The sequence below is a fragment of the Haematobia irritans genome, chromosome 3 (assembly GCF_050003625.1).
Source record: "Haematobia irritans isolate KBUSLIRL chromosome 3, ASM5000362v1, whole genome shotgun sequence".
NCBI lineage: Eukaryota > Metazoa > Arthropoda > Insecta > Diptera > Muscidae > Haematobia > Haematobia irritans.
The window spans coordinates 94977509-95121687 of record NC_134399.1 but is presented as its reverse complement, the minus strand read 5'-3'; the positions used below and the strand labels follow the sequence as shown (position 1 = coordinate 95121687).

The following is a 144179-nucleotide window of genomic DNA, read 5'->3' as shown; positions in this document are numbered from 1 at the left end:
CCGGGATCGCGCTTTGGCCGTCGTATTTTGTTTATCGTCGCGATTTGGAGTCACTACCTTCTTGTAAGTCGATAGTCCGGCTCGTTTTTTGGCGCGATGCACGGTTGTAGACGATACACCCAGCTTATTTGCGGCATCTCGGAGAGAGAAGTTAGGGTTTCGCTTGAAACTACCGGCAACTCTCTTTGTCGTCTCAGCGGCTTCCGGTTTTCGATTTCCCCCCGATCCAGACTTCCTGGCTATCGACAAACGTTCCCCAAACACTTTAATTACATTTGTAACGGTTGATTTGGCAACTTTTAGCGATTTTGCCAGCTTTGCGTGCGAGTAGCTCGGATTTTCGCGATGCGCGAGCAAAATTTTGATACGCTGCTCTTCTTGCTTGGACGGCATTTTGACAACTGAATAGTGAATTCCAAAATCAAAATAGGAGCAACATTCTACACACACACCTTCAAACTGAGGGGTGTTCAGGTTTTTTAAATGCAAAATTGAAAGAAATACGTCAAGTTTATATTGACCAAATTTTGACCGTATCACCCTTTATATTAATGCCAACACCAGACTACAACGCCATATAGCATTATAGGTCTAACCACCGCCGTGTATAGCCTATGCACAATTTCCGGATTTAGGCACAAAGCTGCCGCTGCTTTTCTCGCCCTTCAATATTAAGCTTAAAGTTCAGTTTCCTGTCCAAAATAACGCCAAGGTATTTTGGACGCTCACCAAAGGGAATTTCAATACCTCCTAAGGATATGGGCTCAACCGTGGGATTTTTACAATCTTGCATGACTAATTCTGTCTTTGCAGGATTTACCCCAAGACAATTCTCTTTCGCCCATTTCTCAGTCATCCAAAGGGCTCTCTGTATAATATCACTGATTGTGGATGGGAATTTTCCCCTGACCGCTGAGCCACATCATCTGCGTATGCCAACACTTTTATCCTTTCTTTTTCTAGGGAAACTAGAAGGTTGTTTATAGCAACATTCCAAAGAAGAGGTGATAGAACTCCTCCTTGGGGAGTGCCATTGTTCAAATACTTTTGTATGTTTGACAGATAGTGAGCTTTCAATAAAGCTGACTTGTTCATGCAATGTGGTCTCAATAGACCTGCCCTTCGAGTATGCATGCTGTCGTTTCGGGAGCAAACTTGAATCGACTCTATTTCTAAAATAAATATCTAGCATCTTCTCCAGAGTCTTAAGTAAGAATGAGTATAAGCCGATTGGTCGGAAATCCTTCGCACTCGAGTGAGAGGCTTTTCCGGCTTTAGGTATGAAAACGACTTTTGTTTCCCTCCACTTTTCTGGAATATATGCTAAGTTTATACATCCTTTATATATCACCGTCAACTAAGAGATTATTCCATCAGTCACTGCTTGTAACTCCGCTGGACTAATTCCATCAGGTCCGGGGATTTGAATGGCCCAAAACTATTTAAAGCCCATTTTATTTTAGATTGCGATACAATTTCTTCGATAGGAAATGACCGCTGAGCCTATGTTGCACCGCCAGAAATAGTGCCGTAAAGTGTGCCGAATTTGGTTGAAATCGGATTTAGATATAGCTTCCATATATATCTTTCGCCCGATATACACTTATATGGCCCCAGAGTTTTACCCTGATATGCTTTAAATTTTGTACAGGGAGTAGAATTAACGTTCTCGATGTACATGCCAATTTTGGTTGAAATCGGTTCAGATTTAGATATAGCTAATATATATATCATTCGTCTGATTTATACTCATACGACCCCAGAGGTCAAATATGTAATCCGATTTAAGTTAAATTTTGCACAAGGAGTAGAATTAACATTGTAACTATATATGTAGCTCCCATTTTTGTTTTTCCGTTTTAGGCAAAAAAGGCCAAAATATCCACATTTTCCTTGTAAAATCGCCACTGCTAAGTCGAAAACTTGTAAAAATTACACCACCCCAGGGTATTACACGACTTAAATTTTAAGTCTATAGACTTTGTAAAAGTCTAACAATCGGGTCAGGTGCACGAATGTTATCTGCCGGGGGCAATTAGACAGCCACTTTGTGGACCAAATTAAGAGCGGGGTATGCTTTTAAGTCATTTTTAGTATGTGCCGAATATTGTTGAAATGTCCTTGTCATATACTTTTCTTCCATGCTGGAAGAGGATTATAGAGCCGATATCGTTGGTCACAGCGGACCATGCCACACTATATACTTCAAAAGGGACCTCCTTCGTGAAGGTGAAATGCATCCATTTTTGCCAAAATAACTGTGAGTTTTAAGCTCCGCTGGACAAAAATGTTTTTGAGTCCCTATAAAAGTCATGATCCTATATTTGCAAGGTAAATATCTACTACAGTTTCTTCAGAAATGTTTATTTCAACGATTTGTTAATGAAAAATAAATACGTAGTAATATTCTCGCATTTTCTCTTTTCAGTTTTAATTGCGCAAATACTTTGAGGCTATTACGAAAGTAAACAATTGGTATCCACTTCAACCGCATGAATCCTATTTCGAATTGTAAAGTTCATCATCATTTGAATTTCAATAGCAAATTGAATTCAATTTAGAACTAATACTACGACTACAGAGACTTTTGCAAAGAATTCTGTTTTTTTTTTTTTGTATTTAATTTCTTTTGTATATATTTTAGGGATGTCAAACTAAATTAATTCACGGTGAAAAAAATTCGTAAATTCTTTTAGATATAGTTTCCTTTAAGTACCGAAGTAGTTTTAGTCTCTTACAAATAATTTCAGTTATTATTTTCTTTTGCAGTGATACAATCTTTAATTTCAATGTTGACAAGAAGTGGAAATTTTATATTACAACAGAAATTGTAACCGAATTAAACGGCGAATGTGTTACAAATGGAATTAACTACAAAACCTGCGCCGAAGAGCGTTGGTCTCTTCGGAAGAAGTAATTGGGGACGATACTGGACTTTGGACCTATACAGGTTCAGTTCAAAGTAGTATCCGCCGTGAGCTGCGATCATTTTGAATTTTAAAATTTTATTTCTATAGAAACTTTTTGTCAAAATTTTATTTTTATAGACAATTTTATCAACATTATATTTCTATAGAAAAGTTTGTCAAAATTTTATTTCTATAGACAAATTTTTAAAAATTTTATTTTTATAGAATATTTTATCAAAACTTATTTCTACAGAAGAAATTTTAAAATTTTATTTCTACACAAAATTTTGTCAATATTTAATTTCTATAAGAAATTATGTAAAAATTTTATTTCTATAAAGAAAATTTTGTTAATATTTGATTTCTATAGGACATATTGTAAAAATTTTATTTCTATAGAAAATTTTGTCAAAATTTTGTTTCTATAGAAAATTTTGACAAAATTTTATATCTATAGAAAATTTTGTCAACATTTTATTTCTATAGAAAATGTTATTTCTATAGAAAATGTTGTCAAAATTTTATTTCTATAAAAAATTTTGTCACAAATTTACTTCTGTAGAAATTTTTGTCAATGCTGATGAGGAATGTGGTAATTCCGAAACGGGCGTCCATCCAACCATCTTGCAGTCTATAGGGCTTTGCCCAACTAAATTTGACAAACATTCTTTTCCTCTGTTGGTTAAGCTACACTTGTAGTTTAGTCAATGCATGGTTTTAAGCTAAAATAAAAAAAACAGCAACAACATTTTATTCCTATAGGAAATTTTGTAAAAATTTTATTTCTATAGGAAATTTTATAAAAGTTTTATTTCTATTGAAAATTTTGTAAAAATTTCATTTCTATTGAAAATTTTGTAAAAATTTTATTTTGATTGAAAATTTTGTCAAAATTTTACTTCTGTAGAAATTTTTGTCAAAATTTTATTTCTATAGAAACTTTTGTCAAAATTTTATTTCTATAGAAATTTTTGTCAAAATTTGATTCCTATAGGAAATTTTGTAAAAATTTTATTTCTGTAGAAAATTTTGTCAAAATTTTATTTCTATAGAACATTGTGTCAAAATTTTAATTTTCTAGAAAATTTGGTCAATATGTTATTTCTATAGAAAATTTTATTTCTATAGAAAATTTTGTCAATATTTGATTTCGATAGAAAATTTAGTCAACATTTTCCATCTATAGCAAAATTTGTCAAAATTTTATTTCTATAGAAACTTTTGTCAAAATTTTATTTCTATAGAAATGTTTGTCAAAATTTTATTTCTATAGAAAATTTTGTCAAAATTTTAATTCTCTAGAAAATTTTGTCAATATTTGATTTCGATAGAAAATTTAGTCAAAATTTTCCATCTATAGAAAAATTTGTTAAAATTTTATTTTATACAGAAAATTTTTCCAAAACTTTATTTCTATAGAAACTTTTGTCAAAATTTTAGTTCTATAGAAATTTTTATCAAAATTTTATTTCTATAGAAAATTTTGTCAATATTTGATTTCGATAGAAAATTTAGTCAAAATTTTCCATCTATCGAAAAATGTGTCAACATTTTATTTCTATAGAAAATTTTGTCAAAATTTTATTTCTTTAGAAAATTTTGTAAAAATTTTATTTCTATAGAAAGTTTTGTCAATTTTTGATTTCTGTAGGAAATTTTTTAAAAATGTTATTTGCACAGAATTTTTATTTTTTTAACATTTTATTTCTATAGAAAATTTTGTCCAACTTTTATTTCTATAAAAAATTTGGTCAAAATTGTCCACCCAAAGAGAATGTTGTCAAAACTTTATTTCTATAGAAAAATTTGTCAAAATTTTATTTGTATAGAAAATTTTGTCAACATTTTATTTCTATAGAAAATTTTGTAAAAATATTATTTCTATAGAAAATTTTTTCAAAATTTTATTACTGTAAAAAGCTTTGTCATAATGTTATTTCTATAGAAAATTTTGTCAAAACTTTATTTCTATAGAAATTTTTGTCAAAATTTGATTTCTATAGAACATTTTGTCAAAAAATTTTTTTCTATAGGAAGTTTTGGCAAAATTTTATTTCTATAGAAAATGTTGTCAAAATTTTATTTCTATAGAAAATTTTGTCAAAATTTTACTTCTGTAGAAATGTTTGTCAAAATTTTATTTCTATAGAAGCTTTTGCCAAAATGTTATTTCTATAGAAAATTTTGTAAAAATTTTATTTCTATAGAAAATTTTGTGAAAATTTTATTTATATAGAAAATTTTGTCAAAATTTTATTTCTATAGAAAATTTTGTCAAAATTTTATTTTATATAGAAAATTTTGTCAAAACTTTATTTCTATAGAAACTTTTGTCAAAATTTTAGTTCTATAGAAATTTTTATCAAAATTTGATTTCTATAGAAAATTTTGTCAATATTTGATTTCGATAGAAAATTTAGTCAAAATTTTCCATCTATAGAAAAATTTGTCAAAATTTTATTTCTATAGAAAATTTTGTAAAAATTGTATTTCTATAGTCAATGTTTGATTCCTATAGGAAATTTTGTAAAAATTTTATTTCTAGAGAAAATTTTGTCAAAATATTATTTCTTTAGAAAATTTTGTCAAAATTTTATTTCTATAGAAAGTTTTGTCAATTTGTGATTTGTATAGAAAATTTTGTCAAAATTTTATTTCTATAACAAATGTTGTCAAAATTTTATTTCTAAACGAAATTTTGTAAAAATTTTATTTCTATTGAAAATTTTGTAAAAATTTTATTTCTATTGAAAATTTTGTCAAAATTTTATTTATATAGAAAATTTTGTCAAAATTTTATTTCTATAGAAAATTTTGTCAAAATTTTATTTCTATGGAAAATTTTGTCAAAATTTTATTTCTATAAAAAGTTTGTGATTATTGCGATATTTGAATTAAAAAAGATTTTAAATTTGGATAAGATATAAAGCAAACCAGACCGACAAGCTTGCGGTGGGACTAACATTCTTTATAGTTGTGGGACTCAATATCTCTTACTCATATTTGTAAGAGAATATACTTTTACTTATTAACAATAGCATAGATAATTGCACCAATACCACAGACACCTGGAAATTAGCTAAGCCACGCGTGTCGATTTTTTGAATTTCATATTGAGGTCAAAGTAGTAGACAGCATGACATTATAGTAAGGCATATTATAATAAGGAACATCTACATTTTACAAGTTGTAAAAATCGAAATGTATTAAAAATTGCTGATACGCCACATCACGCTTACATAGGAATATTTCCAATTTATTTCTACACTAACTTACTTTGGAATTTTCGATTATAAATCGAGTTTAAATTAAATTTTCCAAAAACAACATAATATAAATAAATAGTTTAATTTAATTGACTTATTATAAATCAAAATATGTAAACCGAGTCAAAATCCAAATAAATACACTCTCCTGATGAAGCTGAAAGCTGAAAGCTAAAATGAAAACAACTTGTTTTATTTTCTAAAAAAATTTAAAAACTGACCACACAGAAAAAAAATTTCCGTAGTTAAGCTAACGCTAAATTTAACTTATTTTTATTGGAAAAAAATTTATTTACTTGTAGTTAAATTTTATTTTTTTTTATCGAAATTTTCCACAGCTTAATGAAATCTTACCTTTTTTTAAGTATGTCTCAAAAATTTTATGAACTAAACGTGAGTATAAAGTTCAATGACCGTACACATAAGTTCAATATGAACTAAAGCAAAAGAAGATTTTCGTACGATTCTCAAAATTAGTAAGAATGAACTACTGTATGGTTAAAATGGTCATGATTTGGCGCCAATGATTTTCTTCTTTACTTTTTGTTCATTTTTATAACCACCACCATAGAATTGTGACGGGGGTATAATAAGTTTGTCATTCCGTTTGTAACACATCGAAATATCGATTTCCGACTATATAAAGTATATATATTCTTGATCAGGGAGAAATTGTAAGATGATATAACGATGTCCGTCTGTCTGTTGCAATCACGCTACAGTCTTCAATAATGAAGCAATCGTGCTGAAATTTTGCAAAAACTCGTCTTTTGTCTGCAGGCAGGTCAAGTTCGAAGATGCTATATCGGTCCAGGTTTTGATATAGTTCCCATATAAACCGACCTCCCGATTTGGGGTCTTGGGCTTATAGAAATCGTAGTTTTTATCCAATTTGTCTGAAATTGGAAATCTAGAAGTATTTTAGGACCATAAAGAGGTGTGCCGAAAATGGTGAGTCTCGGTCCATATTTTGGTATAGCCCCCATATAGACCGATCTCCCGATTTTACTTCTTGGGCTTATAGAAACCGCAGTTTTTCTTCAATTTACCTGAAAATGAAAATATAGAGGTATTGTAGGACCACAAATACGTGTGCCAAAAATTGTGAGTATCGGTCCATGTTTTGGTATGGTCCCCATATAAAACGACCTCCCGATTTGGGGTCTTGGGCTTCTAGAATCCGAAGTTTTCATCCAATTTGTCTGAAATTGGAAATCTAGAGGTATTTTCGGGTCATAAAGAGGTGTGCCGAAAACGATGAGTATCGGTCCATATTTTAGTATAGCCCCCATAAGAACGATCTCCCGATTTAACTCCTTGAGTTTCTAGAAACCGTAGTTTTTATCTGATTTGCCTGAAATTGTAAATATTCTGGTATTTTAGGCTCACAAAAACGTGTATCGGATTAAGTTTTTATCGGTCCATTTGGTAATGCCTCCATATAGACCGACTTCACTTCTTGAGGGTGTAGAAGGCGCACTGATCATGAAAATTGCTTGAAACTCAATGTAAAATTTCCAGATTTTACTTCTACAGATTTAAGATTTCAAATCAAGACGTTATTTTATAATTTTCTTGCACACTTACAAGAGATGTTAATGATTCCTCTTAAACTCAAACAAAAATGGTTCTTATAAATCCAGAATCTGATATAGTCCTCGTAGGTGAAATCTTTAAATTTATCTTCGGGAAGTGTCCTCAAGCCCTCCTGAAATTTCAAAGGAAACCCTTATATTTGGTTCATGGTGGTGAGTATTTAAGATTCGGCCGAACTTATTGCTGTATATACTTGTTTCTTCTATGAGATGATGTAATTTTGTGAACTGCAGTTAAAAAGTACAACAGGGCATTAAAATTTCCTGGTTTTAACAATGCTTTGTGGAAATCTTAAAATGTGGAATAAAATTTAGTTCAATTTTCGTGCGAGGTAGTTCATTCTTCCTATAAAACAGTTCACTTTTTGTTCGGTGCAAAAAACCCATTAAAAACTTCAAAAACGAACAAAATTAAATAAATTCAGACCAATTTAATGAAGATAAATTAAACAGCACTAAAATAATTTTATATAAAAATAATAAAAATTGAATTAAATCAAATTCCACATGAAGTCTAAGGTTATGTTCAATACAACGAAATACTTAATGAGAATCTTGAGAAATTATTCAAATTAAATTCAATTTCGTGATTGAATCAGAAAAAAAAAAATTAAGTCGATCACTTTCTATAATATTTCAATTACTTTTAAGTTTGATTAAGAAATTTATTGTTTCAAATAAATTTTTAATTAAAAATCCAACTGACTTAGTTTTCCTAGGTTGATGAAAAGTTGTTTAATGACTTATTTAATTTTCCTAGATTGATGAAATATTGTTTCATAAACATTTAAATGTTTTCAATCATTGACTTTATGTTTCTAGTTTGATTAAAAAGTTAATTGTATCAATTAATTTTTTAATTGCAAAGTTTTCAACTTGAATAAATTTTTTAATTGGAAATATTTTGGTGATATTTTTTTTCTGTATATGGATTAAGTTATAATTTAGAAGATAATGTTAAGAAGTTTTAAGATACCATGCCATCGGAAACTGTTACTACAACCTAAGGAATTTGATTGGGGATGATAGTTCTTTGTATAATTTTCTACACAATCCATGGTGATTCGGCCTGTTATTTAAATGAAATGTTAATTGGAATAGTTAATATTTTTTAATAATATTGGAATAGTTATTATATTTGACAACTTTTTTAAATTAATTTAATTTGGTTAAAAGGTTAATTTTATGTATTAATTTATTAATTGATTACATATTCAAATTCAATCAACTTTTTAATTGGTCATATTTTGGTGTGTCTTTGTATTCTATTATTTTTATTCAACCATTAAAATTGTTTAAGCTAAATTAAATTGAATTTATTTATATAAAATTGAATTAATCTAAACTTCTCAAAAATCGGATTAAAATGAACTAAATTGTTAGCTGTTTAAATTTTTTAGGCTTTTTTATCATATAGTCTAGTGTTTCTGACCATATAGTCTAGAGCAAAGGTTTTAAATATGAAATATATTTATTTTGCCAGATAATTGTTATTTCAGCCTTTCAATTCCTTTTCAAATCTCTAAAAACGCAAACGAAAACAGACTAAAGACTAACATATGGTCATGAAAAAAGCCAATAATGAAAAAAAAATGTGATTTAGGAATGAAAAATGCGTCAGATTCTTTTTAGTCTATGTACAATACAAGATGAAATTATGTTTATATCGCAACAGCAACATGAGAATGAAGAAAATGAATGTAGTCCTCCATTACCCGCACCGTCAAATCTTTTATCTATTTTTAAAAAGAAAACAAATGTTTAGAAAAACCAAAACACGCAAAAGATTCTTGCCAAAAAATAATTTGAAACGCTATATTTGCTTACTATTAATGAAAAATAACATTGCCTTTAATTTATTTGTAAACACATAATTGGTACAAGTGAAGGAACCTAGAAATTTCTTTGTCAAGAAGATTGTTTTTTGTAGATTAAAAATCTATGTCGTATTAAAATATGGACTTTCGAAATTCTATATAATAACTATGGTTTATGAAAATATAAATTACACTAAATTAAAAAAAAATAATAATTTCATTTTCTTTTAAATTTAATTTCCAAATTTATTAGTAACATGGTCTTGTAAAGGTCCCAAAACGTTATAATACATATAAAAAATACACTCCAATATTCCCTAATGACTAATAATGTTTTTATTTAATTTATATAAATATTTTTTTGTTATATTTAAGTAAGTAAAACCTATCGCATTTGATTGTTTTGTGTACTTTTTTTAATCACGTGTACAAATCACAAATTTCGCTAGAATTCGAAACTGTTCCAGTGTGCGTTTTTACAATTTAAAATAATAATTCACTCAATAGACTTCCCTAATGTATTTCTAATTACAATTTTCTTTAAAAATCTTTAGTTTACAGTTTTTCCAACGAGATGTATTTTATTGAAATTTGGCATGAATAATACAAACATAGGGACAATTACATTTACGCTGAAAAAAAAAAAACATTTTTATAAAGTCAAAGATTAATTAAAATACTAAAGCGAATTTAGTTTAGCATAGAAGTCGCATTTTTCCGATATAAAGTGTTTTTCATGCCTAAAATGGAGAAACTTTTCAATAAAGTCGTTTTGTCTTAACAATTAAGTGACATTTTGTATCTTGTTTACAAAGAACTGTTGCCAGTATTTTTCTGGCTCTTATACCCAAATTAGGCAGTTTTATACAAAAAAATCCCCAATTTAAATTAAAATTCCTCAAAAAATAATCCCTAATGTATTTTTCACAAGTTTTATGAAAAAACAAGTAAGGAAAGTATGCAGTCGGAGGGGCCGACTACACTGAAAAAAATATTGTCGTGAGGTCAAGGATTTCATGTCTTTAAAATACGAATACAAATTTTGCTTAGCATAGAAGACGCATTTCTCTAAAATAAAGTTATTTTCCTTGTCCAAAAGTCGATAAACTTTTCAATGAAGTCGTATTGTTCTTATAATTAAGTGATTTGACTTAAAAATGGGTATCTTAACATTAAAGAAAAAAAATATAGGCTAAGATCAACTTGACTTTAATAATTCAGGAAAATTCTTTAAATTTAATGAAATTGTCTTTAAATTTGTTGTCTTTTTGCATCTTGACTACAAAGCAAAAATCGTTCAAATATAGGACATGTTTTTCAAAAATTTATTTTGAAGAAGTTTTTTACTTCAAACATAGCATAATTTCTACTGGAAGTCGAGTACTAATTTGGAAAATAAAGTTGCCGTTAACTCGTTTTTAAAGGACTTTGATAGCATATGAAGAAAAAAAGCTGAGAAAGCGAAAAATTAAAATTTGCTTCCTAGAAGCAAGTACACAAAACCTAAATTTAAAAGAGAATTGTGTCTTAAAAGTATCCTTACTTGTATTCTCCGCTTCTTTGGCTCGGAATCAATGCCAAATTTTTTAAAGTAAAAACAAAATCTTTGGAACCGAGTATGCTTTTTTTTTAGTGTATATTATACCCCACACCACTTTGGAGATCCACATTTTTGATAGCATATCACATCTGTCCCATGTGTTGGATGCTATGTATAAAGGTTTTTTGGTTCCATATACATATTTTTAAATCTGACCGGATCTGGACAAAATTTATTAGATTTCTACAAAATTTTTAGACTTTAAATTTAAGTCGGCTAATACCCTGGGGTGAAACACAATGTTAGTAAAATCATTTAAATCTAAACCAATTTTGAGGCAACTTCTCAAAAGTGTATTTATGATTTATCGGTCGATAGGTATGTAAAGGGTGGTTAAAATTTCAAGGGTCGATGTTGATTTTGAATAAAATACAAACTATTTAGGAAATTATTGTAATTTTATTTTATTATGATATATTGGTATTACCCAATTATGTATGGAACAAAATATCGGCCAAATGGTCGCCGCGACCTCGGTGGCACACCTGCATCCGATGGTCCAATTTTTCGATGACGCTGAGGCATAATGGAGGTTCTATGCCGTTAATGTGCCGAATTATCTCATCCTTTAGCTCTTGAATTGTTGCTAGCTTATCGACGTACACCTTTTCTTTCAAATAACCCCAAAGAAAAAAGTCCAACGGTGTCAAATCACATGATCTTGGCGGCCAATTGACATTGCCATTACGTGAGATAACACGGCCATTGAATTTGTTGCGCAAAAGAGCCATTGTTTCGTTAGCTGTGTGGCAAGTGGCACCGTCCTGCTGAAGCCACATATCGTCCACATCCATATCTTCCAATTCGGGCCTTAAAAAGTTCGTTATCATCTCACGATAGCGGACACCATTCACAGTAACTGCCTGACCGGCCTCATTTTGGAAAAAATACGGCCCGATGATGCCGCCACCCCATAAACCTCACCAAACAGTCACTCTTTGTGGGTGCATTGGTTTTTCGACAATCACTCTTGGATTCTCATTCGCCCAAATGCGGCAATTCTGTTTACTGACGAATCCACTGAGGTGAGAATGTGCCTCATCACTGAAGATGATTTTCTTCGAAAATTGATCATCCATTGTTGCCATTTCTTGGAACCATTTAACACGTTGTTGAATTGTGTATCTCTCCATGGTTCAAATTGAGTACGTCTGAAATAGAGAAATGTCAAATAAAATTCGGAAAAAAACTTGGCGTTTAAGTGTGGTTCACATTCAACATCGGCCCTTACAATTTAACCACCCTTTATTAGAAGTATAGGCAAATCGGAGTAATTTTTACAAGTTTCCGACTTAGCAGTGGCGATTTTATAAGGAAAATGTGGATATTTTGGCAATACCAAATCGGAAGCTATATCGAAATCTGAACCAATTAGAACCACACCCAGAAAAAAGTGACCCCTTCTTTAAGTTAAAGGATTCTTAAAACCTCCTAACACCGTCTTCAAAATTGTATGTAAGTCCATACGTGGTATATATTAAATCAAAAAAGATCGATTAAATATGTATATAATTCAGTTTGACAAAATTTTCTATAGAAATAAAATTTTCACAAAATTTTCTATAGAAATAAAATTTTCACCAAATTTTCTATAGAAATGACATTTTAACAAAATTTTCTATAGAAATAAAATTTTAACAAAATTTTCTATAGAAATAAAGTTTTGACAAAATTTTCTATAGAAATGGAATTTTAACAAAATTTCCTATAGAAATAAAATTTTGACAAAATTTTCTATAAAAATAAAATTTTGGTAGATTCTTTTTGGCTCGAGTGGCAACCATGATTATGAACCGATATGGACCAATTTTTGTGTGATTGGAGATCGGCTATATAAAGGGTGATACGGTCAAAATTTGGTCAAGGGAAAACGCGTGTAAATCGGTGAAATCGTTTATTTAAAAAATCAAATTAAATTTCTTTTTCAAGTTCAATTTGTATAAAATTCAGGAAAAATATTCAGTTAGGCTTTCGCTTTTCCAAATCCGAATTGCCGGGCCTCACGCTTGACATCTGCAATCAGATTTTGTACAGCCACTTTGTCCACCTTCTTCGCCGCAGAAAGCCAGTTTGCATTGAACTGCTGCTCGTCCTTAGCAGTTTTTTTGGTCTTCTTTAGGTTCCGCTTGACAATAGCCCAGTATTTCTCAATTGGGCGGAGCTCTGGCGTGTTCGGGGTGTTGGGGGGGGGGGGGGGGGTTCTTGTCCTTGGGAACCACCTGCACGTCGTTGGCGGCGTACCACTCCAAATCCGGCCAAAAACAGTACGGAACAACCGTGTTTCTTCAGGAAAGGCAGCAGACGTTTATTCAAACACTCTTTCACGTAAATTTCTTGGTTGACAGTCCCGGAAGCTATGAAAATGCTGCTTTTCAAGCCACAGGTACAGATGGCTTGCCAAACCAGATATTTCTTTGCGAACTTTGACAGTTTTATGTGCTTGAAAAGATCTGCTACCTTTCCCCTTTAGTGTTTCACTTGAATCTATCGGCAACTATCTTTGTCGTCTCAGCGGCTTCCGGTTTTCGATTTCCCCCCGATCCAGACTTCCTGGCTGTCGACAAACGTTCCCCAAACACTTTAATTACATTTGTAACGGTTGATTTGGCAACTTTTAGCGATTTTGCCAGCTTTACGTGCGAGTAGCTCGGATTTTCTTGCTTGGACGGCATTTTGACAACTGAAGAGTGAATTCCAAAATCAAAATAGGAGCAACATTCTACACACACACACACCTTCAAAATGAGGGGTGTTCAGTCCAATTTTGGTATGGTTATTTGCGGCCATATACTAACACCACGTTCCAAATTTGAACCGGATCGGATGAATTTTATTCCTCCAAGAGGCTCCGGAGGTCAAATCTGGAGAACGGTTTATATGGGGCTATATATAATTATGGACCGATATGGACCAATTCTGGCACGGTTCCTCAAGATCATATACTAACACCATGTTCCAAATTTCAGCCGGATCGCATGAAATATGCTTCTCTTAGACGCTCCGCAAGCCAAATCTGAGGGTCGTTTTATATGGGGGCTATACGTACAAATGGACCGATATGGCCCATTTGCAATACCATCCGACCTACATCAATAACAACTACTTGTGCCAAGTTTCAAGTCGATAGCTTGTTTCGTTCGGAAGTTAGCGTGATTTCAACAGACGGACGGACGGACATGCTTAGATCGACTCAGAATTTCACCACGACCCAGAATATATATATATTTTATGGGTTCTTAGAGCAATATTTCGATGTGTTACAAACGGAATGACAAAGTTAATATACCCCCCATCCTATGGTGGGGGGTATAAAAAGTATATATCTAAGCCAAGCTGTGTAAAATATATATATATATATATATATATATATATATATATATATATATATATATATATATATATATATATATATATATATATATATATATATATATATATATATATATATATATATAAATTTGCACTGGGGCCCTCCAAAATAAAATCCTAGTCCAAATGCTCCATGTGCACCCTTTGATATGCCGTGTAATTGAGAGGAGAGACATTTTCTTTGTATACCCTTCACCACTACTGTGGTACATATGTTTGTGCATTTGTATGTAACGCCAAGAAGAAGCCGTCTGAGACCCATCGTTTTGTATACCGATCGTATAGAATTAAATTCTGAATCGATTTGGTGATGTCCAGACGTCTGTCTGTCTGTGTATCTTTCCGTCTGTTCATGTATTTTTGTGTGCAAAGTACAGGTCGCTGTTTAAGTCCGATCATCCTTAAATTTGGCATGTGGTCTTACTTTAGCTCAAAGACGATCCCTATTGAAAAAATCGGTGTAGATTTAGATAGATCTGCCATATATATTTATCACCGATTTGGACATTATTGACATATTTATGAAACTATCTTCTTCAAATTTCGTATATCCGAATTTTTTTTTTAAAGTCCCGAAAAAACCAAATGCTGGTGCTGATATAATGGTGATCTTAGATAATATAATGGGAACTTTCCACTCATCGAGATCAGGATTACATCTAAGATCTCTGGCTGGTGTCTTATGACGAGATCTAATTACTCAAATTCACGGCGCCACTCTTATTTGTTTCAAGTGCATTTGCCAAATGCTTTACAGGCATAAAATTGAAATAATTTCCCTGTTTATTTTCTTGTAATACTGCTGATCTTTCACTTTGGAGAATGGAATGAAATCAAATACGGGAATCAAACACAATGACGTCTTCAATTAAAGTGGAACTTTAAACTGTTTTTAGTGTTTTCTTTTTTTAATTATTTTTTTTTTTATCAATTTATATATAAAATCAACTGCGCCACAGAAACCTTTAATAATTTTGTTTACTGCATATTGTGAACAAACAAAACCTTAAGAACTTTTGCACTGACCAGCAGATGTAAAGAATTATTGATGATGATAATAATAAAAGAAATGAGTGCTGATATTTGTTTTTCTGCCTTTTTTATGTGCCTCCCATTCAAAATACTAACAATTTACATACTGAGTTCCCCATAGTGAGAGCAAAGACGGGCAATTGTACCAAAAGAACAACAATGGAATTCCCCCTCCACCTTCAGATACCTGTCGCACGCCAGAAGAGATAGAATCAACAAGAAAAAATTAAGGGAAAAACAACTAAAACTACTCTCAACAACATCATCCACATGAGAATATAAAAACTCAAAATCCCATCCCATTTGTACTAAAAAGAACAATAACAACAACAAAAACAGCAACCCCACAATCCCATAGATACCATGCCCCCTTTTTTAGTTGTATGTGAGCGTTGACGATGGTGTACCACGTTGTAGGTGCCTACAACGACGATCATCGTCTTAATAATCAACGTCAGCAAAGGCATAACAACAAGAACAACAACTCTAAACCACCTTTTTTGCCATATGATCACAATAGACGCATAACCAAGGAAGGGGTCTTATCGGCGAGTTACGACTGCCGTCTTCGTTATTGTCTGTCGGATCTCACAAAATTCACCGTTGCTTAAGACTATTGCCTCCCAGTCTTCTGCTTTATGTCACTTTGTCGGTCGCCTACTAAGTCGTGTCGTCGTTTTTTTTTTATTGGCATCTCTGACTTTGTTATTCTCCTCGCACGATTATGAGAGGTGAGCGCGAGCGAGCCAATACACATTGAAAAAACTAAATTGAGCAATAAACGTTTTTTTCTTGTCAGCATTTCGCTCAGCCTCAACCGTGTATGCAAGACTCAAATCAGAACCTATAGATACGGGCCTCAAGCGAATGAATTTTTCAGTTATTGCCGCAACTTGGAGCTGTTAAGACGTGTAAAAATCTATTGGGAATAAAAAACCAAATTAGTGCACATCATTCATTGTCGTTAATTTTTTAAAAAGAAAAAAAAAAATATAAGTAAATCACACAAAAACCGAGCAATAAAATTACGAGCCTAGTGTGTTTTAGAAAAATAATTGAAATCAAAAATAGTGGGAGAAAAAACGAAATAAAAGTGCCCATTAACAAAATATATATAAAATAAAAAGAAGAATCCTACAAGAACCGTTGAAACAAAAATTAAGAAAACAATAATTCTTGATTTGTTTAGTAACTTTCAAGTGCTACGAAGTTTTAAGCAAATATAACAACGCTGCCAATTTGTTTCCAAGTGCTTCGAAAGTTCTGGAAACGAATAAATTTGAATATTTTTTGCCAACTTTAATTTTCGAAAGAGTTTTGATTTCAACTTTCATTAAAGATGACTACCAAAATGGCCATTAATGCTAAGGTAAGCTTACTATGTAATATGTTTTTGTTTTTTCGTTTGTTACATATTAAATGTAAATATACGAAAAAACCGCCATAATTATATAAAAATATTCAATTCATCAAAATTTCAAAATATATATGGAAAAAAAGTGGAGAAAAAAATACAAAAAAATACTTGTGCCAATACACATGAAATACTCAAACTGAAACTCGATATATTGAGACAAATAGTGAGGTTTATCTTTCACCTTAAGGTGAATAAAAAAATAAACAAATTGCGGTCTACTTGATTTTTGTTTTAATACACAGAAAAAATAACGTTTTGTAAAAAAATAACGCTCAAATATATTCAAAGTTAAATAAAATATAAGAATATTTACTAAAGTCTTATTATTGCTTAATTCTTATTGCTTAATAATGAAAATTATTTCGCGCTTAAAATTTTTTCCTCAAAAATCGATCGATACATATATATGGGAGCTATATCTAAATCTGAACCGATTTGGTTGATATTTTCCAGATTTGGTGGATACTATAGAAGGTTACCTTGTGCTAAATTAGAGTAAGATCGGCTACTAAATAAGGCTATTATGGTCACAAATAAAGTTATAAGGGGTAACTTTTTCAAAAACGGGCGATACATATATATGGGAGGTATATCTAAATCTGAACCGATTTGGATTGTATTTTGCAAATTTTTTTGATTTAACAGTAGATTACCTTGTACTAAATTTGAGTAAGATCGGTTAATAAATGAGACCACTATGGTCAAGAATAAGGTTATAAGAGGCAAGTTTTTGCAAATCGGACGCTACAAATATACGGGAGGTATATCTAAATCTGAACCGATTTGAATGATATTTTGCACATATAGTCAGTACTATGGACGATTAGAGTACGCCAACTTTGAGTAAGATCGGTTGATAAATAAGGGGTTTATGGCCAAATTTAGCAATATCGGGCTATACATATATATGGGAGCTATAGCTAAATCTGGACCGATTTCGATGATTTTTTTGCGCATATAGTAAGTACTATAGAACATTAGATTTGGATAACTTTGAGTAAAATCGGTTGATAAATAAGGGACTTATGGCCAAATTTGGGAAAATCGGGCGATACATATATATGAGAACTATATCTAAATCTGAACCGATTTCAATGAAATTTTACATACTTGAAGGGTGATGAAAAATATTACTTTGTGCCAAATTTGACGACGATCGGTTTGTAAAAAAAGTGCAACGTGACCCCATTTGTCGAAATCGGGCGATACATATATATGGGAGCTATATCTAAATTTGATCCGATTTTTACTAAATTCAATAGCGTTCGTTCTTGTACTCAAAAAACACCCTTACCACATTTCATCAAAATCGGTTAATAATTGCGATCGAAATCCTGTGAACAACAAATACATGTACAGACGAACGGACAGGAGGTGATTCTGAGTCGATCGGTACACTCATAGAAAAAAGTCTGCTAAAAACAGCAGACTTTTTTCTATGAACAACAATTTATAAAATTTTTAGGTTATAAATTTTTCCCCAAAGCATATTTAAGAACCAAAAGTAGTTTTTGGTATATTTTTGCACTGTAATATACATACAAGCTCCTAAATACGATCAGCAAACATTTTGTTTGCTGTTATGCCTCAATTCGATAAATATTCAGATTTTTTTAGATATTCATAAAATATTGTTTTAATTATGTTAGGATAGCTCCTAAGTTGACATTTTTGTTTGTTTTAGCCAAAATAAAACATGTTTTAGTTTAATCGAGCTTCAAAAATAGCAGGAAATGTTTGCTATTTCAGCAAACAGTGACTGCTGTCCCTTTTTCAGCAGACTTTCTGCTGTTTTGGCAGACATTTCTGCTGTCCCTACTAACAAATTTCTTTGGGTGTATATATTTTATGGGGTCTAAACTCAATATTTCTGGTAGGCACATTTTTTGACAGATCAAAGTTATTATACACTGACCACTATGTGGTTTAGGGTATAAAAAATAATAATAAAATTCGGCAAAAAAAGGCTTTTGAGTATAAAAACAACACAGAGAAAAAATTTACATTATATAAGGTAAATTTCACCATAACTAAATATTATTTGGCGTCTACGTTATATACGGTTAATTTAAACATTGTCTTGTTGACTGGAATTTAACAATAAAAATTGTTAATTTAACTATACCATGGTTGATTTTTTTTTAACCATGAAAATTGTAAAAATTAAAATAATAATGGATTATTTAACTATACCTTGGTTGATTTCTTTAACCATGAAAATTTGTAAAAATTAAAATAAAACGGATTATTTAACTATACCATGGTTGATTTCTTTAACCATGAAAATTTGTAAAAATTAAAATAATAATGGTTAATTTAACTATACCATGGTTGATTTTTTAACTATGAAAACTATAACAATTAAAATAATAATGGTTAATTTAACTATACCATGGTAGATTTTTTTAACTATGAAAATTGTAAAAAATAAAATAATAATGGTTAATTTAACTATACCATGGTTGATTATTTTTAACCATGAAAATTTGTAAAAATTAAAATAATAATGGTTAATTTAACTATACCATGGTTGATTTTTTTAACCATGAAAATTTGAAAAATTTAAAATAATAATGGTTTATTTAACTATACTATGGTTGGTTTTTTAACCATGAACATTTATAAAAATTAAAATAATAATGGTTAATTTAACTATACCATGGTTAATTTTTTAATCAAGATCTTTATGTACATTTTACTTTTAAATGCCTTAACGACTTCGAAAGCCTGAAAATGTCTGTCGAATTTATCTATTAAATAACAAACGACACAGCTCGTCGTTTTTTTAAATACTTTAATCTTCAATAACTGACAGAAAGTATTATGATTATTAATTTTGTAGCTTATCCCCTTATACAAAATTTCATTACTTAAGTTAAACATTAAATGGTACTCTTCTTTTTTCTCCATCTGAATCTATTACGTTATGGTAATAAGGCAATGAATTGAGAGCTGCATTTGTCCATCCGCACCACAAATTGTCCATCCGCTTAGTCTAATTTTGGCATAGACCAAACTGACGATGTTTGACAGTGAAACAAAATACGAAACGTGCTTCAGCTATTTAAACCTGTGTTGCCAAAAAGATAATAGCTAAAAAAATCACCCTTTATGCAATATTACATGTCAATAAACTCTATTAACGTAGGTCATGTCAGAGTTCATAAACTGAAAGAAGAGTTTTTCCTTTCTGAGGAACGACAAGTTAGACACATGAATTTTTATTTTGACGCTAAATTTTTTCTTTAAAAGCCAATAAAAAAAAGAAGTGAGACAAAATATTGCAACGCCTTTTATAAATTTGGGTTTATTTGCACTTGAAGAAAATGCTTTATAATAATTTGGTTGTAATCAGGTCTACACACAATTCTTTAGAACATCTTATGAGAGGCAAGGGATAATTTCTGTCTAAAATTCTAATATCGATTTTTGCATTCTTATATCGGTGATTTTTGGCCCTCTTACTCAGTTATAAATGACACGTGTATTTTTAAATTTTAACTAAAACAAAAAATCAAATGGCACTTTTCTACGCACAAAACTTGAAGAAAGTACACAATATGTCGTCTTCATGTCAATTTATAAATAGTTCTAATATTTTTTGGAAACGCAAATAATGATAAATTTGTTTTTTGTATTTCACATTGACGTCAATGGTCTTGTTTGTTTTTTATCTATTTTTGTCAGCATAAACATGATTTACTTTTAACAAAGAAAAAATATATATAAGAATTATCTCGAAAAGAACGCAAATTAAAATTGATATGAGATTTTTGGCCTTATTTTGACAAATTTAACAATTACTGGGAAAAAGTTTTAAATATATTTTAGATATAAATAAAATGTGTTTGAAAATTAACGAAAATGTATTTTATTTTATTGTTTTTGCAATTCAAATGCAATTGAACTTCATTTTAATTATGAAAAACAAAACAATACAGGTTTAATTTTAACAAAAAATCAAAATAAACAAAGTATATAACATTTAAAACTTTTATAAATTGTTATATACCACATGTCTAATTTTTTTTTTAATTTTATAAATCATAAACATAACAAAATTCCAACTAAAAAGTACTACACATATTTCATTTAGGGATAAAAATTTTGACAATAATTTCTATAGAAATAAAAATTTATAAAAAATTTTCTATAGAAATAAAATTTATAAAAAATTTTCTATATATATAAAATTTACACAAATTTTTCTATAAAAATAAAATTTAGGTAAAATTTTCTATAAAAATAAATTTTGAAAAATTTTTGTTTCAAAAGAAAGAAAATTTTGACAAAATTTAATGTCTATAGAAATTTTGACAAACTTAATTTCTATAGAAAAAAAATTAATTTTGACAAAATTTTCCTTAGAAATAAAATTTTGACAAATTTTCTATAGAAATAAAATTTTGCAAACATTTTCTTTAGAAATAAAATTTTGAAAAAATTTATTATAGAAGTAAAATTATGGAAAAATTTTCTATAGAAATGAAATGTTGGCAACATTTTCTATAGAAATAAAATTTTGACAAAATTTTCTATAGAATTAATATTTCGATAAAATTTGTTATAGAAGTAAAATTGTGTAAAATTTTGACAACACTTTCTATAGAAATAAAATTTCGTCAAAATTTTTTATGGAAATAAAATGTTAACAAATTTCTAAAAAAACAAATATTTTTGAGAAAATTTGCTAAAAAAATAAAATTTTGACATAATATTCTTAAGAAATAAAATTTTGACAAAATTTTCTTTAGAAATAAAACCTTGACAAAATTTACTTTCTTTAGAAATAAAATTTTGACAAAATTTTCTATAAAAATAAAATTTGACAAAATTTTCTATAGAAATAAAATTTTAACAAAATTTGTCATAGCAGTAAAATTGTGGCAAAACTTTCTATAGAAATACAATTTTGACAAAATTTTCTATAGAAATTATATTTTGACAAAATTTTTTATAGCAGTAAAATTGTGGCAAAATTTTTTATAAAAATAAAATTTTGCAAAATTTTCTATAAAAATAACATTTTGCAAAATTTTCTATAGAAATAAAATTTTAACAAAATTTGTTATAGAAATAAAATTTTGACAAAATTTGTTATAGCAGTAAAATTGTGGCAAAATTTTCTATAGAAATAAAATGTTGACACAATTTGTTATAGCAGTAAAATTGTGGCAAAATTTTCTATAGAAATAAAATTGTGACAAAAATTTGTTATAGAAGTAAAATTGTTTCAAAATTTTCTATAGTAATAAAATTTTGACAAGATTTTCTATAGAAATAAAATTTTGACAAAATTTGTTATAGGAATAAAATTGTGGCAAAATTTTCTTTAGAAATAAAATTTTCTTTGGAAATAAAATTTTGACAAAATTTTCTATAGAAATAAAATTTCGGCAAAATTTTCTATAGAAATAATATTTCGACAAAATTTGTTATAGAAGTAAAATTGTGTAAAATTTTGACAAAATTTTCTATAGAAATAAAATTTCGTCAAATTTTTTATGGAAATAAAATTTTAACAAATTTCTAAAAAAAACAAACATTTTTGAGAAAATTTGCTAAAAAAATAAAATTTTGACATAATATTCTTAAGAAATAAAATTATTTATTTATTTATTTATTGTTTATTTTAATCATACAGTAAATGTATGATAAAAAAGAAAAGGGAAAAGTAGCATTGGCTGCTAAGGCCATCAGCTAGAAATAAAATTTTGACAAAATTTTCTTTAGAAATAAAACCTTGACAAAATTTACTTTCTTTAGAAATAAAATTTTGACAAAATTTTCTATAAAAATACAATTTGACAAAATTTTCTATAGAAACAAAATTTATTATAGCAGTAAAATTGTGGCAAAACTTTCTATAGAAATAAAATTTTCTATAGAAATTATATTTGACAAAATTTGTTATAGCAGTAAAATTGTGGCAAAATTTTTTATAAAAATAAAATTTTGCAAAATTTTCTATAAAAATAAAATTTTGCAAAATTTCCTATAGAAATAAAATTTTGACAAAATTTGCTATAGAAATAAAATTTTGACAAAATTTGTTATAAAAGTAAAATTGTAGCAAAATTTTCTATAGTAATAAAATTTTGACAAGATTTTCTGTAGAAATAAAAATATGACAAAATTTTCTATAGAAAAAAAATTTTGACAAAATTTGTTTTGTTTCTATAGAAACAAAATTTTGACAACATTTTCTACAAATTTATAATTTTTAAAAGTTTTAATTTTCATTTTGAGTAAGTTCTCCCTTTTTGTAGAAATAATAACTGAAATAACTAAAATAAAATAATAAAATATTTCTTTCGAAAAAAAAAACTTTTTTTCATACTAATCACAAAATTTTGATAAAAAAAAATCAAAATAGATTTTTTTATTTGGTAGCTTTTTTGTAAAATTTTGGTAGATTGTTTTTGGCGCGAGTGGCAACCGTGGGTTAAATCCCGCCATCAACATAAATTCTTGTGGCTTTGCAAACTGCTTGCCTTCAACCCATTCTCCAATAGGTTTGAAAGATTTGAGAAACTTTTGCTAATGTATTCATAAGTTGTGTTTATTTTTGCTGTTAAGGGTAATGCCTATTTTTTATAAGATTGCGTTATTCTTGACAATTTTTCAATTTTAATTTTAGCATAATTCTTGGAAAAATGTTTTTGGAAGCGTATTGAATATAAATAAGAATTTCTGTAATTCTTAATGTTTATTGGGAAATGATTTTTATTTAAAAAATTTAATTAATCTTATTTAAGATACAAAAGTAAAACTTTTTTGGATTCTCATAACAGACTTGGAAATATACAATATTACCAAAACCAATTTCCCTCAATACTTTATTGCCTTGGAACTCAGCTAATATTTATCAATAAGAATTTTTCTGTGTGTCTGCATTGGCAACCCTAGCATAAATTGGGAAATCTCTTTAGGGAAATTTTGACGAATATAACAGGTGTCAACAGTCAGTGCTAAGAAATAAATAAGGAATAAAAAATAATAATTACAACCATTAAAAATGATACAAGAACATATTTTCGCATTAATTACCAAAAATATCCATCATTCTTCCGGTTCACGTTTTAACGTAATATTTGTTTACTTAATAGATAACCGAACGAAATGCATGTTATTTGTTTTTCTACTTTTGTGTTTGTTTTTTTTTTTATATACATGAATACCACATGTTCATTTGGCAGTCGTTTATGTGAAAATAAAATTGTTGTGGTTTTTTTTTTTCTTATTTATCTCAATTATTTTATTACATACGAATATTTATACTATATTGGCCGCGCTTTGTAAATAAAAACAAAATATTTTCTTGCATTGGTGATTTTCCGAGAAAAAAATTATGTAGCCAATAAAAATAAATATTGCAGAGAAGTGTAAAATGACAATGAACTTGAAATTGAAAAATATAAACATGTGTGAAAAACAATATATCATCAACTGAGGAAACGGCATAAACAAATAATCGTAATAGATAAAATCATTTTTGTTTTTATATATAGTGTGTGGTAAAAATTAAATAAAAATAAAGAATAATAAACAATAGATATACATATGTGTGAAAATTAATATACAGTGAAACCTTTCAAAAGTGGTTACCCACACTCAAAACAAAGTTTACTTGAATTCAAAAAGTCTAATCTTCCTTTCAGAACCAAAGTCTTTAAACCAAAGTTGCAAAATAAGTTTTAGCCTAATTTTGAAGAATTTTTATTTTTAATTCTCAGATTCAATATCTCAGTCAAATCAAAAATGGTTTTCTTTACTTTACAAAAATGCCCTTTTACTAAAATGCCCCTTTTAAAATTTAGGTTGTATAATCTTTCATACCTAGTCGGGAATAAATTAACTTCAATGCATACTGGATTTATCCAATGCAAGTTTATACAAAATTGATTTAATTGAGAGTATAAAACTATTAGAGAACGCTGATAGCAGCTGGTCAAAATCTGCACCCAGAGAAGGAATATGATCACCTCAACCATGTTTCAAGAGCACAATGTTATTTTTGAATGGTGACCATGTAACATGTTTGTCGCAACCATGTTATTTTCTCGGAGATTATGTGTCTGATATCGGCAAGCATATTATTTTTGGCGAGAAAAGAACATTTTTGCCATAAACATGTTACATGGTAACCATTCAAAAATAACATTGTGCTCTTGAAACATGGTTGAGGTGATCATATTCCTTCTCTGCGTGTGGTTATCAGGAACGGTTATTAAATACGCCCTCATTTAACTATTTCACCCTTATAAATCTCCCCTATAATTTGGTGCCTAAAATTGTGTGGTCATCGAAGTCCAAGCCTTTTACTATTTTCCCACTTCAATATATCGAAAATCAAATTCCGTCATAAAATGCCTAGTGAATGTTTTCCTATTTTTCTAAATTTTATTAAATATTGTTATTCCAATGACTATTAAAAAAATATATATTGTTTACCCCCATAAATCCAATGTTATTGTTTTATTACTAATTAATTACTAATTTCTTTACTACTACCTTTTTTTTTACTATATGTTGGTTTTGATTATTTCAAGTATAAATAAACAATTAAATTATACTCCTATGAAGCAGTGAAATAACAGTAACAGTAGTAGAATAATCTTATCAACGATAATAATACAATAAAAAAACTATAATATAAACAAGATATTATAGTCATTAATTATACAATAGGTTTTCATTCATAGAAAACTTTTTCCTTCATTCATAAAATCATGAGGAGATTTGTAGACTATAGACATTACGGTGGATCCAGTTATTTGAAGAAAAACTCTAAGTTTCCCCTTCGAAAAATAAAAATATGCAAAATGGTAAAAAAAGAACATCTGCATACCATATTTAAAAAAATATATGTTTTTTTTTTTTAATAGTGATTGTTTCTTAAAAAATTCAGTGCGCATTTAACTATGTTTTTATTTACAAATAAACATTTTTTTATAGAGATTAGAGATATTTTTATACCACACAATTTTTTTACAAGTTCTTTCCTCTCTGGTAAATATTATTTAACTTCCAATTTGTAGTTTTTTGGTCAAGGTTTGATTTTCAATTTTGACTATAGAGTACACAGATATAACAAAAAATTAAAAAAACATATTTTTAAATATAGCGTTATGATGTTTTAAGTGCAACAAAGTTGATTTCATAGAACTTGATCAAAATTTTAAAACGTAAGAATTTTTGTTCTGGTTGTATTTTAAAAGGTACATTTAAGGGGTTAAATATATCGAATCTGAAGTAGTGTTTTTTTAAATGTGGTGGAAAAATATGGAAATCCAATTATTCGATCCAAGTATTGGGTCCATATCAATTTTATATGTTTTTGTTGCAGATATTGGAAGACTAATTTATAATATATGTAGAAACAATTACGCAAAATCTGTCCAAATATATCCAATTTTGATGCAATAACTTGGTAGCTTAAGATGTATTACAGACAAAAAAAAAGTATTTTTTTTATTAAACTATATTGCGACCATTTATTTTATTTAAATTTAGATTCTCCTCAATCTATGCAAGCACGAAAAATTAATAAATTTTAACTATGTTATATGTTATTAAATTCTGTAAAATGTTCCATCTAAAAAATATGTACTATTCCAAAAAAATATGCCAAAAATTATTCAACTTCCAGCAAAAAAAATTAAATTGTTCCTCAAGCATTTCTATTAAGTTCATCCCGCAATCCTCTATAAATTTTTTTCAACTTTCGATGCAGTTCTTTTGGGAAAATCTTAGAAAATACGCTATTTAGGCGTTTTAAGCGAAAATTTAAAATTTAGTCAATTAAATTTCGCAAAAGAGAATATAACATATATAACAAAATAGTAAAAAATAATGAAACAAACATTAAAAATGTCATCCCCGCTGTTATTTGAATCTGTGCAGTTTGACTTTTTCACTTCCATGGGAAATATATTTGCAAATTACGATAAATATCAATTTTTTGTTGATTTTAACTTGAAAGAATATAATTTTATTTCTATAGATTTTTTTTGCAAAACTTTATCAAAATTTTATTTTTATAGAAAATTTTGACAATATTTCATTTCTATAGAAAATTTTGTTAACATTTTATTTCAATAGAAAATTTTGTCAAAATTTTATTTCTATAGAAAATTTTGTTAACATTTTATTTCTATTGAAAATCTTTGTAAAATTTTATTTCTGTAGAAAATTTTGTCAAAATTTTATTTCTATAGAAAATTTTCTAAAAACTTTATTTCTATAGAATTTTTTGCAAATTTTATTTCTACAGAAAATGTTGTCAAAATTTTATTTCTATAGAAAACTTTGTAAAAATGTTATTCCTATAGAAAATTTTTGTAAAATTTTATTTCTGTAGAAAATTTTGTCAAAATGTTTTTTCTATAGAAAATTTTGTAAAAACTTTTATTTCTATAGAAAAAAAATTTATAAAATTTTCTGTAGAAATAAACAATATTATTTTATAAAAATAAAATTTTCTATAGATATAAATTTTTGACAAAATTATATTTCTATAAAATAATATTTTTTATTTCTACAGAAAATTTTATCAAAATTTTATTTTTATAGAAAATTTTGACAACATTTTATTTCAATAGAAAATTTTGTCTACATTTTAGTTCTATAGAAAATTTTGTCAACATTTTATTTTTTTGAAAATTTTGTCTACATTTTAGTTCTATAGAAAAGTTTGTCAACATTTTATTTCTATAGAAAATTTTGTCAAAATTTGATTGTTTTTTTTTTTTGAAAATTTTGTCAATATTTTATTTCTATAGAAAATTTTGTTAAAATGTTTTTTCTATAGAAAATTTTGTCAAAACTTTATTTCTATACAAAATGTTTGCAAAGTTTTATTTCTATAGATTTTTTTTACAAAATTTTATCAAAATTTTATTTTTATAGAAAATTTTGACAATATTTCATTTCTATAGAAAATTTTGTTAATATTTTATTTCAATAGAAAATTTTGTCAACATTTTAGTTCCATAGAAAATTTTGTCAACATTTTATTTCTATAGCAAATTTTTGTAAAATTTTATTTCTGTAGAAAATTTTGTCAAAATGGTTTTTCTATAGAAAATTTTGTCAAAATTTTTATTATGTCAAAATTTTATTTCTATAGAAAATTTTCTAAAAACTTTATTTCTATAGAATTTTTTTGCAAATTTTATTTCTATAGAAAATTTTGTCAAAATTTTATTTCTATAGAAAATGTTTGCAAAATTTTATTTCTATAGAAAATTTTCTAAAAACTTTATTTCTTTAGAAAATTTTCTAAAAATTTTATTTCTACAGAATTTTTTTGCAAAATTTTATTTCTATAGAAATTTTTTGCAAATTTTATTTCTACAGAAAATGTTGTCAAAATTTTATTTCTATAGAAAATTTTGTCAAAATTTTATTTCTATAGAAAATTTTGTCAAAATTTTATTTCTAAAGAAAATTTTTGTAAAATTTTATTTCTGTAGAAAATTTTGTCAAATTGTTTTTTCTATAGAAAATTTTGTAAAAATTTTCATTTCTATATATTTTGATAAAATTTTCTGTAGAAATAAACAATATTATTTTATAGAAATAAAGTTTTTAGAACATTTTCTATAGATATAAATTTTTGACAATATTTTATTTCTATAAAATAATATTGTTTATTTCTACAGAAAATTTTATCAACATTTTATATTTATAGAAAATTAAAAAAAAAAATATATATTTCTGTAGAAAATTTTGTTTCTATAGAAAATTTTCTAAAAACCTTAATTTCTACTTTTTGCAAAATGTTATTTCTACAGAAAATTTTGTCAAAATTTTATTTCCGTAGAAAATTTTTGCAAAATTTTATTTCAATAGAAAATGTCAAAATTTTATTTCTATTGACCATTTTGTCAAAATTTTATTTCTGTTGAAAATTTTTTCAAAATTTTATTTCTATAGAAAATGTTGTCAAAATTTTATTTCTATAGAAAAAGATCATTTTAGCATTGGTACTTTTTTCCTGAGTACTTTTTTGTAATCTGTTTTTTGCTGGAATACCATAAAATGAAATTTACTTAATGTTCTCATACATACATAGATTAAAAGACCTTACTCACATTTCTCTGATTGCCCTTGACTTTGATGCAAGGTTTAAATATCCTTAACCTTCAATGTGAAATGTATAAAATAGATGATATCCACCCACATGCAATGCATTACAATGGTTCTGGGCATTCAACAACATGCAGTTACAGAAAACTCATAGTAGTACATACAAGATATTAATAGCTTATATCCATAGTAAACTAAGTCAACTTAGCACAAATGGTATAAAATATAAAATTAACATTCGAATTGCTGAAGTATGCCCTATAAAAATCTTGTAAATAAGTCAACATGAATAAACCATTGCTGACCACTTAGTATACTACGGAATTAGGGTAGATATCAATATGAAAGTGGATATAAAATGCATGCTGCAACTAAAGTACAGCAATGACAATCATTGCCAAAATATCCAGAGTCAAACAAACACAGAAACCCTTTTTTTGAAACATGCATATGAACATGAAGATTATTAGACCAACAAGAATTCCAGCCAAAAAACCGTACATACCAACAACACACACCCCATAATGCTGAATGCACAAGAGCACAGTCAGTGGTTTAGGCAGACAGACATGCTGACACACACAAGCATTCACTCAAATTTATTGAACTGGCTACCTATTCAAGAAGAATGACAAAACATCTGTTAGAATCCAGAATATTGTATGGGTTTATTATTTTAGAGTGTATATTTATGTCGGCGCTTATTTTTCTTGAGTGAATGTAATTCTCATTTAGTTGGTATATTCTGATGCTCATAAGATTGGGTTTTTTGTTCAATCATCAGCTTTGCGCAGAGGCGATATCGTAACCAATGAAGTTCTACTGAGGTGCGATTATTGCTAGTTGAAAACTTTAACCAATACCCCGCCATGGGGACGTGAAATACCGTCCACTACGGCAATTTTTGCAAGCCCGAGAGGGCTTAATATTTTAATAAATGTGAGCAATATTATATTAGAGTTTTTGGTACATTCTAATGGAATGGTAAAACTAAATGGGGGTGTAAACAGGGTTGCCATTTTGGTCTGATTGGTCCAAAAAAATTACTAAATTTGGTCTGATGGTCGGACCAAATGGAATTTGGTTGATTTTGGTCAAACCGGTATTTCTTTTTTCAAAATTTTCGATAGAAATAAAATTTTGACAAAATTTTCTATAGAAATAAAAATTTGACAAAATTTTCTATCGAAGTAAAATTTTGGAAAAATTTTAATATTTAAATGATTTTAATTTAATTTGGTAAAATGGTCCGCTGGCACGACTTTTGGTCCAATTTTGGAAAAATGTTGGTCCAAAATAAAAATTAATTGTGGAAACGCTTGGTGTAAAGAAAAAAAATTGAATTTTCCTATTTCTGTTTTTTGGAATTTATTTAATTTGTTTGCTATTTCATTTAAAAAATGATTCAAGAAATAAAATTTTGATAAAATTAAATATTTATTTTTATAGAAATAAATATTTGACAAAATGCTAAATTCAGAAAAATGAATACTGTTTAGTTAATAAAATTAGTCAAAGTTTTTCTTCCTAAATTTAACTAAGACGAAAAAAATCGTTAACATGTTCTGGATATAGGAACTAGTCAGCGAATTAAAATATTTCATAAATTTGTTGATGATTTTGTCCAATAATTTTAAAGTTTGAATTTTCACAGCTGAAAAGTTTTATTCAAATAATTTTCCATTGCATATTAGAAAATTAGTCATTTAGTAGAAATAAAAAAATGAAAATATTAAACTAAATTAAAAATTTTGCAAAACTTAATTAATTAATATAATAATTCTATTAAACTAAATTAAAAAATTGTAATTTTGAAAAATTTTCTAAAGCAATCCACACCGAAAAAAGTGAATTAATTCATAGGAAGAATGAACTACCTCGCACGAAAATTTAACTAAATTTTACTCCACATTTTGAGATTTCCTCAAAGCGTTGTCAAAACCAGGAAAATTTAATTCCCAGTTGTATTTTTTAACTGCAGTTCACGAAATTACATCCTCTCATAGAAGAAAAAATTAACTAAAAGTAAAGAAGAAAACCATTGGCGCTAAATCATCACCATTTTAACCGTACAGTAGTTCATTCTTACTATTTTTGGGAATCGTACGAAAATCTTCGTTTGCTTTAGTTCATATTGAACTTATGTGTACGGTCATTGAACTTTATACTCACGTTTAGTTCATACATTTTTTGAGACATACTTAGAAAAAGTAAGATTTCATTAAGCTGTAGAAATTTTCGAAAAAAATAATAAAATTTAACTACTAGCAAAAAAATGTTTTCCAATAAAAATAAGTTAAATTTAACGTTAGTTTAACTAGGGAATTTTTTTTCTGTGCAGTATTTCCAAATAACTGCGTTTGAAAAAAATTTATATAAAAAACTATTTTTACAATGTTTTTTCTAGTTAGCAAAGAATACACAAAATTATATAAAAAATTAAACATAATATTAATAAACAAATAAAAAAAATATAAAAATCAAAGTCTTTTCAGTAAATTTTATGAACAATTTAATTTGTGAATATACTTTGTTTGTTTATTTTTATAATTTAATCAAAAATGTCTATGAATTCTAAGATTCCTATGAATATTTCTTTTAATAAATTTACTCATTTTTATATGGAAAAAAGGAAATTGAAATAGAAGAGAAGATAAATTAAATGAGAATTGGAAAAAAGGGAAAGTTTTATGTATTGTAAAAATCATAAAAAAATCATGAAAATAAAAAGAATTATACGACATTAAAATTTGGTAACATATAGAAATTTAATATGTTAGAAATTGAAATTTCTATACAATTTTCAAATAAAATTTATATATAAGAATTTTTTATTCAATTAAATTTTAAATATTTTTTTAAATATTTTTATGTATATTGAAAACCACCTGACAATTATTTATTTTATAGATTCTGCTTCAAAAAAATTCCTTTTAGAATTTTATTTTTCTAAATTAGATTTAAAAATAAAAAAAACTATATTGTTAAACAAAAATTTGCCAAATAAAGGTTTCCCTGAGATCTATTTTATTTTTGCGAAATAGTGTAAAAGTCTTTGAATATTTTAATAATATTGGTAAGACGTAAAACATTGCGTGTATGATACCCGGTAATTAGTATAAAAGCACGAACTTTTCCAGAAACACGTGCAAAAATTCTTATTTTTATAAACTGGAAATCAATACTCTTTATGACTTTCTTTACAATTGACTTTAGCTTTAAATTTTCAAAAAAGACAGCAAACAATACTAAAATACCATATCGTAATTGGAGCTTATAAGGAAATTGGCAATTGATTAAATACTTAAAAAAAATAAATTTAAAATTTTATTTACATCTTTTTTGTACAGAAAGATAAAGTAATAAAAAATATTGAAAATAATTGTGAGATATTAAAATTAAAATATTGAAATTAAAATATTAAAATTAAAATAAACAGTATACATTAAAATTTTCTAATAATAAACATAACGGATATCAATATTAAAAAAATCTAAAAATTTAAAAAAAGAGAATAATTCCACACGTTAGCATGAAAAAAATCTGTTTTGGTTTTTTTTATAAATATATTATAGATATTTCCACATCATATAAACATTTTAGAATTTCATTGTGGATAAAGAAATGTATAGGTACAACATAAATGAATATTTATGGGGGAACAAAATTGGGAATCAACGGCGTAATAAAATTATATAGTATTTAAATGCATTGTACAAAAAAATCTTGAACATTGAACTCGAAACGTATATCGCGGAATAAATTTAAACAATTGCAATTTCAACAATTTATTTTATTCTTAATTGGATTAAATAAATCAGGAACTTGAATAAATTGAACGTAGTTAGTACATTTTTTGTTTATTTAATCCTATGGGATTAAATATACAACAAAAATGGAAATAAGAATATAGGAAATAAAATTTTAAAATATAATAAATATAGAATGTAAAAGAAAATCTTTAAAAATTACAAAAATAATATTAAATATGCTTGTTCTTATGCCCTAATAATTGTAGTACTGCTATTATCTATGTCTATCATACGAGCCACATATCTTAAAGGCATTTTTTTTCTTCCCTTAATTGCCACCCTTGTGTGATCAACCCATGCACCCCTAAAATACCTGATTTACAACCAAGCTGTCTCAGAGAATGGAGATCATTGTGTATCATCTTTCACATTGTCTCCTTACTTCAGTGTTTCAAATATTTTCTCCTCTACCTTTAATATGATAATAATTCACATTAATTTCATGCGCAATAATGTTTATATCGTTAAGATTTTTATATGATCGTTAGCTTTGCGCAGAGGCGATATCGTAACCAATGAAGTTCTACTGAGGAGCGATTATTGCTAGTTGAAAACTTTAACCAATACCCCGCCATGGGGACGTGAAATACCGTCCACTACGGCAATTTTTGGAAGCCCGAGAGGGCTGATTAATAATAAATTTAAAATGAAAAGATGATTTCGTTTATAAGAAGAAATATTGCTCCTCCGTTGCCTAGCTGCTTCGTATGGCAGTATTCGTATGATTGGTCCCAGTGTTGGGGATTTTCCCCTAGATTGGGGATATTTTTCGTGAATTGGGACGAAATTTTTGAGTTGGGGATTTGGCGGGGAATTTCCATAAATTTGGGGATTTTTTGAGAAATCGGTTTAATCTTTTTTTACGAAAATGTTTTTTCTATAGGAAATTTTGGCAAAATTCAATTTGCCAAAATTAGACAATTTTGCAAAAATTTTATTTCTATAGTTTTGTCGAAATTTTATTTCTATAGAATATTTTGTCAAAATTTTATTTCTATAGAAAATTTTGTCAAAATTTTATTTCTATAGAAAATTTTGTCAAAATTGTATTTTTTTGTCGAAATTTTATTTCTATAGAATATTTTGTCAAAATTTTATTTCTATAGAAAATTTTGTCAAAATTTTATTTCTATAGAAAATTTTGTCAAAATTGTATTTTTTTGTCGAAATTTTATTTCTATAGAATATTTTGTCAAAATTTTATTTCTATAGAAAATTTTGTCAAAATTTTATTTCTATAGAAAATTTTGTCAAAATTGTATTTCTATAGAAAATGTTGTCAAAATTTTATTTCTATAGAAAATTTTGTCAAAATTTCATTTCTATAGAAAATGTTGTCAAAATTTTATTTCTATATAGAAAATTTTGTCAAAATTTTATTTCTATAGAGAATTTTGTCAAAATTTTATTTCTATAGAAAATTTTGTCAAAATTTTATTTCTATAGAAAATTTTGTCAAAATTTTATTTCTATAGAAAAATTTTTCAAAATTTTATTTCTATATAGAAAATTTTGTCAAAATTGTATTTCTATATAGAACCTTTTGTCAAATTGTCAAATTTAAATTGGGGATTTTTGGGGACGAAAACATCATAGTTTGAGGACAAGAGCCAGAAAAATACTGGTAACATTGATTGACCCTTTTCAAATGAAATTCCATAAAGGATAATTTATTTTTAATGTATTATCTTGATATTCAATATGTTATCACATGATTAACAATTTAAAATATTTTTTTAGTCATTGGCTAAAGTTTTAATGTGCTTCCATATGAATAATGTGGATTTTTATTATTTTTTATGTTGAAATTGACGTAACTTGTTTAAATTATTTTTATACAGTAATTAAATTTTATTAAATAAAAATAAAAATACATAAATAAATAAAATTTATAAATAATTTAAAATAAATTATATTAGCCTTAATTTGAATCAAATAATTAAAAACTTTTTTTAAATTATAACGGATTAATCTAAATTTCATTAAATCTTGTTGATTGAATTAAATTTACTTAAATTATTAAATAAAATTAAAATGAATTATATTAAATTAGATCAGCCAAAGCATTTCCACCACTCAACTCAATTTATTTCTTAATAATCTCTCATTTACTCATCTATAATACCTCTCTCTCTCTCTCCTTTTCTTCTCTCTTTCAGGATCTCTTCCGCAATCAACATCGTTTGATTCGCATTATCGAACAATCGATTCGTATGTGCAGCAATCAGTCGATAAAACAACAGCAACAACAACAAAAACAACAAAAGGGGCAATTAGATGCTGATTTTCAAATATCCAAATCATTTACATCTCAATTGTCGACAACAGTACCTGAACCAATTGTCCATGACGATGATGTTGGCCAACAGTTCTCAGCGTCAGCGTTGACAGTGCGTTTGGCCACACCCCAACAATTGCAACCGAAACCCGATAATGCTGAAGAATTGGGCTTTGGTAAACTTTTCACCGATCACATGTTGAAAATCTATTGGCATAAAAGTTTGGGCGGTTGGCAACAACCTCAAATTACACCATTGGAAAATCTTGTAATGCATCCTGCAGCTAAAGTATTACATTATGCCGTTGAGGTAAGTAAGAGCAACGGAATAAAATTAGCTAAAAAAGGGATTATAATTTTAATTTAAAAAATTTTTAAAAACTATAATGAAAGAAATATCAAAGTAAAAAATGTCGGATTTAATTGATGATTTAAATAATTTTTTAGTTAGTTCGAATAATTTCAACTGAAGGTTAAAAAATCTAAAATATTTAAAAAAATTTAAAAAAATCTACCATAAAAAATATTAATTTTTTTGATTTTATAAAGTTACCAAGTACATTATAAAATATATCTTAAAAATTTTGTTTTTTCATATAAAAGGCAATTTATTTATTTTTTCTGAAATATTGGAAATGATCAAAAGGAGAACATTTTGTAAACTTCCCATCATACAAATGCATACCCAAAAAACTCTTGTCCTTAAACTAAGGAAGCGTTTGGGAGCCACCGTGGTGCAATGGTTAGCATGCCCGCCTTGCATACACAAGGTCGTGGGTTCGATTCCTGCTTCGACCGAACACCAAAAAGTTTTTCCGCGGTGGATTATCCCACCTCAGTAATGCTGGTGACATTTCTGAGGGTTTCAAAACTTCTCTAAGTGGTTTCGCTGCAATATGGAACGCCGTTCGGATTCGGCTATAAAAAGGAGGTCCCTTGTCATTGAGCTTAAAATGGAATCGGGCAGCACTCAGTGATAAGAGAGAAGTTCACCAATGTGGTATCACAATGGACTGAATAGTCTAAGTGAGCCTGATACATCGGGCTGCCACCTAACCTAACCTAACCTAAGGAAGCGTTTTTTAATTCAGCCTTGAATAATGGAGCTATTACTCTAAAATTTTAATGAAAATACCCAAAAATTGATTTAAGAATTTTGCACATATTGCCCAAAAAACTTATTAATTCACCTGTGTTACTTGACTTGACCCATTAAACTTCGCCCAAAGTTTGATTATGGCCATTGCACTTTGAAATTGTATTCAACTTTCTTTGTTTAACAAAAAAAATAAAAATACTTTCGTAATACAAGAATGTATAAAAACAATTTTAGTACACAGCTTTCACTAAGTTGCACTGCTATCACAATTAAAATGCAATGTCAGATACTTGACCTAGCAACGAGAAGAAATGATTCTGAACCTATTAAAACATTTTTGTACACGTAATAATTTAGAGATTGTGAAGACAATTGATAGGGGGTCAGCAACACGTGATTTTTTTTTTTTAAATTAAGTCAGCAAAAACTTATCAGTTCCATAAGGAAAATATGTTAAATGTTAACAAATTCCAATGTGTATTTTTTAGAATTTTGTTTTCTTGATATTTATGTAAAAAACAAAACTCCCATAAATAGGAAAATCCTATTAATCTATAATATAAAATTATCAGTTGATTAGATCCGCCGGATAGAAAAATATTATATTTGCTTGTACAAATGGAATGACCTAATAACCCAATATGTTACATTCATTATTTATTGATTAATAATATTAATAATATTTTCCCTTTTTAATAATTTTTTTTTTAGCTTTTCGAAGGCATGAAAGCTTATCGCGGTGTTGATGATAAAATTCGCATATTCCGTCCCAATATGAATATGAATCGCATGAATTTGGCTGCCAAACGTTCCGGTTTACCCACATTTGAGGGTGAAGAATTTGTCAAATGCCTATCCCGATTGCTCACCATTGACTCGGAATGGGTACCACACACCGAAGCTGCCAGTTTATACATTCGTCCCACCCTTATTGGTATTGATGTAAGTATTTAGATAGAAAAAACATGCATGAATTCTCAGAACAATAAAATGGTTGCTTCCAAACGAAAAACAATTTTGTTAGCAAAAAATTTTCCTTAGTGTCTAATAAAATTCACTGGAGAAAATCGTTGATTAAAAAACTATAAGTAAAATTTTCCTTAGTATCTAATAAAATTCACTGGAGAAAATCGTTTATTAAAAAACTATAAGTTGCTACGAAACGAATTTTGTTTTTTGTCTCAAACATTATCGTTGTGAAATTTTACGTTTCGGAGAAATGAAAACTATGTTTGTGGTGAGAACAATTTTTGTATAATTTTCCAAATTTTTCGAATGTAATTCATTTGTCTCGGATCTAATTTAAATTCTTGGATAATTTTCTTCAGCTGGATGAAAACTTTATAGCCTTTTCTTAGTTATATATATTTTCTTTAAAAGATTTCTTCATTTGCTATAAAACTAAATTTTATTTTACCAATTTTTTTTTGGCACTAACATATTTTATTCCAAACCAATTTAAATTCGTTTGACATAAATATGGCCACAGTAATTTCGGATTTCTAGATAATTAAAAATAAAAATCAATTAAAAAGAAGTTTGTTTGTCCCAAATATCGTTTCGCATCAAAGAAATAATGTTTTCAGAAAATTGCCTCTCGTATTTAATTGTTCGACTGTTCACCATCCTAACAAATTGAATCCTAACAAATTAGCTTTCTAAAAATACATTTCGTATTGTTGCATTACTATGTAACAAAACGAAATAAAAATAAGATTAAGGGACTTGTAAGTTATATGAAAAGATGATGTACAGTGGGAGAAAAGATGATTCAATTTGTAAGAGGAAAATTCCCAAAATGTCTTCTCCATAAGGGCCCAAAATTGAGTTATCTCTCCCAGCCAGATCTATACTAAAGGCTGTGGAAAGGTTCATTCGCCCGAACCGAAACATGTACAGCCCAGGCGTGTATAGATTTGTATCTGGCGTTTTCTTTTCAATGGCTCTATTAACCATGTTCCTTAATCTATATCTGTCCATAAAGCTCGAAAAATAATTGTATAATTAGATATAATGCATTTGGACGTCAATTGCCTGTTTCGGTATCAGGCTAACATGATATACAATTTTTTTCAATTTTGAAAAACATCATTTTAATTATTCGTAATTTTTTGGTATTTCTAGCCTACCTTGGGTGTTGCTGCCTCCGATTCTGCCCTTTTGTATGCCATCCTTAGCCCTGTAGGTAGCTATTTCAAGAGTGAAGATGATACCGGTGCCGTTTCACTATTGGCTGATCCCAGCTACACCAGAGCCTGGCCCGGTGGTGCTGGTAATCGTAAAATGGGTTCGAATTATGCACCCACAATTAATGTACAAAAAGAGGCTTCCCGCAAAGGACTGCAACAGGTGTTGTGGTTGTATGGTGATGACCATCAATTGACTGAAGTCGGTACCATGAATATTTTCATGTTCTTCATCAATGAAAATGGAGGTAATTATACAAAAAAAAAAAACGAAACCATGGTCCAAATGGTTGATAAAACTAAATTAAATTTAAAAATTAAAATTAAATTAAATTAAAAATAAAAATTTAAATTAAAATTGAAATTAAAATGAATATTAAAATTTAAATTAAATTTAAATTAAAATTAAAATTTACATTTAAATTTAAATTAACATTAAAATTAAAATTAAATTTAAAATTAAATTATAAATAAATTAAATATTCCTTGTACTTAATTTCTTTGCGTCGCTTTGTTTTCAGAAAAGGAATTGAGAACACCCCCCTTGAATGGTTTAATTTTGCCTGGTATTACCAGAGATTCAATTTTGGCCTTAACCCGCCAATGGGGTAAATTCAAGGTTACCGAAGAAAAATTCAACATGCATGATATTGAGAATCTTCTAAATCAAGGAAGGGTAAGATTAGCTGAAACTAAACTAAAATTATAGGTCAAACTAATAATTTGTTTTAAATTTTATTTTTTATTTTTTGCAAATAGTTACTTGAATTGTTTGGTACTGGTACAGCCTGTGTAGTTAGCCCTGTTAATCGCATCAGCTATATGGGCAAGGACCTTTATATCCCCACCATGGAACAAGAGAAACCAGTACATGAAACCATCCGCGAAACATTAATGGACATCCAATACGGCAAAGTGGAACATCCCTGGTCTGTTGTCATTGAATGAATGCAATGAAATCATAGACTTTTACGAGGAAATATGATTTCGTTCCATTCTATTCAAGGAGAGAAAAGATTTTATCCCAAAATGAAAAAAAAAAACAAAAACAGAAACAGAAACAAATTGCTTACCACAAACCACAACAACAGAAACTTTGTGTATTAATAGCTTTTAGTTAGCTGAACTATAGTTATAAGTTCATAGTTATAGAGTTTAACTAGGATACTTTTGTAGAAAGGCGAAAAACAAAAAGTTGTTCATCCCACATTAACCTTGACAATGATGATGTGATTGTTATTATTGTGAAGATAGTTTTAAGTCTTAAGTCAAAATGAATTAAACCCAACAACGAATGTGTGACAGAAAAAAATAAGAAAAATTCTCGAATTTTTTAAGCATTTAAAAAAATACACATAAAAATCATAATTTTTTTTATATAGTAATTGTTAAGTGCCTAATTATATTTATATAGTATAAATTTATATATATATATAAATTATATATATTTAGACAAAGATCAAGGGACTACAGTTCTATTGTTTTTCGCCTTTATTCGACTTTTCTTTAAATGTAAATTTAGAGAAACCTATTTATTTTTTTGCCTAATTTAAATTTAATGCTGTAAATATTTTCCTTTCCTAATAACGACTTTATTTTTTAAATGTACCATATACATCTAGTAAAGCTACTAGACATAAAAAGTGGCTACCTGCGATTTAGGATTAAAAATAATAATATCGCATACATTTGATATTTGTATACATTATCGTAACATATCATAAAAAACAAAAAAACTCCCCCTTTGCATTTCCCTACCAAATTTTTGTGTATATATATATATGATAGTAACCTACATACATAGATATGCTTAAAAAAATAATTTAGTTTTTATACTCAGGGGCTATAATTTGTATGTTGTATATTATATGGAATCAAAAAAAAAAAAAAATAAGAAAATGAAAAAAGAAAAACACTAAAGAGAGAATGTCTTCCCTTGTTGCTTTTTTTCTGTAAATTCTTGGAAAATAAATATTTTATGGAAAAAATCCAAAACAAAAAAAATACAAAATGAAATCTTATGATTTTTTTCTCAAGTACCAGAACAAGTGCATTTATTTATATTTTTAAGTTCAAATTTTTAGAATGTTCTATTCATGTTCATTCAACAAAGGAGACCCCATAATTGTTCCTCTATGGTGGTTTAATGTTGATATCTCCTATCATTAATCCTAAATGTAGGCTGTAAAAAAACATTTGTTTGTGTCCTAAGTTTTGTTTGTATTCAACACCTCTTGTATACTTGGGTGGGTGTATTATGTTCAAAAGTAAAAAATTAGGTATGTGTCCTCTATATATATAATTGTAATTGTAAAACAATTGTTTGTCGTTTTGTAGATCGTAAGTGTCAACAGAAAAAAAACTTAATACGTAATTTCAATAATAAATTTTATTCATGTGAAAATTATGTTTTCAACAGCAATAAATATGAGAAGTTGTCATTTTTTTAATTGGGATTCATATTTCACAGTTCTGTCTGAAGAACGTTTTTGAGGAGTTTATAACAAGGTTATTAGTTTGTGGCACACCGAAATATCGATTTCCGACCATATGAAGTATACACTTGGGCATGTTCTTGATTTCCCTTCAAATAGATTTCACATTCCGCTTCGATTCCCCCCATGAGATCTGAATCCTAATTTTAATTCTATTGATCCTAGAATTAAGGCCAGATAGGCCGTTAAAAAATGTATTTATTTTAAAGAAGCCGCATTTTTAGCTCGGAATCAATACGAAAATCCTTAAGAGAAAGTCAAAATCTTTGGATCCAAGTAAACTTTTTTATTGAGTATGATGGCTTTTCATGCTACTTCAACTCCCTATACTTATGAAGCATATAGAAAACATATTAAAAATTAAAAATAAAAGATTGAATTGGGTTTTTCAAATCCTTCTTTCGCCAATAAAAAGATTCCATTCTCTTGCACTATAAAAAATTCCGTGAAAAGTTGTCCCTTCTGTGTGGGCAAAAGAATGTTATAAGAACTACCCGAATAACTTCCTCAAAAAAACTTAAACGGCTTTTAATGGCTTGTAAACATCATATTGAGCTGCCAATAAAACAAATATCGAACAGCTGATACACGCACAGAAAAAAACATGTTTGGACATGGTTGTCGCATCCATGTAATGCTTATCTAGAGTATGTAATTGTCGCGAAGCCCATGTATTTTGTCATTGTAAAAATAATTTTCGAGCGGAGAAAAATATATGTTGGCAATAAGCATTTAAATGGTTTTCAAATGCCGCAAATATGTTCTATTATTTAAATGATAGAATTTGAGACCATTACATGGTCGGTAAAATCATGTACCTGACCATTCAATTTTTTTACTTTTTTGCAGAGAAAAAAGTATTTTTATAGGTTGCGTATAGACCATGTACATTGTTTTCGTGACCATTTAATTTTTTAATTTTTTTTTGCAGCAAAAAGAATTTTATAAAAACATTGAGCAGGTACACATGATTTTCATTTTGCCCGTCAGTCTTGTGTTGATTGTTTCTTGGAATGGACGGAGAATACGGAATTACTGTGTTTTGTGTTAATTTATTTATTCAGAAGTGGCACGTGGTTTTATGTGAATACCAAAAAGGAAAGTGTAATTGAAAAAATGTACCTGTTTTTGTTCTGCATTTTGATATATGGTATAATTTATTTTTATTTGCAGTTACATGATGTCTGCGTTGGTACATTTGATGGGCACGAAGTAAATATGGAATAATTACTTATTGTTGAAATTGAACCGAAATAGAGTGTGTAAAAATATGTGATGTTTGCTTGTACGACATTATAAATACAAATAAACAACGAATTAGTTTATAAATAAATAAAGTGAAATAAATAATGTTCATTTTATGTTTTCTTTTCTCAAGTGGAATCTTTTTTTCGACGACAAAAAAGTTTTTTCATAAAGATCAAAACATTTTAGGTTGTGATCATGTTCTTTTAACTGGAAGAAAAGCATTTTTGACGAATAATACCATAACATTTTAGATCGTGACCATTGTCTTTTGATTCAAACAAAATTATAATAACATTTTAAATGAAGACAATTTTATGGTTGCAGGTGAAATGTTACATGGTCGCCGCAAAAATAGCTCCTATCATATTATTTTGCTCTTCGAATACGATTGTGACAATCATGTTTCTTCTCTGCGTGTAGTAACAAGTAACACTTCGTGTCAACTACCCTGTAATTTATTTAAATTTTGTGATATACTAATTCACAGTTAAGATAAGGTTACACAGAAAAAAATATCACCAAAATATTTCCAATTAAAAAGTTAATTGAAGTTGGAATTTTTTTCAATTAATAAATTAATTGATACAATTAACTTTTTAATCATGATAGAAACATTAAGTTAATTAAGTCAATGATTGAAAATTTTAAAATTTTTAATTAAAAAAATTAATTGATACAATTAACTTTTTAATCAAATTCGGAAGATTAATTCAGTTAAAAAAGTGCTGATTTTTTTAAGTTTTAATTAGAAATGTATTTCAAACAATCATTTGTTAATCCAAATAAAAACTCTAAGCCAATTCAGAAAGTAATTAAAAATAGTTATCTTTTTTAATTAATAAATTAATTGAGTTTCGCAATCAACATCAATTAAATTTTTAAGTGAATCAATTAAAAAATTAATTGAAATTTGCTGAAAAAATCAATTAATTTTTTAATCAAGAATTTTTTCTATGCCCAATTAAAACTGTGATTGATACTATCATTTTCGTGATTGAAGACATTTCAATTAAAAAATTAATTGGATCATTTAATTTGGTGATTGAATCAGAAATTTTTTTTTTGTGTGTACAATACAATTTACAACCTCACTCCTTGAGTAACGGGGCACCAACATATACAAAGACTTAGCGTACCGATTTCATGCACTAGATCCCACCAAGAACTGGGTAACCACTAGTGATTCCTCCACAATTACCGGTAATAATAAGCTTATTACTTACCACATTAGCGGGGATTTAAACATAATAACTCACCTGTGTAGACCAAAAGTAATTTCTATTATCATTACCAGTAATGATAATCGTACAACTCTCATAATTTCTAACGTTTTGAAAATAAATATCGGTTAACAATCGCTGACTATGAAACACATAATATCATGGGGTCCGCGTTCGAATTCCGCCGAGACTTCGATTGCAACTTGTGTGGAATCCCACACAAACAAATTTTTTTTGAGGGTCAAATGTTCATGCAATATTGAATGGTAGCCACGGTGGCCAACGTTGGTAGAATTGGTAGATTTTTTACTGTTTTTTTTTTTGGTAGATTGGTGCAAAATATTCCTCTCCAACTAAGGGGTACTTCAGAAATTTTCTATAAAAATAGAATTTTGACAAAATTTTCTATAAAAATAAAATTTTGACAAAATTTTCTATAGAAATAAAATTTTGACAAAATTTTCCATAGAAATGAAATTTTGACAAATTTTTCCATAGAAATGAAATTTTGACAAATTTTTCCATAGAAATAAAATTTTGATAAAACTTTTTATAGAAATAAAATTTTTACAAAATTTTCTATAGAAATAAAATTTTGACAAAATTTTTTATAGAAATAAAATTTTGACAAAATATTCTATAGAAATAAAATTTTGACAAAATTTTCTGCAGAAATAAAATATTGACAAAATTTTCTATAGAAATAAAATTTTGACAAAATTTTCTATAGAAATAAAATTTTGACAAAATTTTCTATAGCAATAAAATTTTGACAAAATTTTGTATAGAAATAAAATTTTGACAAAATTTTCTATAGAAATAAAATTTTGACAAAATTTTCTATAGAAATAAAATTTTGACAAAATTTTCTATAGAAATAAAATTTTGACAAAGATTTCTGTAGAAATAAAACTTTGACAACATTTTCTATAGAAATAAAAAGGTTGGCAAAATTTTCTATAGCAATGACATTTTGAGAAAACTTTCTATAGAAATAAAATTTTGACAAAATTTTCTATAGAAATAAATTTTTGGCAAAATTTTCTATAGAAATAAAATTTTGACAAAATTTTCTATAGAAATAAAATTTTGACCAAATTTTCTATAGAAATAAAATTTTGACGAAATAAAATTTTGACAAATTTTCACAAAATGTCATGCTACATCTATTGCCTTTAGACATTTTGGCCAAACAGTCAGCTGCAACAACGGCTGTGCGGTTGCACGAGCTATCGCTGTGGTCGGAAAAAATGTACGGTCATAGTTCGGTCCTCAAAGTAATGCCAGATGTGCCTAAGGTAGTGGATTACACCCTGGCAAAACCACTTTTCGACAAAAAGTTTGAAACTCTAATTCCCAACCGTGGGGCGTGGTGTACACAGACCACGGGGAATAAAAGATATATAGATTTCTATACTGATGGCTCCAAATTGAATGGACAAGTGGGGTTCGGAGTATATTCTAAAGATCTGGAAATTCGAATAGCGAAAAGATTACCTAATCACTGTAGTGTTTTTCAGGCTGAAATATTGGCAATAAGAGAGGTGGTGAATTGGCCGAGAAGTAATGTTCCAACAAATATTGGCATTAATATATACTCAGACAGTCAACCTGCAATAAAATCCTTGGACTCTGTGTTCCTTAACTCGAAAACGGCCATAGACTGTCGCAAATCTCTCAACGAGATGGCTGAGCAGTACAATATTCACCTAATATGGGTGCCTGGCCATAGGAACATACCGGGGAACTGCGAAGCAGATGTGTTAGCAAGGTTAGGAACTACCTTACATATTCCAGGGGAACTAGAATCTGTTGGTATGCCTCTGGCCACCTGCAAGCTCTTACTGCGTGAGAAGGCTGTTATGATGCCCAATATTCGATGGGAAAATTGCAAGCGTTGTAACGACACCAAGCAAATATGGCCCCATTTAAACTTAAACCGCACACTAGATATGCTAGTGTTCTCAAGGCGTCAGATAGCACTCCTGATATCTGCTATAACGGGTCGCTGCTTGATAGGCGAATATGCAAAAACTATAGGTGCGAAGTATAATGACTATTGTATAAGCTGTCATGATGTGGAGGAAAAGGAATCAATTAAACACCTCTTGTGTGAGTGTCCTGCTTTTTGTGTAAGGCGTAAGCGAATTTTAGGAGCATATAGCTTTAGATTACTGGCTGACCTGGAAAACGTTAACTTAAGCAGATTGTTAATGTTTTTGGAGCAATCTGGTTGGTTCCACAAAAGTAAATAACAGAGAAGGTTAAGTGGTTAAGACTAGAAGTGCCCATATGTAATAGGTACTTTTAGTTAAATGTGGTATCACAATGGACTGAATAGTCTAAGTGAGCCTGAAATTTAATCTGGCTGCCACTTTAACCTAACCTAACCTTCACAAAATTTTCCATAGAAATAAAATTTTGACAAAATTTTCTATAGAAATAAAATTTTGACAAAATTTTCTATAGAAATAAAATTTTGACAAAAATTTCTATAGAAATAAAATTTTGATAAATATTTCTGTAGAAATAAAACTTTGACAAAATTTTCTATAGATATACATTTTTGGCAAAATTTTCTATAGAAATAAAATTTTGACAAAATTTTCTATAGAAATAAAATTTTGACGAAATAAAATTTTGACAATAAAATTTTGACAAAATTTTCTGTAGAAGTAAAATTTTGACAAAATTTTCAATTGAAATAAATTTTGTTAAAATAAATTTTGACAAAATTTTCTATAGAAATAAAATTTTGACAAAATTTTCTATACAAATAAATTTTTTTAAAGTTTTAAGTTTTCTTATTTTGTTAAAATGAGAAACAAATGATTTAGTTATTAAAAATAAAAGTAAATACTAAAATTATTTTAATATTAATTGCTTATAAACTAATTTTTTGTATTGATGTGTTTATGTATGATGTGTAAAATTTTCTATAGAAATAAAATTTTGACAAAATTTTCCATAGAAATAGAATTTTGACAAAATTTTCTATAAAAATAAAATTTTGACAAAAATTTTCAATAGAAATAAAATTTTGACAAAATTTTCTATAGAAATAGAATTTCGACAAAATTTTCTATAAAAATAAAATTTTGACAAAATTTTCAATAGAAATAAAATTTTGACAAAATTTTCTATAGAAAAATTGGTGCGCAGCATCAATTCCGACATATAAAAGATCAACCTCTTACTCATACCTGGTACTAGGAGATTTTGCTAACACAATACCATTTATTGAAATAGAAAATTATTTTTTTTAGTTTCAATTGTTCATTTATTTGTTATTGTTTATGACTTAAAAAAAGACAATTTGACTTACATTCATAAAAAAGAAAAACACAAAACAAAAACATTAATAATAATATAATACACATTATTACATTCCCTTGCTTAAAATTTATGTAAGTTTCTAAACTTAATGATGATTTTAAATCTTATTTTCGTTACACTATAAGAGATTTGTCATAATTTTTCAACAATGATTTCCATCGTTTTTCGATCGCCTGTTTTTTCTAGTTTATGAGTTTTGAATTATTGTTTTTTTATGCCTTAAAGGCTTTTTACGATTGAAGGAAAGAGGGGATCTAAGGTAAAGTAAAAAAAACATAAATTAAAAACACTATATGCAGGTTAAAAAGGTACTATGGCGATTTGTTTAACTTTTGGCCGATTTATTTTGTACACTTATAGAAAAAACTTTGTCATATTAACTAATGTTTTTTTTTTAATATTAAATATGAGCCAAAGAAACGTTTTGATAAAAACAATGATGAAAGCTTCATTATCATAATGGAAATATCAATTTAGGAAAATGTTCATACCATCATAGAAAATCTTCATTTGGTTTGGGTTTTTGTTTCTTGGGCTCAGTATTTATGAATTGTTCTTTATGTGTAGAATCGATTTCAATTTAGATTATTTTCTATAACAGATTGATTTAGCAAATTTAATTCTGTTCAATTATTATTTTTGAAATTCATTAATCATTAAATAATTTTAATATTTTAATAAAATTAATTTTCATCGATCTAAATGTTGTTTTGCTTGATTTTCTCTTCTAATATCTATGGTTGTTTTTTGTAAGGAAGTTTTGTTAAACAATTATACATTTTTTTTTTAATTTTATTAAATTTGTTTTTTTTTTTTTCGGAAAATAATAAAGTGTATTTCCTTAATTATTGTGCTTGATTTTTAAAAAAGTGCCTTTTGTGTATTTTTATCATTTTTTTCATGTAGCGAATTTTTCGAAAAAAAATTTCTGAGGGAGTTTTCATTGTTCCTTGAGCAAATCTTTTGTTTAACAGTGGTGTGTGTGTGTGGGTTTGTGTAAGGTTAAGTTTTTTTTTTTTTTGGTGTACTCTTTCATAACAATTAATAAATTTTTCAATATTTTTCATTTCATTTTTTAACGAATATGTGGAATTTTATTTTATTGTTTTAAGTTTTATTTCAGTTTTGATGTCTTTATTAAAACTTGTACAGATACCAACTCTTGATATAAACTAAAAATACAATTACATATAAAAGATTAAAAAGACACTTAATCCAAAATACTATACACAGAAAAATATCAATATTATTATTTCAATTATCATTTTTAATGAATTAGGGAAAAAATCAATTAAAGACCAAAATAAAACTAAAATAAAATAAAATCGATGAAAATTTTACAATTAATTGTTTAATTGGTGCCGAGATTTGAGGTAATATTCCGTGATATTATTTTAGTAATTGAAACAGAAAACAAAGGATGGCTGAATGTATTGCAACCAACTTCAAGTTGTTTTCACTTCTAAACCTCTCATCTGATAGCTGATAGATTTTTCCCATTTTATTGTTTACAATCTTACAAAAGCATTTTGATTCAGAAATAATGATATACGTGATGGAATTCAAGCGCGATAGTGTGATTTCTTCATGAAGAAAAATTTTTTTACAATTAAAGTTAAAAGATATTCAATTAAAAATTTAATTGATTCAAAAAATGTTTTAATTGAAAAAAAGTCAATCACAAATATTAATAGTATCAATTGATCGTGTGGTCAAAATAAATGCCAAATATTTTCAAATCCTACAAAAAAAATCACCAAGAGTTTTCCAATTAAAATTTTAATTGAATTCTAAAAAAATTAAAACAAAATTCAATCACAGAAATTGAATTAAATTAAATTATTAATCAATTAATTTTTTGGTCGACGTTGGTGAATGATACTATCATTTCTGTGATTGAGGAAATTTCCATTAAACATTAATTCGATCAATTATTTTTGTGATTGAAAACAAAAACTATTTTTTTTTCTGTGTACAGACAGTATTGAAGCCGTGGGCCACAAATCAAAGACATTCCAACTGGACTCCAACATGACGTCAATCAAGAAAGGCTTAAAAATGAGGTTCCTCACTTCATTTCTACTGCACAATGGTCAGCAAAATCTCCGGATCTCAAAACGCCTGAGGCATTTTGGAGAATAAGGTTGGGACTAAAATATATCCAGGTGTCGATCATCTCTACACAGAAAATAGTATTTTTTATCTTCAATCACGAAATAAATTTTAAATTGAAATTTCTTCAGAAAAATATCACCAAAATATTTTCAATTAAAAATATGAATGAAGCTGAAAAAATGTTCAATTGATATATTAATTGATACAATTAACTTTTTAATCAAATTCGGAAGACTAAGTTAGTTCAAAAAGTTATGGATTTTTTTAATGTTTTAAATAAAAATTTATTTCACACAATCAATTTTTTAATCAAACTAAAAACACAAGGTCAGATAAGAAAGAAAGTAATTGAAAATAGTTACGTTTTTAATTCAAAAATTTACTTGAGTTTTGCAATTAACATAAATTAAATTTTTAATTGAATCAATTAAAAAATTAATTGAAATTTTCAAATCAAATCAATTAATTTTTGAATCAAATATAACGTTAAGGCCAATTAAAACTGTGATTGATACTATCAATTTCGTGATTGAAGACATTTCATGTAAAAAATAAATTGGATCAATTAATTTCGTGATTGCATCAAAAAAATATTTTGTGTGTATAAATCACCGAAGTCAATTAAAAAATTAATTGTTTAAATTAAAAAAATTAAACAATACAATTAATTGTTGTGATTGATTTTTTTTTCAATTAAAACATTTGTTAAACCAATTACATTTTAAATGGATATTTTTTAAAATTTAATTGAACAAATTATGGTGATATTTTTTTTTTTTGTAGACGACGTTTCGCCGAGACCAAAATACTGCAGAGCCACTTTCGCGTAGCGTGTGATAGTTTTTGTGGGCCGGTCTTGAAGTCCATAATTAGTGTCAAAAAAACCAATTTGAACAAATCTAAACTGATTCTAAATTTGATATAACTTCCGACATCTTTTGCTTTTGAACAATTCAATATAGGTTTTCAGTAAAGGGTGATACGGTCAAAATTTGGTCAAGGGAAAACGCGTGTAAATCGGTGAAATCGTTTATTTAAAAAATCAAATTAAATTTCTTTTTCAAGTTCAATTAGTATAAAATTCAGGAAAAATATTCAGTTAGGCTTTCGCTTTTCCAAATCCGAATTGCCGAGCCTCACGCTTGACACCTGCCATCAGATTTTGTACAGCCACCTTGTCCACCTTCTTCGCCGCAGAAAGCCAGTTTGCCTTGAACTGCTGCTCGTCCTTATCAGTTTTTTGGTCTTCTTTAGGTTCCGCTTGACAATAGCCCAGTATTTCTCAATTGGGCGGAGCTCTGGCGTGTTGGGAGGGTTCTTGTCCTTGGGAACCACCTGCACGTTGTTGGCAGCGTACCACTCCATGGCCTTTTTACCGTAATGGCAAGATGCCAAATCCGGCCAAAACAGTACGGAACAACCGTGTTTCTTCAGGAAAGGCAGCAGACGTTTATTCAAACACTCTTTCACGTAAATTTCTTGGTTGACAGTCCCGGAAGCTATGAAAATGCTGCTTTTCAAGTCACAGGTATCGATGGCTTGCCAAACGAGATATTTCTTTGCGAACTTTGACAGTTTTATGTGCTTGAAAATATCTGCTACCTTTCCCCTTCCTTTTGCCGTATAAAACTCCTGTCCCGGAAGCTGCTTGTAGTCGGCTTTGACGTAGGTTTCGTCGTCCATTAACACGCAGTCAAACTTCGTCAGCATCGTCGTGTACAGCCTCCGGGATCGCGCTTTGGCCGTCGTATTTTGTTTATCATCGCGATTTGGAGTCACTACCTTCTTGTAAGTCGATAGTCCGGCTCGTTTTTTGGCTCGATGCACGGTTGTAGACGATACACCCAGCTTATTTGCGGCATCTCGGAGAGAGAGGTTAGGGTTTCGCTTGAAGCTACCGGCAACTCTCTTTGTCGTCTCAGCGGCTTCCGGTTTTCGAATTCCCCCCGATCCAGACTTCCTGGCTATCGACAATCGTTCCCCAAACACTTTAATTACATTTGTAACGGTTGATTTGGCAACTTTTAGAGATTTTGCCAGCTTTGCGTGCGAGTAGCTCGGATTTTCGCGATGCGCGAGCAAAATTTTGATACGCTGCTCTTCTTGCTTGGACGGAATTTTGACAACTGAAGAGTGAATTCCAAAATCAAAATAGGAAGAACATTCTACACACACCTTCAAAATGAGGGGTGTTCAGGTTTTTTAAATGCAAAATTGAAAGAAATACGTCAAGTTTATATTGACCAAATTTTGACCGTATCACCCTTTATGCTGTATCAAATTTATGTAAATTAAAGTTAATTTTTATTGAAAGATTGTTTTAAACTACATTTTATAAAAATTTTAATTTTATTTCTATAGAAAATTTTGTCAAATTTTATCAAAATTTTGTTTCCATATAAAATTTTGTCAAAATTTTATTTCTATAGAAAATTTGGTCACCATAGAAAAATTTGTCAAAATTTTATTTCTATAGACAATTTTGCCAGAATTTTATTTCTATAGAAAATTTTGTCAAAATTTTATTTCTATAGAAAATTTTGTCAAAATTTTATTTCTATAGAAAATTTTGTCAAAATTTTATTTCTATAAAAAATTTTGTCAAAATTTTATTTCTATAGAAAATTTTGTCAAAATTTTATTTTTATAGAAAATTTTGTCAAGATGTCAAAATTTTATTACTATAGAAATTTTGTCAAATTTTTATTTCTATAGAAAATTTTGTCAACATTTTATTTCTATAAAAAATTTTGTCAAAATGTTAAAATTTTATTACTATAGAAAATTTTGTCAAATTTTTATTTCTATAGAAATGTGTGTCAAATTTTTATTTGTATAGAAAATTTTGTCAAATTTTTATTTCAATAGAAAATTTTGTCAAATTTTTATTTCTATAGAAAATTATTGTCAAAATTTTATTTCTATAGAAAATTTTGTCTAACTTTATTTCTATAGAAAATTTTGTCAATATTTTATTTCTATAGAAAATTTTGTCAAAATTTTATTACTATAGAAAATGTTATCAAATTTTTATTTCTATAGAAAATTATTGTCAAAATTTTATTTCTATACAAAATTTTGTCAAAATTTTATTTATATAGAAAATGTTTGTCAACATTTTATTTATATTGAAAATTTTTGTCAAAGTTTTATTTCTATAGTATTTATTTCTAGAAAATTTATTATTTGATAAATTTGATATTTCTTCCGACAATTTTTTTTTTAAGCCAAATTTTTCTAAATTAAAAATTCAATAAGCATGTTGTTCTTAAGGGCGTTGGTTGATTAAATAAATAAAATGAAAAAATATACAACTTTGTGGCCACACATAATAGCCATCCTATATTTGCAGAATTCTTCCCATGAGTGTAAATCGATGTTTTAAGGTCTATATCTTCATACTTTACCCAACCATTGGCCTTGTTATTATTGTAAAATTTATTACTCCTCAGTTTTTAATACTAAATACTTATTTAGACTTATTTACGTGATACATTATTGATTTAAAACTTTCCTTTATATCATCATTTATTATTAAAATGTGTGTTTTGATTTGGTTTATTAGGGTTATTATTTTAGATTTGATTTTTGTAGTTAGGTATTAAATAACAAGGATTTGTTTATTATCAAGTGTTTAAGACGATAATTATGGAAGTCTATGGGGAGAGAATTATATATATTTTTTAATATATAAATTAAAATCGAAATATATTTATTTTCAAATAATAATAATAAAGTTAGGTTAATACTAATAAAAGGCCAATTACGAGTAGCAGCTGCTGATTTGACTAAGTTATTTCACTAAATTAAAAATAAATTATGTACTTAAAGTTTACTTTAAAGCTTTTTTTAAATGTGTGCGACTTGTAAGTAATAATGAAAAATGAATCATTTATTATATTCAATATCAATTGTAAACAAATTAAATTTGTGTCTTAAATATAAGTTTACATTTATAAAATATGTATTTTTGTTATTACTTTCGAAATACATTAAAACATAAAATTTTATTGTAAAATGTTCACTTAAATTAATTTTTCCCCTTAAATCTTCGTACTTCCTTAAGTATATGCCTTTTTTGGTTTGTCTTTTATTTAAGTTTTCATAGATTATATAGTCAAATTTAACTGATTGGTAAAACATATTTTCTTAGATATTTTTCATCTAAATTCTTGGATATATTGTTTTTTTTTTTATATAAATCTAAGCACTGCTTTCTCTACACACTTGTGCTTTTCTCGTCCTTATTTATACAATAATGGACATTCGTGAAAACGAATTTTCCTATATTTAAATAAAAATTAGTTTTCTTCTAGTATTAAAAAAAGTCTATAATGGTTTTCAATTCAATTTTCTTTTTGGTTTTGTTTGTTTTCCTATTAAACTATTGGCGATTTGTTATTTCTTATATAACAGATATTTAAATGCCTTAGATAAGAATACAGGAAGTGCTGCTTACTGTTTGTTATTACATAAGACAGGATTAATGTTGTTAACTATTTTTTGTTAGGATATTTGTTTTGTGGTATGGATGTAAAAATTTATAACATTTTTGGGAAAAATAATTATAATGTATGTGTATGGTTTCAAATGGATTAATTGGAGTCTTTGTTGAATATTTGTTAATTATTTAATGTATGTTTATTAATGATTGTAAATATATTGTATATTGATTGATTTATGCACATTATAACATTATCCATAAATTCATTCACTAAAATTACAGTCAACCTGCAGTCAAATCTAATAAAATTGCTGCTTCTATGCCCTCAAGAAGTCATAACGGCAAATAGAATAGAAACTTCTACTTTCCAAAATATCTAAAATACCTAACAATTTCCGTCAAATCGGAAGGAAATTACGGCTTCTATGCTCTGCTTCCACGCGTGCCAAAAATAATCTACTAAAATTTGAAAACAATTTCACCAAAAATTAACCAAATTAAAAAATAAAAACAAAACGTGTTTTAATTTTGTCAAAATTTTATTTCTATAAAAAATTTTATTTCTACAGAATTTTTTGTCAAAATTTTATTTTTATAGAAAATTGTGTCAAAAATTTATTTCTATCGAAAATTTTGTCAAAATTTTATTACTATAGAAAATTTTGTCAAAATTATATTTCTATAGAAAATTTTGTCAAAATTTTATTTCTATAGAAAATTTTGTCAAAATTTTATTTCTCTAACTAATTTTGTCAAAATTTTATTTCTCTAGCTAATTTATCAAAACTTTATTTCTATAGAAAATTTTGTCAAAATTTTATTTCTATAGAAATTTTTGTCAAAATTTTATTTCTATAGAAAATTTTGTCAAAATTTTATTTCTATAGAAAATTTTGTCAAAAATTTATTTCTATAGAAAATTTTGTTAAAATTTTATTTCTATAGCTAATTTTATCAAAATTTTACTTCTATAGAAAATTTTGTCAAAATTTTATTTCTATAGAAAATTTTGTTAAAATTTTATTTCTATAGCTAATTTTTTCAAAATTTTATTTTGTTAAAATTTTATTTCTTTACTAATTTCATCAAAATTTTATTTCTATAGAAAATTTTGTCAAAATTTTATTTCTATAGAAAATTTTGTCAACATTTTATTTCTATAGAACATTTTATCAAAATTTTATTTCTATTGACAATTTTGTCAAAATTTTATTACTCTAGAAAATTTTGTCAAAATTTTTTTCTATAGAAAATTTTGTCAAAATTTTATTTCTATAGAAAATTTTGTCAAAATTTTATTTCTGTAGAAAATTTTCTCAAAATTTTATTTCTATAGAAAATTTTCTCAAAATTTTATTTCTATAGAAAATTTTGTCAAAATTTTAGTTCTATAGAAAATTTTGTCAAAAATTTATTTCTATAGAAAATTTTGTAAAAATTTTATTTTTATACAAAATTTTATGTCTATAGAAAATTTTGTCAAAATTTTATTTCTATAGAAAATTTTGTCAAAATTTTATTTCTATAGAAAATTTTGTCAACATTTTATTTCTATAGCTAATTTTGTAAAAATTTTATTTCTATAGAAAATTTGGTCAAAATTTTATTTCTATAGACAATTTTGTCAAAATTTTATTTCTATAGAAGATTTTGTCAAAACTTTATTTCTATAGAAAATTTTGTCAAAATTTTATTTCAATTCAATTTATTGAGACAATTCAATTTATTTCTATAGAAAATTTTGTTAAAATTTTATTTCTATAGAAAATTTTGTCAAAATTTTATTTCTATAGAAAATTTTGTCAAAATTTTATTTCTATAGAAAATTTTGTCAACATTTTATTTCTATAGCTAATTTTGTAAAAATTTTATTTCTATAGAAAATTTTGTCAAAATTTTATTTCTATAGAAAATTTTGTCAAAACTTTATTTCTATAGAAAATTTTTTCAAAATTTTATTTCTATAGAAAATTTTGTAAAAATTTTATTTTTATACAAAATTTTATTTCTATAAAAAATTTTGTCAAAATTTTATTTCTATAGAAATTTTTGTCAAAATTTTATTTCTATAGAAAATTTTGTCAAAATTTTATTTCTATAGAAAATTTTGTCAAAAATTTATTTCTATAGAAAATTTTGTTAAAATTTTATTTCTATAGCTAATTTTATCAAAATTTTACTTCTATAGAAAATTTTGTCAAAATTTTATTTCTATAGAAAATTTTGTTAAAATTTTATTTCTATAGCTAATTTTTTCAAAATTTTATTTTGTTAAAATTTTATTTCTTTACTAATTTCATCAAAATTTTATTTCTATAGAAAATTTTGTCAAAATTTTATTTCTATAGAAAATTTTGTCAACATTTTATTTCTATAGAACATTTTATCAAAATTTTATTTCTATTGACAATTTTGTCAAAATTTTATTACTCTAGAAAATTTTGTCAAAATTTTTTTCTATAGAAAATTTTGTCAAAATTTTATTTCTATAGAAAATTTTGTCAAAATTTTATTTCTGTAGAAAATTTTCTCAAAATTTTATTTCTATAGAAAATTTTCTCAAAATTTTATTTCTATAGAAAATTTTGTCAAAATTTTAGTTCTATAGAAAATTTTGTCAAAAATTTATTTCTATAGAAAATTTTGTAAAAATTTTATTTTTATACAAAATTTTATGTCTATAGAAAATTTTGTCAAAATTTTATTTCTATAGAAAATTTTGTCAAAATTTTATTTCTATAGAAAATTTTGTCAACATTTTATTTCTATAGCTAATTTTGTAAAAATTTTATTTCTATAGCAAATTTGGTCAAAATTTTATTTCTATAGACAATTTTGTCAAAATTTTATTTCTATAGAAGATTTTGTCAAAACTTTATTTCTATAGAAAATTTTGTCAAAATTTTATTTCAATTCAATTTATTGAGACAATTCAATTTATTTCTATAGAAAATTTTGTTAAAATTTTATTTCTATAGAAAATTTTGTCAAAATTTTATTTCTATAGAAAATTTTGTCAAAATTTTATTTCTATAGAAAATTTTGTCAACATTTTATTTCTATAGCTAATTTTGTAAAAATTTTATTTCTATAGAAAATTTTGTCAAAATTTTATTTCTATAGAAAATTTTGTCAAAACTTTATTTCTATAGAAAATTTTTTCAAAATTTTATTTCTATAGAAAATTTTGTAAAAATTTTATTTTTATACAAAATTTTATTTCTATAAAAAATTTTGTCAAAATTTTATTTCTATAGAAAATTTTGTCAACATTTTATTTCTATAGCTAATTTTGTAAAAATTTTATTTCTATAGAAAATTTGGTCAAAATTTTATTTCTATAGAAAATGTTGTCAAAATTTTATTTCTATAGAAAATTTTGTTAAAATTTTATTTCTATAGAAAATTTTGTCAAAATTTTATTTCTATAGAAAATTTTGTCAAAATTTTATTTCTATAGAAAATTTTGTCAAAATTTTATTTCTATAGAAAATTTTGACAAAATTTTATTTCTATAGAAAATTTTGACAAAATTTTATTTCTATAGAAAATTTTGTTAAAATTCTATTAAAGCAATAGAAATTCAACAAAATTTTCTATAGAAATAAAATTTTGACAAAATGACAAAAAAATTTTGACAAAAAAATGTCAAAATTTTATTTCTATAGAAAATTTTTGTCAAAACTTTATTTCTATAGAAAATTTTATCATAATTTTATTACTATAGAAAATTTTGTCAAAACTTTATTTCTATAGAAAATTTTGTCAAAATTTTATTACTCTAGAAAATTTTGTCAAAATTTTTTTCTATAGAAAATTTTGTCAAAATTTTATTTCTATAGAAAATTTTGTCAAAATTTTATTTCTGTAGAAAATTTTCTCAAAATTTTATTTCTATAGAAAATTTTCTCAAAATTTTATTTCTATAGAAAATTTTGTCAAAATTTTAGTTCTATAGAAAATTTTGTCAAAAATTTATTTCTATAGAAAATTTTGTAAAAATTTTATTTTTATACAAAATTTTATGTCTATAGAAAATTTTGTCAAAATTTTATTTCTATAGAAAATTTTGTCAAAATTTTATTTCTATAGAAAATTTTGTCAACATTTTATTTCTATAGCTAATTTTGTAAAAATTTTATTTCTATAGCAAATTTGGTCAAAATTTTATTTCTATAGACAATTTTGTCAAAATTTTATTTCTATAGAAGATTTTGTCAAAACTTTATTTCTATAGAAAATTTTGTCAAAATTTTATTTCAATTCAATTTATTGAGACAATTCAATTTATTTCTATAGAAAATTTTGTTAAAATTTTATTTCTATAGAAAATTTTGTCAAAATTTTATTTCTATAGAAAATTTTGTCAAAATTTTATTTCTATAGAAAATTTTGTCAACATTTTATTTCTATAGCTAATTTTGTAAAAATTTTATTTCTATAGAAAATTTTGTCAAAATTTTATTTCTATAGAAAATTTTGTCAAAACTTTATTTCTATAGAAAATTTTTTCAAAATTTTATTTCTATAGAAAATTTTGTAAAAATTTTATTTTTATACAAAATTTTATTTCTATAAAAAATTTTGTCAAAATTTTATTTCTATAGAAAATTTTGTCAACATTTTATTTCTATAGCTAATTTTGTAAAAATTTTATTTCTATAGAAAATTTGGTCAAAATTTTATTTCTATAGAAAATGTTGTCAAAATTTTATTTCTATAGAAAATTTTGTTAAAATTTTATTTCTATAGAAAATTTTGTCAAAATTTTATTTCTATAGAAAATTTTGTCAAAATTTTATTTCTATAGAAAATTTTGTCAAAATTTTATTTCTATAGAAAATTTTGACAAAATTTTATTTCTATAGAAAATTTTGACAAAATTTTATTTCTATAGAAAATTTTGTTAAAATTCTATTAAAGCAATAGAAATTCAACAAAATTTTCTATAGAAATAAAATTTTGACAAAATGACAAAAAAATTTTGACAAAAAAATGTCAAAATTTTATTTCTATAGAAAATTTTTGTCAAAACTTTATTTCTATAGAAAATTTTATCATAATTTTATTACTATAGAAAATTTTGTCAAAACTTTATTTCTATAGAAAATTTTGTCAAAATTTTAGTTCTATAAAAAATTTTGTCAAAATTTTATTTCTATAGAAAATTTTGTCAAAATTTTATTTCTGTAGAAAATGTCAAAATTTTATTTCTATAGCTAATTTTGTCAAAATGTTATTTCTATACAAAAAATATTGTCAAAATTTTATTTCTATAGAAATTTTTGCCAACATTTTATTTCTATAGAAAATGTTGTCAAAATTTTATTTCTACAGAAAATTTTGTCAAAATTTTATTTCTATAGAAAATTTTGTCAAAATTTTATTTCTATAGAAAATTTTGTCAAAATTTTATTTCTATAGAAAATTTTGTCAAAAGTTTATTTCTACATATATTTTGTGCGTGAGTTTGAGTGAAAATCAAATTCTGTTCGTGAATATGTGTGAACAAAATTGCTTCAAAATCATGCTCACGACAAAATTCACGTTCACGATTAAATTCGCGTTCACGATAACGTACAGACAAACCGTGCGTGAGGCTCTAAACACTGTTCGTGCGTTAATATCACTTTTTATTTCGTAAACATGGTGATAGTGAATTCCTATCCACATAGCGTGCGTGAATGTGCGTAAGTAAATATATTTCGTGTACAAAGATGGACGAATGGACGATGGACGATTTCATCGAAATCCACGCCGCATTGATAGAAAACTTGCTGGTGTGTTAAACATTTTTAATTTTAATTTAAATTTCAATTAAATTTTTAATTGAATATTTTTTAAAACTCAATTAAGGCTTTAATTGGAAACATTTTCGTGATTTTTTTTTTGTGAATACTACGCGTTTGGCACATCTATGTGTGGGGACTGGACTGACATAAATAAAATTTAACACATCTCTTTATAGACCTCAAGAACCTCAAATTTGCTGAGTCTAGATGCTCAAGAAGTTAAGTAGGTTAGGTTATGTGGCAGCCCGATGTATCAGGCTCATTTAGACTATTCAGTCCATTGTGATACCACAGTGGTGAACTTCTCTCTTATCACTGAGTGCTGCCCGATTCCATGTTAAGCTCAATGACAAGGGACCTCCTTTTTATAGCCGAGTCCGAACGGCGTTTCACATTCCAGTGAAACCACTTAGAGAAGCTTTGAAACCCTCAGAAATGTCACCAGCATTACTGAGGTGGGATAATCCACCGCTGAAAAACTTTTTGGTGTTCGGTCGTAGCAGGAATCGAACCCACGACCTTGTGTATGCAAGGCGGGCATGCTAACCATTGCACCACGGTGGTTAAGTAGGAGAATCGGTTTAAATATATGGGGGCATTAACAAAATAAATATGCAATAATAAATGAAGACAAACACAAAAGAGCTTAGCATGACTTAGGGCTTATAAACAAACAACTTTAACAATAAATGGGAACCTCGTTAGACTTACTGTGTGTGTGTAGCAAAATACCATCTGCAAGTACTAAATATATAAATATGTATGTGTATATATGGGTAAATGTACATTGTAACAAACAAGAAACAATTTTCATTATCCATCTGATGATGATTATGATGATTTCAACTATGATTTTCCTAATAATTATATTCAATTTTAATTAATTATTTGGATATTTCATATACTTTGTAAAAAATTGTCCAATATGACCTTAAATATAATAACAGGATTTTTTTATTTTCTTATTTCTTTGATGTGCTAAAATCTTATAGATTAAATTTAAATTTTCATTGTTTATTAAGACTTAATAGTTTTTTTAATATTTAACCGAATGAGGTTAAAAAAATTGATAACAATTTATGAAAATAAAACTATAAAAAACAAAACACTCATCAAGATCACATAACATCAAAATAAAATAAAATAAAATGGGAAACTAGTATCTAGTATGTCATGAAATATAATCAAGTTTTACTTGAGAAATTGCAGAAACCTTAAAAAATTCTATTCAGAATTGCTTATTGTTTACAAAAAAATATATCTATATATATTTTATAAGTATAGTTATAGTTGTCAATTTTATATATTGAAATTGTATTTAAGCCTTAAATATTTGTGGGAACTCATTGGCTATTTCTCTTACTAATTTCTGGTCCGAGGCACTGCATTCAGTTTCCTCACAAAATATTCGGGTGAATATTTTCATAAAATCTTGTTTACGATGTTGATGTTCTTGATAATCAGTATTTCGTAGAATACGGCGACATAATTCCAAATAGCAACGTCTTAGCTAAAATAAATTAAAAAATATTAATAATAAATTAAATTATGTTTATTTGGAAAAGTGATAAACAAAACTTCGTAATATTATAGAAAATTCTCATTAAAATTGAGCCAAAGAAACAAATTCATAAATGACATATTTCGTTGTTAAACCACGAAATATATTGTCCTCAAGGGCGTTGGTTGATTAAATAAATTAATACCATAAATAAATAAAATATCTGATCTAAACTGATGGACACACGGTCGGACCAACAGACGTGGAATCTACTTAGAATTTTACCGCGATGTAAAATATATTCATTTTGTGAAGTCATAGAGCAATAAAAAAAGATGTTGTTGTTGTAATAGTTTTTTTATGATTTCATATATTTTTGTTATGCGCTTTGAATCTTCAGCTTAGATGGTATGTGTTCAGAGTGATCTAGTGGTGAGTCGAGCGGGTAAAAAAAACTAAAAAAACACGGTATTTCCGTTCCAATAACAACAGATTCTAATTCAAGACCAAATTGGAGAGCCACCAAACTAATATTGTTGTTCGGCCGAATCGAAAATCTTTAAATTCTCCCGTGACAAAAAAATATACTACAATTTTTAAATTCCAAGACAATTTCCTAGAGGACAAACTTGAGATCAATGCCGAATCCTATGTTTTTATAGCCGAATCTGGACGGATGTAACACTCATGGTTGCCACAGTTGGTAGAATTCTACCACATATGGTAGATTTTTTACTATTTGGTAGAATTCGTGAAGTTTTGGAAGATTTTGCAACATTTTCTATAGAAATAAAATTTTGACAAAATATTCTATAGAAATAAAATTTTTACAAATTTTATATAGAAATAAAATTTTAACAAAATTTTCTATAGAAATAAAGTTTTAACAAAAATTTTTTTATAGAAATAAAATTTTAACAAAATTTTCAATAGAAATAAAATTTTAACAAAATTTTCTATAGAAATAAAATTTTTGCAAAAATTTCTATAGAACTAAAATTTTGACAAATTATTCCACAGAAATAAAATTTTGACAAATTTTCTATACAAATAAAATTTTAACAAAATTTTCTATAGAAAAAAATATTGACAAAATTTTCTATAGAAATAAAATTTTAACAAAATGTTTCATAGAAATAAAATTTTAACAAAATTTTCTATAGAAATAAAATTTTGGCAAAATTTTCTACAGAAATAAAATGTTGAAAGAATTTTCTATAGAAATAAAATGTTGAAAAAATTTTATATAGAAATAAAATTTTGACAAATTTTCTATAGAAATAAAATTTTAACAAAATTTTCTATAGAACTAAAATTTTGACAAAATTTTTTATAGAAATAAAAACTTGACAAAATGTTCTATAGAAATAAAATTTTGACAAAAATTTCTATAAAAACAAAATTTGGACAAAATTTTCTATAGAAATAAAACTTTGACAAATTTTTCTATAGAAATAACATTTTGACAAAAATTTCTATAGAAAAAAAATTTGACAAAATTTTCTATAGAAATAAAATTTTGACAAAATATTCTATAGTAATAAAATTTTGACAAATTTTCTATAGAAATAAAATTTTAACAAAATTTTTATATTTAGAAGTAAAATTTTGAAACAATTTTCTATAGAAATAAAATTTTGACAAAATTTTCTATAGAAATAAAATTTAGACAAAATTTTCTATAGAAGTAAAATTTTGACAAAATTTCCTATAAAACTAAAATTTTGACAAAAATTTCTATAACAATAAAATTTTGATAAAATTTTCTATAGAAATAAAATTTTGACAAATTTTTCTATAGAAATAACATTTTGACAAATTTTTCTATAGAAAAAAAAATTTTTGACAAAATTTTCTATAGAAATAAAATTTTAACAAAATTTTCTACAGAACTAAAATTTTGACAAAATTTTCTATAGAAATAAATTTTTAACCACATTTTTTATAGAAATAAAATTTTGACAAATGTATCTATAGAAATAAAATTTTGACAAAATTTTCTATAGAAATAAAATGTTGACAAAATTTTCTATAGAAATAAAATGTTGACAAAATTTTCTATAGAAATAAAATGTTGACAAAATTTTCTATAGAAATAAAATTTTAACAAAATTTTCTATAGAAATAAAATGTTGGCAAAATTTTCTATAGAAATAAGCTACACTTGTAGTTTAGTCAATGTATGGTTTTGAGCTGCAATAAAAAAACAACAACAATGCTTAAAGAACAAAGCCAACAATAACAAAACAAAACGAATGGAAAAAGAAGAGGAGGCACGCTCAAAATAAACCCAGCCAACTGAATTCAAATCGATGATTTGACAGTGGCATAGGAAAAGAGATATGTTTGTTTCGAATTTATTTCGGCATAAGCCGGCTATCAATGTAAAACCTTTTTTCGGAGGGTTCAAGTGTGGTTTTTGTTGGGTTTAATAAACTGCCTGAATTTATTCTGATAATTGGTTGATAGTTTTGCTGCAAGTAGAGGATGCTGATGAGGAATGTGGTAATTCCGAAACGTGCGTCCATCCAAACATCTTGCAGTCGATAGGACTTTGCCCAAATAAATTTGACAAACATTCTTTTCCTCTGTTGGTTAAGCTACACTTGTAGTTTAGTCAATGTATGGTTTTAAGCTGCAATAAAAAACAACAACAATGAAATAAAATTTTGACAAAATTTTCTGTTGAAATAAAATGTTGACAATAATTACTTTAGAAATAAAATTTTGACAAAATTTTCTATAGCAATAAAATGTTGGCAAAAATTTCTATAGAACTAAAATATTGACAAAATTTTCTATAGAAATAAAATTTTGACAAAACTCTCTATAGAAATAAAATTTTGACGAAATTTTCTATGGCAAAAATATGTTAGGTAGTTTTTTTGTTAATATTTTCTACAAATTTTGGTACATTATTTTTGACTCAAGTGGCAACACTATGTGTAAAACGATTTGGAAAAATTTCGAATCTTTAAAAAAAGTTCACTTTTTTGTGATCGATCGAGAGTAGGATAGAACGCATAAGCTTTGTATGCAACGCAAGCATGCTTAGGGTTAAACCAAAGCATGGGCCGATTCACGCCACACATATTTACGGACTTAAAATACCTTTAGATTTTGATTTTTAGGCAAATCGGATAAAAATTGGGATGTGTAGACGCTTAAGAAGCCAAATCGGCAGATTGGTCTATATGGGGCGATACCAAAACATCGATCGATACACACCTTCTTGGGCACCTCGAGATTTCCAAATTTAGGCAATTGCGTCATTATTGACATTACTGACCATCAGAGAGGGTCTGTATCAAACTTTTTAATGTTTGCGACTGTCGCAAAGTTGTAAACGTCGTAAATGTTGAAAACGTAGCAAACGTCGCAAACTCCAAATACTTTAGACCCTTCAGATAGGCAGCGAATGATATCCAAGATGATGATATATGGAAAGAAGTTTCAATTCTTAAAATTATTAACGAGTTTAAAAAACTTGAGTATATAGTTATTTCAATTCGAAACTCGAAGCCAAAATTACTATTAACTACTCGATGGTGCAGTAAACGTGACGGTCGGTACTCGCTCATGGTCAACTTTTCACAAATTACTGCAGAAACTGGAAGGAAGGAAAACTACTTAAGTCTTACATAAGTGAATTGCTGTTTAGAGAGAATTTTATAAAATCACTTTTTGGCTTATTAGAGCCAATTTTCATACTAATTAAAAATTTTCAAAATTGTAGCTAGTTATTCGTTGATGCAACTAAAGCTTGGATGGACATTATGGCCACGAAAACCAAGAATAGTTTGAAGTTGTGAATGAGAGATGTAAATCTAGTAGAGTTTAGAGTACATACAATAGCATTTTTTGCATACCTTTTATCGAGGAGCTTAACTAAATTAAATTAAAAAATATTCACAATTTCTTTAATTCCAAATTAGGTTTTCTACACTTTTTGCGACATACGTATTATACCGTCGTAAACGTATGTCACAAAAGTCACAATTTGCGACAAATCAACCCTGCTGACCATATACAAACAGATAGATAAACAGACGGACATCTATTGACTTACAAAATCTTCCTGATCAAGAATATATACTTATACTTTATATAGTCAAAAATCGATATTTCGATGTGTTACAAACGGACCCATCACCCATCAATGATGGTTGTTATAAAATGAAAAGTTTCAAGACTTGTACCTTATTCTCTTCTACCTTATATGTATTTTTATACACCATTCGATCAGCAGTTAACATAACTCGAAAGAGGGAAACTCTCGTTGAATAGGCAAAAGTCGACTTTTCCTAAATTTTAAAAAGTTAAAAAGTAAACTTGTTCATATTTTAAAGAAATCAAAAATTGAACCTTTCCAAATTTTGAAAATGCTTAAAACTTGAAAAGTCGACCTAAGCAAAAGTTGAAAGTCGACTTTTCTAAAATTTCAAAGCGTTGAAACATCGAAAAGTCAACTTTTCCGACTTTTGAAAATCTCTACTTTTAGATTCTGATTACAAACACAATGCTTCCTAAACCATTGCACCACTAGCCAGTATCACTGTTTATTGCAGCCACATGCGCCAGATTAACAGCTCTACTCACCAATGGGCTATTGAGATAAATTGTGAATAATAAAAAGCCAATAATTACTTACCGGGTCACCAGCACATAAATCTGTCAGTTGTCTAACAATGATATCTATCAACACCTTTGTGTCATTCGTATAAAACATTGCCGCTGTCTCCGACACACTAAACATATCGATGAACATTTTCAAAACTGAATTCATGCAATCCGTTGAATGTTTTAATACTTTAACGGGATCCTCTGGAAATTATGGAAAATGTATATTCAAAATCAAATAGAATTTTACACTACACTTGCGCTTGGAAATACTTACCCTCCCGATTCAAAAGCAAAAGGATTTTCTCTGTAAACACTTTGGCAGAGGGCAATGTTTGCATTGCTTCGACTATGACATTTTGGGTATTGTCATTAAATTGCAGATTAAAAGCTAACACTAAAGAGATAACCATATCAACTAGAACTTCAGGGTTATTGCCTTCAATTATTTCCAATAAGAAGGAGGCAAAATGTACGCCCAGATAATCTAAAAACAAAGAAGAATCAACATTGTTATTAAAAATAAAAACTTCCCAAAGGCAAATCACTACTGAACTAACCTTGATGATTAACCGGCATAGGTTGACCCAAGGAGAAAATAATTGTTAACATTTTGACTAATTGTTTAAAACGATCTAAATTTGAAAAATTCGTTTTCATATCTTCAACAATTTCCAAAGGCAATACTGAGGTTAACAATATATCAACTATAATGTGATCCAGATGGCAGGCAGCTGTAAATGTTCTCAATAGTAATCGTTTTATATTCCATCTTGTTTCCATTTGATAGTATTGGACTAAATTGACTAGAGCCTGGTATTGATCACAGGACATTTCATAACAGCAAATTGTTTCATCGGCATTATTCTGAAAATAAAACCAAATAAAAATGGATTAGAAGTTAAATTCAGTTAATTCAGATTAGATTGCTGCTCCAAAGGCTTTTTTGCATCGCATCGTTACTGGTGACGGAAAATGGGTCCACTATGACAATCCTAAACTAAAACAATACCATTTAACACAATTTGGACCACAACTTTTGGTAGCATCCCAAATCCATCAAATTTATTGGAAGATATATAAAGGTTTATACATGCATTTAAGTCCGAACCAATTTGATAAGGTTAGATCTGATCCAAGATATGATCAGATCTGAACAGATCCGAATAATGGTTATATCTGGTCAGATCTAAATACTATGGAATTGGATCTTATCAGTTCTCAAAAATGAGACACATCTAATCAGATCTAATGTAATATAACAGTACATTATTTATTATTTTTGTACACACCTTTATGGTACTCAAAATTTAGTGGTTTGATATTATAATGATAAAAAATAATTTTTTGTACATTTTCTTCATGCAAACTCAATTAGTCTTGGGCAAAATCGTTCACCATAGTGATTCGGACTCGTCGTTCCTTTGTACAAAAGGAAATCGTTCTATCGTTCCTTTTCGTTCCAGCTATTTATATTTGTCATCACTGTCATCTACTAAAGGCAGACATGACATTTACTTTGTGCAATGAAGTTCGTGGTCAAATGAGAGATACAAAAAATATTAAAATTTGAGTAAAATTACTTAATAGTTTATAGAAATAGATTATAGAAATATAGGAAGAACAAATAATGAATGGAAAATTTAAAAAAGTAACTAAACTCATTGCAAGAAATTAAGATTTTTTTGTGTATTGTGAAGAGCCTGAGATGGAACTAATGATTCTATTGAATAGCAGCATGCCAATCAATGATGTAATATACATACGCGCCAAAAAGAACGACGAGGACGAAAGAGATGGAGCTAGTGACTTTTAGTGAACCGTTCATTGGAACTAGTTCGTTCCTGAACGACACAAGACTAAACTCAATGCTCGTTCGAAAAAAAAACGGGAGCTATGTGTACTGAATAATTGTTCTCTGATCACTCTTTTTGGTGGAGCGGTTAACTATTCTATTTCCGCTGCTCTCAAATGTTGAAAAGATGCTCTTCCAATATTCGTAATGTTACCTTTACGTAGCATAGTAGACTCACGCTTTCCACAAATGGTAGAATTCTACCAAAATCGGTAGATTTTTTTTCTGTTTGGTAGATTGGTAGAATTCTTGATGTTTTAGTAGATTTTGCAAAATATTCCTCTCCTGCACAAATTTTTAATAGAAATAAAATTTTGACAAAATTTTCTATAGAAATAAAATTTTGACAAAATTTTCTATAGAAATAAAATTTTGACAAAATTTTCTATAGAAATAAAATTTTGACAAAATTTTCTATAGAAATAAAATTTTGACAAAATTTTCTATAGAAATAAAATTTTGACAAAATTTTCTATAGAAATAAAATTATGGCTCACGGTTGCCACAGTTGGTAGAATTCTACCAAAATCGGTAGATTTTTTTCTGTTTGGTAGATTGGTAGAATTCTTGATGTTTTAGTAGATTTTGCAAAATATTCCTCTCCTGCACAAATTTTTAATAGAAATAAAATTTTGATAAAATTTTCTATAGAAATAAAATTTTGACAAAATTTTCTATAGAAATAAAATTTTGACAAAATGTTCTATAGAAATAAAATTTTGACAACATTTTCTATAGAAATAAAATTTTGACAAAATTTTCTATAGAAATAAAATTTTGGCTCACGGTTGCCACAGTTGGTAGAATTCTACCAAAATCGGTAGATTTTTTTCTGTTTGGTATATTGGTAGAATTCTTGATGTTTTGGTAGATTTTGCAAAATATTCCTCTCCTGCAATTTTTAATAGAAATAAAATTTTGACAAAATTTTCTATAGAAATAAAATTTTGACAAAATTATCTATAGAAATAGATATCCTGGGGGAGACACTTATGTGGAACTATTCAGGGCGTCACTGGAACACGGGTATATACCGAAGGCTTGGCAAAGGGTTAAAGTGATTTTTATCCCCATAGCAGGTAGAATAGTACACGGAACATCCAAAGACTTCAGACCTATCAGCCTAACAGCCGTCTTATTGAAGACTCTAGAGAGAATCTTGGATAACCATCTAAGGAATAACCCGTGTAAAAATTGAGAGATCTAATCATGTCTAATAATATCAAATTATATATAATTATATCTGCTCAGATATGGTTGTAGATATAAATAGATCTACGGAGATATGTTATGTATAGTGCTATATATGATTAGATCTGATTCAAGATCTCATTATATATGTTGTTATATCTATTTATATCAGTCATATCTGGTAAGATCTAATTATACATCTTCATATATGACATCATATCTAATTATATATACTATATATAGCTCCATATCTAATTATATATATCGCGTTAAATCATGAACCAGCTGTGTAACACGGATAAAAAAAATATTTGAATATGTTTGTGTGTAAAAATAATGTGTTTGTTACGAGAATACTAACGTGATATACTTGGTTACAAGCACGTATGTTTCGCACATCAAACAAGTGGTGAACATAACCAAACAAACTTTATATGTTGTGACAGTTTCAAGAAACCCTTTTAAATATAATTTTGAAGTGTCTTCATAAAATGCTTAACTTTCAGACACAACTGTCTTTTTGTTTTCAAAAATGTAACCCCATAACTATCACCATTAGCAACGCCTGTTGTTATTAAATTTGAAAAAAAAAATATATCAAATATTTGATAATGCGAGTTTCATATTTTTATTTCATATAAAAATCTCATTTTTCGAGGAAGATAAAGGAGTATGAGAAGGTAAGTTTATTGTTTTGTTCCTATTTTTATATATTGAATATTTTCTCTGTTTTAGGAGGATGAACTTGTGGTAGTCCAGGAAAAGATTAAAAGAAGACAGCGGAGCGACGTAAAGATTTGTGACCAGGCCATATCCGAAGTTGCGATAGAAGGAAGTATTATCCAATTTCAAAAAGAATACAAATTTGGAGATGATTTGGATTGTGAACCGGATACATTCCCGTGCAATTATTCATAGTATGGTATTTGGAGCTTCGCACAAACCATTCAATACATCGCTGGTTTAAATTATTGGGTACGAGAAGCAAATTTTGGTAAGTATATGTATTATTTGCAAATATATCTTTAAATATGTTAGACTGATAATTCTTCTGTATATTTTATATTTTTCAGAGTTTTCATACCGAGTAATCAAATAAAGGAATTGCGAGACTCATTTAAAGAAATGTTTGCAGAGAGCAATGTACTAACGCCTTGGGAAATTTAAATGCCAAAACCCTTGGTGGCTATGTATATATATTTTGTTTTTGCTGTTGTTGTTTTTTTTTAATTCGTAGACTTTTATACCTGGACTTACATATAATGTACATATGTTTGATCCAACTTATAATATTAAATACTCTTTTCATTATAAAACCATTAAATAAATCTTTTTTATTAATTACTGTAATTTCACTAATTTATTTTTTTTTTATTTTTATTTATTCATTCAGAGCATGTAATTCTAAGCCTATTTGGCCAAAACAAAGCAATTACAATGGACTACTCTCTAGGTCTTCATACAATATTCATATACAATAATACGTAAGGGTGTAAAAAAAATGTTCAATAATTAGATTAAGTAAACATTTACACTAAACTTAGAAATGTATAAATAAATAAGAAACATAAAAAGTAACTCTCATGTGTAAGTTAATAGGAATACTTGCTTATATAAAAAGGAAGAATAAAAAAGAAAAGAAAAAAAATATAACAAATATTCTTAATCGTAGCTAAAAATTATCTAAAACAAAACAAAAAAAAATTATTTGAGACATTTCCCAATGTAAACAATCAGTAATTAAAGTAAATACTCAAATATGGCTCACAAAAGTATTGAAACAATCTGTTTCACTAATTCCGAATTCAAAAAAAAATATGTGAAAAAAAACTAACAAGTATTTCTGAAAGTTCCCAATGCAAACATCCAGAATTTATAGTTGGGTAACTACTCGATTATATCTCACGAAAATATTGAATTAATTTGTTTCGATAAGTTTTCGTATTCAAATAAAATGTTTTTAATGTATCAGGGAGACAGTTGAAAAGTCTGGCTATGCGAGTCTGAAATGATTTGTTCATGTAGCCCCTAGCATTCGAAATTATAAGCTGATTTGTTCTGCGAGAACGGGTAAAATGGAACAAATGTACTAAAAAAGAAGGTGATTGTTGCTTGTAAATATTATAAAAAAGAATTATCGAACGGATGTCAATATAACGCCAGAATGAACACCCCAGAAAATGCTTAGCAGATGCAGATACATGATCGAATCGTCTAAGAGAATACAGATAACGAACTACTCGGTTAAATGCAAGCACAAGAGGTTTCATATTCTCCTTTGAAGTACCACAAAACACCTCAATGCAGTACAGAAAGTGAGGCATTATCAAAGCGTGGACCAACATTCTCTTAATATGAAAAGGTAGTACTAAATCCGTGTTATATAGACGACGAAGGGCAAGGTGGGTGTGAGCAACCACGTTGTCAATATGCGTAACAAATTATCTATTTTTTGGAAATTTGTAGATAAAATTATATATAATTAGATATATTAACATCTAATTATATCAAATTAGATATAATTAGATGTGGGCCAAATTTGAGATCTGGTCAGATCTAATTACTTTAGAATTAGATCTGATCAGATATTACCATTTTTCGGATCTGTCCAGATCTGCCTACATATACTATCATATCTAATCAGATATAGCAGAAGATCTAATAATATCTGGCCAGATCCACCAATTTTTACACGGGAAATTTGATATCAAACTGCCAACATGCCTATTTAAAGGGTAAATCGGTGGAATCTACGCTACACTCTATAGTACATTACATTGAGAAATCCATAGCGTGTGGAGAACACATTGGCGGCATTTCTGGATATTAGGTTAAAGTGGCAGCCCGATTAAGATTCAGGCTCACTTAGACTATTCAGTCCATTGTGATAACATTTGAAGGCGCTTTAATAACACAGAGATCGAGAAAGTACTACTTGCACTAGAGAGGAATTGTGTGAGCGAGATCATAACGAACTGGATTTAGGAAATGCTACGCCACAGGAGCATCGAAGCGGAATTGGAAGATTCTAAACGACAAGCGACTACGACGAGAGGACTTCCGCAGGGAGTGGTAATATCATCAGTGCTCTGGCTAATTATAGTGGATGAGATTCTTAGCGTCCTGAGTAATAGGGGAATACAAGTGGTGGCGTATGCGGATGACATTGTCATAATGGTTTCAGGCAAATTCTTGGACACGATCTCGGACGTGATGAGTGAGTCACTGAAATCCCTATCAGAATGGGCCAGTGGTGGTGGATTAGGAGTAAATCCTAGGAAAACAGATATGGTGTTCTTTACCAGGAAAAGGAGACTGGATTGATACAAAGATCCAGAATTTCAGGGGACGAAATTGACACTGTAGAAATCGGCACATTACCTGGGAATTGTCCTGGACTCCAAACTGAATTGGCTCGAGAATTTAGCGGATCGTATGAAGAAGGCCTATGCTGCATTATACGCATGTCAGAAGCTTGTTGGGGAACGGTGGGGAAGGAAACCGTCCCTTTTCGAAATATATTCTCAAACATTTGAAAATATCCCTTCCAATTTTTACCACAATTAAATGCTATAATGATGTCATTCATTCATTCCTACTAGTTCAATATTTATTTCTTTCATTTGAACTATAGTTTGCACTTACCAATATATCAACAAGATCTTCCAAAAATTGAGCAATATCTTCTTCATCCTCATACAACATCCATGTACGTTGTTCTGAATCATTTTTACAATCAGCCAATTGGGAGAAAATATATTGTAGCTTCTTCGAATCGTGTGTGACACCAAGTAAACCTTTGGGCGTTTCCACTTTCTCTGTGACATGTATGGCCACTGCTTCTAAGTAAGGATTAATGGCACCATTATACAACTGTTCTAAACTGGTAAGAACAACCCTTAAAGCTTCACAGGACAAATCAAAACTTAGATTTGTATTTCGTCTTATAACATCGACAATTTGATAAACATCGGATGATTCCACTTTTAAGTTTGGTCGTGTCGAGTAACCACCGGTATGAGCTAAGGCAGCAGCAGCTGCTGCTGCATGTAATTGTTGCATGGCAGCACCACTATCTTCACTATCAAGGGCTTGACTATTCTCATTACTATCTCCTTTGACATTACCATTTGGATTTCTTTCATCACTGGCTGCTTCCTCACTACCCTCAGATCGATCATTACCAGTCTTATCGTCTTGTTTTACATCAATACCATTTGACTGTTGCACATGATTTGAAGATTCCGTTTTATCTCTCGATGATCTCTCCTTGGATTTGCGATCTTTCAATACATCTTTGCTATCACTCTTTAGAGTACCATTTTCCTTTGAATGTGTATATGAATTGGAAGAATCATTTAAACTAGGCTCTTTGTAGGTGGTAACAACATCCTCACTGGTCGTGGTAGTTGTGGTGGTGGTCTCTGAATGTTCGGAGGTTACACTGTTATCTTGAGCTACATCATTGACTTTATTTTGGGCTGGTGATGGCAATTGCTGTTGTTGACCTTGTTGGGTTTGCACTTGCATAGAACCCATACTGGGCGATTCGGAAATCATTAGAGGCAATGTGGTGGCCATGGAAGGACTTGATATTGATTTCTTACTGCTATCCAATCGCTTTGAATGGGGTGGACTATGAGGTCTGTGTTCTTGTGAATGGGGAGCGCTGTGTTTACCATCTCCAATGCTCTGGGAAAAGGAGAGTGATGAATCAGCATCCCTTTCGGAACTGTCCTGTAAATTAAAATGAGAGAGAGAGAGTTAGAGAGTCCTATAGCGATAACCAATTGATACATATACATACCAAATACATTTTCTCCATGGAGATTTTCTTTTCCCTCAGTCTATCGAGTAACTCCTCCTTTGGCATAATACCATTTATTTCAACCTCTTTGGATAGCTCCAACGATTCAATGGAAGAGTTTAGGAAACTTATCAGGAAATCAGGTTCAACCTAAAATAAAACAAGAGGGAGTCATTGCAAGATAAGTTCAACAAATACCAGTCAAGTTCTTTTCAAAGTCACATAAATTATAATATGGGATACCATTTGAATGGGAAATAGCCATAAGGCTCTATGGTCGGCCCATTACAAAACTTTCCAACTTTTAAAGATCAAAAGATATACTTAAAAGTTTCCCATATTTTTGTCAACACAAAAGATATGGGTGATTTGGCTGACACTTCCATTTGGCCTTCCATATAATGTTTCAGGTGTTGAAACGACCCATTCAGTAGGGAGCCTTGGGCAGATTGTGGGGTTGGGGTGTCAATGTAATTTTCATGTTAATTTGTATTGTGTATGATGTTGTCCTTGTTACTCATTCCCATACAAATATCCTCTAATATCCTTTTATTTTCCTCTTTACAAAACATGTAATTGAATTTTATTTCATTCTCCCTGTTTTTAATTACCCATAATGTACATGAAGTAAAGTCAAGAAGCACTTTAGACAGACGGACAGACAGACGAACATACATGTGCTATATAAATTAACAAAAACATACGCCACAACATTGGTATGCTTGAATATTTAAGGAAATTACATTTGTATGTTAGGCCTTGGAATCTTATGAACGCTTGTTGGGAATAAGCTTTGTGGCTTATGAATATTACATGGAGTAAATTAGAGATTAGACACGATTCAGTGAAATCCAAAAAGAAAAACTTTTATAAACTTCTCTCTAAGGGAATATGATAACAGAATTTAATTTGCTTAAAGAAAATATTTTCCATAGCGTCGAAGAACGTACATATTACCTTTAACGGGCATTTTCATGTAGCTCCGTTAGGATTTAACTGTCAGTTAAGAAAAAGAAAAAATGGAAATACCCTCTCTCCGGCTAACTTTAACTTAAAACAGTTACGTTCCTAACTGGCATGTAGACTATATAGTCAATATGACAGACATGTCCTTACGGTTCTTTAGCTAACGCCGCACAAACGGATGTTTTAATTATAACAAATCTAAATCAAAACAAGTAAGGAAAGTCTAAAGTCGGGCGAGGCCGACTATATTATACCCTGCACCCCTTTTTAAGATCTAAATTTTCGATACCATATCACATCCGTCAAATGTGTTGGGTGCTATATATAAAGGTTTGTCCCAAATACATACATTTAAATATCACTCGATCTGGACAGAATTTGATAGACTTCTACAAAATCTATAGACTCAAAATTTAAGTCGGCTAATACACTAGGGTGGAACACAATGTTAGTAAAAAAATATGGGAAACATTTAAATCTGAAGCAATTTTAAGGAAACTTCGCAAAAGTTTATTTATGATTTATCGCTCCATATATATGTATTAGAAGTTTAGGAAAATTAGAGTCATTTTTACAACTTTTCGACTAAGCAGTGGCGATTCTTTGGCACGCTTAGCTACAATGCTAATTCTACTCCCTGTGCAAAATTTCAACTAAATCGGAGCAAAAAAATGGCCTCTGTGTTCATATGAGTGTAAATCGGGCGAAAGCTATATATGAGAGATATATCTATATCTGAACCGATTTAAATAAAATTTGGCACACTTGACTACACTACTAATTGTACTCCTAGTGCAAAATTTCAACCAAATTGGGGTAAATCTCTGGCTTCTGGGACCGTATTAGTCCATATCGACTCAGGAGCCCACCCTGAGCATTTTTGCCAAAGACATCATGTGTCTATCTCGTCTCCTTCTGGGTGTTGCCAACATATGCACTAACTTATAATACCCCGTTCCACAGTGTGGCGCAGGGTATAAAAAGGCCGATTAAATACGTATATAATTCAGTTCTTGACCGGTATATATAGGGAAGTCTACAAATAATTACGAACCGATATGAACTTTTGCGTGGTAATTAGAGAGCCAGAATTGAAATATGGGTGTCGCTTTATGTGGGGTTTATATACAATTAATGACCGATATGGACCAATTTTTGTGCGATTGGGGATCGGTTTATCTGGAGCTATGAATAACTATACACCAGCCCAACAGCATGGTTGTTACCTTCAACCGAATCGGATAAATTTTGCTCCTCCAAGAGGTTCCGGATGTCAAATATGGGGATCAGTTTATACTAATTACTACTTTTTGCATTGTTGATGTTCGGATGAAATTTGCTCCTCCAAGAGCATACGGAAGTCAAATCTGGGGATCGGTTTATATGGGGACTATATATAATTATGGACCGATATGGAAAAATTGTTGCATGGTTGTTAGAGACCATATACTAACTCCACGTACCAAATTCAAGCGGATCGGATGAAATTTGTTCCTCCAAGAGGCTCCGGAACTCTAATCTGGTGATCGGTTTATATGGGGACTATATATAATTATGGACCGATATGGAAAAATTGTCGCATGGTTGTTAGATACCATATACTAACTCCATGTACCAAATTCAAGCGGATCGGATGAAATTTGTTCCTCCAAGAGGCTCCGTAGCTCTAATCTGGTGATCGGTTTATATGGGGACTATATATAATTATGGACCGATATGGATAAATTTTTGCATGGTTGTTAGAGACCATATACTTACACCACATACCAAGTTTTAACCGGATGGAATGAATTTTGCTACTTCAAGTGGCTCCGGAGGTCAAATCTGGGGATCGGTTTATATGGGAGCTTTATATAATTATGGACCTATATGGTACAATTTGTGCATGGTTGTTAGAGACCATATACTAACACCACGTTCCAAATTCCAATCGTATCGGATGAAATTTGCTCCTCCAAGCGGCTCCGGAGGTCAAATCTGGGGATCCGTTTATATGGACCGATATGGACCGATATGGACCAATTTTTGCCTGGGTTTTACATACATCACGCCAAATTTTAACCGGATCGCATGGCATTTGCTTTTCTAAGAGGCTCCGCAAACCAAATCTGGGGGTCGGTTTATATGGGGGCTATACGTGAAAGTGGTCCTATATGGCGCATTTGCAATACCATCCGACCTACATCAATAACGACTACTTGTGCCAAGTTTCAAGTCGATAGCTTGTTTCGTTCGGAAATTAGCGTGATTTCAACAGACGAACGGACGTGGCTAGATCGACTCAAAATTTCACCACGACCCATAATGTACAATCAGCAAAGAAAAAAGTTGTACACCAATATGAGATATATTGTGAAACTATATTGAAAATATGAAGTAAAATATTTGTTATGTAAGTTACAATAAATATATAGGTACTTCATATTTTTCATATCCTTCCACAATTTATTTTAAATTGGTGTACAACTTGTTTTTTTTTATCACAGTATACACTTTATTGGGTCTCAGAGCAACATTTCGATGTGTTACAAACGGAATGACAAAGTTAATATACCCCCCATCCTATGGTGGAGGGTATAAAAATACCCTGATTTAGATATAGCTTTCATATATATCTTTCGCCTTGATTTGCTTCACAGTTTGCATAAAGAGTAGAATTGATAGCATCGTCAAGTATACAAAATTGGATTGAAATCGGTTCAGTATTAGATATAGCTCCCATATATATCATTCGCCCGATTTACACTCATATGACCACAGAGGCCAGTTTTACTCTGATTATAGCGACATTTTGCGCAAAGATATTAACATTGAATTTATAGAAATAATCATTGATATGGTATCGAAAATATAGACCTACAAAGTGGTGTAGTGTATAAACTGATGCTAGTTAAATTTAACTTATTATACCCTCCATCATAGGATGGGGGTATATTAACTTTGTCATTCCGTTTGTAACACATCGAAATATTGCTCTAAGACCCCATAAAGTATATATATTCTGGGTCGTGGTGAAATTCTGAGTCGATCTAAGCATGTCCGTCCGTCCGTCCGTCTGTTGAAATCACGCTAACTTCCGAACGAAACAAGCTATCGACTTGAAACTTGGCACAAGTAGTTGTTATCGATGTAGGTCGGATGGTATTGAAAATGGGCCATATCGGTCCACTTTTACGTATAGCCCCCATATAAAGGGACCCTCAGATTTGGCTTGTGGAGCCTCTAACAGAAGCATATTTCATCCGATCCGGCTGCAATTTGGTACATGGTGTTAGTATATGGTCTCTAACAACCATGCAAAAATTGGCCCACATCGGTCTATAATTATATATAGCCCCCATATAAACCGATCCCCAGATTTGGCTTGCGGAGCCTAAAACAGAAGCAAATTTCATCCGATCCTGCTGAAATTTGGTACATGGTATTGGTATATGGTCTCTAACAACCATGCAAAAATTGGTCCACATCGGTCCATAATTATATATAGCCCCCATATAAACCGATCCCCAGATTTGGCTTGCGGAGCCTAAAAGAGAAGCAAATTTCATCCGATCCTGCTGAAATTTGGTACATGGTGTTGGTATATGGTCTCTAACAACCATGCAAAAATTGGTCCACATCGGTCCATAATTATATATAGCCCCCATATAAACCGATCCCCAGATTTGGATTGCGGAGCCTCAAAGAGAAGAAAATTTCATCCGATCCGGCTCAAATTTGGTACATTGTGTTGGTATATGGTCTCTAACAATCATGCGAAAATTGGTCCACATCGACCCATAACTATATATAGCCCCCATTATCATGGTTGCCACTAGAGCCAAAAATAATCTACCAAAATTTTATTTCTATAGAAAATTTTGTCAAAATTTTATGTCTAGAGAAAATTTTGTTAAAATTTTATTCGGTTCATAATAAAATTTTCATCATTTTCAAAATTTTATTTCTATAGAAAATTTTGTCAAAATTTTATTTCTATAGAAAATTTTGTTCAAATTTTATTCGGTTCATAATCATGGTTGCCACTCGAGCCACAAATAATCTACCAAGATTTTATTTCTATAGAAAATTTTGTCAAAAGTTTATTTCTATAGAAAATTTTGTTAAAATTTTATTTCTGTAGAAATTTTTGTCAAAATTTTCTTTCTATAGAATATTTTGTCAAAATTTTTATTTCTATAGAAAATTTTGTGAAAATTTTATTTCTATAGAAAATTTTGTTAAAATTTTATTTCTGTAGAAAATTTTGTCAAAATTTTATGTCTACTTTGTCAAACTGAATTATATACGTATTGGATCGATCTTTTTTGATTTAATATATACCAAGTATGGACTTACATACAATTTAGAAGATGGTGTTAGGAGGTTTTAAGATACCTTGCCATCGGCAAGCGTTACCGCAACTTAAGTAATTCGATTGTGGATGGCAGTGTTTAGAAGAAGTTTCTACGCAATCCATGATGGAGGGTACATAAGCTTCGGCCTGGCCGAACTTACGGCCGTATATACTTGTTTTTATTTTGATTTTACCCAGCCCAATGAAATATTCTTTATTCCAAGTCTGGTACCAATATTTTATGGATTTAATGTGGATATAAATCTCAATGACCATAGAAAAAAAAAAATCAACGCTAACTAAAGCAGGATAAAATATTCAAACATTTCTCAAAAATAGTAAGAATGGACTATAGCGTGATCCATAGATATCCTAAGCCGTGACGAACTAAAAGAAAACAGAGTACTCGTTTATACAGGACATCTCCAAAAATATGCAACACTGTTATCAGCTGTTTAAAAGCAATCCAAGAAAACAAATGAAATCTTACAGTTTTAATTAAAGGAATCCATATTCGTACAATGGTACGTGAATACCATTGTTGATATATTTTATCGAAAAATGTGACCGAAAATTAGATAATGAAATCTTTATTCTAATTTTAAAATGAAAAAATGTTTTATAATTTAACAAAGTTACATCATTAAATGAAAACCATTTGCATAAAGTAGTTATTTTTCAGAAAAGAACAGCTCCTGATATGAACGAAATGGAATGTGGTTTTGGAATAAAAAGGTTTTTTTAGATATAAAAATAAAATGTTTGCAACAAAATATTTGTTTTATCGATAAAAAAAGTAGAAAGAAATACAAAAAAACTACATCAAAAGAACAAACGATTTAGTTTTTGGTATTCAGCTACAATACCAATCTAACCCAAAAATCTATTGGCTCGTACAAACGAGACAATAACTGACTGAGTTTTACGATCCTAATAAAAGCCAACAATTGCATACAGAAAACTTTTTGGCGTTCACTGATTCTATCATTGCCAGACCGGAAGCAATAATGACTCTCAGACAACACATTAACAACAATAATAGAAGGACATATTTGCAAGTTTCCTTTGGGCAATAAACTTTGGAAATTTATGCAATGGCAGGCGTACACAAATCAAAAGAGTACATATTTTCCTTTGAATTTATCCTGATGCAGATAATAAAAAAAATCGTACATGGCAATAGACAAAGTTTTTTTTTAATCTTAAAGAATAAAACGGGATACATACACGGATAGATAAGCATACACTCAAAAAAAGTTTACTTGGGTCCAAAGATTTTGACCTTCCCTTAAGGACTTTGGTATTGATTCCGAGCCAAAGATGCAGCTTCTTTAGAATAAGGAAATTTTTTAGCGACCTATTTGGCTTTAAATCTAGGACCAATACGGATGACTAGGAATGGGACATCAATAGGGATTTGGAAAATGTTAACCTATGGTCACAACAGAATTTTGTGAGTCTGAATCCAGTGAAGACGAAGGCCATGTTTTTTTCTAGGAATCGGTCAATGAATTCAAATATGTTGAATATAAAACTAAATAATAATTCCATAGAATTTGTAGAAAGTTATAAAAGTATTGGTTTCTATTTGGATTCTAAGCTAGATTTTAGTATTCATATAACGGCCATTTTCATGTAGCTCCGTTAGGCTTTAACTGCCTGTTAACAGAAAGAAAAATGGAAATAACTTTTCTCCGGTTAACTTTAACTGAAAAATTTTCAACAGTTAAGTTTCTAACTGGCATTTGGAATATATACGCAAAATGACAGATATGTAGATATCATGGTTTAAAAGTTCGTTAGCTAACGTAGCACTAACGGAGCTTCATGAAAATGGGGGTAAGTCACATTTTATCTACGGTGACTGTTACGTTGGAAGTAATCTACCTCTTGCGATTAGGACAAGAGTTGCTAAAGCTGTTTGCAAGGCCGTAGCCAGGATTTTAATTCGGGGGGGTTCAACTTTAAAAAAAATATTCATATAATCTCATGTGTAGAAAATTTTATTTATGCAAAGGTATGTATACAATATTTTTATAATATTAAATTGAGCCGACGGGCTTTTTGGGCAGCAAATAAATCAATGACTTCTTCAGTCGGCACATTTATTCGGCGATGAACCGACATTAATGCCAATCCATTGAGTCTACTCTCGCCAGTCGAATTTCTAAGATACGTCTTTAATCTCTTCATTTTTGAAAATGAAAGTTCGGATGAGCACGTAGTAACTGCAGGGATGGAAAATGCAGTACTAAAGTACTTTTTTCAATACTTTTTCACCCCGGTCAGTACCGTAGTACCCCCGCGAATGATTTAGTACCTTTTGTGTAGACATTTTTGAGTCGATATCAGATTTATGGTACAATAGCTTTGACAAAATATTTTAATATTTTGAGAAAGTCTTTATCAACCTTATTTGCTAATAGTCTTTTACAAATATGGCAAAACAGACATGTTCATGTGGGAAGAAAATCTCGATTTTGTAAAAGATATAGTCAAAAACAGGATTTTATTGAACTTCAAGAATGTTTTAGTCGAAAAAAGAATGCGATTCTATATTATCAATTTTTATTTCGGTAGAAAATGTTGTCTAAATTTTATTTCTATATAGAATTTTTGCAAAATTTTATTTTTATAGATAATTTTGTCAAAATTTTATTTCAATTGAAAATTTTGTAAAAATGTTATTTCTATAGGAAATTTTTCCAAAACTTTATTTCTATAGAAAAAATTTTGCAAATTTTTTTTTCTATAGAATTTTTTTGCAAAATTTTATTTCCCTTCGTTTTGTTTTGTTATTGTTGGTTTTGTTCTTTAAGCATTGTTGTTGTTTTTTTATTGCAGCTTAAAACCATACATTGACTACACCCAGAAAAAAGTGCCTTCGAAACTAAAGGAAAAAATTTTCATCAATATAGTTTATCCATTTTATTTCCATTAAGGTAAATTTTTGTGAAAAATAATAAAATTTACTCGTTTCAGTAAAAAAATCCTAAACTGTAAGCAGTTAGGAATAGTTCATTAACTAGAATAAGGCATGGAATTTTACTCATCCTATTTTCTTCGCTGGGTATAAGAATTTACTACTGAAAAAGAAAATTTTATTCACCGATAACAAAGCATTCGTAAAAATAAACAAAAACCGAACTAAAACCAAGTTTCCTCAAAATTAGTAAAATTTCTTATAAAATGATAATTGCGACTTCCTTTATAATAGAAAGTTTTTCATACATACGAACAACACTTGGCATAGAAAAATATTTTAGTTCATTCGTACTAAGAAGTATGCAATCCTTTCAAAACTTAAGGAAACACACTTGTTAGAATATAGGAAATTTTCCTAAATTTCTATTGTTTACCTGTAATCGATACCTGTCATCGTAATCGATGTGTTTGCGCGTGGGTGTAATCGATATATTTGCGCGTCGGTTGTTTTTTAGTTGGAATCGCGTTGTTTTGGTATACGGAGAGATTGTTAAAAAATAATATGGTAAAATAATATAATAAATAACAAATAAAATATATAAAATATTTGTTATTTTAAATTAGTGAGAAAAATTTACGTTTTTTTAAATAAATCTATCAATGTTCGTGATAGTGTATAAAGAAAGAAAACACCAGCAGAATAACAACCCTTTCATTTGTCTTCATTTTGGAATCTTCAATTATCAGGTAATATTCAGTGACGCTAACCTTTTGCAACAAAAATGTTTTATGATTTTTTTTATATTTGTAGGTATTGAAATTGTAAATGGAGGACAAAATCGTTAGGCAGCAACTTATTAAAAGTGAAAAGTACAAGAAGAAGAAAAAGTGCGTTTTACAGTTGATAATATCACACGGAAATTGGAAATAGTGGAATAATAAACTAATATTTCAAAGAGATTCGATGCTGTTGATTCTTAACAAATATATTCAATATATTAATAAAACATGTCTTTTATTGAAGATAAAATTGCTTATAGAAATAAATAAAATTGTATTTAAAAACGAAGGTAAGCAGTTCTAATTATGAAGTAAAAGTTTTACCACAAATGTGTAAGATTTGTCGAAATGAATGAAAAATTTTCAATAAAATCATTCCATATATGAATTCAAATTAGTTAAATTTTTTCATTCTGTAGTATAGTGGTATATAAATATAGGAAAATGTTAACTAATATATGGAATGCATTATTCCTAATTTCTACGAAAATCACATCGTTCAAACAAATAAAAATGTCTTTGGCGCTATACGAAGTTCAACTTTCTTCACAATGAGTTCATTTTAACTTAAAGAAGGGGTCACTTTTTTCTGGGTGTAAACTACAAGTGTAGCTTAACCAACAGAGGAAAAGAATGTTTGTCAAATTTATTTGGGCAAAGCCCTATAGACTGCAAGATGGTTGGATGGACGCACGTTTCGGAATTACCACATTCCTCATCAGCATCTCCTACTTGCAGCAAAACTATCAACCAATTATAAGAATAAATTCAGGCAGTTCATTAAACCCAACAATAAACCACACTTGAACATTCCGAAAAAAAGGTTTTTGTATGATAGCCGGCTATAGAAAATTTTTGCAAAATTTTATTTATATAGAAAATTTTTTCAAAATTTTATTTTCTTTAAAATTCAGTCTCTTGACAATAATCTTCCAGTGAAATTTTTGTTGAAATTTACTAAAAAGTACCTTTCCGCTCAAAAATACCTTTTTTGTACTTTCTGACCAAATTTTTTAAAAGAATATGCACGTTTGGAAATATCTCTTTATTGCACTCTCCAAGTGCTTCCATCGCTGGTTTTGCGCCATTTCATTTACACATGTGTGTTTGGCTGTTTCGTTGTTGTTGCTATGGCCAAACAAAGCGAGTCATGTTCACAAAAAGAACAACAAACACACATAAAAAGCAGGAAAACATTTTCCAAAAATGAAATTTGTGGTGCGAGAACAAAAACAATTTGTTTTTTTTTCGACCGTCGTTTGACGGGCTTTTCAACTACACTCAAAAAAAAGTGAACTCTCTATTTCACTAAAGCCAATTTAACTTTATATTAGTTCATAGAATCATTATGTTTGGAAAAAGTTTACTTTACTCATATAATTTTTTGCGTACGTAAGTTAAATGAACTAAAAAACAGGAAAAAATTATACAAAAATAAAGCATAAAGGTTTCCTAATTTCGTATTTCTCACAAAATAGTTCATTATTTCTTTAAATTTGTAAATTTTACCAAAAATGTGTCCATCATGAACTTCGTATGGAACTAAAGACATTCTTGCAATTTTGAACTCCAAGATTTCTCTTAAAACTACAAAATTTTCTTTAACAAGTGCAAAAACTTAGTTATGTCTAATAAATTTTCTTGAATTTGTCGAAAAATATTTACTTATTTTTACCATATCGGAGTGATGCCAGCGCTTGTAATACTGTTTAGTTAAAATTTTCTAAAAAAAATCAAAATTTTCTAAAATTAATCGAAAGTTATCTTTCCTGGTGGGTTCACTGTTTTTTCAGTGTAGTATTCTAGGATTTGTGCAAGTTTTATAGGTAAGCGTTTTCGAAATAAAACCTTCAGCTTTCCTTCAACATCTTCGATAAGATTTTTCTATGCAGCTAAAAATATATATTTATTTATATAAAAATATTCATTCATTTCGGGGGGGTTTGATCCCCCTCATCCCCCCCCTGAATACGGCCTTGGCTGTTTGTTTTCGTTTATTCATGTATGGTTTGGAAGTATTTACTGGTACTTCCCAGAGAAATTTGATCAAGCTTCAGCGGTGTTTTAATAGCGTTATACGTTATGCACTGAAAAAAATATTGTCGTGGGGTCAAAGATTTCATGTCTTTAAAATACGAATGCAAATTTTGCTTAGCATAGAAGACGCATTTCTCTAATATAAAGTTTTTTTCCTTGTCCAAAAGTCGACAAACTTTTCAATGAAGTCGTATTATCCTTATAATTAAGTGATTTCACTTAAAAATGGGTATCATAACATGAAAGAAAAAACGTTAGGGCTAAGGTCAACTTGACTTTAATAATTCAGAAAAATTCTTTAAATTTAATGAAATTGTCTTTAAATTTGTTGTCTTTTTGCATCTTGACTACAAAGCATAAAATCGTTCAAATATAGGACATGTTTTTCAACACTTCATTTTAAAGACGCTTTTTGCTTGAAACATAGCATAATTACTACTGGAAGACGAGTCATAATTTTGAAAATAAAGTTGTCGTTAACTAGTTTTTAAAGGACTTTGATAGCATATGAAGAAAAAAAGCTGAAAAAGCAAAAAATTAAAATTTGCTTCCTAGAAGCAAATACACAAAACCCAAATTTAAAAGAGAATTGTGTCTTAAAAGTATTCTTACTTGTATTCTCCGCTTCTTTGGCTCGGAATCAATACCAAAATTTTTAAAGTAAAGACAAAATCTTTGGAACCGGGCATGCTTTTTTTCAGTGTGCTTATGGTTTGGGTTATCATGAACATGTTTCAGAATATTGTAAAATTTTTTGGGATGTGACTTCAGAAATTTTATTGTTGTTAGAAGTACGCTTATGTTTTACAAGGTAATGTGCAAAAGGATTCCGGAATACTTAGTAGAACGATTTGTTTTTGGGAATTCGTCAAGAACAACTTCTATTTTAATACCACATTTTTCGACGCCCATAATGGCAAATTCGTTCCTGGTTCGAGTCGCGCGAATTTGGAATAATTTAATTTCATATAATAATCGACGGTTGAAAGATTAGAAACATAATTGGAAAATGTGAAGTTAGCCACTTGATAAAGAATAAAGAATTTTGAATTTATATATATATATATATATATATATATTATATACATTATTCATTGTACTTGTGCTGGGGGGGGGGGGTATAATAAGTTAATTAGTTATTATAATTTGTATATATTGAGAAAGAAAAGAAAATAACATAATGAATTGTTCACTGTGTACTCGGGCGGATTTGGCCCAATGGGCTTGATGTCTATGAAAAATAAATAAATAAATAAATAAAATTAAAATTAGGATACAGATCTCATTTATCAAATTTTCATTCTCTTCTCGCGATTTGTTAATAAATGTACTCACGTACAAACAAATGCCAGTTTAAAAATCCAAATTACAACGGATACTTCAAAGTAAAAAATGTTTTCTTAATTTCAAAAAACTTTAAACCAAAGACGCTAAATCCTCCAAATAAGTCTTATCCTATATTTGAAGCGTTTTTATCTTAAATCTTCAATATTTCAGTTAATTTAAGGACAATGGTTTTTAAATCAAAAATGTGTATCTTTACTTTAAGGAAAATTAGCCTTAGTTCAAAGACAATGGACTTTAACGGAGGGACGCAAATTTACAAAATTTGTGTCCTAAATTTAATGAAAAAAAAATTTGAAGCAAAGATTATAAACTTTATTTTAATTAAAATTTCATTATTTTAAAGAAATTTATCCTTAATATTTTGTAAATTTCGCATCCTAAGATTTAGGTTGCGTAATCTTTAATATCACGTAAATATTTTTTTCAGTATGGGGTTTGAACCTGTGCCGTTTGACTTTTTCACTGGAAGTTCTTTTGAGAAGGTTTTGCAAATTACGATAGTTTTTAATCTTGTATTTTTTTTTTCTTTTTCTTTCTAATAAATGTCAAGATCTCAAGCTTAAAAAACTATTGACATTTATTTTATAGTTTATATTTCTTTTTATTTATTTTTAATTGAGAAAATATAATTATATGCCGAAAATATAAAAAAAATAAAAACGATGTATAACATAAAAAATAATTTTTTAGAAAAATATTTAATAAAAATATTGCCGATGGTGAGATTTGAACCAGCGTTCTTTATTTTTTCATTCATAATAATAAAGAACATCTCAGGAAGTAGTTTGAATGTATGCCGTGATATCATATTAGCTTCATATCAAAAACATTTGAATAGACGTTTTGATGCATCGCGTTCAATGGCGTTTGTGGCTGAGTGTGCTAAGGCGTTCTGTTATGGTGCCAATAGACCCAGGTTCAATCCCCGTTGGAAGCGAATAAGTTTTTCAATTTGTAAAAATTAGATAATAAGAAATTAAAGTGTAACAAAAAAATACTGATAAAAATAAAAAGTGAAATTGGAAAAAAATTTGTGTTTTTTTATTTGTGGTTCTAAAATACCTTTAGAAAAACTACGGTTTCCAGACGCCCAAGAAGTAAAATCGGGAGATCGGTCTATATGGGGGCTATACTAAAACATGGACCGATAGACACTATTTTTGCCACTCCTATTTATGGTCCTACAATACCTCTAGATTTCCATTTCCAGGCAAATCGGATAGAAAAACCAGTTTCTAGACGCCCAAGAAGTAAAATCGGGAGATCGGTCTATATGGGAGTTATACCAAAACATGGACCGATAGACACCATTTTTGCCACACCTACTTTTGGTCCTAAAATACCTCTAGATTTCGAATTTTAGGCGAATCGGATAGAAAATACGACTTCTAGACGCCCAAGAAGTAAAATCGGGAGATCGGTCTATATGGGGGCTATACCAAAACATGGACCAATACACACCATTTTCGGCACACTTATTTGTGGTACTAAAATACCTTTAGATTTTCAATTTTAGGCGAATCGAATAAAAACTACGGTTTCTAGACGCCCAAGAAGTAAAATCGGCAGATCGGTCTATATGGGGGCTATACTAAAACATGGACCGATAGACACTATTTTTGCCACTCCTATTTATGGTCCTAAAATACCTCTAGATTTCAAATTTTAGGCGAATCGGATAGAAAATACGGTTTCTAGAAGCCCAAGAAGTAAAATCGGGAGATCAGCTATACCAAAACATGGATCGATACACCTATTTGTGGTTCCAAAATACTTCTAGATTTCTAACTTCAGACAAATCGGATAGAAAATAGGGGTTTTAGAAGCCCAAGAGGTAAAATCGGGATATCGGTCTATATGGGAGCTATACCAAAGCATGGACCAATACACACCATTTTCACCTATTAATGGTCCTAAAATACCTCTAAATTTATAATTTCAAGCAAATCGGATAGAAAATGCGGTATGGGAGCTATATAAAAACTTGGACCGATATAGCTCATCTTTGAACTTGACCTGCCTGCAAACAAAAAACAAATCTGTGCCAAATTGCAGGACGATAGCGCCATTATTGAAAGCTTTAGCTTGATTACAACAGAAATGCAGACAGACAGACGGACATGGTTATATCGTCTTAGAATTTCTCCCTGATCGAGAATATATATATACTTTATATAGCCGGAAATCGATATTTCGATGTGTTAAAAACGGAATGACAAAATTATTATACCTCCATCACCATTCTATGGTAGTGGGTATAAAAATAACTATAGTTTCCTAGTATCAAGTATGCATATCCTTACTTTAATCAATACCAAAATCATTAGTGTGAAAAAAAAACCCTTTGGAAGCTTTTTTAGTGTGCAGTTAAAATTAAAAATCAACTATCCATTGATAAAAAAGGATAATAGTAGATACCATAATAATAAAGTCCTATGTTAGCTGAAGAAATTCTTTAAAGTCTTCTCTCTTCTTCTTTATTTTTCATATCCGATATTCGGATGTAAAGCGATCATACAATGTTACATTGTGTTTTTTTTTTTTTTTCAATTCTCATTTTCTTATAGTAATTGTGTCAACTCTCGATTCTTAGCAGCATGTATTGTATTTGTTTCATCCCTGTATCCTGTCCAATCTTGAATGTTTTTAAGCCAGTACATTTCTCTTCTGCCTCTGCTTCGGCGTCCTTCAATATTACTTTTTAATATAGATTGTACAAATTTGTATTTGTCATTTCTCATTAGATGACCCAAATATGCGACTTTCCTTCTTTTGACCGTGTTTAGTAGTTGTCTGTCGGTATGCATTCGTCTCAGAACTTCCTGGTTTGTAGTGTGGGAAGTATAGGGTATCTTCAAGATTCGTCGATAAATCCACATTTCAAATGCCTCAATTTTTTTCTCGTCAGCACTTTTGATGGTCCAGGTCTCCACTGAATACAGTAGTACAGACCATATATAGCATTTGACGAATCGTATTTTCGTTGCGAGATTTAGTTCGTGGTTTGTGAGTGTCTTTTTGTATTTACAAAATGCGTCTCTGGCCATCTCCACGCGGCGCTTAATTTCGTTACTTGTGTTCCATTGGTCGTTTAATAGAACTCCAAGGTATTTAAAGTTTTTGACCCGTTCGACCATTTCACCTTTGGTTTTCAGTGTTGTTTCGTTTATACGCTGTTTTCGACTTACAACCATGTATTTTGTCTTTCTGATATTTATTTTGAGGCCATATGATTCACTTGTGTGTGTGAGTTTGTCTAGAAGTTTTTGTAGACCAGATATACTGCTAGCAATGATTGTGGTATCATCTGCATAACGTATGTTATTTATAATTTTGCCTTGCACCTTTATACCAATTCTTTCTCCCTCTAATGATTCCTGAAATATTTTCTGGGAGTAAATATTAAAGAGGAGCGGTGATAATATGCATCCTTGTCTGACTCCTTTAGATATTGAAATTTCCTCTGTCAGTTCACCATTTATTTGAATTCTTGCAGTTTGGTTCCAGTATAGATTTTGGATGCATCGAATTTCTTTTTCATCTATTCCAATATTTTTTAATATTTCAATTAATTTATCATGCTGGACTGTATCGAATGCTTTTTCATAATCTATAAAACCTATATACACATCTTTCTGAACATCTTTGCATTTTTGTACCAGCACTTGGATTGACAGTAAAGCTTCTCTGGTACCCATACCTTCCTTGAAGCCGAATTGGGATTCTCCCATAGCACTTTCACATTTGGAGTATATTCTCATGTGTATTATTCTTAAAAATATTTTTAAAGTGTGACACATAAGGCTAATAAGCCTGTATTCGCAGCACTTTTTGGCATTAGATTTCTTTGGTATTGCGATAAAGGTTGAATTTAGCCACTCGTTGGGATATTGACCTGTATCGTATATATAATTAAACAGTCGAACAATGAGTGATATGTTGTTTCCATCTATGAGTTTTAAAATTTCAGAAGGGATTTCGTCAGGACCGGTTGCTTTCTTATCTTTTAGTATTTTAATAGCGTATTCCACTTCAGATTTTGTGATTGGGGTTCCTGTTATGTTGGCACTCCAATTGTGTTCACATCTGGAGCGATGTTCATCGGTAAACAGTTTTTCAATATATTTCTTCCATTGGTTCTTTATTTGTGATGTTTCGAAAATCGGTTGATTGTTCTCATCTATAAGCACTGCAGGTGATATCCTTCTATACACTCCGGAAGCTTCTTTAAGTTTTTTGTGTAAATTGTAGTCATCGTGTATGGACTGCAAATATTCAATTTCTCGGCATTTTTGATTGAGGAGATCATTTTTTGCAGCTCGTATTGCTATGCGTATTTCTTTGTTTATTTCCCAGTAACGTTCAAAGTCAACGTTTTTATACCTGCTTCGTTCCGCACGAAGCTCCATAATTTCTTCTGTCATCCATTCTTCTTGAGTTCTTCTATTATGACTTCTAAGATAACTTCTTGTTACATTAGCCATAGTATCTTTGACGTTGCTCCATATATTCTCTACATCATTTATATCGATGCATTCGAGTTTGTTGTTGATTTGCTCCTTCACCTCGTTTCTGGTTGATGGGTTATTGAGTGCCTCAGTATTTATCCTGTGAGATTTCTTATTTCCTTTCTGGATTCGTGCTATTTTGATTCGCATATTGAGCATCAATAAATTGTGGTCGGATGGTACATCAGCTCCCGGGTATGTAGAGCATTTCGTTACACAGTTTTTAAATCTATTGTTGATGAGTATGTAATCAATCTGATTACGAACGATATTCCTTCTGTTGTCTAGAGGTGATCTCCATGTGTAGAGTCGTCTGGGATGTAATTGGAAAAGTGTGTTGGTTAGGGTCATTTTAAATTCTTGGCAGAATTGAATCAGTCGGTCTCCTCTTTCATTTCTTTCGCCGAGTCCATATCTTCCTGTTACGCCATCTACTTCGTCATTGCCCACTTTGGCATTGAAGTCGCCTTGAATTATTGTTATTTCATGTGATTTCGTCATTTTTAGTAATTGGGATATTTCTTCGTAGAAATGCTCAACCTCGTCGCTGTTTCGATCACATGAAGGAGCATATATTTGTATGATGTTTATATTCAGGGGCTTTGCTGAAATTTTTATCATCATAGACCTTTCTGACATTGGATAAGATCCAATCACACATGCTGCAATGTGATTTTGAACAATAATTCCTACACCTCTTCTGTGTATTCCTTCCATATTTCCAGAGTGATATACTGATGTATTTTGGGATTTAAAAACGCCGCATTCTGTCCACCAGGTTTCACTGACACCTAGTATATCAATTTTGAGTCGATTCATTTCGCTAATTGTGTTGTTTAGTTTTCCGATTTCATATAAACTTCTGACATTCCAGGTCCCAATGTTTAGTTGTTGCTTACTTTAAAGTCTTAGAATGTTCTAAAACAAACATGCGACCTGCCATCTCTTATTCATTCAAACAAACATAAACATTCAATCATTATACTAACAAATAGGATTTTATCCTTGCGGCAATAAAACAGTCAAGGACAATGTGGCACACTCACAAATACACACACACACGAATAATAAACATACACTTAAAGGCACACATTCACATTCATACTTACATACAAAATCATAGGCAATTGCTCCTCTGTGATTGTGCATGTATGTGTACATAATTAAATTGTATTTCCTTAAATAAGAATTAATTCACTTTCAACTAGCAAGCACAAAACCACTCATGTCGTCCAGTGTAGATATGTAGGAGGAGATAGGTTATCGCGATGATTCTGTAAACATTTCTGTAAAAACTTGGCTTCAACAAAAAAAACGTATACATTCACTGAAAAAATATTGAACTAATATGAAAGATAATGCAACCCGAATTTTAAGATACGCAACTTACACAATATTAAGGACAAATTTCTTTAAATTAATGAAATATTAATTAAAATAAATTTTATAATCTTTCCTTCAAAAAAAGTTTTTTTCTTTAAATTTAGGACACGAATCTCGAAAATGTGCGTCTCTTCGTTAAAGTCGAATGACTTTGAAGTAAGACAAACTTTCCTTAAAGTAAAGAAAAATATTTTAGATTTAAAGAAATCGTCTTTAAATTAACTGATATACTGAATCTTAAGTTTTAAGATAAAAATGCTTCAAATTTAGGCTAAGACTTATTTTGAGTATTTTCCATATTTGGTTTGAAGTTCTTGTTTGGAATTAAGAAAACATTTTTTACTTTGAAATATCTGTTATAATTTGAATTTTTAAACTGCACAGAAAAAAATATCACCAAAATATTTCCAATTAAAAAGTTAATTGAAGTTGAAAATTTTTTCAATTAATAAATTAATTGATACAATTAACTTTTTAATCATGATAGAAACATTAAGTTAATTAAGTCAATGATTGAAATTTTTAAAATGTTTAATTAAAAAATTAATTGATACAATTAACTTTTTAATCAAATTCGGAAGACTAATTCAGTTAAAAAAGTGCTGATTTTTTTTTTTACTTTTTTAATTTAAAATGTATTTCAAACAATCATTTGTTAATCCAAATAAAAACTCTAAGCCAATCTAACTAAGTAATTAAAAATAGTTACCTTTTTAAAAATAGTTACCTTAATAAATTAATTGCGTTTTGCAATCAACATCAATTAAATTTTTAATTGAATCAATTAAAAAATTAATTGAATTTTGCTGAAAAAATCAATTAATTTTTTAATCAAGAATTTTTTCTATGCCCAATTAAAACTGTGATTGATACTATCATTTTCGTGATTGAAGACATTTCAATTAAAAAATTAATTGGATCAATTAATTTGGTGATTGAATCAGAGAAAAAATTTTTTGTGTGTGGCGTTTGTTTGTACGTGAATAGCTTAATTCGCAAATAGAGAATTAAATTCCAATCGGTGTCCTAATTGTAATTTTATTGATCCCAGAATTAAAGCTAGATATGTCCCTACAAATATTCCTATTGTAGAGAAGCGGCATCTTTGGGTCAGAATCAATACCAAAATCCTTATGATAAGGTCAAAATCTTTAGATCCAACTAATCTTTTTTTTTAGTTAAGAAAAAACATTGATCAAAATCAGAGCTCACTCTATCGACATCATTATATGAAAATGTACATTATTATCATGAAAATTGTTTTTCCAAGAAAAATAATTTATTTAAATGATTGAACTTTGGAAAGACAAACCTATTTTCTAGATGAGCCTTGGGGGCGAAACGACACTCTTCTGCCATATTCTACTCTGGTTACAATTGTCGTTTTAAAAGCGAATGCCAAACAATGTTAGATATCGCCTGCACTGAAAAAATATTGTCGTGAGGCTAAGTTAAGTTAAGTGATTCGACTTAAAACTTGGTGTCTTTATATAACAGAAAATTTTATTTAGCTAAGGTCAACTTGCCTTTAATAATTTTGAAAAATTCTTTAAAATTAATGAAATAGTATTTAAATTTGTTGAAAAAGCGTTCACAAATAGGAGATTTTTTCAAATACTTCATTTTAAAGAAGTAAATTTAAAAAAATTTCTATTGAAATAAAATTCTGATAAAATTTTCTGTAGAAATAAAATTTTGACAAAATTTTCTATAGAAATAAAATTTTGACAAAATTTTCTATAGAAATAAAATTTTAACAAAATTTTCTATAGAAATAAATTTTGGAAAAAATTTTCTTAGAGATAATAATATTTTGACAAAATTTTAGAGAGAAATAAAATTTAGACAAAATTTTCTATATAAATAAAATTTTGACAAAATTTTCTATAGTAAAAAATGTTGGCAAAATGTTCAAAAGAAATAAAATTTTGACAAAATTTTCTATAGCAGTAAAATTTTGGCAAAATTTTTTATAGAAATAAAATTTTGACAAAAATGTCTATAGAAATAAAATTTTGAAAAAATTTTCTATAGAAATAAAATTTTGAAAAAAATTCTATGGAGATAAAATTGACAAAATTTTCTATAGAAATGAAATTTTGTAGAAATAAAAATTTTATTTCTGTAGAAATAAAATTTTGACAAAATTCTCTATAGAAATAAAATTTTGACAAAATTTTCTATAGAAATAAAATTTTGACAAAATTTTCTATAGAAATAAAATTTTGACAAAATTCTCTATAGAAATAAAATCTTGACAAAATTTTCGAGAGAAACAATATTTTGACAAAATTTTCGAGAGAAATAAAATTTAGACAAAATTTTCTATATAAATAAAATTTTGACAAAATTTTCAATAGAAATAAAATTTTAACAAAATTTTCTATACAAATAAAATGTTGGCAAAAATTTTTTTTTGTCTAAACTTGGCTTTAATAATTCTGAAAAATTCTTTAAAATTAATGAAATAGTATTTAAATTTGTTGATGTTTTGTATCTTGAGTACAAAGAAAAACAAAGCATTCACAAATAGGAGATTTTTTCAAATACTTCATTTTAAAAAGTAAATTTAAAATTTTCTCAAAATTTTAATTTTATAGAAAATTTTGACAAAATTTTCTATAGAAATAAAATTGTGATACAATTTTTTATAAAAATAAAACTTTGACAAAATTTTCTATTGAAATAAAATTCTGATAAAATTTTCTGTAGAAATAAAATTTTGATAAAATTTTCTATAGAAATAAAATTTTGACAAAATTTTCTATAGAAATAAAATTTTAACAAAATTTTCTATAGAAATAAATTTTTGACAAAATTTTCTATAGAAATAAATTTTTGACAAAATTTTCTATAGAAATAAAATTTTGACAAAAATTTCTATAGAAATAAAATTTGGAAAAAATTTTCTTAGAGATAATAATATTTTGACAAAATTTTAGAGAGAAATAAAATTTAGACAAAATTTTCTATATAAATAAAATTTTGACAAAATTTTCTATAGTAAAAAATGTTGACAAAATGTTCAATAGAAATAAAATTTTGACAAAATTTTCTATAGCAGTAAAATTTTGACAAAATTTTTTATAGAAATAAAATTTTGACAAAAATGTCTATAGAAATAAAATTTTGACAAAATTTTTTATAGAAATAAAATTTTGACAAAAATGTCTATAGAAATAAAATTTTGAAAAAATTTTCTATAGAAATAAAATTTTGAAAAAAATTCTATGGAGATAAAATTGACAAAATTTTCTATAGAAATGAAATTTTGACAAAATTCTCTATAGAAATAAAATTTTGACAAAATTCTCTGTAGAAATAAAATTTTGACAAAATTCTCTATAGAAATAAAATTTTGACAAAATTTTCTATAGAAATAAAATTTTAACAAAATTCTCTATAGAAATAAAATCTTGACAAAATTTTCGAGAGAAACAATATTTTGACAAAATTTTCGAGAGAAATAAGATTTAGACAACATTTTCTATATAAATAAAATTTTGACAACATTTTCTATAGAAATAAAATTTTAACAAAATTTTCTATAGAAATAAAATGTTGGCAAAATTTTTTTTGTCTAAAATTTCGTTTGGGAGGAAAAAAATATTTTTTGTGCGTGTATTAAGCATGTCTATAACAGAACCACAAAAGTGAACGGAATAAGAACCTTGTCATTTCCACTGTACAAGAGGATACAAATAGTATATGTCCTTTATGCGACAGGACATGGAGTATGGTCATGAAGTATTTTTATATATACATATATATCTAGTATATGTATACATACACGTATATGCGTGTGTGTTAGTTTGTATATGTATCGCCATCATCTTCATGCATAATTACTGAAAGGACGAATAATGTAAAAATCACATACACTCACTCAATGACACCAGAAGAACTGCATGCGAAGGGTAAAGAATGCAGGAGGATTAAAAGCCATAAACAGAAGACTGGCAATTCCCTATTGGCATCAAAAATATATATGGCAAAACATAAAATAACATACATCGAACTGAGTAGGAGGTTGTTTATTAAATTCATATTTCCATCTGACAGTCCAGGCATAAGGAAAAGAAATGCTACGAGGAATTACAAAACAAATATATTTAAAAATAAGCTTTCTTTTAATCTTAAAACATTTGGCAAATTGCAAAAATTTTGTTTAAATAATATGGTGACAAATGAGTATCAATTTGGGTGGCATCCATATGACAGAATATGGAATCAAAATCGATATAAGTGATGTTCATACATACATAATATGAACGATTTTATGAGCAAAAAAATAAATCGTTTGGAAAACGGAAAAAGCCTCTGTAACATATACTCCCAAAAATACTCAGCTTCAAACATACACACAAAAAAATAACTGCAAATAAATATTAACAACTTTATTTGTATGTAAAATCTGCTGATGCTCAACAAATTTGTCTATTGAATATGAGACATTTGTTGTTGAAATGTGTTTGTAGATGCTTGACAGAGGAAATAATAGAAATATTCTGAATTTTCAACAAATTGTTTTGTTGCGAAATTAGTAGACTGCTATCGATATGAAAACAAAAACAAAAATACAAGACTGGTTACGCGCACATCGTAGAAAACATGTACGAAAGCTAAAAGAAGTATGCGAAGAATACCGTTAGAACAAAATGAGTATGAGCACATGCACGTGTATGATAGCAAGCAAAGAGCTCATTCATCAGAGAATACAGAAAAGCATTTATAAATGCCTGTAAAAAATTTATATTTTTTAAATTTGGTAGTTAAATGTGTTTGTTGTATGAGATAATTAATAAAACCGTATTAATATCGGGATTAGAGTTATTACAATTCTAATTAACTAGAATATATATCACTGGGCAAAAAGTTGTCAAAATGCTTGCTAGACCCTGGACTACTCAAATTTAAATTTAAAATACATTTACAAAACTGAGTATAGGATTTTCGACACAAAAATATTACATGTTCCCCGTCCAAAAATAGCAGTTTGTCATATTCATTCTCTGTGTGTACTTAACAAAATATCTCCAAAATTGTTCCGGCAATTTTGCAATTTTGGTGCAATAATTCTGTCAATTTCAATTTAATTTTTTGTCAATACACCAATAAATTTGTTACAGGTCATTGATAGACTGCAACAAACCACATACAAATTTTTTCGTTCAAATTCAAAAATATTTGTTGAGGATTAAAAGTAACGTTCAACAATAAATATTTTGAACTGTTGGATACTCAACAAATTACTTACAAATTATGTTATTGAGAACACAAATTATTTGTTGCCTTCTGATGGTAACGATTGCTAACAACTTTTTTGTAATAATGGTTATTAAAAGTACAAATTAGTTTGTTGCAGGAAAATTAACAAATTTTGTTATTGGTTTTCCAACAAAAGTTATTGGTTCTCAAACTTATTTTTATCTGTGTATATATTTTCAGAACTTGTTCAAACAAAAATTGTTTGAACTGTGCAAACATATTATGTTTCGCCATAAGCAAAATTTTTGTAAGGCCCCAAATAGTTAAATCGAGTTTCTAAACGTTTGTTTGCTTGTAGCAAAATGTCTTAAGTATAATTGTGTTGGGATACAAATAAAAATATAAATAAATGTTTAGGGTGTAATATACAAATAAATTACAAACAAATTATTTTTATATTACACCCTAATCAGTTATTTATATATAAAATATATAAGTCATGAACGTTTAATCAACAGCCTACACTTTTATTTGTTGTAATTGAACTTGCAGTTTTACATATCTTTATCTTATATCTCTATCTTCGTCGCCATCTTTATCTTTATCTTATTTCTTTATTCTCTCTCGCTCTCTCTCACTTTTCTAAACACATATATGTTTATACGAAATTTCCAAATTAATATATTTTTGTATCCAAAGATATTACATTTAAGAAAATGTTATAGACCAAACATAGTACGGAATTTTACATTTTCTTACGGATTTTTATAAATAAGCAGAATTGTCGATTTTGGAGTGAAGATCTGCAAGAAGCATTGCAAAAACTACCAATGCGTCCAGAAAAAGTCATAGTTTGGTGCGCTTTATGGGCTAATAGCATCATTGCACCGAACTTCTTCAAAGATATTGCGAATCGTAACGTAACTGTGAGTGATGATCGCTACCGTGATATGATATCCAATTTGATCCAATTTTATCCACAAAATGGAATAAATTGACTTGTATCACACGTTTTTCAAAAGACGGTGACACATGCAAGCACGGTTGCCACTTGAGCCGCAAATAATCTACCACAATTTGGAGAAATTTTACTAAAAAAACTACCAAACAAAAAAATCTTATTTTGTTAAATAGAAAATTTTGTCAAAATTTTATTTCTATAGAAAATTTTATCAAAATTTTATTTCTATAAAAACTACCAAACAAAAAAATCTTATTTTGTTAAATTTTATTTTTATAGAAATTTTTGTCAAAATTTTATTTCTATAGAAAATTTTATCAAAATTTTATTTCTATAAAAAATTTTGTCAAAATTTTATTCTTTTAGAAAATGTCAAAATTTTATTTCTATAAAACATTTTATCACAATTTTATTTCTGTAGAAAATTTTCTCAAAATTTATTTCTATAGAAAATTTTTTTCTCAATGTTATTTCTATAGAAAATTTTGCCAAATTTTATTTCTATAGAAAATTTTGTCAACATTTTATTTCTATAGACAATTATCTCAAAATTTTATTTCTATGGACAATTTTGTCAAAATTTTATTTCTATAGAAAATTTTGTCAAAATTTTATTTCTATAGAAAATTTTGTCAAAATTTTATTTCTATAGAATATTTTATCAAAATTTTATTTCTATAAAAAAAATTTTGTCAAAATTTTATTTCTATAGAAAATTTTGTCAAAAATTTTGTTTGTATAGAAAATTTTGTAAATTTTTTTGTATAGAAAATTTTACCAAAATTTTATTTCTATAGAAAATTTTGTCAAAATTTTATTTCTATGGAAAGTTTGTTAAAATTTTATTTCTATAGAAATTTTTGTCAAAATTTCATTTATTAATGAAGTACCACTTAGTTGGAGTGGAATATTTTACAAAATCTACCAAAACATCAAGAATTCTACCAATCTATCACACAGTAAAAAGTCTACACAGATAAAAATAAGTTTGAGAACCAATAACTTTTTTTGGAAAACCAATAACAAAATTTGTTAATTTTCCTGCAACAAACTAATTTGTACTTTTAATAACCATTATTACAAAAAAGTTGTTAGCAATCGTTACCATCAGAAGGCAACAAATACTTTGTGTTCTCAATAACATAATTTGTAAGTAATTTGTTGAGCATCCAACAGTTCAAAATATTTGTTGTTGAACGTTACTTTTAATCCTCAACAAATATTTTTGAATTTGAATGAAAAAATTTGTATGTGGTTTGTTGCAGTCTATCAATGACCTGTAACAAATTTATTGGTGTATTGACAAAAATTAAATTGAAATTGACAGAATTATTGCACCAAAATTGCAAAATTGCCGGAACAATTTTGGAGATATTTTGTTAAGTACACACAGAGAATGAATATGACAAACTGCTATTTTTGGACGGGGAACATGTAATATTTTTGTGTCGAAAATCCTATACTCAGTTTTGTAAATGTATTTTAAATTTAAATTTGAGTAGTCCAGGGTCTAGCAAGCATTTTGACAACTTTTTGCCCAGTGATATATGTATATTCTAGTTAATTAGAATTGTAATAACTCTAATCCCGATATTAATACGGTTTTATTAATTATCTCATACAACAAACACATTTAACTACCAAATTTAAAAAATATAAATTTTTTACAGGCATTTATAAATGCTTTTCTGTATTCTCTGATGAATGAGCTCTTTGCTTGCTATCATACACGTGCATGTGCTCATACTCATTTTGTTCTAACGGTATTCTTCGCATACTTCTTTTAGCTTTCGTACATGTTTTCTACGATGTGCGCGTAACCAGTCTTGTATTTTTGTTTTTGTTTTCATATCGATAGCAGTCAACTAATTTCGCAACAAAACAATTTGTTGAAAATTCAGAATATTTCTATTATTTCCTCTGTCAAGCATCTACAAACATATTTCAACAACAAATGTCTCATATTCAATAGACAAATTTGTTGAGCATCAGCAGATTTTACATACAAATAAAGTTGTTAAAATTTATTTTTTTGTGTGTACCATTTTTGGTAGAATTCTACCAATTGTGGCAACCGTGCATGCAAGGCGAGTTCGGTGAACATTTTATTTTACATTCGGGTTCGAGCCAATATTGTGCGATTAATGCCCTTATAATATGTTTGTAGGGCTACGTTAAAGTTTATGTATATACAGACAAGTCCTCTAAAATTGACGCATTAGAAGACAAAATTGGACTGAGTGGAGGCCCAGTCACGGTCAACATTTGCATGAATTAATCTTCACACATTAAATTATATGGGCTGTACTATCGACTCAAGTAAAAATTTCATAATTTTTTCTGAATTTTATGTTTATGTTTGTTGTTTTGATAAATTTTCCTATAGCTCTTTATAAATTACCCTGCATAAAACAAAGATAATAAGATATATTTACACCAAAGAAATTTGTTTGTAATAGAGTGTATATTAGGCGTGTACAAGCAAAACCAACTCTGAATTTAATTTTGGACAATTCAGGAATTTATTAGCTCTAATTTGGCATATCATATAATGAATAAGGGGTATGAAGAATAATATGCTTCACTACAGGCAAAAAAAATCCTTTGAATCATATTCTCGGTGTCGGTGTACATGCTAAATCATATGTATGGGATATACCCATCTTTGTCGTAATCAAACCCTTTGTCTTCCTTCTCTTTATCCTTTCAGGCTTTGTGACACATTTAAATATGCATCAAAGACAAAGAAACCTACTATAGCGGTAGGCCTTGGTATGATTATTCTCCTGCCGCATTCATTCCCTTCTCGTTTATTTTCTATCGCCTAATGCTTCGCAATGAAATGCAGAAACCGAACCTTGTAAATGTAATCAAAATATCCTTTGTAGGTTGTATGCTTAGATTTTGCCGTAAGGGATTTGAGTCTGTATAGACTGAACACTTGAATGGAACAGGTTCAATGGTTCCTAACACCACAATGTGGTTGGTAGTGGTTGTAATGGCCCGCAGTATTTTAGAGGGTTTTCCGGCTTTTAGTTTTTCTCTTTGGTATGTGCAACTTCCTAATGCGTTTGCGTTTTACAGAGAGTGCCTAAAATATTTTTATAGAGAAATATTTATTTAAATTTAAATAAAATTCGCCTAAAGTAAGGGAAAATTACATACATTGGTCGTCCAATAGTACGAATTTATAATGTCAGGCTCATTCGCAATATTGGAAAATTTGATTCGTTAATTGAGATATTTAAGACAATTAAGGTAGAATTACATACCATGCGTTCAATGCGTACAACGCGTGCGATGATTGAAGAGTTGAAATTTCTCTTTGAAATCAAAAGCTCGAATAGTCTGCCGCAAACAGAAAAAAATCAACCCTTCCATCAACGCACGGATTGACGCATGGTGTGTAATTCAACCTTTAAAATAAATAAAAACTAAAAAAAAAATCAAATTCAAATACCATTGCAACAAAAAATCAATTCAAATATAATCGATACTAATTTCATAATTATTTTTAATGTACACAGAAAAAAATATCACCAAAATATTTCCAATTAAAAATGTTGATTGAATTTGAAAATTTTTTCAATTAATAAATTAATTGATACAATTAAATTTTTAATCAAGATAGAAACATTAAGTTAATGAAGTCAATGATTGAAAATTTTTAAATTTTTAAATAAAAATTTAATTGGTACAATTAACTTTTAATCAAACTCGGAAAACTAAGTCAGTTAAAGTAATGGACATTTTTCTAATTTTTAATTAAAAATTTATTTCAAACAATCAATTGTTAATCAAACTAAAAACACTAAGCCAATTCAGAATTTAATTGAAAATAGTTACCTTTTTTATTAAAAAACAAGTAAGGAAAGTCTAAAGTCGGGCGGGGCCAACTATATTATACCCTGCACCATTTTGTAGATCTAAATTTTCGATACCATATCACATCCGTCAAATGTGTTGGGTGCTATATATGAAGGTTTGTCCCAAATACATACATTTAAATATCACTCGATTTGGACAGAATTTGATAGACTTTTACAAAATCTATAGACTCAAAATTTTAGTTGGCTAATGCACTAGGGTTGAACACAATTTTAGTAAAAAAATATGGGAAACATTTAAATCTGAAGCAATTTTAAGGAAACTTCGCAAAAGTTTATTTATGATTTATCGCTCGATATATATGTATTAGAAATTGGAGTCATTTTTACAACTTTTCGACTAAGCAGTGGCGATTTAAAAGGAAAATGTTGGTATTTTGACCATTTTTGTCGAAATCAGAAAAACATATATATGGGAGCTATATCTAAATCTGAACCGATTTCAATCAAATTTTGCACACTTGACTATACTACTAATTGTACTCCTAGTGCAAAATTTCAACCAAATTCGGCCAAAAATCTGGCTTCTGGGGCCATATAAGTCCATATCGGGCGAAAGATATATATGGGAGCTATATCTAAATCTGAACCGATTTCAATCAAATTTGGCACACTTGACTATACGACTAAGTGTTGTATTTGTACAAAATTTCAAGCAAATGGGTATAAAACTCTGGCTGCTGGGGCCATATTAGTGCATATCGGGCGAAATATATATATGGGAACTATATCTAAATCTGAACCGATTTCTTCCAAAATCAACAGGGTTCTATTCTGACCCAAATTAGGAACAAGTGCCAAATTTGAAGGCGATTGGACTTAAATTGCGACCTAGACTTTGATCACAAAAATGTGTTCACAGACAGACGGACATGATTATATCGACTCAGGGACCCACCCTGAGCATTATTGCCAAAGACACCATGTGTCTATCTCGTCTCCTTCTGGGTGTTACAAACATATGCACTAACTTATATACCCTGTTCCACAGTGTGGCACAGGGTATTAAAATAATTGAGTTTCCAATCAACATCAATTAAATTTAAAAAAAAAAAAAATTATTGAAATTTGCTAATGAAATCAATTAATTTTTTAATCAAGTATTTGTTTATGCCCAATTAAAACTGTGATTGATACTGTCATTTTCGTGATTGAAGACATTTCAATTAAAAAATTAATTGGATCAATTAATTTCGTGATTGAATCAGAAAAAAATGTTTGGTGTGTACACCCAGAGAAATAATTGGTTGGAATTCAAGTACGACAACAAATAGATAGTGGAGACCTAAAATTTTTAGTTGTTTGGAATAAATGTTAGTTACTTCCCTTGTTTAATGGTTTCTATAACCAATATAATAGCTGTGTGACTAAAAGTTCGTACACCCGACCAAATATTGGTCGTTATTTATATATTGAAGTAAGCAACCATTTCAATTTATTCCATATTGTTGTGATAACTAATTTGTTTTGCCAATGTGTCACCAAACCCAACAGAAAGTCTGTCTGGCCAATAAGTTGGTTGTATTAACAGATTTGATAGTTATAAAGGGAACTTGTTGCTATGGACTACATATATGACAACAAATTATCTTTTGTTTCATTAATTACATAAAGTTTTAAAAATCAAGTTAGATTTTTTTTTTCAAGGTAAGTAAGATAAACATCAAATTGCAGCTCACTCTTCACCATTTCTCTTAATTTCCATAACATATGTAGAGATATCTTAGCAAATGTGACCATTACCGAGGTTGGGAAAGGTATATATAAGGTTTGTCTGCTCATCATCGGTCTCAAAATCTCAACTTTCCCCTGCTGCCGATATATAAGAAAAATTTCATGAGTCCAATTGAATCCCAAGTCACACTGAGAATTGATCACGTGATTGTGAGTGGTCGAACTAACAAAGTTAATGTATGGGCGTGAGAATTGGCGGAAGTTGGGAAAATCCATGTTATTCATTTGCTATGGGACGCTTCCAATGATGATAATATGGTACTACAACAACAACTGGAAATATTTGATTGTGCTTTTGAAGATTTTGCAAATCTCCACCTTAGCTATTTCATGGGGTTATCTTTTACCCTTCATAAAAGGCTTTTACAAGATCCTTTTTGATCAATAACTACAATATACATTAATATATAATAAAATAAAAACTAAAATGATTCCAACGGATTTTTTCTTTAAATTCGCAAGCATTGGTTATCGGGCAAATAGTTAGTTGTTTTAACAAACGAATGCAATTTTATTGGTTGTGATTGCCAATTAGACTATTAATGTGCCCAAAATGTAGTTCTTTAAACTATTTTATATACTGTTGTGTCAGACAACAATTGGTTGCTTCAACAAATTTTGTCGGTTATATTCTGATAGTAGATGGGACCAAATAATTTGGTTGGCAAAAAAATTGGTTGGCACAACAAATTTGTTTTCTGTGTGTAGGGGAAATAAGTTCGTACATGAATATTCGTTTCAGCGCCATCTATATGTGAAAAATGAGATATATATGAATACAAAAAATGTATGCGATATATTGGCATGAACTGGCCAAACGGCAAAGAATTGGAAAAGACAAACTTTAACCAAAGATACACTGAAATGATAGTTTTCAATTGGTATAAAAGCCGTTTGTCAAAAAATTGTTTATCAAAAAACTGATTCACAGTAATGCAACATATACGAAACAGAGAGAAATGTGACCACTGTAGCCAAATGGAAAAAGATGGGTATCCAGATTTAAAGTGGACGCAAGTTAGCCCTACATTGCGACTCCCAAATACATTTTGCAATATCCGTTTTTAACATCCAATCAGTCATTAAACTTTGATCGATTTTTGGTTTGTTGATTATTTTAAACCACCATTTCTTGAACAGATCTCAATCATGTTAAATTTCTATAATTGGGTCATCACTGTTTCCTAATAACAAATCACAGCAAAACAAATTGGAAATTGTTCCACAAACATTTACTTTTAAGACCATTCAGGGATCCTCCATCAATGTTTGCCCACCTCCGATGAAGTTCTCTTGGACCAGTCTAAGAAAATACGCTATTTGACAGTTTAAAGACAAATTTTAAATTTTGAATGCAAAAAACAAAATTGCAAATCAGCAAATAAGTAAAAAAAATAATGAAAATAAAATTAACAAGTATATACGGCCGTAAGTTCGGCCAGGCCGAATCTTATGTACCCTCCACCATGGATTGCGTAGAAACTTCTACGAAAGACTGTCATCCACAATCGAATTACTTGGGTTGTGGTATCTTAAAACTTCTTAACATCGTATACGTGGTATATATTAGACAAAAAAGTTATGTATAGTTAAGTCTACAAATAATTACGAATCGATATGGACTTTTTGCACGGTACGTAGAGAGCCAGAATTGAAATATGGGGGTCGCTTATATGGGGGCTATATACAATTATGAACTTGATATGGACCAATTTTTGTGTGATTGGAAATCGATTTATCTGAGGGATATATATAACTATAGTCCGATATGGACCTAGTTAGGCATGGTTGTTAACGACCATATACTAGCACAATATACCAAATTTAAACCCACTCGGATGAAATTTATTCCTCCAAGAGGCTCCAAAACCAAATCTCGGGATCGGTTTATATGTGGCTATATATGAATATGGACTGTTAGGGACCACTTTTTGGCATGGTTGTTAAATATCATATACGATCACCACGTACCAAATTTCAAGCAGATCGGATGAATTTTGCTTCTCCAAAAGGCACCGGAGGTCAAATCTGGGGATCGGTTTATATGTGAGCTATATATAATTATGGGCTGATAGGAACCAATTCCTGCATGGTTGTTGGATACCATATACTAACATCACGTACCAAATTTCAACCGAATGGGAAGAATTTTGCTCTTCCAAGGGGCTCTGGAGGTCAAATCTGGGGATCGGTTTATATGGGGCCTGTATATAATTATGGACCGGTACCGACCAATTTTGGCATGGGAGTTTGAGGCCATATATTAACACCACGTACCAAATTTCAACTGAATCAGATAAATTTTGGTCTTCCAAGAGGCTCCGGAGGTCAAATCTGGTGATCGGTTTATATGGGGGCTATATATAATTATGGACCGATGTGGACCAATTTTTGCATGGTTGTTAGAGACCATATACTAACACCATGTACCAAGTTTCAGCCGGATCGGATGAAATTTGCTTCTCTTAGAGGCCTCGCAAGCCAAATCGGGGGATCGGTTTATATGGGGGCTATATATAATTATGGACCGATGTGGACCAATTTTTGCATGGTTGTTATAGACCATATACTAACACCATGTAGCAAATTTCAGCCGGATCGGATTAAATTTGCTTCTCTTAGAGGCCTCGCAAGCCAAATCGGGGGATCGGTTTATATGGGGGCTATATATAATTATTGACCGATGTGGACCAATTTTTGCATGGTTATTAGAGACCATATGCTAACACCATGTACCAAATTTCAGCCGGATCGGATGAAATTTGCTTCTCTTAGAGGCCTCGCAAGCCAAATTTGGGGGTCCGTTTATATGGGGGCTATACGTAAAAGTGGACCGATATGGCCCATTTGCAATACCATCCGACCTACATCAATAACAACTACTTGTGCCAAGTTTCAAGTCGATAGCTTGTTTCGTTCGGAAGTTAGCGTGATTTCAACAGACGGACGGACATGCTCAGAATTTCACCACGACCCAGAATATATATACTTTATGGGGTCTTAGAGCAATATTTCGATGTGTTACAAACGGAATGACAAAATTAATATACCCCCCATCCTATGGTGGAGGGTATAAAAATGTCATCCCCGTGGGGATTTTATCCTGTGTCTGTTGACTATTTCACTTCCATGAAAGTTCTTTTGAGGTTTTGCAACTTACTAGAATTGTAAATATTTTATTTCTACAGAAATATACGAAAATAAAAAATATTTGATAAAAAATTTGGCGCTGTTGAGATTTGGACCTGTGTTCTTGTCATTCATACAGATAAGGAACATCTCGAGAAGTAATTAGAAGGTCATGCCTTGGTATCATATTACGGTCAAATCACAAACATGTGAATTGGCATTTAGGCGCTTCGTGTTCAATAGCGTTTGTGGCTGAGTGTGCTAAGGCGTTCAGTGGTTGACCAGGTTCAACCACTAGTCATAGCGAAAATGTTTTTTTTTTCAACACCTGTCGTCTTTTCAATAATCGTAAATTTTTCAAATTTTGAGAAAAAGATCAAAAATTCAACTTTTTCCAATCTTTGCAAAAGACTAAAATTCGACTTTTTAGTTCTCATTACAATCACGGTTGCCACTGGAGCCAAAAATAATCTCCCAGCAAAAAAAAAAGCGTCGCCAAAAAAGTAGTTAAAATGTTATTTTTGGAACCGGAAGTGGTACAAAATTGCCGCAGAAGCGATGAATTTAACATGGGCTTGTCATAGGACGGATGTCCACCATTTTAAATGCCGTTGCACTGGATTTGCGTAACTTCTTAAGGTGAGATGCGAATTCAGTGTTTTGGATGTGAATTAAGAAATTTTGTGATATTTTGACAAATAAATAATTTTTAAATTTTTTATGAGTTTTAATGCACTCTTACGCTTGTATGGAACGTTTGACATCAAATATTTTCAAAAATTTGCAATTTTTCTAGAATGGATTTGACATTTTTTTCAGAAAATTTTAAATAATTTTTACCATTTTATTAATTCTTAATCTATTTTTAACAAAAAACAAACAAAAAATAATTTTGCATTAAAAATATGAAAAAAGCGAGTTATAAAAAATTGAATTCAAAGAACTTTTTGTGCAGCTAAAATAAAGAACTTCTTTCTACAGAAAATTTTGTCAAAATTTTATTTATATACAAAATTTTGTCAAACTTTTATTTCTATACAAAATTTAGTCAAATTTATATTTCTATAGAAATTTTTGTCAAATTTTTGTTTCTATAGAAAATTTTGTCAAATTTTTATTTCTATAGAAAATTTTGTCAAAATTTTATTTTTATAGAAAATTTTTTCAAAAATTTATTTCTATAGAAAATTTTGTCAAAATTTTAATTCTATAGAAAATTTTCTCAAAATTTTATTTCTATAGAAAATTTTGTCAAAATTTTATTTCTATAGAAAATTTTGTCAAAATTTTATTTCTATAGAAAATTTTGTCAAAATTTTATTTCTATAGAAAATTTTGTCAAAATTTTATTTCTATAGAAAATTTTGTCAAATTTTTATTTCTATAGAAATTTTTGTCAAATTTTTGTTTCTATAGAAAATTTTGTCAAATTTTTATTTCTATAGAAAATTTTGTCAAAATTTTATTTCTATAGAAAATTTTGTCAAAAGTTTATTCCTTTAGAAAATTTTGTCAAAATTTTATTTCTATACAAAATTTTTTCAAAATTTTATTTCTATAGAAAATTTTTTCAAAAATTTATTTCTATAGAAAATTTTGTAAAAATTTTAGTTCTATAGAACATTTTGTCAAAATTTTATTTCTATAGAAAATTTTGTCAAAATTTTATTTCTATAGAAAATTTTGTCAAAATTTTATTTCTATAAAAAATTTTGTAAAAATTTTATTTCTCTAGAAAATTTTGTAAAAATTTTATTTCTATAGAACATTTTGTCAACAATTTATTTATATACAAAATTTTGTCAAAACTTTATTTCTATAGAACATTTTGTCAACAATTTATTTATATACAAAATTTTGTCAAAACTTTATTTCTATAGAAAATTTTGTCAAAATTTTATTTCTTTAGAAAAATTTGTTAAAATTTTATTTCTATTGAAAATGTTGTCAACATTTTATTTATATAGAAAATTTTGTCAAAATTTTATTTCTATAGAAAATTTTGTCAAAATTTCATTTCTAAGAAAATTTTGTCAAAATTTTATTTCTATAGAAAATTTTGTCAACATTTTATTTCTATAGAAAATGTTCTCAAAATTTTATTTTTAAAGAAAATTTTACAAATTTTTATTTCTATAGAAAATTATGTCAAATTTTGGTTGGTGAGGAATATTTTACACCATTTTTGGTAGAATTCTACCAAATGTGACAACCGTGATTATAACCCATACACAGTTCTCCATTGACGCAAGGCAAAGATATTGGTAATGCAATTTTATTCTCTTGTTTTATTACCATTTAAAACAAATAGTTATTTGTTGGTATGTTGTAGTTGTTGCTGTTGGTGATTTTATATGCAAAACAATTTAAATACATTTCCGGCAAAGCTAATACAAATAGTCTGCCGTTTATTTTAGTTTTGTCCCGGATAGAAGGGGGGCAGTGACATTTTCCGTTTTTTATTTCCTTGTGCCCCTCCAGCTCTCAACGTAAAAAACGAATCAAATCTTCTCTATTTACCGAGTGTTCAGTGGCAATTAAGGGTTTTAGAATAGAGATGTGTATGTGATATGAAATTGTCAAGAAGCTAGATAGTACGTGAGTGCAGGTGGATATCAATCGCCTGAATGCTTTCGATTGCGCTTGCTCCTCATGGGAAATGGATCAATCCCAGGACCGGCACAAGGCTAGTCTTTGGTATATATGGACCTGTCCCAGTTCTGGGGAAAAATGAAAGGAACCGGTCACACACAAAAAATAAATTTCTGATTCAATCACGAAATTAATTGATCCATTTAAGTTTTCAATCACGAAAATGATAGTATCAATCACAGCTTTAATTGGACAAAAAAAAAAAAAAAATACTTGATTAAAAAATTAATTGGTTTCATTAGCAAGACTGAAATAAATAAATTAAAAAATTTCAATTACTTGTTTAATTTATTCAATTAAAAATTTAATTGATGTTGACGGCAAAACTCAATTATTTTTTTAATTAAAAACGTAACTATTTTCGTTTACTTCCTTAACCAACTAACCCCTAATGAACTTGCTATATATTCCATATGGCAGTTAAGAACATAGCTGCAAAAAATTTTTCAGTTAAGGTGGGTATTAAGTTCGAGTTTAGCCGCTAAAATTGTCATTTTTCCACGATTACATTTCTTTAATAATCCATTTTAAGGAATACAAACTTTGTGAAAATTTGCTTTGGGCTACTCCCCCCATCAAGTTGTAATAAAATTTGCAACAAATATGTATAATTTTATGCCTTTTTTACTGATTTAGTTTTCACTTTAGCGGCTAAACTCGAACTTAATACTCACTTTTAAAGTTAACCAGAGAGAAGATATTTCCATTTTTCTTTCTGCTAACTGACAGTAGCTCCGTTAGGCCTACATGAAAATGCCCGTTAGTGTTTTTAATTTGACTAAAAATTTATTGTTTGAAATAAATTTTTAATTACAACTTAAAAAATTTTCCATTGCTTTTTTTTTAACTGACTTACTGCCTGTTCAAGAAACACAAAATCGACTCGAGACGAATCGTTCGTCTAGATTGAAACTAAAATCCGAAACAATTGGGATTTCACAGACTCTGGTTTTCGAGATATCAATATGTGATTTTTGACGAATCGTTCGTCTCGAAGTGAACGAAAATTCCACGAACAGGCAGTTAGTCTTCCGAGTTTGATTAAAAAGTTAATTGTATCAATTAAGTTTTTAATTAAAAAATTTTAATCATTGACTTAATTAACTAAATATTTCTATATTGATTAAAAAGTTAATTGTATCAATTGAAACAATTTTCAACTTCAATCAAATTTTTTGGTGATATTTTTTCTGTGCACTTTAACTTGGATTTGTCCTTCACAGATTAAATTTATCTTTAAGGCCATGACTTGGACTAATTCCAAAATACCAGCCCTAAAATACCAGCGGCTAAACTCGAACTTAATACTCACCTTTAAAGTTAACCAGAGAGAAGATATTTCCATTTTTCTTTCTGCTAACTGACAGTAGCTCCGTTAGGCCTACATGAAAATGCCCGTTAGTGTTTTTAATTTGACTAAAAATTTATTGTTTGAAATAAATTTTTAATTACAACTTAAAAAATTTTCCATTGCTTTTTTTTTAACTGACTTACTGCCTGTTCAAGAAACACAAAATCGACTCGAGACGAATCGTTCGTCTAGATTGAAACTAAAATCCGAAACAATTGGGATTTCACAGACTCTGGTTTTCGAGATATCAATATGTGATTTTTGACGAATCGTTCGTCTCGAAGTGAACGAAAATTCCACGAACAGGCAGTTAGTCTTCCGAGTTTGATTAAAAAGTTAATTGTATCAATTAATTTTTTAATTAAAAAATTTTAATCATTGACTTAATTAACTGAATATTTCTATATTGATTAAAAAGTTAATTGTATCAATTGAAACAATTTTCAACTTCAATCAAATTTTTTGGTGATATTTTTTCTGTGCACTTTAACTTGGATTTGTCCTTCACAGATTAAATTTATCTTTAAGGCCATGACTTGGACTAATTCCAAAATACCAGCCCCGTAACAATTTAGTAGGACCAGTCATGTCGCCGGAAGCACCCGCATAAGCCAGTTTTGGAAAATATCTTCAACACCTGTTTAAGATGTGATTTTTTAGGCATAGCCCATTTGGACCAGGGATGATATACAACATTCCCAAAATTGTATTGAATCAGCTTCCAAAAAGTACTTTTTTAAGCCAAAATGTAAACTGGACTGAATAGTCTAAGTGAGCCTGAATCTTAATCGGGCTGCCACTTTAACCTAAGCCAAAATGTTTTTTTTTTGTATTTGCACACAAAAAAAATCTGATTCAATCACGAAATTAATTGTTCCAATTAATTTTTGAATTGAAATGTCTTCAATCACGAAAATGATCAGTCACAGTTTTAATTGGGCATAGAAAAAATGCTTGATTAAAAACTTTATTGATTTCATTAGCAAATTTCAATTAATGTTTTAATTGATTCAATTAAAAATTTAATTGAAGTTGATTGCAAAACTCAATTAATTTTTTAATTAAAAAGGTAACTATTTTCAATAACTTTCTGAATTGGCTTAAAGTTTTTATTTGGATTAACAATTGATTGTTTGAAATACATTTTTAATTAAAAATGTCCATCACTTTTTTAACTGACTTAATCTTCCGAATTTGATTAAAAAGTTAATTGTATCAATTAATTTAATTAAAAATTTTAAAATGTTCAATCATTGACTTAATGTTTCTATCTTGATTAAAAAGTTAATTATATCAATTAATTTATTAATTGAAAAAATTTTCAACTTCAATTAACTTTTTAATTGGAAATATTTTAATGATATTTTTTTCTGTGTGGGGAAGGTCTTTTTTAGTTTTTGTTATGACAAAATGGCAAGCGGCATGCTATGCCATGCTTTTATTGAGGTATTTCCAGAAATAGTGATGTATTCAAGTGAACCAATGTGTCTCTGGAGCGTAATGTTGTATTAAAATTTGAGTAATACCAAATTTGCTAACGGTTGGAACCAAAGTCTTATGGATACCTTGAAAACGAAAATTATATGGACCTAGGGGCATTCAAAGCTAGGCCGACTCAGCTGATGATGATAATTCTCTGCATTTTTTATATTCTCTCCATAGACAATCATCCACCACAAGTTTTAGGAGTTCTCAAAAAATAGTTTCTATTTGATTTGAGAGAAATGTCACAATAACATACAATAATGTCACAATAATTTCATACTTGCAATTATGTATTGACGTTCATACTTGAATTTATGAATTGCAGGAATTGAAAAAATACCAAATTTGTCGCGGGGGTACTACGGTACTTAGTTTACTCAAACAGTATAAAAAACAAGTAAGTAAAGTCTAAATTCGGGCGGAGCCGACTATATTATACCCTTCACCACTATGTAGACAAACATTTGTGTTACCATCTCAACTACTTAAAATTTGCTGGGAGCTATATAACGCCCTGGAATGAAACACAATGTTAGTAAAAAAATATGGGAAATATGAAGCGAGAGAAATTTTAATGCAATTGTACAAAAGAGCATTTATGATTTATCAGGCGATACATATGTATTCGAGATATTGTTTAGATCTCGCCAAGATATGTGATCAAGAGTGGGTTGTGATATATTATTTGGCCAAGTCGGGCGGCTTGGAGCCTTATTTAAAACTCAACCGCTCTGTGGAAATTCTGGCATTAAGTGTGTAGGATATGACTAAGATATGGGGAAATCATCCCCATCAGAATTTTGTGTAAAGTGTGGGAATTTTGGCCATATTTGTATAAACCGGAAAAACGAATATATGGAGGCTTTATCTAAATCTGAACCAAATTAGATCAAACTTGAGACACTTAAATATCATATTAATTATATTCTCTGTGTAAACTATCCAGTCAATTGGAGGAAAATCCCATTGAAAATGGGTCTAAAATATGAAACAGTCTACCATATTTCCCCAACTATGGTGTACGTATATATGGGAGCTATATATAATCTGAACCGATTTTGACTAAATTTGACGTGCATAGTTAGAATAATAATTCTGTAATCTCTGCAAAATTTCAGGTAAATGGGAGTATATAACTTTGGCACCCGTGGCCATATGAGTGAAAATCGGGCGAAAGAAATGTATAAGAGCTAACAGGTTGGCTGATAAGTCCCCGGTCTGACACATAGATGGCGTCGCTAGTATTAAATGCATATTATTTTTATATAGTAACAGGTTGGCTGATAAGTCCCTAGTCTGACACATAGATGGAGTCGCTAGTATTAAATACATATTATTTTTATATAGTACCAACCTTCAAATGATTCGTGTCAAAATTTGACGTCTGTAAGTCAATTAGTTTGTGAGATAGCGCGTCTTTTGTGAAGCAACTTTTGTTATTGTGAAAAAAATGGAAAAAAAAGGAATTTCGTGTTTTGATAAAATACTGTTTTCTGAAGGGAAAAAATACGGTGGAAGCAAAAACTTGGCTTGATAATGAGTTTCCGGACTCTGCCCCAGGGAAATCAACAATAATTGATTGGTATGCAAAATTCAAGCACGGAGGACGGTGAACGCAGTGGACGCCCGAAAGAGGTGGTTACCGACGAAAACATCAAAATGATTTTGAATGACCGTAAAATGAAGTTGATCGAGATAGCAGAGGCCTTAATGATATCAAAGGAACGTGTTGGTCATATCATTCATCAATATTTGGATATGCGGAAGCTCTGTGCAAAATGGGTGCCGCGCGAGCTCACATTTGACCAAAAACAACAACGTGTTGATGATTCTGAGCGGTGTTTGCAGCTGTTAACTCGTAATACACCCGAGTTTTTCCGTCGATATGTGACAATGGATGAAACATGGCTACATCACTACACTCCCGAGTGCAATCGACAGTCGGCTGAGTGGACAGCGACCGGTGAACCGTCTCCGAAGCGTGGAAAGACTCAAAAGTCCGCTGGCAAAGTAATGGCCTCTGTTTTTTGGGATGCGCATGGAATAATTTTTATAGATTATCTTGAGAAGAGAAAAACCATAAATAGTGACTATTATATGGCGTTATTGGAGCGTTTGAAGGTCGAAATCGCGGCAAAACGGTCCCATATGAAGAAGAAACAAGTGTTGTTCCACCCAGGGATCCGGAGCGGAGCGGAGCGTGGAGCGGAGCGTGGAGCGGAGCGTGGAGCGGAGCGTGGAGCGGAGCGGAACAAGCCCTTTTTTTGCCGGAGCGGGAGCGGAGCGGGAGCGGAGCGGGAGCGGCATTTCTAAAATCCGGAGCGGAGCGGTTTCCAAATGAAAAACCGCTCCGCTCCGAATAAAATATCACTTGAATGAAATGTGTAACTTTGAAATTACACTGTGTAGGTAATTTCAAATATAGCTAGTACTTAGCGTAGTGTGAGTAAACGTTTAAAATGTACGATATGTATTTTTGTAATTGTTTTCAAAAACGGCAAATGTCAAAATATATCTCTAGTATGAGTTGTAAAAGTAACAACAGTACTTTCGATCAATTTCATCCCGTATTACTACAAAGATGTTTGTAATGAACGTCAAATAAATGCAATTAAATGATCTTATTTATATTTAATTTTTTAGTTTTCTACACTGAAAAAAATATTGTCGTGAAGTCAAAGATTTCATGTCCTTAGAATAAGAATGCAAATTTTGCTTAACATGGAAGACGCATTTCTCTAAACTTTTGAATGAAGTTGTAATGTCCTTATAATTAAGTGATTTTACTTAAAAATGTGTATCATAACATGAAAGATAAAATTTTTGAGGTAAGGTCAACGTGACTTTAATAATTAAGAAACATTCTTTTTTTCAGTGTAAGGACATTCATATTTGCTTTACTATTGTACTATATCCTAGCATTCTCTTATTTCTGATATTGGTTCTCGAAAATTTAATTAAAATTATGGATAGTTTCAATTTTTGTTGAAAAATGTGCGCATATAATTTTTAATTTTTTTCTCACATTGACTTGATTTGTATTATTGCATGTTATCTACTTTTTTGAGGACGAACATTTCTTAAAAACGCTATTCGAAAATGTATTTTTGCAATAAAAGGGAAAAATTAGGTAACACTAGATCTGAGTAAGAAAATTCGTAGGTATACCACGGACTGATTTCGATGGAGGTTGTTGCAAACATAAACATACACACACACATTACAAATATAACAAAACCTCTTCTCTACGTCTGTTGCAAAAAAAAAACTTTCGGAGAGTAGTTACTTCTACTCTGTGTATAGACTTTCAATTCCAATCAGCGTTGCCGCTTTGGTCCGATCGGACCAAATTTGGTCCAAAAAATGTCTAATTTTTAAATTTGGTCCGATGGTCGGACCAAACAGCATTTGGTCCATTTTCATAAATTTGGTTTCTATCACATATTAAATAGTAGATGGTGCACCGCAAAGAATATTGTCGGGAGGCCAAATATTTCACATGCGTAAAATATGAATACTAATTTTGCTTAGAACACACAAAAAAAAAATTTTCTGATTCAATCACGAAATTAATTGATCCAATTAATTTTTTAATTGAAATGTCTTCAATCACAGAAATGATAGTATCAATTAAAAAATTAATTGCAGGTCAATTAAAAAGTTTGTTGATCCAATTAAAAAATTAATTGATACCATTATTTTTGTGATTGATTTTTGTTTCAATTAAAATATGTGTTGAATCAATTAAATTTTTAATTGAACATTTTTTAAAACTCAATTAAAATTTTAATTGGAAAAATTTTCCTAAAATTTTTTTGTGTGAATAGAAAACGTATTTCTCTGAAATAAAGTTTTTTCCTTGTCTAAAAGTCTCTAAACTTTTCAATGAAGTCTGTTTGTCCTTATAGCTAAGTGATTCGACATAAAAATGTGTATCCTAACATGAATGAAAATTTCGTTTTAATGAAGTCAAAATGGATTTAATATTTCTGAAAAAATCTTCAAAATTAATAAAATGTTTCAACACATTGTTTTAAAGTCATTATACCCTAAACCACATAGTGGTTAGGGTATAATAAGTTTGATCTGCCAAAAAAATGTGCCTACCAAAAATATTGATTTTAGTCCCAATAAAGTATATACCGATCGACTCAGAATCACCTCCTGAGTCGATCTCGGCTTGGTGTCCGTCCGTCCGCCTGTCCATGTATTTGTTGTTCACAGGATTCCGGTCGCAATTATTAACCGATTTTGATGAAGTTTGGTACAGGGAGTTTTTTGGCACAAGGACGAACGCTATTGAATTTGGAATAAATCGGATCAAATTTAGATATAGCTCCCATATATATGTATTGCTCGATTTCGACAAATGGGGTCACATTGCACTTTTTTACTAACCGATCGTCGTCAAATTTAGCACAAAATAATCTTTTGTATCACCCTTTAAGTCTGAAAATGTCATCGAAATCGGTTCAGATTTAGATATAGGTCCCATATATATGTATCGCCCGATTTTGCCAAATTATGTCATAAAACCCTTATTTATCAACCGATCTTACTCAAAGTTGGCTAAATGTAATCTTCTATAGCACTAACTATATGTGCAAAAAATCATCGAAATCGGTTCAGATTTAGCTATAGCTCCCATATATGTACCACCCGATTTTTCTAAATAAAACAAGTAAGGAAAGTCTAAAGTCGGGCGGGGCCGACTATATTATACCCTGTACCACTTTGTAGATCTAAATTTTCGATACCATATCACATCTGTCAAATGTGTTGGGGGCTATATATAAAGGTTTGTCCCAAATATATACATTTAAATATCACTCGATCTGGGCAGAATTTGATAGACTTCTACAAAATCTATAGACTCAAAATTTAAGTCGGCTAATGCAATAGGGTGGAACACAATGTTAGTAAAAAAATATGGGAAACATTTAAATCTGAAGCAATTTTAAGGAAACTTCGCAAACGTTTATTAATGATTTATCGCTCGATATATATGTATTAGAAGTTTAGGAAAATTAGAGTCATTTTTACAACTTTTCGACTAAGCAGTGGCGATTTTACAAGGAAAATGTTGGTATTTTGACCATATTTGTCGAAATCAGAAAAACATATATATGAGAGCTGTATCTACATCTGAACCGATTTAAACCAAATTTAGCACGCAGAGCTACAATGCTAATTCTACTCCATGTGCAAAATTTCAACTAAATCGGAGTTAAAAATTGGCCTCTGTGGTCATATGAGTGTAAATCGGGCGAAAGCTATATATGGGAGAAATATCTAAATCTGAACCGGTTTCAACCAAATTTGACAGGCATAGCTACAATGCTAATTCTACTCCCTGTGGAAAATTTCAACTAAATCGGAGTTAAAAATTGGCTTCTGTGGTCATATGAGTGTTAATCGGCCGAAAGCTATATGTGCGAGCTATATCTAAATCTGAACCGATTTCAATAAAATTTGGCATACTTGACTACACTACTAATTGTACCCCTAGTGCAAAATTTCAACCTAATTGGGATAAAACTCTAGCTTCTGGGACCGTATTAGTCCATATCGGGCGAAAGATATATATTGGAGCTATATCTAAATCTGAACCGATTTCAATAAAATTTGGCACACTTGACTAATTGTTCTTCTTCTGCAAAATTTTAAGCAATTTAGGGTAAAACTCTGGCTTCTGGGGCCATATAAGTCCATATCGGGCGAAATATATATATGGGAGCTATATCTAAATCTGAACCGATTTCTTCCAAAATCAATAGGGTTCTATTCTGAGCCAAAGCACATACTTGTGTCAAATTTGAAGTCGATTGGACTAAAACTGCGACCTAGACTTTGATTACAAAAATGTGTTCACGGACAGACGGACATCACTATATCGACTCAAGAGCCCACCCTGAGCATTTTTGCCAAAGACACCATGTGTCTATCTCGTCTCCTTCTGGGTGTTGCAAACATATGCACTAACTTATAATACCCTGTTCCACAGTGTGGAGCAGGGTATAATAAAACTCAATTGAACAAATAATACAGTATTTGTACTATAATTTTCTCGAAGAGGAGCGGAGCGGAGCGTGGAGCGGAGCGATTTTTTTTCTCGGAGCGGAGCGTGGAGCGGAGCGGTTTTTTTTCTCCGGAGCGGGAGCGGAGCGAAAAAAATGGACCGCTCCGGATCCCTGGTTCCACCAAGACAACGCACCGTGCCACAAGTCATTGAGAACGATGGCAAAAATTCATGAATTGTGCTTCGAATTGCTTCCCCACCCACCGTATTCTCCAGATCTGGCTCCCAGCGACTTGTTCTCAGACCTCAAAGGGATGCTCGCAGGGAAAAAATTTGGCTGCAATGAAGAGGTGATCGCCGAAACTGAGTCCTGTTTTGAGGCAAAAGCGGAGGAGCACTACCAAAATGGTATCAAAAAATTGGAAGGTCGTTATAATCGTTGTATCGCTCTTGAAGGGAACTATGTTGAATAATAAAAACGAATTTTGACAAAAAAAATGTGTTTTTCTTTGTTAGACCGGGGACTTATCAGCCAACCTGTTATATCTAAATCTGAACCGATTTCAAATTTGGCACACATAACGACAACGTTAAACGTACCTCTCGTGCAAAATTTTAAGCGAGTCAGGGCAAAACTCTGGCTTTTGATGTCATATAAGTCCAAATCGGATGAAAGATATATATAGGAGCTATATCTAAATCTGAACCGATTTCAATCAAATTTACCAAGCATTGGAAATTCTACTCTGTGCAAAATTTCACGAAAATCGGTAGTAAACTTTGGCCTCCGTTGCCATATGAGTCTAAATAGACGAAAGATATATATGGTAGCTATATCTAAATCTGAGCCGATTTGGCTGATATTTTGCAAGTTTTTCGAGACTCATAAAATATTCGGATGGAATTTGAAGAACATCGGTTGATAAACACGCCAATTATGACCAGATCGGGGATACATATATATAACAGTTATATCTAAATCTGAACCGTTTTTTTCCAAAATCAATAGCGAATGTTTTTGTTCCACAAAACGACCCTATGCCAAATTTGAGGACGATCGGACTTAAACTGCGACCTGTACTTTGCGCACAAAAATATATGAACAGACGGACGGAGAGACAAACAGACATCGCTAAATCGACTCAGAATTTAATTCTAAGACGATCGGTATATTAAACGATGGGTCTCAGACTTTTCCTTCTTGGCATTACATACAAATGCACAAACTTGCCCTGTACCACAGTAGTGGTGAAGGGTATAAATACAAAAGTAGCAACTTTATCAACCCTGATTTGGACCCATATGCAATTATATCTAATTGTGTAGTTCCGTCAGTGGCATTTCGCACCATTTTCCCGTAGGGAGGCCTCTATCACATATATTGAATAAAAGTAAGTCGTTGGAGTAGGAATTTTTCATCTACATACAAATATCAGATTTTCCATCGTGAGCGTGAGTGAAATGTAGCTCATGTGCACATCACTAATTTGGTCATGCTACCTTAGCAGTTGCATTGGCGTTGTCGTTAGTGTTTCTTATAACGACGTTTATTTGTTCTACACACATTTGTAAAAGTCGTAACGACTATTATTATAACCCAGTGTTCTAGTTTGTAGGTCAGATAAAATATACACCCGAAAAAATTTGCCCATATGCACTTATTTCCAATATTATTGAAATTGTTCATAACATGTTTCATGTTTTTTTTTTTCATTGTCAAACATCTTCAGTTTGGTTTATAATTTAACTTTGAATTTTATTATCAAAACGCGTGCTCTGTTAACCCTTTGACTACCGATGTCCACTTTGGAGGACATTCGAAAACGTCACCAAATTCTATTTCCCCACTTAGTTTCGATTTATTTCTCGGTGTTATTTTAAAGTAGAGGCATTAATCTAAATAAGCTATAAATATTTTCCATATTGGTGAGTACTAAAATGCATTTTTATAAACTTATTTAACAATAAAAGAAGAAAAAATATTGAGACCATTTTTCTACTGTATGCCTCTAGCAAATGGACATTCATACAAAAACTATAGATGATCGTTTTTCGGGTTCTATTTTGTACTTTTTGTCACACTTTGAAAGATATTATAGGCCAAAAAGCGTTTATTTTCATAAGGACTTTTGAACACAATTTAAGAATCAAGTTTTCAAAAGGAACTCTTGAAGCTCTTGAAGTAATTGAGTTAGGACCTTAAAATTACAATTTTTGTTCTACATGCTGTTAGTACAAGTAAACACTGAAGAAAAATTAAAGTTTATAACACTGGGTTAAGAAACCCAGCAAAAAAGTGGAAGTTGTTCCACAAACATTTCATTTTAAGAGCATCACAGGATCCACCATCAGTTTTTTTTTTTCACTTCCGATGAAGTTCTTTTGGACCAATCTTAGAAAATACGCTATTTGGCGGTTTAAAGTAAAAATTAAAATTATGGGCAATGAAGTGTCGCAAAAAAATAGAAAATCTACAAAAAAGAAATAAACAGAACCCATAAAAATGAAGTAAAAAGGTCACCCACGCGGAGATTTGAACCTGTTCCTGTTGTCTTTTTCACTTCAATGGAAGTTCTTCGGAGAAGGTTTTGAATTATTACGAGAATTTTATACGAAAAGATGATGCACAGTGGTGTGAAAAAATGGTTAAATTTGGGAAGAATAATTCTCGTATGTAAATTTCATAAGAAATTAACATAAAAGAACCAAATTAAATCATCTCACCCGGCCAGATCTCGCTAAGAACTATGGAAATGTGTAGTGGCCAACACTGAAACATATATGTATAGTCAGGCTTGCGAGATGGGTATCTGGCATTTTCTTTTCAGTAACTTAATAAAATCAATTCCCTTAATCTTCCTGTAAGCTCGAATAAATATTGTAATAATTTCTAATTAAAAATTTACCTCTGGTGAGATTTGAGCCTGTGTTCTTTATTGTTTCATTCATACTAATAAAGAACATCTCGAGAAGTAGTTACACCGTTATGCCTTGGTGTCATAATACGATCATATCACAAACATTTGAATTGATGTTTCGATGCATCGTCTTCATTGGCGTTTGTGGCTGAGGCGTTCTGATATGGTGTCAACAGACCCAGGTTCAACCCCGGCGGGTGAGAAAGTTATTCAAATCGTAAAAATTGCAAATATTGATGTTTACTAAATACACTGGTCGGTTACGGTAGAACGCATCAGTTCTGTGTTAACTGTAGTGGTAGGATAGGTTAGGTGGCAGCCCGATGTATCAGGCTCACTTAGACTATTCAGTCCATTGTGATACCACATTGGTGAACTGTAGTGGTAGCGCCACATGGTTTCAACAGGATGGTTTCACCACACACACTATATCGTACGATTTAACGCCTTTATGCTACTTCTTGTGGCACTGTTTGGTATTGATTCCAAGCCAAAGATGCCCCTTTTTTAAAATAAAGGCATTTTTTAGGGACCCATCTCGCTTTAAGTCTAGGCTCAATAAAATTAAAATTAAGATACAGATCCCATTTGTCGAATTTTCATTCTCTTTTCGCTGTGTATTAATACAGCTATTCACGTCCAAACAAATGCCAATTTTAAAATCCAAATCATAACGGAAAAAATGCTTTCTATTTCAAATCGATGATTTGAGTTTAACAAAGGAAAAGAGATATGCTTGCAAATTTGTTTAGGCAGTAGCCGACTATCAAACCTTTTTACGGAAGGTTCAAGTGTAGTTCACTTTGGGTTGAGTAAATTACCCGAATTTATTCTGATAATTGGTTGAGAGTTTTGCTGCAAGTAGTGGATGCTGATGATGTGGTAATTCCGAAACAGCTGTACATCCAACCATCTTGCAGTCTATAGGGATTTGCCCAAATAAATTTGACAAGCATACTTTTCCTCTGTTGGATAAGCTCCACTTGTAGTTTAGTCAATCCATGGTTTTAAGCTGAAATCAAAAACAACAATAATGATTGAAGAGAAACCAACAAAAACAAACAAAACGAATGAAGATAGAGGAAGCACGCTCAAAAACAAACCCAGCCAACTACATTCAAATCGATGATTTGAGTTTGGCAAAGGAAAAGAGATATGCATGCAAATTTGTTTAGGCAGTAGCCGACTATCAAACCTTTTTTCCGAAGGTTCAAGTGTAGTTCACTTTGGCTTGAGTGAATTACCCGAATTTATTCTGATAATTGGTTGAGAGTTTTGCTGCAAGTAGAGGATGCTGATGAGGAATATGGTAATTCCGAAACAGCTGTACATCCAACCATCTTGCAGTCTATAGGGCTTTGCTCAAATAAATTTGACAAGCATACTTTTCCTCTGTTGGTAAAGCTACACTTGTAGTTTAGTCAATCCATGGTTTTATGCTGAAATCAAAAACAACAATAATAAAAACAAAAACTTTAAACCAAAGATGCTAAATTCTCAAAATAAGTCTTTTCGTATATTTGAAGCGTTTTTGTCTTAAAACTAAAGATTCAATATTTCATTTAATTTAAGGACGATTTCTTTAAATCAAAGAAAGAAAATTTGCCTTAGTTCAAAGACATGCGACTTTAACAGAGGAACGCAAAATTCCAAAATTTGTTTCCAAACTTTAATAACAAGCAAATATTATAATCTTTATTTTAATTAAAATTTCATTATTGTAAAGAAATTTGTCATTAATATTTTGTAAATTGCGCATCCTAAAATTTAGGTGACGTAATCTTTAATATGACGTAAATATTTTTTCATTGTATATTGCTAATTTTTCACATATAGGTGGCGCTTAAACCAATATTCATTTATGGATTTATTATACCCACCACCATAGGATGGGGGGTATATTAACTTTGTCATTCCGTTTGTAACACATCGAAATATTGCTCTAAGACCCCATAAAGTATATATATTCTGGGTCGTGGTGAAATTCTGAGTCGATCTGAGCATGTCCGTCCGTCCGTCCGTCCGTCCGTCCGTCCGTCCGTCCGTCCGTCCGTCTGTTGAAATCACGCTAACTTCCGAACGAAACAAGCTATCGACTTGAAACTTGGCACAAGTAGTTGTTATTGATGTAGGTCGGATGGTATTGCAAATGGGCCATATCGGTCCACTTTTACGTATAGCCCCCATATAAACGGACCCCAAAATTTGGCTTGCGAGGCCTCTAAGAGAAGCAAATTTCATCCGATCCGGCTGAAATTTGGTACATGCTGTAAGTATATGGTCTCTAACAACCATGCAAAAATTGGTCCACATCGGTCCATAATTATATATAGCCCCCATATAAACCGATCCCCCGATTTGGCTTGCGAGGCCCCTAAGAGAAGCAAATTTCATCCGATCCGGCTGAAATTTGGTACATGCTGTAAGTATATGGTCTCTAACAACCATGCAAAAATTGGTCCACATCGGTCCATAATTATATATAGCCCCCATATAAACCGATCCCCCGATTTGGCTTGCGAGGCCCCTAAGAGAAGCAAATTTCATCCGATCCGGCTGAAATTTGGTACATGGTGTGAGTATATGGTCTCTAACAACCATGCAAAAATTGGTCCACATCGGTCCATAATTATATATAGCCCCCATATAAACCGATCCCCCGATTTGGCTTGCGAGGCCTCTAAGAGAAGCAAATTTCATCCGATCCGGCTGAAATTTGGTACATGGTGTTAGTATATGGTCTCGAACAACCGTGCAAAAATTGGTCCACATCGGTCCATAATTATATATAGCCCCCATATAAACCGATCACCAGATTTGACCTCCGGAACCTCTTGGAAGACCAAAATTCATCTGATTCAGTTGAAATTTGGTACGTGGTGTTAATATATGGCCTCAAACTCCCATGCAAAAATTGGTCGATATCGGTCCATAATTATATATAGGCCCCATATAAACCGATCCCCAGATTTGACCTCCAGAGCCCCTTGGAAGAGCAAAATACTTCCCATTCGGTTGAAATTTGGTACGTGATGTTAGTATATGGTATCCAACAACCATGCAGGAATAAGAAGTTTTAAGATACCACAACCCAAGTAATTCGATTGTGGATGACAGTCTTTCGTAGAAGTTTCTACGCAATCCATGGTGGTGGGTACATAAGATTCGGCCTGGCCGAACTTGCGGCCGTATATACTTGTTTTTCTTTACATTTATCTCGCATATTTGTCACTCATGAAATTCTTTTTTTTTCGAGAGTACACAATTTGATCTATGGTCTGTCTCATAACTCAAATGAAAGATTTTGAGTAGACTTACTTTCATTGGAATGCTCTTTCACTGCAGCACTTTGGTGCATTTTCACCGTGTGCAGTAGGTCGGTCTAGTGGCGTGTTAAAAGGTCCTTTATGTTCATTTTGTGGCTGATACAATTGGGGTTATTTTGTAGCAGCCCGTGAGCTATGTAATACAATGATAGGATTGAGTGTTCCAAGAGCATTGTTTGTTTTTTATTTTCTCGTTCTTTTCTCCGTGAACCATAATTAAACTTTTCCTGGTCGTTTTTTCGCCACTACACTTCACTAATGATAAACAAGCATAGAACGGTGACTTTTTGGAGTTTGACATGCGGTCTTGTCCGGTTTTGCTTCATTCATATAGAATTACCTTGGCTTTGTTAAAACGCACTCAAGCAATAAATGAATAAAGTGAAAACAAACTCACTAGCCGCTGCCAAATGTGTGTCTCCTGTGGGAGGCCTCGTATAATTTAACATGCAATTGGGGCATTAGTAGATATGAACTGATTTCCCTCCTAGGAGAGAATGAAGGATTTTAAGCCTTGCGAGTAAAATTTTTATTCCATTAGAATATGGTTTATTGGAAGTCAGAAAATAAGGACGAATGTTATTGGTGTGTGTGTTGTGGTAGTGTGGAATATCACTAATGCCACACCAACAACATTCGTTCTCATTTTTAGTGTCAAGATATTATCTATTGAACATTTGCGCGAATGTATATTTTATTGTTATTCTTCAGGAAAATGGATATATAATCTACAAAAATAGACTATTGCGTGCATAGTTTGGGACTATGTTCGGTTTTTCCACCAATATACCAACATTAAAAGTGCAAAAATATGTAATATGACGACGATTATATTTTTATCAATACTTTAAAAAACTTGAACGGAAATGTGTTAATAAAATAAAATTTTGAGAAAATGTTCTATAGAACAAAAATTTAGACAAAATATTCTATGGAAATAAAAGTTGGACAAAATTTTCTATAGAAATATAATTTTGACAAAATTTTCTATAGAAATATAATTTTGACAACATTTTTATAGAAATATAATTTTGACAAAATTTTGTATAGAAATATAATTTTGACAAAATTTTGTATAGAAATAAAATTTTGTCAAAATTTTCTATAGAAATAAAATTTTTTCAAAATTTTCTGTAGAAATAAAATTTTGACAAAATTTTCTATAGAAATGAAATTTTGACGAAATTTTCTATAGAAATAAAATTTCGACAAAATTGTCTATAGAAATAAAATTTCGACAAAATTTTCTATAGAAATAAAATTTCGACAAAATTTTCTATTGAAATAAAATTTTGAAAAAATTTTCTATAGAAATAAAATTTTGACAAAATTTTCTATAGAAATGCAATTTTGACAAATTTTTCTATAGAAATAAAATGTTGGCAAAATTATCTATAGAAGTAAAATTTTGACAAAATTTTCTATAGAAATACAGCTTTGACAAAATGTTCTATAGAAATAAAATTTTGACAAAATTTTCTATAGAAATGAAATTTTGACGAAATTTTCTATTGAAATAAAATTTTGACAAAATTTTCTATAGAAATGAAATTTTGACGAAATTTTCTATAGAAATAAAATTCTGACAAAAGTTTCTATAGAAATGAAATTTTGACAAAAGTTTCTATATAAATTAAATTTTGACAAAATTTTCTATAGAAATAAAATTTTGACAAAATTTTTTATAGAAAAAAATTTTGGTTATTTTGGTTAAGCTACTCTTGTAGTTTAGTCAACACAATGGTTTTAAAGCTGAGCAAAACAACAAATATGATTGAAGTAGAAACCACCAATAAAAAAAAACACGAATGAAATAAAATTTTCACAAAATTTTCTATAGAAATAAAATGTTGACAAAATTTTCTATAGAAATAAAATTTTGACAACATTTTCTTTAAAAATAAAATTATCTATAGAAGTAAAATGTTGACAAAAATTTCTATAGAAGTAAAATTTTGACGAAATTTTCTATAGAAATAAAATGTTGACAAAATTTTCTATAGAAATATAATTTTGACAAAATTTTCTACAGAAATAAAATTTTGACAAAATTTTCTACAGAAATAAAATTTTGACAAAATTTTCTATAGAAATAAAATTTTGACAAAATTTTCTATAGAAATAAAATTTTTACAAAATGTTCTATAGAAATAAAATGTTGACAAAATTTTCTATAGAAATAAAATTTTTACAAAATTTTCTATAGACATAAAATGTTTACAAAATTTCTATACAAATAAAATTTCGACAAAATTTTCGAGAGAAATAAAATGTTGACAAATTTTGATAAAATTTTCTATACTAAAAAATTTTGACAAAATTTACTATACAAATAAAATTTTGACAAATTTTTCGATGGAATAAAATGTTGACAAAATGTTCTATAGAAATAAAAATTTGACAAATTTTTCTATAGAAATAAAATTTCGACAAAATTTTCTATAGAAATAAAATTTAGACAAAATTGTCTATAGACATAAAATGTTGACAAAATTTTCTATATATATAAAATGTTTAACAAAATTTTCTATAGAAATAAAACTTTGACAACATTTTCTATAGAAATAAAATTTTGAGAAAATTTTCAAAAAAAAAAATTTTTTTGAGAAAATTTTCTATAGAAATAAAATTTTGCAAAATAAGATTTTTTATTAGGTAATTTTTTGGTTAGATTATTTTTGGCTCGAGTGGCAACCGTGAGTTGGAGGCCAATATTTCGATGTGTTACAAACGGAATGACAAAGTTAGTATACCACCATCCATCCTATGGTGGAGGGTATAAGCATTAACAGTTAGAGTTTACAAGTTTTCTAAATTTCTTTATTTAAATGAACTTCTAAATCAATACAAAGGATCCAGAAAAGTAGAACTTCCATGATATGACAAATTCATTGGAGATTATCCAAAATAGATGCTAAGATCTAAAAATTTAAGTCGTATAATCTTTCATATTAGGCAAACATTTGTTGTAAGTACGACTGTGGGTTATTAAAAAAAAAATACATTTAGCCAAAAGGATTAATATGTCATATTGACCGAAGCTTAGATATCTCCCATTGTGGTTAGAACGGGCATATAATTTATCACCAAAAAAAAGTCTATTAGTTTTGGCACACTATCAATACCATGTATTATACGGTCATCCTGTAAACAGACCGAGAATATAAAAAGCACACCTTAGGCCTATGATTTATCTCCCAAAAGGGTAAGGGTGGGATATGCGCCAATAATACCTATAATAAAATGGATTTTTTTTTTTTTGGCTAACAGTGTGGTTTGATGTTCCAACAATAAATGGAGGTTATAAAGTTGAAAAAGTTTTCCAAGTGAAAGTTGGTTGAGAGGAGGTAAGGAGGATATTATAATGGGAGCATCACAGAAGAAAAACTAAAGTCCTTAAAAAAAAGTACAATGAAGCACATACAGAAGTTTTCTTTAAAGTGTAACAATAGAAGAAGAAAAAAATCACTTTCGAAAAACATGGAAATCCTATGAAATGTTCACCAAATATTTGTGAACTCATTGTTGGCATCCACGAGACCATTGTTGTTATGGTAGAAAGGATATAAATAATGAATAAGGAGATGTCGAAGGTGTGGTTACCGAGTATTTTTATGGGTGATTTGCTTTTTAAGAAAAGAAGTAGTGCGTAAGGACTAACACATAACGTACACATGTCGTACGTGCAGTCAAATGCTAATGATGTTATTGCAAACATCTTTGTATTCACTAGGTTATCTCTGGTTTCTTTCCCCACCCCTCCCCCAAAGGATAATAGGGTTGGGATTTTTGGTTTTTGTTTTTTTTTTATTTTTGTTGGCCTTCACTTACCTTTATTTTCATTACGTAATTGGAAGGCACAAATCCAATGTTGCCTTTCATGCTGACCACTTGCCACCAGTTCCTTTGACGTGCTGAGGTCTGATATAATATAAAGTATTCACCTTCATCGAAACTAATCGTTTTGGGATAGACGGCTTGAAAATCATATAAAGCTTTAAGCATTTCGATGTTATCTGCAAATTAAGAAGAGGAAGAACAAACACAAACAACACTCCATTAGATTTTTGTTTAATTTATTCAAATAATTCAATATTTCTCTCTTTATTTTACATAAGTAATTCTCCGGAAAATTCCAAAATATTCTGTTCATTAATTTCAAGGTTTTCTCCTTCACTCACGATTTGTTTCTTTACCCGAAAAATTTTGTGTGCAAAAAAAAATCAAATTTTCACCAGATAAAAAAGGAGTTTCACTGCACCAATCTGAGCAGTACCAGTACACCACCAGCAGCCTTATCAACGCGATAGAAAAATTGCAACTACTACGGACGAACGAACGAAAGCAATCACAGCTGACAACGAGCACGACAACGAGAGACTAAATTCAAAAAAGGATAACTGCGAGAGATATGGTATGGTGACAATTGTCAAAAACTACAACAACCACAATGACAACACAATGCCAAGCAGTATCCGTTTGAATTTCAGTGTTGCCATATAAGGAAAAATTCCCGCGAAATATATTTACAATGATTTATTTATGAAAATGAAAAAAAAAAAACACAAGTATATACGGTCAAAGTCTTGGCCGGGACGAATCTTTAATATTTAAGGCCATATTAGAATTTCAAGTGAATTTGATGAAGCATACCCCTCTCTATCGGCAATCGGTTCATAGGGTATGTTTTAAGAAGTTAAATTTGAAATTTGTAACATTGCTTTTTAGATTTGTAGGATTTTGTGTTGTATTTCTTGAGAGTAGCACCTTTTGGAACTGAAATGCCTCAAGAAATTTCAAGCAAATCGGAAATTGGGGGTTCCATGACCAATTTGATCATAGTTCTTAACTGAATAAAAAAAACTCTAAATTCGAAATTTCAATCAAATCAGATGAAAATTTCGGCTTCTATGACCCCCAAGAAGTTAAATTGCCATCCAAATCACCATCTTGGGGATAGGCAACCACCACCCAGGAATGTATGTGAGGGTTAGCTTAGCTTAGGTTAAAATGGCAGCCCGATTAAGCTTCAAGCTCACTTAGACTATTCAGTCCATTGTGATACCTACCTATTACATATGGGCACTTCTACTTTTAACCGCTGAACCTTCTCGATTATTTTCTTCTGTTGAACCAACTAGATTGTTACAAAAACATTAGCAAACTGCTTAAGTTAACGTTTTCCAGGTCCGTCAGTAATGTAAAGCTATATGCCTCTAAAATTCGCTTACGCCTTAAACAAAATGCAGGACACTCACACAAGAGGTGTTTAAATGATTCCTTTTCCTCCGAATCATGACAGCTCATATAGTAGTCATTATACTTCGCGTCAATAGTTTTTGCAAACGACTCGTTATAGCAGATATCAGGAGTGATATCTGACGTCTTGAGAACCCTATAGTGTGCTGTTTAAGTTTAAATGGGGCCATATTTGCTTGGTGTCGTTACAACCCTTGCTATTCTCCCATCGAACATTTACCATCATAACAGCCTTCTCACGCAGTAAGAGCTTGCAGCTAGCCAGAGGCATACCAACAGATTCTATCTCCCCTGGAATATGTAAGGTAGTCCCTAGCCTTGCTAACACATCTGCTTCGCAGTTCCCCGGTATGTTCCTATGGCCAGGCACCCATATTGGGTGAATATTGTACTGCTCAGAGATTAGCGGCAGTCGATGGCCGTTTTCGAGTTAAGGAACACAGATTCCAAGGATTTTATTGCAGGTTGGATGTCTCAGTATATATTGATGCCAACCATTTTTTTTTAACATTACTTCTCAGCCGATTCGCCACCTCTTTTATTGCTAATATTTCAGCCTGAAAAACACTACAGTGATTAGGTAATCTTTTCACTATTCGAAGTTCAAGATCTTTAGAATAATAATGTAAGGTTGAATAATGTAAGGGTTGATCTTTAACTTCTAGAGCGCGATATCCAGCGTTACAAAAGAGAGCCTCTAGATGAGGCAGTATATCAGACAGGTCTGAACAGGATTCATGAAGATTCTGTAGCTGAAGCTGTTAGGCTCCGTGAAATAAGCCCCCAAGAAAGAAATAAAGACCCAAAATGGAAATACAATAATCCCCAAATTTTGGTGATTTTTTTCATACGGAAATAAAGTCTCATTTGGAGTATGCAATAAAACCACACTACAATGAAATAAAACCCCAAGAATCATGAAATAGGGCCTCATGGGGATTTATTTCATTTTCAAAAACAAAATTTATTGATAAAAAATATTGAACAACAACAACTTCAAGCGGCAATTTAGTAAATATTTTTTTTTTAATACAAACTAGCTGTTTTCAATTGCCAAATAAGATAAAGATTTTTTAAAATTCACGCAAAATCTGTGGCGATTGCAAAAAAATGTTTGTGCTTAAGTGTAAAGGTTATAAAAAAATTCGTGCGAAGAGTTTAAATAGCTTGTTTAAAGTTCTCGTGAATTTTTGAAAATGTATACTCATGAGCATAATTTTTATTCTATTTCGCAATTTTTTCGTCCAATACGTTGAGGAGTCCACTGCCAATTTTTTCCCAGAAATATTTCAAAATTCATATTGAGTATATTGTTAACATCACGACAGTTAGAGCGAAACTGTATGTTAGTAAAATAGTTAGTTTTAACGAAATGAAATCAACTCCAAAAAGAGTTCGTTGGGGTTTACTTTCATTAATGAAATACCTGAAGTTTATTATGAAAAAAACACCCCAAAAAGCGATACAATACCCCAATTACCGTTATTTTTGTTTTCAAAATAAAGAACTGGGGCTAAATTTCATTTCCGTTTTGGGGCCTTATTTCTTCGGGGTTCATTTCCCGGAGTCAGAAGGTTAACCCTGTTATCCCATCCTATTCTTATCATAGAGTTCCTTGATCCACTTTGAGTTCACGGCAATTCACTTTAGACTCTGTCCATAGGAGAAAGTCTCAAGGCCTTCCACATATACGCCAATTTTCAAGGGTCCATGTCTCGAAAATTTTTAATTTTTTGATTTAATATTTTCTCTTTAAAATGTACTATTTTCACCAAAAACGCAAAAGTTTCAAGGAAAGTACCGATTTTCATGGGTCGATATCTCCGCTTTTCCGAAAAATTTTTTACTTAACATTTCCTCTTAAAATGCCTTTTCCTACCGCCAATTTTTATACCCTCCACCATAGGATGGGGGTATATTAACTTTGTCATTCCGTTTGTAACACATCGAAATATTGCTCTAAGACCCCATGAAGTATATATATTCTGGGTCGTGGTGAAATTCTGAGTCGATCTGAGCATGTCCGTCCGTCCGTCTTTGAAATCACGTTAACTTCCGAACGAAACAAGCTATCGACTTGAAACTTGGCACAAGTAGTTGTTATTGATGTAGGTCGGATGGTATTGGGCCATATCGGTCCACGTATATTTACGTATAGCCCCCATATAAACGGACCCCCAAATTTGGCTTGCAGATCCTCTAAAAGAAGCAAATTTCATCCGATCCGGCTGAAATTTTGTACATGGTGTTAGTATATGGTCTCTAACAACCATGTGTTAGTATATGGTCTCTAACAACCATGCAAAAATTGGTCCACATCGGTCCATAATTATATATAGCCCCCATATAAACCGATCCCTAGATTTGACCTCCGGAGCCTCTAAGAGAAACATATTTCATCCGATCCGGTTGAAATTTGGTACATGGTGTCAGCATATGATCTCTAACAACCATGCAAAAATTGGTCCACATCGGTCCATAATTATATATAGGCCCCATATAAACCGATCCCCCGATTTGGCTTGCGGAGTCTCTAAGAGAAGCAAATTTCATCCGATCCGGCTGTATTTTGGTACATGGTGTTGGTATATGGTCTCTAATAACCATGCAAAAATTGGTCCACATCGGTCCATAATTATATATAGCCCCCATATAAACCGATCCCTAGATTTGACCTCCGGAGCCTCTAAGAGAAGCAAATTTCATCCGATCCGGTTAAAATTTGGTACATGATGTCAGCATATGATCTCTAACAACCATGCAAAAATCGATCACCAGATTTGACCTCCGGAGCCTCTTGGAAGACCAAAATTCATCTGATTCTGTCGAAATTTGGTACGTGGTGTTAGTATATGGTATCCAACAACCATGCAGGAATTGGTTCATATCAGTCCATAATTATATATAGCCCCCATATAAACCGATTCACAGATTTGACCTCCGGTGCCTTTTGGAGAAGCAAAATTCATCCGATCTGGTCGAAATTTGGTACGTGGTGGTAGTATATGATATTTAACAACCATGCCAAAAGTGGTCCATATCAGTCCATAATCATATATAGCCCCCATATAAACGGATCCCGAGATTTTGTTTTGGAGCCACTTGGAGGAGCAAATTTCATCCGGGTCAGTTGAAATTTGGTACATTGTGCTAGTATATGGCCGTTAACAACCATGCCTAAGTATGTCCTTCTCGGTCTATAGTTAAATATAGCCCTCAGATAAATCGATTCCCAATCACACAAAAATTGGTCCATATCAAGTTTATAATTTTATATAGCCCACATATAACCGACCCCCATATTTCAATTCTGGCTCTCTACGTACCGTGCAAAAGTCCATATCGATTCGTAATTATTTGTAGGCTTACATATTATAACTTTTTTGTCTAATATATACCACGTATGGACTAACTAACAATTTAGAAAACGATTTTAAGAAGTTTTAAGATACCACAACCCAATCAATTCGATTGTGGATGACAGTCTTTCGTAGAAGTTTCTACGCAATCCATGGTGGAAAGTACATAAGATCCGGCTGAACTTACGGCCGTATATACTTGTTTTTTTGTTTAACTTTCTCTAAAGTAGATTTGTTTCCGTTCTTTTCCATTCTTTTTAATTATTACTCGGCGTGGTTGCGTTTAAAAACAACTAAACATATTCGCAAAATCCTGAAAATTTTGTACTACGCGGTAACACTGTCACCAACATTAATTCACAAAAACAAACATGGGCAGAAGCTGAATGTACAATACCAATCACTTTACGTACTACATTGGGTGGCAAGGCAACACACAAGGATAAACATAAGTATGTAACGAAAGAGGAAATGAAAGGGAATACCAGCAAAAACACTCACAACTACGAAATACCGATAACACTAACAAATTCTTAAAAGCCCAGGCTCTTCGGCTCACCGACAACAATAACACAATAATACCGAAATTACAGAGCAAAACAAAAATACGAAAAGAAATTTAGTTTGAGCTGGATAAAAATAAGTCGGTATTTAGTTGCTTATATTTTTACATTTTACAGTTGAGGTTGGTTATTTATAAGGGTGGCTGTAATCAGAATCAGAAAGTTGACTTTTACGGCTTTGTTAAATTTTCTATCTTTCGTCGTTTTTCAAAAAATTATATGAATCGACTTTTTACATATTTGAGCTGCAGTTACACGGTGAAACCATTTTAAAATCATTATCATTTTAAAATCATTCTTAAAATAAATGATATCGTCTACAGGTACTTTCCCGGTCCTCAAAGTAATGCCAGATGTGCCTAACGTAGTGGATTACACACTGGCAAACAACTTTTCGACAAAAAGTTGGAAACTCTAATTCCCAACAGTGAGGCGTGGTGTACACAGACCTCGGGGAATAAAAGATATATAGATTTCTATACTGATGGCTCCAAATTGAATGGACAAGTTGGGTTCGGAGTATATTCTAAAGATCTGGAAATTCGAATATCGAAAAGATTACCTAATCACTGTAGTGTTTTTCAGGCTGAAATATTGGCAATAAGAGAGGTGGTGAATTGGCTGAGAAGTAATGTTCCAACAAATATTGGCATTAATATATACTCAGACAGTCAACCTGCAATAAAATCTTTGGACTCTGTGTTCCTTAACTCGAAAACGGCCATAGACTGCCGCAAATCTCTCAACGAGATGGCTGAGCAGTACAATATTCACCTAATATGGGTGCCTGACCGGGGAACTGCGAAGCAGATGTGTTAGCAAGGCTAGGAACTACCTTACATATTCCAGGGGAACTAGAATCTGTTGGTATGCCTCTGGCCACCTGTAAGCTCTTACTGCGTGAGAAGGCTGTTATGATGGCCAATATTCAATGGGAGAATTGCAAGGGTTGTAACGACACCAAGCAAATATGGCCCCATTTAAACTTAAACCGCACACTAGATATGCTAGTGTTCTCAAGGCGTCAGATAGCACTCCTGATATCTGCTATAACGGGTCGCTGCTTGATAGGCGAATATGCAAAAACTATAGGTGCGAAGTATAATGACTATTGTATAAGCTGTCATGATGTGGAGGAAAAGGAATCAATTAAACACCTCTTGCGTGAGTGTCCTGCTTTTTGTGTAAGGCGTAAGCGAATTTTAGGAGCATATAGCTTTAGATTACTGGCGGACCTGGAAAACATTAACTTAAGCAGTTTGTTAATGTTTTCCAGGTCCGCCAAATCTTGACCATTTTATCCAACATTAGTTTATTCTTACTATTTTTGAGAATCATACGAAAGTTTTCTTTTGCTTTAGTCCATATTGAACTTATGTGAACGGCCATTGAATTTTATGCCCACGTTTAGTTCATAAAATGTTTGAGACATACTTAAAAAAGTAAGATTTCATTAGGCTGTGAAAAATAATAAAATTTAACTACCAAGAAATAATTTTTGGCAATAAAAATAATTAAAATTTAGCGTTAGTTTAACTACAATAACCGATTATCAGTTAATGGCCTCAAACCTCGGGTTTTTGATTAATCAAAAATTCTAATTTTTTTCATTAGAACCGAATCTAAAATTCGAGCAAGCATTGCCAAGATGTTTTGACAAGCTGTAAGTGTATTGACTAAAGCACCGTCACAGCCAAAAAAGAAAAGGAAATCAATACTGGCCCTAAGTTTCGAAACCCGTTGTTTGCCTTTATATTGCCCGGCAATAATAAAAGCACTGGACTGGAATCTAACTCAGAATATCATCAAGATACCATACAGAAAATATCAAGCTTGGAAATTAAGCAGTTCTGAAACTAAACTCGTGACGAACATAAATATGCCCACGATTTTTCTGAAGACGATATTCAGTCAGTCTTGTTAAGCCAAAATATTGAAATATGTATATGTCTTAAAACTTAGAAGGACCAGGTCTTCTTGGGTCCTTGTTTATGAAGATGTTTATTTCAAGTCTAAATGTACTCTTTATTACGTCTTATTTGGATATCGTATATTCTTAAGTTCCTATTTTCAATAATTCCCTAATAATATTTTGAGTAATGAATTTTATTTGACCGTAAACTTCTTGCTTTTCCACTTTGGAAATTTGGATGCCAATATGATTGATAGGGAGTCCCCGTGGTGCAATGGTTAGCATGTCCGCCTTGCATACATAGGGTCGTGGGTTCAACACCAGTTTCGACCGAACACCAAAAAGATTTTCAGCGGTGGATTATCCCCCCTCAGTGGTGCTGGTGACATTTCTGAGTGCTTCTCTAAGTGGTTTCACTGCAATGTGGAACGCCGTTATATAGATTTTTATTAAATTTCTATTAAATAAGACTTCTTAATTTCGGGTCCATTCCTTATCAACTTGATATTCGCTTTATTGATGTTCTTGTACAATTTGTTGAGAGTATAAGATGCTTAGGAGTCTACCTTGACTGTGATTTAAAGTTTGAGGAACACATATCAAAGATTTCTTCAAAAATTTGCAACACCTTGCGCTGTTTTTGCAACATTGATTGTTATTTACCTACACCCGTCAAAGTACAGATTTCGCATGCTTTATTGATGTCTCACATTTTGTATTGCTTGGAGGTTTATTGTGCCACAGGTCTAGGCATTCTGAGGAAGCTGTATGTAGTTTTTAATAGGATTATTAGATATGTTTACGGCCTCAGAATGAGGGATCATGTTTCGCCATTTGCTCAGGAATTCCTACAATGTTCCTTTGAGGACTTTGTTAAGATCAGGAATCTACTATGTTTCCATCGTATTATCGTCATTCAGTCACCACTCGATATTGCTCAATCATTTCGTTTTTCCAGGTTAACACGAAATCAATTAATTATTTTGCCGAGAATATCATTGTTGATATATGAGCGGTCATTTATGGTAAGGATTTGTAGGTTATGGAACTCTCTTCCGGTTTCCTTAAAGGCATTTGACTTTTCGAACCATTTTAAGAGAAAACTAATGGACCACTTCAATCAATAAAGTCACATACCATATAGTACCATATTTTCTTAATATACTAAAAAATATTTTTTGTTATGATTATTGAATTAAAAAATCATAATTTTATTTAATCATTCTTCCCTATGTTATGTTCATTATGTAGCCGAATTGCTGTACCAACTGACCATACATAGCTCGGTTTGTGTCTCCGCTAAGATAAACTTACCTGTAACTTCACGGACATCCACATCTAGGAAAATCAAATAAATTTGAATAAATACTCGGATGAAATATGGGGCCCCAGTAGGCTCCGGAAGTCACATCTGGACTAATTGTTTGCATGATTGCTAGAGGAGGTAGACTGTCATCATATGCCGAATTTAAAACCGATCGAGGGAAAAGACAAGAGACTCAACTCAAATCTGGGGATCAGTTTTTGTGAAAGTTTTACCTAAATGTGGTTCGAGATGGCTTGTTTGCAATGCCAATAACTTGTTTCTTTCGGATGCTTGTGTGATTTCAACAGAAGGATTGACGGATATTGCTACGTAGCCATAGAGTTTCACCACAACCTAGAATATATACATATAGTGTATGGGGTCTGAGACCAATATCTCGATATCCTGCAAAACATTAAAAATAAAATTAATTTGCGGCGTCTTTTGGAAAAGTTAATAGAAATAAACTTTTTTTTTTGAGTTTTCCAGATATCGACATCTGAAATTCGATATTTTCCTTTATATTTTTGTTAATTCTGTCAGCTATTTTTTTCATGAAATGGATGAAATTGCGTTTTTGGTATAAATAGTACATTTTAAAGAAAAATATTTATTAAAAATACTAAATACTTATGCTAATATTCTTAATAATTTACTGACAGTTTATCTAAGGAATCTGTATGGCAATAGTAGATTTAAAGTTTACGATAACTGTTATGAATATCAGAAAAAGTCGCTAACTGATAACAATTACAAACATTTTCTAGCAACTCAATATCAAAAAAGCTAAATATTGCTATAAAATAGCTAAATTGGCGTCACCGTTTTTACAACTTTACAAGGAGTAGGGATGATGTCAAAATCTATTTGAAAATCGGAAACTCCATCTAACAACTGCTTGTGATGCTTTAACATTTGACTATCCATCTTCCGTTAATTTGCAAAGAAAATCAACGAGTAACGGTAACAGATAGAGAGAGAGAGGGAAAATGTCACGTCAATTTGCATTTCCGCTTTTACTTACCACCCATGGTTATAAATCCAGCAAATAAAAATTCTGAATAAAATAATTGACGCGTTTTTAAGCTTGTAGGTTTAGTGCAATCATTAATTAAACACTATCACTATTTTTTGTTTGTTTATTATTTTGTTTGTTTTTGTTTGTATATTCGCGTTTTCTTGGATTATTTTGTTGTTTTGTATACGCTCCACTGGCTCACATTCACTTAACTAATCTGGGTGTTTATTTTGATCAATTTGTTCTATGGAAACGCGCACTAAAATAAAATGAGACAACATTCCCTCCTTTTCCTGGATATTCCGATATACATTTCTATATTAATTTATACGTATATATAAATGGGTTCCCATGTACACATATATCACCGAAACACACTTTTTTCGGGGCGGAGGCCAATTTATTTTTTTAGTAGATTTGAAAGAAAAAAACAAAATTCTCTGCACTTGAGGCGATGAGAGCACTAAAACAATTTTCTTATTAGCATTAATTTTTTGTTGTTCAATTACTTTTCGATGACCACTTTGGGTTGTTTGCTCTATTGTGCTCCGTATGATGAGCTATTTATAAAGCAAATTCCGGTGCTATTTATATGTAAATGCTTTCCATGAGGCGCATTTATTGCTAAAGATATTTCTTTGATTTAATTTTGAAATTTTTATAGTTTTTTTTTATTCTAAATAATATCAGCATCTACACTGCAATGATTTGATAATTTTTTAAATTGCCGTGCTTCCTACAACTTCGCACAATTCCTTGTTTTGAGAGAGAGAGTTGGTGACTAAAATAAATTCAGGATGAACTTTTGCAATTGGCCATCTAATGGTATTCGTGTGTGTGTATGTGTACCCAATGTATATACATGTAGGGATGAAAGCTGGTCGTTGTCGCGAATTCGAATTCCTTATTTTCTGATATGTTGCCGCTGATTACATTGGGAGAGGTAAACAAACAACTTAGGCGAAACACAATCAATGCGTAAGTGCGATAAGGATATAAAATCTGGAAAGTACTTTTGCACCTGCTTAGTAATTACACGTATAATTTATTTCCATAAACTATAAAAATTGTCTTTCATTTATTTATAAAAACAAATTCCTCGATTACAGCAAAGTAATCAATAGTGTTGGAAAGTGGCAGCGGCTATATATTGTGGCAATTAGTTGGACGTATATCAATCGTGGCAGAACGAGTTGTCAATTGTGTATTGGCAATTCGTATTGGCTTTGATTTTATGTTCAAATCCAGAATTTTGGGCAAATTGGGTAAGCGTACCCAATTTGTTTCAAAATAGAGACATAGTAAAGAAACTGTAAACACCCAAAATAGAGACATAGTATAGATACTCTAAGTACCCTTCAAGGCCGACACACAATGAACACGTCGATTAATTCTTCGCTATATGCTTTGCTTTGAAAAAAGTTAAAGCACACGTAATTATATGAACCTGCACACAATAAATGTAAGCTTGGCGCCGAAGCTTCAAACAAGGTTAAAATATTTTATCTTTTTGGGCCTTGGTAAGCTGTTTTGTTTTTAACGTTAAAAACATTTGTTGCTTCCAAGTTTGTAATTGAAAATATAAATTTGTTTATGTTTATGAACCCTGCCAACATTTTTTGAATTTGGGGGCGCTTCTGAGAATCCCCAGTACGTCGAAAACAATCATATACGATATCAAAAACTCGTCGGAAAAGCGCCGTCACTATTGAGAAGTTGTACCACGCCAAGTTACTACAAAAAGGTTTCGCATGAGTGCAATTATTAGGTGCCTTTATAGATCAATTTAGAACGACGCCAATAAGAGACCCTCCAAACAATCAGAAAAAGCACATTTTAAGATAGTGGTAAAAGAATCATTGTGGTCGAGTAAAACACGTTTGTTTAGATATTTATTAATTTGATTAATCATTTACAAATTCTTAAAAATATAACATTTATACCACTATCACATTTAACATAATTTTTTGCATTATGCGCTTTACAGACTATCAGTTATTCCGGACGGAATGTCGGTGTTTGTAAAGAATCTTACAATGTGTCGGATCGATACGACTTGTCGGCGATGACTAAATAATCGGTAAATGTGTTATCGATCCCATAAACATGCAGGAGTATCGATTATGCCTTCGGACTTAACTTATAATATGCACAATATATGGGATATGTGCGACACGAGCACTGTCGTCCGGAATAACTGATAGTCTGTAAAGCGCATTAATGATGATGTAGATTTACAAGTAGCGAGTTACATGTTACAGCGTCTATCAGCCAGTGTTTTTATTCGATGGAGGCAGCGTGTCTGTAAAATATTTGAAAAACAATCACTTTATTCCATTTGGAAAATCAAAAATTGTTCACCAATATACCTTTCACAATTTTAAGCGTAAAATCTATGTTTTCAGAACTTTATTTTCGTTTTTATTTAAATAAAATATAACAAGCTGGTTGCGCTTGGCGTTTCACAAAAAATAAAATGGCTTTTGTAAAAGTAGTGATGGCAAAATACATGTATGAAGTACATTTTGTACTTTATGATATGCTGCCCCCCATCACAGTAGGATGGTTGTAGTGACATTTACGAGTCTGTGGTAGCGATGAAGATGAAATGGAACTTTGAAATGCTGGCAGGGAAGCGAGCATTGCGCTTTTCTATGTGTGTTGGAAAAAGTAAAGCCGATATAAAGCAAAGAAAAAAGCTAAAGCATATGCCTGCTTTTTTCATTGTTTTTCGGCCTTTAGGTAGGTACTATGTTCGGTTTCCGAAGCGAAATCCCATACAAAACCAAAAATGCGAAAAACTACCGAAATATTTTTTCATTTGTGGTACTTTGTTTTTTTCGAGTTGAAAAACTGACATAAAGTGCATAGTCCCTAATTAGGTCGGCTTTAAATCCTTCCATATGTTGAGATTAGTTAGTTTCAAAACATGGCGCCATTTGTAATGTGAATTAAGAAATAATTGATTTATTCAAATGATTTGTGTTAAATTAGAATACAAAAGTGGTTCGCGTTGTTATTTAAAAATGCAATTAGATTGACGAAATAAAAATAACGGAGTGCTATATGTATATAACATATATAACAGCATCTGGTTCTGTAGCCGTTTCTGCCACAGTAGCATCTGCCCTCACATCCCTGACACCCACAATTGCAGCCACTACATCAGCTACAGTGAACAACTCCATCATAGCACCCTCAACACCTGCCACGACCACAGTGGCTGTGACCGCAAATATTGTATTGCAACAACCAAATACAACGGCCGCCCAAGTAGTGAGTGGTCCCATTGGGGTGGCAGCAAATACTACTCCAACATTAGCCACTATTACTAATGGCCTGTTTCACGATGTCGAAATTACACTCACGGTCGACTTGTAAAGAGAAAAAATGTGATTTGTGTTTCTATAACTCGTTTTTATCGAGCAATTAGTCGACTGGCTACTCGATCGATAACGTAACCCCTTTCAAGCAAAATTGAGTTTCTGTATGTCGAAAGTACTGTCAACTCTACGATCCGATTTGTCATAATTAGTCACTTGCTGTTTTGGTATCGACTAATAATGCTTAAAATAATTTTGTTATATTGTAAGTGAAAATGGAGCGCAAATGGTAAGAAAACTTGGAAAATAGTATACAAATTTGTTTTCTTGTACATTACGTCCTTTTGTACAACTGGTTTTACTGTTTTCATATTTCAGTTTAAAGAAGTCGACCATGCAGCAGCTGAAGGCTCTTACTTCGTTTATGGAGGCCAATCCAGATTTAGCTCGGGGTATTCCGGTTTTTGGATCGACCAGAATCTCCTCAGAAGAGCAGTGGCAAGATTTAACCCAAGAGCTCAATTCATTGGGTCCACCAACACGCTCTACATTTGATTGGAAAAAGGTTACATTTTTGTGTTTTGTTTGGAAGTTTTGACTAAATTTTTATTTTATAGACTTGGACGGATTTAAAATCCAGAACGAAAAAAAAGATTGCTTCCAACAAAAAAAGCTTAGTTCAAACAGGAGGTGGCCTTTATCGATTTTCACAGTTAAGTGAACTTGAAGAGTCTGTTGACAGAACTCTTCATCTTTCTTCTGCCGCAGCGCCCAGTGGTTCAACATTTGGTATTGAAGAAGATGAGGACAGTTTACTGTCAATGGAGATATTGACGACTAGTCCAGATAAAGTAGTTATTACGAGTCCTACATGTGAAAACGCTGCCGAAAAGAAAGATAAAGATTCTCAGGTACGATCTCAAAACAAAGGAAATGAACTATCGCCTTGCTCAATGCCTTCATCTTCAAAAAAGAAGAAAATGTGTGATGAAAAGGAATCCAGTTTTTCATATAAGAAAAAGAAAACTACAACTTATGAGCAATTGGAACTAATACGGCGACAACTAAAATTGGCCGAACAAAATTCAATGACAACGGTCGAAGCAACTGAGCAGATTAAAAGGTTAGCCGAAGCAGCAGAGAGGATTGCAGTTGCGGCAGAGACACAAGCCCAAAGTACCCGAAAAATTGAGGGTAGTCTACTCAGAATTGAAGAATCAATTGAAAATTTCTTGTATAACAATTGAATACAAACTTTATCAATGTTAAGTACTTACTCCTTCAATTGAATTCCTATATATATTTAAGTTTTTAAAGTTAAAGTGAAGTAGACTGATTTTTTAGTTTTCGTTATAACTTCGTTACTAATTACATTAAATTACACAATAAAAATATGTATTAAATGGCTGGCCATTAAATTGCACATTTTTCTTTTCACATTATTAAAAAAGGGTTTCAAGTCCACTTTTATTAGATTTCGGGCCTAATGTGAATGGACTAATACAAATGGTAGTATCAATCACCAACGTCAATTAATTTATACAATTGTACAACTTTAGTGTTTGTGATTGATTTTTGTTTTAATTCAAACATTAGTTGAATCAATTAAAATTTTAATAGATAATTGTTTAAAATTCATTTGAGGTATTACTGTGAATTTTTCTGTGAGTGTAGGTTTGAAGGTTTTTGTGAAAAAAAATATATTTTTATTTACTTTGTGAATACATACATACATTTTTCACTGATTGTTTACAAAGGCACAACCTTTTTAGAAGCGCGTAGTACACCCAAAGAAATTTGTTAGTAGGGACAGCAGAAAAGTCTGCTAAAGCAGCAGTATTTAGGAGTTTGTAAGTATATTACAGTGCAAAAGTACATCAAAAACTAATTTTTGTTCTTAAATATGCTGTGGGCAAAAAGTTATAACTCAAAAAATTTTATAATTTGTTGTTAATTAGGCCCTGAAGTAAAAAAATATAACAGCAGACATCGACTGCAGTTTTAGCAGACTTTTTCTTTGAGTGTAGCCTAATATGAGATCAAAAAAAAATATATTTTTATATCGATGTCTACATACCAAAGTACGCTAAGTGTAAGAAGTGTGAAAAATTTTATTTTTAGAATTTCTCAAAAACAGTATAAGATATAAATTTACTTCTTTCGTCTTAAAATCATGTTTATTTTTTTAGTATGTACGAATTCAAAATAGTGATAAAATGACTTGGCTAAAGAAACAACGAACTCCATCAAAAAATGTTAAGTCGACTTAGCGTACTCTGGAATAAGGACATCGATACGAACACCTCAGGAATTTTAAATATTTACAGATAATAACTAATTTATAAGAGAGATAACAAAACAATTTAGGATGTCATATCGCAGAATTTACAGATTATTTGCTATATTTCTACGTATGGAAGAAGCTCTTTCATCGCTTGCTTCGTGACTTTCACTATCATTTCCCTCGCTTTCAATTTCTAAATCGTCCGGCTCTGGACATTTGTAATAAAGGCAAATGTTATGTAGCGCGCAACATGAATTAATGATTTTAGTTGTTTTTGCTGTACCGTAGTGTAGTCCACGAGATCCAATGATGCATCTAAATCGATTTTTAAGTACTCCAAAACAACGCTCAACTACATTCCGAGCACTTGCGTGTTTTTTATTGTATCGTTTTTCAACAGTATTCGATGGGTTTCGAAAAGGTGTCATTAGAAATGGTTTTAACGGGTATGCAGAATCACCTGCAGCAGTAATCAAAATATTTATAAGCTCATTATTAAACTAAAGCAAAGTACCTAGAATCCACGAATTTCTGTTTCCACTATCATAGCTTTCCTGCAGTTTTGCGTCAACGGAGCTATGATCCCATATGAAGGCGTCATGGTTGGCACCAGGGTGTCTGCCATCAACATACAAAATTTTTGTTTTATGATCACAAATCTGAAGTCAAGAAATAACTTACATTCTGATACTTGAAACAATTGAATTATTCTTACCACCATTGCATTGATACTGTAATATCCTTTTCTATTATAGTATAGGTGTTTCAGATTGTCACCTGGCGATTTTATACGGACATGTGTTCCGTCGACACTTCCAACTACACCCGGAAAACCGGATGATTCAAAGAAACCTTTTTTAATTGCTACTTCCTCCTCTGGCAATGGCATTTTTATCCAACTACGGCAAATTTTTTTCTCAAAAATGTCCAAGCACTCAGTGATGACTCGGGAAACAGTTGCTTTACTCGTGGATGAAATAATCTCATTTCCCACGGTTTGTTGGTAACTGCCTGTAGCGAGGAATCTCAAAAATGTGGCTAATCTTACATCGCCTCGGACGTGAGTACTTCTATAAGAGGGAGCGCTATATTTTTCAAATTCCTCA

At 29.8% G+C, this 144179-nt stretch overlaps 3 protein-coding genes, 1 long non-coding RNA gene and 2 other non-coding genes across 9 annotated transcripts; 5 read left to right on the top strand and 1 right to left on the bottom strand.

The window, feature by feature from the left end:
* The first annotated feature begins 2150 nt into the window (after positions 1 to 2150).
* LOC142229807 (uncharacterized) lies at positions 2151 to 3083 on the top strand. Its single transcript, XR_012720495.1, has 2 exons — positions 2151 to 2331; positions 2429 to 3083. It is a non-coding gene; the product is annotated as an uncharacterized LOC142229807 (long non-coding RNA).
* A 13413-nt stretch (positions 3084 to 16496) lies between these two features.
* Positions 16497 to 40899, top strand: Bcat (Branched chain amino acid transaminase). 2 transcript variants are annotated; one of them, XM_075302928.1, is made up of 6 exons: positions 16497 to 16957; positions 35070 to 35498; positions 36999 to 37229; positions 38412 to 38721; positions 38995 to 39149; positions 39233 to 40899. In XM_075302928.1, the coding sequence occupies exons 1-6, from the start codon at positions 16928 to 16930 to the stop codon at positions 39419 to 39421; spliced, it is 1344 nt and encodes a 447-aa protein (XP_075159043.1). In that variant the 5' UTR covers positions 16497 to 16927; the 3' UTR covers positions 39422 to 40899. The 2 variants fall into 2 exon arrangements, with proteins under 2 accessions (XP_075159043.1, XP_075159042.1); XM_075302927.1 differs by lacking the exon at positions 16497 to 16957 and adding an exon at positions 23955 to 24092.
* Positions 29881 to 30020, top strand: LOC142232450 (U4 spliceosomal RNA). The gene has a single exon (XR_012721132.1). It is a non-coding gene; the product is annotated as a U4 spliceosomal RNA (small nuclear RNA).
* On the top strand, positions 33397 to 33536 carry LOC142232451 (U4 spliceosomal RNA). Its single transcript, XR_012721133.1, has one exon. It is a non-coding gene; the product is annotated as a U4 spliceosomal RNA (small nuclear RNA).
* Positions 40900 to 60121: 19222 nt separating the features above from the next.
* Positions 60122 to 138573, bottom strand: LOC142229526 (NCK-interacting protein with SH3 domain). 3 transcript variants are annotated; one of them, XM_075300087.1, is made up of 9 exons: positions 137473 to 138573; positions 136457 to 136853; positions 127881 to 128065; positions 73098 to 73247; positions 71936 to 73027; positions 65805 to 66111; positions 65522 to 65731; positions 65276 to 65448; positions 60122 to 60633 (listed from the first exon to the last, which is right to left on the bottom strand). In XM_075300087.1, exons 3-9 carry the CDS (start codon positions 128052 to 128054, stop codon positions 60442 to 60444), a joined length of 2298 nt encoding a protein of 765 aa, XP_075156202.1. In that variant the 5' UTR covers positions 128055 to 128065; positions 136457 to 136853; positions 137473 to 138573; the 3' UTR covers positions 60122 to 60441. The 3 variants fall into 3 exon arrangements, with proteins under 3 accessions (XP_075156202.1, XP_075156201.1, XP_075156200.1); XM_075300086.1 differs by lacking the exon at positions 136457 to 136853 and having other exon boundaries at positions 137473 to 137725; positions 138329 to 138573; XM_075300085.1 differs by lacking the exon at positions 136457 to 136853.
* Positions 138574 to 140807: 2234 nt separating this feature from the next.
* LOC142229068 (uncharacterized) lies at positions 140808 to 142207 on the top strand. Its single transcript, XM_075299597.1, has 3 exons — positions 140808 to 141078; positions 141168 to 141354; positions 141407 to 142207. The coding sequence occupies exons 1-3, from the start codon at positions 141065 to 141067 to the stop codon at positions 142034 to 142036; spliced, it is 831 nt and encodes a 276-aa protein (XP_075155712.1). The 5' UTR covers positions 140808 to 141064; the 3' UTR covers positions 142037 to 142207.
* The last annotated feature ends 1972 nt before the right edge of the window (positions 142208 to 144179 follow it).

Excerpts from the sequence above, each read along its gene's own strand:
- Bcat (XM_075302927.1), top strand. The coding sequence starts at position 24,024 with ATGATACAAGAACATATTTTCGCATTAATTACCAAAAATATCCATCAT. Across the intron at positions 35,499-36,998 it reads TATTACATTATGCCGTTGAG|CTTTTCGAAGGCATGAAAGC; the intron begins GTAAGTAAGAGC and ends TTTTTTTTTTAG. Across the intron at positions 39,150-39,232 it reads ATCTTCTAAATCAAGGAAGG|TTACTTGAATTGTTTGGTAC; the intron begins GTAAGATTAGCT and ends TTTTGCAAATAG.
- LOC142229526 (XM_075300085.1), bottom strand. Across the intron at positions 66,112-71,935 it reads AAGATCTTGTTGATATATTG|AATAATGCCGATGAAACAAT; the intron begins GTAAGTGCAAAC and ends TTTTATTTTCAG. Across the intron at positions 60,634-65,275 it reads ATTTATGTGCTGGTGACCCG|CTAAGACGTTGCTATTTGGA; the intron begins GTAAGTAATTAT and ends AATTTATTTTAG.
- LOC142229068 (XM_075299597.1), top strand. Across the intron at positions 141,355-141,406 it reads CTACATTTGATTGGAAAAAG|ACTTGGACGGATTTAAAATC; the intron begins GTTACATTTTTG and ends TTTATTTTATAG.